At 43.7% G+C, this 144,179-nt stretch overlaps 1 protein-coding gene across 1 annotated transcript; it reads right to left on the reverse strand.

The window, feature by feature from the left end:
- Positions 1-10,856: 10,856 nt before the first annotated feature.
- Elovl6 (ELOVL fatty acid elongase 6) lies at positions 10,857-112,290 on the reverse strand. Its single transcript, XM_051185525.1, has 4 exons — positions 112,143-112,290; positions 38,323-38,454; positions 17,008-17,159; positions 10,857-11,393 (listed from the first exon to the last, which is right to left on the reverse strand). Exons 1-4 carry the CDS (start codon positions 112,229-112,231, stop codon positions 10,963-10,965), a joined length of 804 nt encoding a protein of 267 aa, XP_051041482.1. The 5' UTR covers positions 112,232-112,290; the 3' UTR covers positions 10,857-10,962.
- Between the last annotated feature and the right edge of the window lie 31,889 nt (positions 112,291-144,179).

Below are 144,179 nucleotides of genomic sequence, written 5' to 3' on the forward strand. Positions count from 1 at the left end.
GATTCCAGGAGTTTGCCTCAGTACTTAGCTGTGGGTGTCTGCTTCTGCTTCCATCAGCAACTGAACATGAAGGTTCTAGAATGTCATTTAAGGTAGTCGTCAATCTCATTATGGGGGAAGGGCATTTAAAGGCTTCTCAAACTATTGCTTACATTCTTAGTTGGGGTCATCCTTGTGGATTCTGGAGATTTCCCTACTGCCAGGTTTCTTGTTAACCCCAGAATGGCTCCCTCTATCAAGGTATCTCTTTTCTTGCTCTCCTCTGCTCTTCCTCCCATTCGACATTCCTGATCCCCTCATGTTCTCCCCCCCACCAATCTCCTTCCCTCCTCTCTCTCCTCCCTCTTTCTCCCCTCCCCCATTAAAAAAATGAACTCAGAATTCTGGCTGATACACAGGGAAGAAGTGGTAGAGTACTTCTTTTAAGGAAATCAGCAATCGAGGGACTCATTAAAATGGTCACTAAGATGTTGGGGGGGGGGCATCCAGGAGGAACGGAGGGCAGGAAAGGAAGTTTATGAGAAGAAGAAGAGAATAATCCTTACTAGTCTGTGGGCACTGGCCTCCCAGAAGGGGCACCCAGACATAGTGCATGTCCTGCAAAAAACAGCCCAGCCCCTGGAGAAACACCTCCAGTGTCTAATAAAAGTCCCATGTATGTGTCCCTCCCAATTCTCATTCATAGGTATTATCGGGGAATAGAAAATTTAGCTAAATGATCCTGTGAGCTAGCAGCTGGAAAAACACCGAATGTAGACAGCTCACAGGAACAGACTATTTTATTTGTTTGTTTGGTAATACCCGAAGCATGGTCATATAAGAGGAAAATGCTTTTTTTGAAGTGCTTAAAAGTGAAATGTTGGGGCTGGAGAGATGGCTCAGAGGTTAAGAGCACTGGCTGTTCTTCCAGAGGACCTGAGTTCAATTCCCAGCACCCACATGCTGCTCACAACCATCCATGATGAGATCTGGCGCCCTCTTCTGACCTGCAGGGATACATGCAGACAGAGCACTGTATACATAAATAAATAAATCTTAAAACAAAAACAACAACAAAGACTCTAGCAGGGCCATCTGTTAAAAGAGGTGGAACAGCATGCTTCAGGTTTGCTTCAAAATTAACAGTGAAGAAGTTAGGCACTGGGAGCATCAGCATCCGTGTAGTACTCTTAACACCGTCTCTACCCTTTTGTCTTCTGGAACTTTCATGACAAAAGAACAAAAGATTTGATTGGTGGCCAATGAGATAAAGTTACTCACTAACCAAACTGTCAGGGACATTTCAGATGCGGTACCTATGCCACTGCTTTTTAAAACTCACCTGTAAGTTTTACTGTGAGCCATTTCAGTAAGACCTGAAATAATTTCTGGATGGTTTTCTTGGTAAGCAAACTTTATGTATTAAGTGGGGGGGGGGGGATAGCCCATAATACTCTGTTTGCAGCAAATACTAGACTCTGGTCTAAGGGCTAGGCACTAAGGAAGGCTGAACTCCATTGACTAGCTGCCAAAGGGCAGCTATTATAATAGAAATGCAGTCACCGTAATCTAATGGTTAAATAATGGGGAAGTAGAAAGTGTATAGATACTTAGAAGAAATGGACATCTAATAGAGATGAGCTTTATATCGCTTCCACAGCTAGCACAAAATGCCTAGAGAGAGCTCCATAAATAGCTAACTCTGCATGGACGAATAAGTGAATGTAACTCCTCAGCTGACAGTCGGGACACCTTTCTTCCCATGGCTTCTGTTTGGACATGTTAAGAATCGAAGCTAAGTGAATAGTGCGCATTTGATCATACTTCTAAGTGAAATATGTACTCGTGGATTTTGGGTGACAAGTGCCTTATTCAGTTAGCTTAGATTTTTCCATGAGAAACCCAGGCGGGGATGCTTTGAATATAATAGTCTTTAGGGAGTTGGTTATGTTGCTGGAGTCAAATTTCAGCACAAAACCTGGGTAGGATGCACATATTCCTTTCCTTTTATTCTAGTTTTTAATCTTTTCAGGGAAACACCTCACTACATAGTCCAGGTTTCTCACTGAGCAGCCTAGTCTAGCTTTCCACTCTAGGCAATCCTTCACGTGGACTATTAAGCACTGTTAAGACACATTTTCTTGAGTTGTCCATCAAAGCCACACTAGAGAGGAAGGCCATTCCTCTTTAAATTCAGGTGATTAAATTTGTGTAGCCACCTGGTAGTTATGAACTGTATTATATGGAAGTGTAGATATTTAAGCTACAAGGATTCTCCTCCTCCCTAAGCTTGGGTATGAAGCTTAGAGATCTGCTGTGGCATGTAATATGTAATAACTGCATATGAATATTCCTTTCTCATTTAGTCCTCTATGTGTCTAGAAATCTGGGGTAGAATGGACACACTCGAGCAAACAACCAATCACATTGCCTGCTCATGGAGGGGAAGAGCTTCAAGACAGGGTTTCTCTGTGGAGCTCTGCAGACCAGGCTGGCCTCGAACTCATAGAGATACACCTGCCACTGCCTCCAAGTGCTGTGATTAAAGGCATGTGCCGCCAATGCCTGGCATTTATTTAGTTGAAATGAGATTCCCACTGAGAAGGCTGAAGTTGTATAAGACTAAGTCTGTTGTCTCTTCCGTCTTTCCTTCCTTGCTTCCTCCCTCCGACCCTCCCGCCCTCCCTCCCTTCCTTTCCTTCCTTTTCTTTCTCTCCCTCTTTCTCTACCTATGATAAAGGTAACCTGAGAGGGGAAGCTGAGCTTCTAGAGAAGGAGTCCATGGGCCTCAGCTACATCTGGACAGATTTAGGGAGTCGATATGACCCCAGGGGCCACTCAGGATGGGGCTAAGGACATTCATCCACACAGGGAGGAAAAGACTGGGTCCATGAGCTCTACTCAGGGGAACCTTTGACTCATGCAGGACAGAGACCCCTTCTCAGCCTGCTGGATTCTGGACCCGTGTCCTCACTGGAGCATAGAAAGGGGCTTCCCCACACAGACCATCTAACCATGGGGAAAGCAGCATCTTGGAGCCAAGGAAGGTGGTGACTGAGGGAGAGTCACGGCTGCTGCCTGGGGGCCACGGAGCTGGGTGCTGTAGAGATCTCCAGGGCCATGAGAGAAATTCAATAATGAGTTTGGTAAGGACTGCAGGAAGACACCTGCTCATCTTCAAGAGGGCTAGCACTCATCCATCCTGGTAATTTCTAGACTTAGATGCAAGAGACTTGGCAGATGTTAGAAGTATTTGTGGGACCACAATGCAGAAAACAAAAATGTCCTTCAGAGGCTGGTGGCCCCCAGTGAGGTTGCACATAGGCGAACAGATGTGGCAAGGCTGCTTAAGTCAGCGTGGAAAGCCATTTTTTTTAAAAAATGTTCTGTTGATTTTATTATTTGAAAATTCTGTTGAAATCAGAATTGCTTCTCCCTTAGAAACCGGGTGTTCATTTTGCAAAAACGCTAACATTTTACAGCAACTTAAGTGTAGCCCCAAGCCACAGAGGATGCAGGCAGTTTTCTTCCTCCTCACAGATACTGGCTGCCTCAGACACCCACTGGAGTTTTCATGAATAAGGCATAGCAGTAGCAACATGGGGAGCGGGGGAGTCCTGCCTCTAGTATGAAAGGAATTAGTGTAGTCAGGAAGAAAGAAGGCTGTGTGCGAAGCCCCAGGGGTGCAGCCCAGGGTTTCCACCCCAGGAAGGTTGAAGATACTAGAGATCACAGAATCCTGGTGTGAGAAGGCAGGCCCAAGTCACAGGGAGGCTGCCATGGGGATTTAACCCTGAGACTTTAAAGTGTGTCACATCGTGATCCCTTCCATCAAATCCTGGGCTCTGTAAATCCTAAAAAGAAAGACGGCAACCGTTAGATGAAAAACAGTGGAAAGCAGAAAATATAACGGGCTATTAAAAAAATGCAGAAGGCTCAATCATCAGTTTCGCTGTATTAGCAGACATCTGAGCTGATCAACTCAGAGGGAAGGAAGGTTTGGTCTGGCACTTGTGGAAATTGTAACCTGTGACTGGGTGGCCCTCTGCTTTAGGGAGGGGCAGCAGAGACCTATAGCCTATCTGGTCCAAACCTTCCACCTCATGAAAAGGAGGCAGGGCATGGCAGAGAAGAAGTGGGCACAGCCCACAGGCCCAAGGCCACCTGTCTTTTAAAGGCCCACCTCCAAATAACTCCAGTTGTTTGGACTTTTGGGGAACGTTCAAGATGCAGGAGATAGTAAGGAATCAAAATTGGAGGCTTAGCTTAGCCTTCAGGTCAGCAACCTCCCATGTTGCCCCAAGCGCTTAGACATATTACAGGAAATCCAGACTGAGAGGCAAGGCTGGTAATTCTGTATGTTCTGTTGGGTTTTGTGGAATGTGCACGTGCGTACACACACGCACGCACGCACGCACGCACACGCCTACCTCTTAGCTGGGTCTGCTTTGGTGTCAAGCACTTTCAGAAATTCCCGAAGCTCTAGCACACATCTATGAAGCCCGAGGATACCGGGCTCACTTTGGTTATTTTAACTCATCTGATCATTGATATAGGATGTCTACTGTGACCACTAGCTTTGGATACCAAAGTAAAGTTCTGAAGGAAAACCTGGACCCACCCCAGCTATGGTAACATTGGTGTTGTGATTTCTTTCTTTCATAGAGAGCCTGTTTATGATAACTTCTTAGAATTAAAGCTACTGCAGTATGTTCAGGTAGACAGAGGTAGGGCAAGCTTGTAGACGTTTTGTCTTGTCATTCATTTCTGAAACTTGTGCCTTAAGAAACACCAGAATAAAAACTATGAGAAGTTTATATTAGGTTTCCTACTCACCCGCCAGCCCCACCCCTGGGTACTAATACTTTATACAGTATGGGTTTCTCCTCCATCGACTCTGAATTGAGAAAATATATCAAGATGATAGCAGGAATGTAAAAGTTCTGTCTTAACATACATTCAGAGAGAAGCTGAAGGGGCATATAAGTATCCAGGGGTCTGTCCTGGCCTGTCCTTGGGGTTGACAGGACACACCCTCAGCTGCAGCCACTAAGAGCTGTGCACCTGTGCACATTCAGTATCTTCCCTCTTGAAAGGGCCCTGCCCACCTCCCTTTTTTCTCAGCCTCTCTCCCTCCCTCCCTCTCCCGCTGCTCTTGTCCCTAGAGGCTGGCCTCCCCTCTCCCCTTATTAAAAGAAAAACCCTTTCACCCAAGCTCTCTTGCAGGGTGTTTCTTTCATGCACTGCTTTTTAAAATTACAACAGCATCATCTGGCTGTGGAAAACCCCCAAAGACATCAGCTTGTTGGATTTTACACATAAGTGCCTCCTAGCATTTATGTTCCAAAGAGCCATGAAGAATGGCACGAGCCACTGAGCCTCAAAGCATGCGCAGTGGCGTGACCACTGCACTTCAAGGTTAGACTATCTTAGGGTCAGTGTGGCCAACCTGGACAGCCCCACCAATACTTGGCATGTGACATTCAAGGGCACGACTAAGGACATGATACCCATTCTAAACGTTTCCTCCAATGTATCTTGCCCCGAAACACCTTGCCTTTCTACATGACTAAGCTCAGTCGCAAATAAAAGTGAACAAAATAAATGAACAAAAACGAATTTTTATTTACTTACTTGCGACTTTTCTAATGAATGAACAGCCATAGCAAAAGTGAATGTTTAAGGGGATTGTATCTTCATACCCACCTCCACCACAGTGGGCCCGGGAGCCCACTTCATCTGTCTCTTTGGGACTATATGAACCAAGAGGCGTGGGGACTCTGTCACGGTAGGATGTGACCACCAAAGGCCTTCCGGAGGAGCTGGACACCTTGCAGGACTGACATCCATGTGTGCGAAGTCCTTGCATGCTGTGGCTGGGCTGTCAGGGGACAAGGGAGGTTCCATCTACTTTGACACCCTATCAACACATGGACATAGGAATGACTTTCCAGAGAATTCCGTTTAGCCTATAGTGTCTTATATGTCCTCTTTTAACTGCTCCAGTCCAGAGATTAAAAACAACAAAAACTAGAAACAGCTTTAAATCAAAAGTTATGATGACTTTATTTTAAATCTTAATACACCAAAAATATTTTTTTTTTAATGTTGTGAAATAAGCACTTGAAAATAAGAATTCCAACATTGCTGTGAGGCTCGATAATGAGTTTCCCTCGGAATATGGGTTTAGGGCCTAGGAAGCAGAAAGCCAACCATTTTTAGGGTAGCAGGGAGTGACATTTCCAGCCCGATGACACTCAGACCCATGCTTAACCCACGCTTAACCCACACCTAACTGAAACAACACATTAGTGAGGCGCTATCAAGGTACAGCCTGAACTTTGTCTGCCACCAAGTATCTGGGAAACACTGTTTAGGTGCCAGTGAGAGACAGGTCTGTTCTGATGTGTCCCAACTGGGTTACACATGTGGTTGCATCTTGATCTGGGGACCAGTTAGCAAGCTCCGGCAGGAGAACTTGACTACAATGCAGTTGTTCTGTGGGTGGGTGTCAGCATCTGGGGAGTGACAGAGAAACATCTGAGTTTGGCTTTGTTTGACCTGCAATCACAGTAGTTTTCTAAGAATTCCCCCAAACACCCAGATGACACCCTCTGCATCCATCACAACAACTTTAAGAATGTGGAAAAATGGAAGCCTGGTATTGAACCCCAACTCTTCAGAGTATCCGAGGATGAAAGAGTACTGGGTTATATACACAAGAGGCTTCTTGGTATTCTGTGGTACCGGAGTGGGCGTACTTTAACTGGTCTTTTCAGCCGTGAATTCACCTATGGCTCATCCATCTGTCTCAACAGGCACTGAGAATTCTGCACAGGCACCAACATCTATTTTGTGTCACTCACAGGTACAGAGGACTTTGGCTCAATGACCAACTCGGACGCAGTGTCTGAACAGAACAGGGCATCCTTGTCTTATTGGGTGTCACTTTAATAAGCAGAAGTGACAGAATGTATACTGTGAATTCTCACCCAAATCACTTTCTGACGGCCGGGACCTCAGACACCCGGCAACGGGCGCTATACTTTAGAGAGGGACAGAAGAACATTAAGACAATGATTCACACCACCACAGGCTCTACAATTGTCCCAAACTGATAGCAGAAGATTTATTATCAAAACAAAGACTGGAAAAAGACACACATTTGAAGGCTAGAAAGCTCTGGGCTATCATCAGGATATTCTCAGACTGTTGCTCTCCAGGACTGCTCTCCCAGGGAAATGCGCCTGCCTCCACGAGGATCCTGCACTTGCAGTTCAAAGCTCAGCCGAACTCCAGGGGTGGAGTCTAATTTGTTCTGCTCCATTCTCCTAGAAACTCCCTTGAGACTTGCCCAGTCCTGTGCTAGTCCAAGGATCATTACATCTCCCCGGAAAAGGCTCTCAGCATGTCCTAGGGCTCACTTGAGTCTGTGTCTGGCAGCCTCGTGGATGAAGAGCCCCTTCTATCAGAACAAGATAGTCACAGGATAGTCCCAGGTAACTGAGCAGATTGGGAATACAGCCAGACTTCTGGAACATTCTAGCCCAGTGTCATACTGCTTTTCACCGAAATGTAACTGACTTAAAACAGACAATCACAAAACATTATGTGGGTATCCTCCCTGGGAAGAGATCTCCTAGGCCCCTGTAGACTTTCTACCACATGAAGCTTCGGCATGAGCTAGTGATCAGTTGGTCTCATCATATAAATGAAGACCGCTAGAGACAAAACTAACCTACTTCCTCCTGAAGCAATGCCCCCTAGCCTCAAATTTCTGCTATGAAGTAGGATTAGAAAAAAATTGGGGTGGGGGTGAATGGAGGGGATGACAGGGGGCTGCCTGAAATAATAACCTTGAGAACTGTGATTTTTAATTCAATACTTTGGCCTGGCATCAGATATAAATACAATAAATACATAACAGTAATAGTTGTTCTGTTCTTGTAAGTGGTGCTAGAAGGTCCAGATAAAAATCCCCTACCGTGAAAGAAGTGTTTCTCACTAGAATTTCATTGCAAACTCACACATTTGAGTTGATGCTCAGACCTAGTGAAGGAAACTGCATTTACACGAAACCAAGGATTTGTTTTCATTTAAACCAGGAATAATGTTTGTAACCACACTGGGATTGGAATGCAGTGAGAAATCTTCAATAGAAAGATCATCTATTGCAGCATAGTGGGGCAGCTAAAAACTTGGCTTGCCCAGAATGTTAACTGACAGCAATACTATCTACGTGGCAGTCAATTCTCTGGCTTACAGATGTGTCATAGGCCAGCTGTCCAGCCTCTGGCTTACAGATGTGTCATAGGCCAGCTGTCCAGCCTCGTATCTCAATAGACTTAAAGCAGCTAAGCTGATGTTAAAAACAGTGTGCTGAGCCTATAGAAGGATTCAGATTTTTCTTTAAAAAAAAAAAAAAAAAATGTGGTTTTTTTTTTTCCTTCCCATGATGGACACTGGAAATGCCTTTAGATATAGTTAGCTGGTTTAGAAACTATTTATTAGATATTCATCCTGCAAACGAAAAGTCTACATTATTTTACAAGTGAACACAGCATGAAGCGAACATGAAGATTAAAGTGCTTTGGAAGCATAGCTTAGCCTTTCTTAAAGTTTATGCTCATTTCCATATTGTAACCTGTATTCTATGATAAATATCTGAATTAAACTGAATCAACCAGATGAGCCTCGGGCTGGTCCTGATTAGATTCAAGTCGGCCGACAGGTGACCTCTTCTTCATTTTCACTATTTTGCTCACTTATCTTTCATAAGGCAAGGGAAAGGCTTATTATTGTATACTATCGTGCACTGACAAAGCTCAAATAATTTATATGCCAAGACTCCACTTGAGATAGTGGCTCTATACCTTCAGCCCTAATAACAATATATCCTTCCAATCATATCTCATCTGTCAGCCAACATGAAGCCGCCACACAATGTTAATGTGTGTGCAACAGCTGCCCCCAGCCCAGCTTGGCCGTTAGCCTCCTCCTACAATCATTTGACCTACACGGATTCTTTGTTCACTGCTTAACCCATTCACACAGAATGGAATCAAATTGTATTCTGTAATTCCACACATCAACAAGCTGCTGGAAACACCCATGCCATCTCACAGAAAGGCTACGCAGCTGTTTCATGAACGACAGCACAATTAAAGCTAATATAAAAATAATTTAAAAAAAAAAAGTCCCTTTTACTGTACAGTCTCAAGTAAAGGAAGCTAAGTGATAGTTTTGCTAGCCAAAAATTGTGTTACTATTCATGTGGGCTTTGCAGCTCTGTGTACCTCACACTTCTGTGCGTATGTGGTTATGAGTGTGTAATCTACGCAGTGTAGTAGCCTCTAATTGTTTCATCTAGTTTGCCTAATCATTAAGCTACTTAACCGATTAGAATACTATTATATCACATTGAACAACTTTACATAATTGCGTCTTTGAAATATTAGGAACATCGACACATTTATTTGGCTTGTAGAGGACTGAAATATTACAGATAACATAGTCTAGCTTTCTCTTTCTTTATTTTTAAATATGGCTCTTAATACATTGACTTTCCAAGTTCCCACGTGAAAGTCACTTTAAAAATTGATGAAGCTTACTTGAAGTAGAGAGGTTCTTTTCTGATTTGGTCAAATGTATGACAGGTGTTTGACAGCACTTAAAACTTAGGGGTTAATCTACACAGGCCCTTTGTGGTCAACTATTTTCAACCTATTATGAAGTGTGTTTGTTGAAGTTTCTCACTCGGCCAGCAGAGGGCACTTCACATGCCTCTGCATTGCTTAGGGAGCAAATGCAGAAGACGCAGAAACACAGTGTTTACCCCAAATTAGGCAGAGCCCCACAGATCTGTTTTTGAAAGTCACAGAAACATAGAAAGCATGGGACTGTGTCACGGGGCTTCATTTGGAAAGCCAGGATTATGCGTGAAGTCAAACAAGGAGGGAGGAACGTATGGTCTGTCTCCTGGAGGATTCAGCTCCGGTGTCTTCCCATGGTCCTTCCCATTTTCAGCTCAGTGGTGATTGGCTGAGTTTCATTAAAGACAGTACAAGATTCCATCTTCAAGTCAATTGCTTGAGCTCGCATCCTTTCAACTCTGCATTTACTCTTCTCTTCTGTCCTAAAGCCAGAGGCAACTGAACAAAGGATGCCTCATATCTCACCAAAGAGCAGAAATAACAGTTGTCGATGTGACGCTTCAACTACAGGGTCTGCCATGGGGACCACCTTCTTGGCATTTGGGACGCATGGTTTCCACTCTCCTAGAAATAAAGTTTCACGAGAAAGTACTGTCCTCTGTTTGGTTGTAGCAAACTCAGTAGCCTGAGGCTGTGCAGTGAAGGGGAAACTATCTACCTTTTTAATTTCAGCTGCAGTAAAAATAATTAAGACATCTTTTGTCAAGGGGCTACAAGCTAACCTTTCTTTAAAAGGCCTTGATTTTTTTTTTTTGCAAAAGCATTGTTGTTCTAGATAGAAACCCTGTGACTCTTCCATGTTTATCTTTTCTACCAGTTCTGGTGTCATGTTGAAAAGACAGAAAGGACTGTGTGTGTGTGTGTGTGTGTGTGCTCGCATAGTTTGAAAAGGGGAACTCCTTTATCCTTAGAGAAAAATAACTCTGAATCGACGTTCCCCCTCTCCCCATAGCGTTTTGTTTTCCACTAATCTCTCTGCCCGTGGCTCCCTTTGGATCAAGTGTGTTCTAGAGTTGACAAGTAAGAGGGAAGGGGTCCCTCAGCAGCAGTACTTTGAGATGGAGATGCGCTCAGTGAGTCCTCACCCAAAAGGATCATAAACTTACTGGGTTAAGTCAAACTAATCATTGTTCCCAAGCTGCCTCGGGTTTTGTGTCTGCTCATACGTATGGTTTGTTTTAGCTGCACCATGTGATTCCTTGTGCCATTTTCTTTTGTCTATTATTTTTCATGATGACCCTGAGCTATGTCTTCCTCCTCGGTTCTGACACTATTCAGCCTTCGTTGTCTTCTTCACTTTGCCGATGTAGGCCTCAAAGAAGAAATGGCAGAAGAGCACAAGGTAGCTGAGGTACATGAGTGAGGACCAGAAGATGTTCTGGAAGTGGGAGTAACACTGGTCATTGTCATGCTGCATCCAGTTGAAGACCAGGTAGTTAATGACACAGCCCATGAGCATCTGAGTGATCTGGGATAAGGTGATGAACATGGCAAACTTCCGGGACACTCGGAAACCCGCAGCCCGCAAGGCATAGTAAGAGTACATGACGGCATGCACGCCGTAGTTCATAGTCATGAACCAACCACCCCCAGCCACCATGTCTTTGTAGGAGTACCAGGAGTACAGCAGCACGGTGATGTGGTGGTACCAGTGCAGGAAGATCAGCTTCTGTTTCCTCAGAATGATGAATATCGTGTCTCCTGGAAGACAGAGATGGGAACAAAGCTACGTGAGGCCCAAAGCTGGCTCTGGGAGGAGGGGGCGGGGTCTTCAGCAAGCAAGGCAGGCTACTCTTCAAGGTACTCAGCAGAAAACCTTAGCGATTTCTCATCTGACACGAATAATGGCAACCAGACCCAACCATTCATGACCAAAAGAGGACAGGGGACTGATCTCAGAGCAAGTGTGACCAGGAAGCAGACTGGGGTGCAGACTTGAGTGCCCAACAGAATGCTCTTAGGCTTCTCGAGAGTAACCATAATTACCTTATATAGATAAAACAAACAAACAAAAACAAAACAAACAAACAAAAACAGCCCTTGCCAGCCTTGGTGCATGACTTTAATCCCGGCACTCAGGAGGCAGAGCCAGGCAGATCTCTGTGAGTTCCAGGCCAGCCTGATCTACAGAACTAGTTCCAGGACAGACTACAAAACAATACAGAGAAACCCTGTCTAGAAAAACCAAAATGAACAAAGAAAAAAAAAAACCAGCCCTCAAATGTATCTTGTGATCTCTCTGTAAAACATGGAGTGCGTGTAAATGAAAAAAATACAATTCAGGATAGGAGATGTAGCTCTTGTGGTGGCAGAAGAGTTGGCCTAACACTGGCAAGGCCTGATCTCAATGAACCAAGTGAGTAAAACCTGGAAACAAGACTTAATTGTATGACATGACTATGTCTAGAATGTCAACTTTTTCCAGAACAACTCTCTATGGTATCAAGAAAAACAAAACATTGGTTTGAAGTAGGCAATTTATATAAAAGCTAGAGCTATGCTCAGGTGAGTAGCTGTTCTCTCTCTGCAATGCTTTTGAGAAATACACTACATAGAACATTTATGGGGGGAAATTGGATTAAAAAAAGCGAGTCGCAACAGATTCACACAGGTAAATGCGGCTTACTGCCCCATCTCTGTAGTGATCCGATATGGTGTAATCGTCTTCATGTCTGCAGTACAAGAACCAAGACTTGAATTTGGATCCCTAGCACCTTTGTAAAAAGCTGGGCTTGTTGGTAGGTGCCTGTTATCCCAGCTGGGGAAGAGGAGAAAGGTTGATCCCCGGAGCTCACTGGCTCCAGTAAGCTCCAGGTTCAGCAGGAGACCCTGCCTCAAAATATGAGGTGGAGAGTGGGTGAAAAAGACACCTGAAGTTGACTTCTGATCAACACATGCATATTTATGAACATGTCCCTGCACCCACTCATATATCAACATGAATGTTCACATGTACAACACACTTAACACATCTTTCACAAATATGACTATTCTCTTAATACCAATTGGAACTGGAAATTTGTTCTATTTTGAGATTCTATTTCAGACAAATGGAACAAGTACACACACAAGTATTAGCCCTTGCGTACTTAGTGGATGGCCTAGAGTTCCTGGTACAGACAAGGCCAAGTAATGCTGGGCCTTGGAAAGTCCCAAGGTTCTGATGGCTACAGTTAGTTGCACTACTACAGGTAGTGTCCTGTTACATTTACCAGGAGCTGTTACTTTATTTCCCTACTGAATTATTAAACACAATTTCTTCATATTTGTTTAGAACAGAAAGTAAAGTTGTCAGTGGAAACATTTCTCAATCTATTATGAAACTTCCATTGAAATCCTCTGGTCTCTTGTGAGACACTGGCTTTTATTATACCTATAAATGTCAGACAGGCTAAAAAATGACAGATGGCGATGGCCACTCTCATGTGTATACTTAGAGCCAAATTCTACTTCATATTAAGCTATACTATTTTGGCTAGACTGTCAAGAGTCACCATTTTTGTACAATCACTGCTCTGTGCCATCCTTCCCTCTTTGGACTATAATGTAGGACACAACCACTCTAGTCTATCTTTGTTAGTAGTGGAAAGAAGAGGGAAGTCTAAGGAATTTCATGTTCCAAGCAAATTTAGCCAGTCCTAATCAAAATATTTTAATGAGTCTCTTAACATTCATAAAAAGTATCCACCTGATACAATACCCAACTGTAATAAAAGCAATCTGCCATAGAGTAATAGGCACTTCATCCTATCTAACTCTTCAGCTGTCATTCTGTCATCACTCTTACATGAGGACCATCTGGTCTACCTGGACAGTGTGGGAATGGAAGCAGGACCTGTCTAGAGAAGGGGTGTGTTATGTTGAGTGTCTCAGGAGGTGTAGCTACTTTGAGAGGAAAGCAAGTGAGGAGGACCAATCTGTCATGAAATCTTGAAAACAAAATCCACCTGACTTTACACTGAGTCTTTTAGAGCGCGTGTTCAGGATGGTAAGGGATGAAGGATTCTCAGCAGCTCTACTCAAAGACAAGGTTATTGTCCCCAGAAATGGTGGTCTCCCATAAAATACTATGGTAAGATTACATTAGAACTTGACCTCTATTGCTCTTGCTACCACCATATAGTGACACAGCCACACTTTCTGATGCAAATATGGTTCTTCTGTCCATCTTCATCTATCCCCGTTTTTCCAAGTCATGCCAAATCATGGAATTTGTAGGAGTGGCAGAAGCTATAGAGGACTAGGCTTCTGCAAGGGCTTTGATGGGATTGATGCTGGCCAGCCAATCTTCTTGAGCAAACATTCCTTGGTATTTATGGAACTGGTACTACCAACTATAAGGGAGAGCACTTTGAGCTCTTGAAGGTGTCTGCTTTGTTAGTACTTTTGTTACCCTCTGACTCAAGTTCCTGTTTTCGGTGACCCCTAAAACCATTGGCCCAGCCCTTTTCAACCAAGAGACGGCTAGCAGACAAGACACGATGCTTCTTGTACCCAAGATCTCTGTATGCCTATGGAGAAGTCAGTCAGCACTTCCTGGGCAGTCATAGCCACCAAAAGACATGTTGAGCCAACTCTGCGTGTGTGGCTTGTCACAGATGGCTGAGCTCCTCTCAGCAGAGTTAGCTGCTGTGCTGCTGAGTCAGGGCCACGAAACAATGACAAGCTCAACTGAGCAAGGGCCTAGACGCAGAGCAGATGTTTCCAAGTCTTAACAAAAGCAAATCTCAGCAGGTTTTAATAGAATTCAAACCGTAGGCACTGGCAATTTGGCACACAAAGTAGAGGGGGCAGCTCTCTTGCTCACTTGTTCCAGTAGAGAGGAGTCCTTTAAACCTTTTGAATCCACCATTTCTGCTGAAACAGAGAGCCCTTATTACCATCATTAAGAGTTTAGTGAAGCAAAGTCAGTGGTGAGTGAGTACACTTTCAGCAGGGGGAGACAGAAAAGTTCCAGAAATAAATGGAGTAATGGCTACACCACAATGTGAATATTATGCCTATTTAACCGCCAGAAGTAAAGAAGAGAATGGTGAAAACTATGGATGTATGCAAATAGTTTCACTATTGTACTATATGGTGTGTGTGTACACATTCCTACATGATCTTTCCCTTTGGTATTCATAAAGAATTCCACAAATTTCTAATACAGAAAGGTAGAAGGTAAGACCTAAAGATAACCTGTAAGTAATTTTGTCTTTCTTAATCAAATGATGATAAGACTCCCCGATTGCAAAAGATTACTAGTTAATTTAACTTCAAAACTCATAGGCAAACAAACTAAGTAAGTGCTGAGGCTGGTTTTGGGGACACCAGTTTGAATTTTTAGACCTGTGACACTCAGCAGCTGACCTCTTCAAGGACACTGTTACATAAGCTGTAGAGTATTTGGAGACACTGTTCCATATTTTTTAATTAAGAGAGCATTGGCAGATCTTAATATATTCCTATGAAGGATCTGGGACTGTATGAAGAATGTGCCATCATTAGAGAAGTGGCAGTCTTCATTAGGAAAGAGTTTCTATGTTAGTCCACATAAGCAAATTCAACAAGAATTGTGTGAACCTACATCTGAATCCTGAGAACTCATAGAAAAACTGGATGTGTTGAGCAACTGTCTAATGGAAGAGGTGGAGACAAGCCGGGGGGGGGGGCAGCTAGCATGGTGTGCACACTAGAAACACAACAGCGACCCTCTCAAATGGGAAGGGCTCAACACCCAAGACTGTCATCCACACTCCCAATGCACATCATGGCCTGTACATACATGTGTACACACACCAGACTCTCTCTCTCTCTCTCTCTCATTTTCCTGGGACCTGTTCCTAGTCTTCATATTGTAAAATTCTGTGTCAAGTAGCTTTGCATTCTAATAATAGGCGCTTATTATATAAATTCATTGACTGACTAAATCTATATTAATGCATTCACTCTGAGTTTGTGTTCATTCATGGTGCTATGTGTGTATGTGCCTGCCATGTGGACACACAGTTCATTCTGCATCATGTAGAGACCTGGATTTTTTTTAATCCTCACAGAAAGGTTTGTAAAGCTTTTTGCTACTCTTCCTTAGTCCCTGATCTAGGAAGACATCCATCAATCCCACCGCCAGCTACTTGTAGGCAGCAGACTTAATAGTATATTGTGGTAAATGGCTCAGCTGCTCCCCAACACACTGGGGAGAACTCATGGACAAGTTACCAAGAACTCGGACAGATTGTAGAAGTCCTGTGATGAACCTACAACCTCTTGCCTACCTACCCCTGGCCTTATTTTTCCCGAGACAGGGTTTCTCTGTATAGCCCTGGCTATTCTAGAACTCACTCTGTAAGCCAGGCTAGCCTTGAACTCAAACATCTGTCTGTCTCTGCTGGGACTAAAGGCATGTGATACCACCACCAGGATCTGTCACCTATTTTTAAAGATTAAACAATGAACGAATGTGCCTTTTAACTCCACAATTCAGATATTTGAACTGAGGGCACATAGTTATTAATCCCAGGTTAGAGATATTAGGAATCTCAGTGTGAAGGTGACCTGTCTTCCTCAAGCATCTCTACCAGTTTTTGAGGACATGGCGGTTATTGGAGGATTCACTCAGCCCACTCTCACCAATGGATCCCTTACTCTGGCAATGAGAACACATTCCCAGAGACCTGTGCCCATACCAAGTCCTTACCACTGTCCACACTTCTGCAAACCTATGCCACCCCTCCTCTCAGAACCACTAAAAGAGAGCAAAGAAATATATAGCCAAGCAAGAATTTCCACTAATTTCTGGCAGGTGCCCCACATTTCCCCAGGGCCAGACTCGGGGATGAAAATAAACTCAAACAGCAGAACTCAACTGTTAGCATTTCTTAAGGAGAACACGAACCCCAGAACTGAAGCTTCATTTCCCAACCTGAACCCTGACTCCAGAAATGAACGTCTGCTTATCTCCGTGACTTGGAAAGTGCTGCGTTGTTCATTTTTTTCCCTTATTTTAATATTAGTTCAGCTGTTAATGGACCTTTGGACGTGTGGTATTTTATAAATCCCCGAGAGTGGCTTATTTTTAGTTAGTGCTAGGAAACTGGCATTCAAAAATGTGTTTTCTATCAATATACATAATACACAGTTACTTAAAAAGGAGGGAGCAGACGGGTGAGGCAGTGGGCAAAAATCTTCAGTTCATGTAGTCTAGCTTTCCAGTGACCAGCAAAGTGTTTCTTTGTTTACTCTGAGTGAGCCCGGTGAGGCTGCTGGGGGTGGGGGAGGGTGGTGGTTGGACACACGGGGTGGGAGACACCTCGGGGTGCGGGGAGACACTCACCTAGTTCAGGTGCTTTGCTGAGTACAAATGCATACGCCCAGAATTTGCTGACAGGTCCAATGTAAAAACTCTGGTCACAAACTGACTGCTTCAGGCCTTTGGTCATCAGAATGTACACCATGTAAGCACCAGTTCGAAGAGCACCAAATATACTTCCATTAGGAAAAGAAAAAAGAGAGAGAAACAATGGTTAGGGCAGAAATTTCACTGATGACATTAACCTGTTATGGTGGGAGCGTGAAATGTCTCCACAGGCTGGTCCCCAGCTGGTGGCCTGTTCTGGAAGGTACTGGGACCTTTATGAGATAAAGCCTCTTAGGAGAGAAAGTGCTTCCCTGGAGGTGGCCTTGAACTTTGCACAGTCACACTTACTGTGGTCTCTCTGCCACCCGACAGTGATGGAATATTATCAGCTTCCTAACGCTTCTCCTGCATCCCTCCTTAAAAGTGTCAGGGAAATGGGCCCGCCCTCCCTTGTTCCTTCTTCTTTCTTACAGCAATGCGAAAAGTAACCGATGCAACCACACTTAGAAGACTGGCCGGCCACTGGCAAAAGCAGGCCGAGGAGACTCCGGGTACACAGTTACCTGGGTGCCCTTTCAAGCGCCCCGTAAAGGAACTACAACCATTTGCTTTTCATCACTGTCCCAGAATGAGGTCATGGAAAAGAAGACTCAAGCCACACCAGGACCTTATGAGGAACGGCTTGGTTTCCGCTTGGGAACTATTTCACGGACACGAGACAGAATAGCTATATGTCCTTGGCAATGCCTCAGTTCTATCTGTCATTTTCCAGGTCCTGTTGGCTCTCTTCCCTGAAGTCTGTTAGTGTCCTTAAGCTAACTCAGCCTCCACATCTGGACCAGATGCCTTGGTTCCCACAGCAGGATCCAAGCCGCTGGTCCTGGCCACCTCTTGCTCTGTGATCATCTGTCTCAACCCATCAGAACAAGTGTCTTCTAGGTTTACCTCCACTACCAACCCTTCTAGTAATTCCACCCACCATGGGAGAGATAAGTATCACCCAACTGTGTATACCAACTACCAACACACTTCTTCGATATGCTTGCCTCTTCACACTCATAGATCTGCCACAGATGTCAAAAGGGGAAAGGTTTTTGACAATATAAACATAAACAAAAAACCCATTTAAACTTGTACCTGATAAGGAAACAGAAGCACTTTTGGAACATGATGATTTAATAATGTAACTGGAAACATGAAAGGACTTGACTATTGGAGCAAGGAGATTCCATTGTGAGTGAATCCCTCATAGCCGCATCTCTAAATGTAGTGTCCCTAATTGCAATACATACTGTCACTTTTTGGTTACAGATCCAATTTACTCCTGCAGTAGTTCTCTGCACCTGGAACCCCTCCCTAGTCTTCACCAGGAATCACGTAGCCCTGCGGGGCTTCTTTACCGCTAACCTCCACCTACTGATGTTCTTGCCAGCATTATTGGACACTTCCTGTTCTCTCCTCAGGACCCTTTGCATACTCCTCCCTCCTGTCTGTGTCCATTCCAAGGCTGGATCCCATTCCTTTGAAATCTCAGAGGCGGCATCTCCGTATTTACAGTCTAACAGCCCTAATTTAGAGACAGTAATTTGCACTTCATCAGTCCAGTTGGATAATGAAGATTTTCATAACCAGTTTCCCTTTACCCTTTCTTCACTAGTTGATGATTCCAACTTCTCCAAATTAAGATTTTACATCACTCTGCTGTGTTGGAAAGTACCAGAGAAATAGATGTGTCATCCAATGGTCTGATAAGAGTCGAGTACCTCCCTGTTCCATAGAGTCCTTTGTTCAGGATGTTCCAATAGCTTATTCTAAGACAATCAAACACCTTATCTGTAGTTTAAGAGCAATCATGAATTTTCAGCCCAGTTTTACTTCCCCTGTTTCTCATAGCAGAGACTGATTAGGCTACACATTTGGCCAATTCTAGCCAATGTAACGTGAGAAGTCTGCTTTGGGTGGAGAAGAGGATTCTTTGCTAATTTCCTTTGAAAATGCAGCAGGCATTTTGCAGCCCTGAGAAAAAAGTCAGCTCAGGATAGCAAAACAGTGGCTCTGGACATGGCTGAGCTGGTGAACAAAATCAAGTTTCAATTACCCTGCCTCAAACTTCTTGCATTTAGAACTAAATCTGCATTGCACGAGCCATTTGGAAATCCTCCTACCTATTACTTGCAACCCAAAGCCAGAGGCAGGTACAACACATGGATCTGATTTTCCAATGACTGGTTTTTGTTTAGTTTGTTTTTTAACAGTCTGTGAAGAAATCACTTCTATGGCTCAAAATGCAGTATTGCTGGTATGGTAGGTATATATTCTATCAGTTATATCAGTTACCTCTCATCATAAGCCAGTAGGGAGAGCTATTATGACTTTTGTCAGGGTGAAACCTAGTTCCCCAGGTCATGTGAAAATCCCACTTCTGACATCAGATATTGAAGCACAGATTAAGATACACGGGACGAGGTTAAAATATAGGTTAATTTTATTTGGGGAGAAGTCACTTACATAAGAAACCGATGGCCCACAAGTTCCCTCTCCAAGGAGCCACACCCAGGCTGCTCTCCATGACCCGACTGGAACCAGGAGAGAGCGAGCTGAGGTCCAGGACCCCAGACCCAGACCGGTCACCACACCCAAATGGGTGGGGTGGATATTTCACTACAGAAACACATGATACCATTCAAAACACACTGGATAGACCTAGGACTTTCTGTAAAAGAATATTTTATAAAGGATAATCTTCCCATCATATCCAGCCCATCATACATACTCATGTGGCCCTAAGATGCTCTCTACTGTACTTAGCCACCAGACAGACTGCAAATCCAAACCGATCTTTTTAATCTTGGAAGCATCTGTAGTTTATTCCTAATTTCTAACTGTTAACAATTAAACTTAATTCCCTCAGTTGTTAAATATTTAGCACAGTGGTTGACTTCATCGATAAGGCAGACATGTGACCATCTCCAGACAATGTTGTGAGGCTTGTTTTGGGTTGGGAATGGTTTTGTTGCTCTGAAACCACAGACACTTTGCTGGCATTTGAACTGGGGGGGGGGGGGTAAATAGTTATTGACAGGGTTGAATGTTAGGGCCTGGGAAAATCACTGCAGAGAACTTTTTACATCATGATGACCCACAATACTGCTGACAAGTACACAGCACATATTGTCTCATATCTGGACACAAGCCTCATCCCTTGAGCTCTGAACAATGAGGCTGACTCAGAACTGAGGACAGTGGCACTTGAGGGACCATGTCAGTGCCAGCCATTGGGCCCATGTGCTCATGGCCAAAGGCTCATTGTTGGGCTATGACAATGCTAGTGCTGGGGGGAAATTAGAGCTGCTCAGCCAGTAGGTGACTACCACCCGTGGGATGTCACTAGCTCTGCCTCTGCCACATCTCAACCATGTGTGTTTTGGAACGGGTGGCTCTGATAACAGCATCGTGCTGTGACACATGACTAAAAATACTGCAAGGTGAGACCTCTTTCATCTGTAAGTTGCATTGCTTCTGGACAGCCGTGAAAGTGCAGCTTTGGTCCCGTGACCACGCTTCTCTGGTAGGGTTGGTAGGCCTGGCCTATCCCTCTCTGGGACACATGACTAGTCCTTTTCATAAAGAAACATTCTATCCACACGGCAGCTGAAGTTCAAGTCCTCTGAATCTACAGAGCAGCAGCCATTGTTCTCTTTGAACCCTTCCTAGAGAGGTTCTTGTGGCCTGCAGGGGTCGCTGTTGAGAGCATGCTGCCAAGGGGCTCTTGAGGGGCAGAGGGCAACCTGGGGCACACTCTATACCTAGCTGGCACAGGCTCCCTGCTCTCTTATCCAGACTGCAAAACATGTGTCTGCCAGCTTTCCACCATGTATACCAATGAACAGTCTGGAAGAAAGGCTGCTGGCATGAAAAAGAAACTGATTCCAGTGCATGGTATCTTTAGTCAGCTGACAAAGACTATTCCAGGGGTCAGGTGACCCAAGAGTTGGGGCAGTACTGCTTAATGTGGACAGATGACCATCACAGTAATGCCTTTTCTACACAAACGTGGCACTCACATACTTAGTTACTTATTAGTTCCGAAGGCATATGCTTTCCCTCACAAAGCCTAGCTTTGCTGTTAATGGTGATGGGAAAGCAGAGCATGCTGGGAAGGGAGGAGTAAAGGTCTCTGCTTAGCGGAGGGAGGTGCTGCCTCTGGCCACCTTGTAATGAAGGGGGTTTTGACTTTCCATGACAGACTCCAGGAATAGCTAGTAAACACTAACTTGAGAAGGGTTATCGAGGGAACCACGTTCTTTCTAACCCAGGTATATACATCCAGTATTGCTTAGTTTTCAATAAGCACATATTAGACTGATATTTTTTAAAAACACTACTAAAGTGGGTGACTGGAAATCACTGACATCGCATAAACACTAACAAAGGTGCTAGCAACAAGGCTTAAAAGTGCTCACTGTGGAGGTGGAATAGTAATGACCCTGTGTTTTAAATACAAACTGTCATGGGGGAAGGGGGTGGGGTGCTGGGAGGAGAGGAGGGAGGGGAACTGCAGTTGGTATGTAAAAATAAAAACAAATAAATATGAGCCAGCACTAGGATTCATTTACTGATCCAACATTTAGCACCAAGCATCTGATACTGCAGTACTCACGGGGGGTGGGGGGCAGAGAATCGCTGTAACATATGGTGGGTGATGCAGACTCATAAAACACACACATACATGAATGCGTGCAAGTGTGCACAAAACAACAGAAAAGATAGTACGGAGTGGGTGTGGCCAGGATTCTTCTTTGGATGGTAGAAGATTTACAATAAAAATTTAGAAAAACTTTGCTTTTAGCTTATGTTAGCTTGAAGATGTATTAGGGTCCTTTAAAAAGTATAGCATGTGTAGCCTTTTGCATAAATAGATAGAAATGGTCTGATCAGATTCCTTTTTAATATGCTTACAATAAGCAGATGGAGCTATCTCATGTTTTTGAACAAAAATGCTATTTATAAGGGTTACGTGCAGTAGGGTAAATCAGTAAGTGGTGTTATTTGAACCTTGTTTTGGAGTTGACCAGTTGCTTTTATTCCAAAGTCATTGTGACCTGTTATATACAATGCTTTAAGAAATACGCTTATAGAAATACTTCAAAATTAAACTTTTAACTCTTTAAAAAGAAGTGTAACAGATAATGCTAGTGGTCTCTAACTCCCGCTTTGGCGGAAGCTCTAGTCATCTATCTCCTTGAGATTGATTAATGTGCTATCCTAACCTCTAAATTCTATTATCCTCTGACTATCAAAACAAAATATTTGAGTAACGATTAAGAACTTCAAAACCGTGTCTTAAGAAATGTCTTGTGTAATGATCAGTTAGTTCCATTTCTGAAAGCCTCTTTCACAGTATTTCCGTATTGGGCTTGGCGTAGCTGTACAGTATTTGGAATTCTAACACAGTCCCTAAAGCTCTTAGAGAAACAACAACTACCCCCAAGGTCTTCACCAAAAGTACAATTACTTCCAGGACTGTGTAATGAAATTGTTTTATGATACTTCTATCATAACATCAGTGTCTAGGATTTTGTCAGTAGTTACAACATTGCAACAGCTGACCCAGCAGTAGCAGCCCACACAAACACAGGAGAGGCCATTGACAGAAAAATTCCTTTCAACAAAATCTAAACTAACATTGTTCAGACAAATTCCAGAGTAGGGCAAATACCCAATGATCCCAGAATAGGATAAAGCAAATAAAACAAAAAACAAAAAAGCAGTCGCTGCCACCCAGCATCTGCTGTAATGCGTTTACATTTAGGACCCCACGCAGACTACAGATGTGATACAGGATTAGGGCATCCATGCCCCTATCATCTCTACTGATGACATGCAGCTCACAATCTGAGCCCTTCCACACTGGCAGATTGCATCCTCCATAGAGAATGTCCAAACTTAAGGAGACTACTCTTTAGCCTTGGCAAAACTGTTTTTCAACAACAACCATGCAAGCAAAAGTATGGACTATTTGTGTCCATCAGACCCGCACCTAATCTGAGATATCTGATCACTTACTTTGTCTCTCCATTATGCAATGTGTATTATTATATACTTTTTCTTTAGCTTTCACTATTGAGAAGTACTTCTATAAGTTTTATGTATTAATTTAAATGTTTATCTTATGTTGGTGTACTCTCGTCCTGAGTGCCCATGGATGGCAGAAGAGCATGTTGGATTTCCCTGGGACTGGTTGTGACCCACTATGTAGAGATTTGGAATCCAATATGGTCCTGTGAATGAGACAGTGATTGTCACACAGAGCCTCTTAATTCATTTGTCCTCACTTTGAAAAAAATTTGCACAGGGACAACTGGTCAACCTACACACACACACACACACACACACACTCTCTCTCTCTCATTTGCACAGGGACAACTGGTCAACCTACTCTCTCTCTCTCTCTCTCTCTCTCTCTCTCTCTCTCTCTCTCTCTCTCTCTCTAAACCAGACACTTCGTTTGGAAACTTGGAAAATCTATACAGATATGGTGGCTCCAAAGTCTATAAAACTATACCTTATAGGACTCATTAACTTGGCATTGTATTTGGACTCAGTGATTCTACTACAGTCTACAACAGAGCCTTCTTCTTTCCCCAGAAGTTGTTAGAAAACTCATTTTAAACTCTTACTTTTTTCTTTCATTTAAAACCAGTTATTACTTTTTAGTAACATACAAAGGAACAGGTTGCTCTGCATGATTAAACTCCTATTTCTAATGTTTGCTTCATATTTAATCCTTGGGATTCATTTTTACTTTTTAATAAGAAAAGATACCTAAAGATACCTCTGCCAGGCAGTGATGGCACATGCCTTTACTCCCAGCACTCAGGAGGCAGAAGCAGAAGGATCTCTGTGTGTTCAAAGCCAGTCTGGTCTACAGAGATACGTCTAGGATAGCTAGGGCTGGCTACACAGAAAAACCCTATCTGAAAAACCCTATCTCAAATAACAAAAAAAAAAAAAAAAAAAAAAAAAAAAAAAAAAGTAAATAAGTAAAAGACATCAGATACTACTTCCTTCCTTCTTGAAGAGCAACAATCACACAAAAGATTGAAAAAGAATCATTAGAAGGAAGACATGATAAGAATGAAGAATATTGGGTATAAACAGTGAGCCTAGCATAAAGGAGGGAAACCCAACATGAAACACTGGAACCATGAAGCACCTTCTAATTCATCTTCATTTGTAATGACATCTGAAAATGACTGCAGAGTGCAGATGACAATTTAATGCTAGCTAAGTAGATACCAGGTGTGGTATGGAGTCTACTAGACCTGAAGGCTTCATGCAGGACACAGTTGGTGGGAAAAGTGTCACAGAGTACAGATGACCTTTGTAAGCACTCACAGTGTGCCTCAGGAGACATGCACTATGGTGGGTATGCAGGGTGCAGCTGCTGTCTCCATTCACAATACCCCCTTGATTACTCAGGGAACTCCTGCCTCAAACAGGCATTCTTACTATGTTTATAGCATGGGCTGGCTCGGATTCATCTTCTCTGATAGATCAGTTTAGTTCCCTTGTAAATATAAACAATTTTTTAGTAAAAAGAATGTTGCTTCAATAATAATTCCTTGTCTCCCACTGACCTTACATGTTAAACAGAGTTGAGCACAGACCTTCCATCGGAGTGTACAACTTGGAAATGACCTACTTGTTCCAAGAACCTGGCAAGGTACTGACACTCTGGGACCAAGTTTGAATGACAAACTTGATAAAAAGCAGCCTTTGCTCAGTGGGGAAGGGAGAAGCAAGGAGACATTAATCATGAGTGTACCGGTACCATAATGGATTTCCATTAGCAGCCACCACAGGGAATAGGACCTATGGCTGTAGGAGCTGACACCTTAGTTTAGGATCAGTCACGCATCTTCTGGACTTACTGTTACACTTCACTGCGAGTTACATGGATTTCTATCTGCCTAACACAAAGGTGGCTTCGGTTCCCTGGGGACCCACAAGGAAAGTGCCCATGCCAACCTCACCCTCAGTTTCGGACCTAACAGGGCCGCTTCAGTTCTGGCTGGCTCAAACTTGACTCTGCAACATCTCAGGATATCTCACACACTGGAGAAACTTCATTAAGCCCCTAGATGATGCAATTCCCTAGCTTCATGAGGCATGATCATCTCTATTTTATAGGCAAAGAGACAGGCAGCAAGAGGGTTTTGGCCTAGCCTAAGGATTTCCAGTTTCCATGCAGAAACACTTCAGTCTATAGTTCAGCTTGGAGCTGCTTCTGAAAAACTCACCAGGCTGTCAGTGAAGGGAGTGGCTTTCAGTGTGTCTGACAAGAAAATCTTCTCCAACTCCTAAAATGGTTTCAATGCCCGGGACACAGAGAAGGAGTCTAGCCCTTAGTCTTGGGAACAACTATTGGTCTGAGCTTTAAGTTAAGAACACTCTGTAGACATCCCATTTCCAGATGACTGTCCTCCTGCTCCAAAATTGGTCAGAAACCAATGGAAGGAGTCACCCATCTATGAGCCACAGATATCCAAGTAAGAACTTGACTTTGAAGCCCCAGAGCTCTGCTGAACTCTCCAAAGGCCATGCTTGTGGTGGGTGTGCTTTCTTCCTCCGAGTTAGTTTCTTTACTCAACCAGTAACGCAGTGCCTCCTACTACATTCCAGATGGCTCGCCCAGGCCTAAGAGAGATTTTCAATGTCATATGGGAACAACAGGCAGGTATCTGGACTTTTACAATGAGAACAACTAAAAATACAAAACATTAGCGACAGGATGCTAGAAAACCCACGGGTTACAGGCTAGAAAGAACCTGATATGAACGAATGAATGAGGCTACAGTGAAGATGAGCATTAAAGCAAAAACAAACAACCTCATGAGCACCACAAAAAATGGCTAGCCATCTTGTTTCTTCAGAAAACTTAGCTCCTCAGGAAAACTCACTGTGTTGGGAATATGAGCAGATTATTAGAACAGTAATCATTACAGTGCCAAGACTAATAGGCTTGCTCCATCAACATGACTTTAGAGGATTTACTGGCTCACACAGCTGCAGGAGTAAACCAAATTCATCCCAGGGATGATTAATGACAATCTCATGAGGGAGTGAGTTCCTGAAGCATGCCACAGAACATTATGTGTGTTCTGCAACCCAATTCAGCTCTTCTTAGGAGGAGGAGAACGAGGAGGAGAAGGGAACAAAGTAAGGTCATTGTAGCCCTCTGTTTCTCACACCCTTAAAATGAATGGGCTGGGCATGTCCTCCAGGATCCCAGCTCTAGTCTTCCATGAGCTCAAACTCTAGCTCTGAGGGAGGGATCACAAAATCATTAAGTTTTTGCTCCTTCACATATCCAATTTCTTCCTCTGGACACATTAATCTAATGGTCCATCAGATCTTGATCACATTTTATAACAGTACATTAATTCCTTCAGAAACTGTCACTGTTGTCACATAACTGAAAGGTTTATCAAAGAAGGTGAAGTTAATAGATGACCACATTATTCCACAAATATTAAGTATAAATGCTCTCTGGGTGACAGGCTGTACTCAGTTTTGTTTTCCCCCATATTTAACTATTTTTACTAAGCGTATGATCTGTAAAAAAAATTCATTCACTTATGAAAATAAATAGTAATATGCCCTTTTCTGTCCTGGCACCTCCATCGACTACACTCAGGGTCTAGACACAAGTGAAGGACAGCTTGGATACCTTTCCTAGAAGCATCAATGGCCACTTAACCTCTGTAGCGAGGAGGCCTACCTCACACTGCAGCCTGGCTCAGCATTCTGCTGGTCCCATCTCCAGGGTGTTGCCTCCTACAATGCCATGTTGGTTTTGATGGTTAGGGTGGTTACTCAGAAAATAAGTAGTGCTGGATAGGAGGCGGGGAGCCCAGACCCCTGGGGTGAGGGTGAAGAGAATCTAAAATGGAAGCAGGTGCTAAGACCATAGTATGGCAATCCCCTTGAAAGTTGAAAACACAGGACCACACAATTCAGCAATCTCACCCCAGGGCACACAGTTGAGCCACAAGAACTAAAACTGAAACCTTAAAAAGTTCTTTTCACACACGTGGTCCAGCAACAATAGTCATAACAGCCAAGAGGTGGGAGTGATCCCAGTGCCTGTCAATGGATGAATAAACAAAACATAGGATATTCAAATGATGGATTAATGAGTAACAGAAAGAAATTCTGACACAAACTGCAACACAGACGGTGAGGATCCTGTGTGAAATGAAGTAAGCCCACCACAAGAAGACAAATACTGCCTGACTCGGCTTAGGTCAACCACGGGCAGACAGGAGAAAGAGTGCTGAGTGCTGGTGGGGGAGGAGGGAAGAAGAAATGGAAAGTTCTCTTTTGATTGGCAATTTCAATTTAGCGAGGTAAAAAAGCTCATTTCTAAATCCGGTTGCACAACAATTCGAATAAACTTGATGCACATGACAGAATGGTTGAGAGAGAAAACACCCCTCACCACCACCAAAAACCAAACAAAAATCCCTGGCAGCTCTGCAAAAGGGTCTTTAAATATCTCTAAGTCTAAATTGCTATTCTTTGAGGTTTCATTTCCAGAAAGCCAAGCTAAGTGACTTAAACATTTAAGATGTTAAGGGAAAAATCAAGACACACACACACACACACACACACACACACACACACACACACACACACACACACACAAGCTACAAGCAGTTGCCAGCCTGAGCTACCCAGCAAGACCACCCACCTTCCTACGCCCCCAGCACAATTAGTAGCTTTTGATAAAAAAGCTACAGTGGTTCCTGGAGTTAATCGAAATCTCTAACAATGAAGAAACGAAAGACTGAGATAAGTCAGGGAGATGACAGCACACAGCATGCAGAATAGAGAAACGGGTACCCGGTTCCAGTCGGCCTCCTGCAAGGGGACCCTGGAAGAAGATAATGAGTCTCCACTTCACCCGATACATCAGATCCGTTTGTGATTTGTGGGCAAAAGTAAAGAATTCAAGATGGGCGCTCAGGAAGAGTGTAGTGTGGGTCATGAAGTGAGAATGGCAGGAGGGTAGAGCTGTGTCTACCATCAAACTCAGACATCACCCGAAAGTCCTTTAACAACTACAACAAAAATCTCAAATACCGTAAATGTAATATGTTAATCTTAACCGAATGGTCACACAAGACCCCATCCGAACACCTCGAAAGAGCACAGATAACCACATATAAAACTGGTTTAATTAGATTGTTTCGATCTGGGTTGACTCTTAGAAAAACCTACTCTACACTTACTACATGCTAGGTTCTCTTTAGTATTCTTGGATTGAGAAAACCGAGAAAGACAAGAAATCTGTTCTACCAAGTCTATATTCTCCTGGCTCATCTAGCACACACACAGAAGACTTTACAGAGTGGTTAAGTATCTCAGTAATGATGGTGAAGAGATGTTGATTACTGAGATGGGAAACGAAGGAGGTGACAGGTGAGCTGATGACAGATTCATGAGCAGGAGCCTCTCCTGTCACAGACAGCCTTGATATGAACACCGGGCAGACAGAGATCACAACAGTTGGGCATGCTAGTCCAGGGAAGGCTGGTTGTGCTGGGTCGGGAATGAAATACAGCTTCATAGATGGGTATGGCCACAGCTTGCAGAGCCTTTGTATATTTTATGACACAATAATTAGTAATAGTAAAAATCATTTACTTGCCAGGTGGTGGTGGCTCATACCATTTATCCCAGCACTTGGGAGGCAGAAGTAGGAGGATCTCTGAGTTCAAGGCCACCCTGGCCTACAGAGTGAATGTCAGGAGAGGCTCCAAAGCTACGAAGAGAAACCCGGTCTCAAACAAAACAATAAAAAAAATCATTTACTCAATAGTACTGTAGAGGCACTGACCAGTTTTAAAGCAGGATATGATAATGAGTTATAGCTCACAGGAAGATGGCAACATGAAACATAATAACCTCCACATTATTACCATACACCATTATGGCTTTTTAATAAAGAACATTTAATAAAGAGAGCATTTAGAAAGGGGTAGCTCTCTCATTCTCAAAGGGGCTGGGGGCTGTAATAGAACAACAGATATGAAAGAAAGACTTATCCTGTGACACTTGTCAAGAGTATGATACATCGAGAAAGGACCAAAGTTGACTGGCCTAAGCAACAGTGTGGATAATGATGAAGGTCTTTCAATAAAGAAGAACTAAATTAATTATTAACTTATTTTCTACTGATTAATTGTAGGGAGGAATTGTTGGTGGACAAAAACCATTTTTCTTTTCTTTTTTTAAATATAGCTCTTCAGAGAAATGAGTCTGGGGCCAGATCAAGTACCAGTGAAAGAAAATGGAGACTGGTATGAAGAAGGACCCAGATTCGCCAGACCACACACGACTTTTCTTCTTTTGGAGAGAGGGAGGAGCCAGGCTCGGAGCTATTTCCCTCTCAGGAAGTCACCAGAGGGAACAGACATGTTCCGGGCTGTCTGACCCTGCCCCAGCTGGGAAGCAGACGGAAAAAAGCCACTCCCTGAAAGTTTATCAGAGCAGTACCGGTATCTCAGGTGAAAGTGTCCAGTTAATAGTCCACAGAGGTGGGGACATGGCTGTGGAGAGGTCTGCCCATGGATAGGAGGCTTGTAATATAAACATAGACAAGCATGCCAAACGGGCCAAGAATCCCAGTCAGATTTCTCTACAGCAGCAGGCCTCACAGGGCTCTGTGTCTCCACAGGTCTCACAGCCCCTGGCTGCTGACAGGTGATGTTTAGGGTGAGGAGTGTGTCATGTTAGTCACTAAAATGACATGGAATTTTGACTTACAGTAAACCATAGCAGTTATAATAAATGCAGATTTTTTTTAAGGCTCTGCCTCCAGAGGCTTCAAGGCAACAGCTTGAGGGGAGGACCCAGAAAATGCAATTTTTAATTACCATTCAGAATGGCCCCTACGTCAGGCCTTGAGAAACCCTCTTTTGTCTTTCTCTTATTGCCTTTCCAGACTACTCTACCAGTGAGCTACAGCCCCAGTCAAGTGTCCTCCTTAACTGAGTCAGTCTCTCGGGTCTAGCCCTTTTTTCCAAACTCTGGTCATCCATAAAAAACGGGGGTCACAGCAGACATCACTTTTAAGACAGACCATGCTGTCTGTGTCCATGTCCATGGGGATACTTCTTCCCACTCCATCGCAACACTCTGACATGTTCCTGTATACAATAAATAACATGCACCCGTGTCCCCATACATAAACTGTATTCAACAGACAACTCCAAAGCTAGTGCCTAAACTGAACTATAACAGTGCCACAAAGGAGCAGCACTTGGAAGTTTCTCCCTGTCATTCATAACTGTTACTTTAGCAATTTTGTTGATTAGGCAAGTCCGGAATCTTCAGTGTAATCTGGGCGGTAACAGTGCTGGGAATAGAACCCTGGGCCTTGGTGGGCCACACAAGTGAACTGAGCTGCACTTTAGCCCAGGCCACCCTCAAACCAGTAGTTCTCCGGCCCCTACCTCTCAAGCCCTGGCAATATGCTAAGGTAGTGTGCTACTACACCGTGCCCAGTGCAACCTTCGCGGGTGGTGACCCACAGTGATGCCACCTACGGCACCATCAGGGCCTCACTTTCAAATAAAGAACCCCTTTAAGGTGGAAAATTGCTAGTGGTACATATTTGCTGAGTTTGAAATTATGCTTTGAAACACAAAGTTACATGGACGTAGATCGATGTGTTCTGACGATCTCTGTTTGACTTCCTATGGGGAAATTAATCTGGAACTGTAAGAGTTCGACAATACTCGACTGTTCCGACACATTGAAGGAAGCCGTCTACTGTAACTAAAGGCTGCAAACCTAGCATATTCTTTGTAGGTTGGTGTGGATGAAGAACTTGACATACATTGTAAAAACTGGTTGTTAAGAGACTTTGAGGAAAACTTGTAATTTCTGTTTTCAACGGAGGGAAGCTGTTCACTTTCAATAGGGTAAAACAAATTCTGGAGCAGCAAACACTTCCCATTGAGTCCGGAGGGCATATTCCTCCCTGCGTTCCTGTGCTGCCCTGGTGGCTGGCTCTGTCTTTGTCTTCCGTGCTTTTGGGTTGGATGGGCTCTGAGCAGCCGGCACTGCATTGCACTTCCCAAGCACAGAGGAAGATAGAGCTAGCTGGGGGAAAGGCTCTGGCAGAAGTGCTAGGTAAAGTGTGCCTACCTTGTGTGTGTACCTTGAATCAGGTCCACATTCTCCCCTGTTCTCCCCTGATCCTCCAGGAAAAGATTAGAGCCGTCCAAACAGGCTGAAAACTTGGCAGTGCCAAAGTAATTTTCACTTTTGGACCTGACTCAAAACAAGAAAGAGTAAAGGACTAGAACATTCCCAAGCCAGCTGCTGACAACACTCCTTGTCCTGCAAAAAATATCTGAATGGGATTCGGACTGTGCACCTGTCACTAACGCCACAGCAAGGGCACTCACCGATCTCATACAGTTACTTAGCTACATCTACAGTCACATTTAATTTTAAGATTTTTTTTTTTTTTTTTTTTTTTTTTTTTTTTTTGAGACGGGGTCCTCCTGTGTTGCCCAAGCTGATCTAGAAGTCTCCATTTCCCTGCCTGTCTGCACAGTGTTGGAGGGACAAGCATGCACCACTACACTTGGCTGTCAGCTATGGGTATGCATGAAGAAACAGTATTTTCCAACTTTTGGTGGGTGGGATAAAGGAAGAGTTTTATTTATTTATTTATTTATTTATTTATTTATTTATTTATTTATTTAAATTCTTGAAAACTTGAGTGGCTGGGTGGCAGTGGCACACACTTTAATCCCAGCACTCAAGTGGTAGAGGCAGGCAGATCTCTGTGAGTTCAAGGCCAGCCTGGTCTACAGTGTGACTTCTGGTACAGACAGAGCTACATAGAGAAACCCTCTCTCCAAAAAAAAAAACCAATAACATAATAATTTTTGACAAGTTCAACCACCTTCTGCCTTTAAGAGTAAGGGAATTACAGATATAAACCCGACATCACACACAGCTCCACCTTTATTTATTTAAAATCTGGGCCGGCTTCACACTCTACCCATAAGAATGCTGCATACTAACCACAAGGTGTGCTGTCCACCCAGCTATGCACAAAAGCCAGATGTCACAGCACATCACACTCTGCTGGGGCCCAGTGGCGGTGGCTCCTCTGGACACCCTGAAGAAAGCTGACATCCCTGACAAAGAGCTGACTTTAGATCCCATCCTGTTATCTTCCGTGTATGAATGCAAATGGAACAATATTAAATGCAGTACAAGGGCAGGTGGAGTCAAGCCCAGCAGCATGACCATGAATCAGACAGAGAGGGCAGACAGCAGACAAAGGCAATTTAAGCTGAGATAAAGTCATGAGCATATGCTGTTTGCCTTGACTTTACGTGATCTCAGACTATCAACTTAAGGAGCTATGTATGCTGTCACAATACTCAATACTCAAGCACAATTCCTTTACTTCTAGGTGTGATGAAAAAGGAGTTTGGTCCCAGAAAAACATGTGTGAGGTGGCAAGAACCAGAAGGTCAGTGCAATCTCCAGAGGAATCCAAGCCTGGGAAAGTGCTGGCCTGTTAGATGAATCTCCTTAGCCTGTCTCTCTCGTGTTCTGACATATTGTTCTCAATGTTCAATTAATCAAGCTAGTGTAAGGATTAATTTGAAGCTAAAAGCTTTCAGAAAACCCAAATACCACATCTTACGTAAGGTAACTTGGAATATCATATGACTCCAATGTCCTCAAATCAGTAGTGATTCCATTAGGATGAACCAGTGATTTCTACTCCGGACCTATGTTAATATGAAACATTGGTTTCAATGTACAAACTCTCCTGCCTACTTCAGTCACAGAGCACACCCTCTGCTGTGTTGCTGAAGCTCTTTCGCATCTCAGAGATGAGGGTAGGGAGAAGGAGGAGAAACTTCTCTAGCTATCATTGTAAATGCAATGAAGGGCTAAGAGAAATCCACTGCTTTACTATATTAGGACTTGCATTGTGCAGGCAATGAAATACTCTCAAAAATCAATCATTTTAATTACACACATCCAATGGTAAGTCTTAGGATTCTGAAAACTATGGGAACTATCTGAAACAGCAATGAATTCACTGGGGTTGTTTGGATATCACAGCCTCAGGCAAGCATAACAATTTAGTTATAAGAATAAGGAAGGATCAGACAGCCTGCCCCAATTTTCACTTGTGAATTTTCTGCAACAAATGGTAGGCAATGAACTCCCAGGAGAATTTGACATTAACTAAGCAAATCCATCCAATGGCAAAAAGAACTGGTAGTTGCAAAGGAAAAAGACTCATGCTTCCTAGGTCAGAGTTAAGTCAAGTGAGATCCTGGAAACTATAAATGCCACAGCATCGTCCCAGGCAAGCACTGACTATTTGGAAATGTAGAGAAAACAAGTTGAAAGCTTTCATGAAAGAGCTGTTAGGAGCACGCACATCAGTGGCCTGCAAATATCATCTCATATAGGAAAGGTCCTGCATTCAGGAGGAGGGCTTTTAGTGATGTAACTGGAAACCATAGTATGAACCAGCAATGTTTCTACACCAAGGATCCCACTCATGGTCTCCTACTCACATCCACACCCTGAAGACATGTCTCTCAGAGCTGCAATTGCTTCTCTGTTTGCTAAGAACAATCTCCTCAATAGGAATATGTAGCATCTGCCCAAGTTATCCATTTGATGTGTTCTCTGCCAGTTAACAGATAACCGAGTCTGCTTCAGATTAGTAATGGATGCCCATCTCATCTGGTACATTTCAGATTACAGAATTACTCAGTCCACAAAAATTTACTCCTTTGGTGTGACAGGATTCTAAAGAAATTCAAATCTCTCTCTCTCTCTCTCTCTCTCTCTCTCTCTCTCATACACACACACACGTATGCACGCACACACACCATGCAAAACTCTGGCAAATAGGCTGGAGAAATGGCTCAGAGGATAAGAGCACTGGCTGCTCTTCCAGAGGTCCTGATTTCAATTCCCAACAACCACATAGTGGCTCACAACCATCTGTAATGAGATTGGGTACCCTCCTCTGGCCTGCAGGCACATATGTGGGCAGAACATTGTATACATAATAAATAAATTTAAAAAAAAAAAAAGCAAACAACAAAAATCCCAAACCATGGCAGACAAGATCCTTTACACATTTATGAACTAACACAGGACATTTATAGGCATTATAATCCCTTGTTTAATCTTAATTATCTGTATCATGAAATCTCCTTTGGAAAATTCATGCTATTTTTCAGTCCAGTTTGAGAAGACCTGGTCAATGATTCACATAACATCTTGGTAAGATGTAGAGCACCTTGAGAGCCATGCAGCCTCATAGCGTTATGGAAATCATGTCGTTGTCCAAACTCAAATATTCTGTTACAGAGAATTTAAGTTGCGACAAAAGAATCTCAGGTATAATGCCAAATCATTGGGAGAGCATTTATCAAAATTTTAAGAGTAAATATCTGTGGGTAAAGGCTTTGTATGTGCCATAAACAGTGACTACTTGTTAAAAAAAAAAAAAAAAAAAAAAAAAACCTACCAGATAAAACAGCAACAACAATAATACAACTGCAACTACTGGCTAGTGTTTCTGCTGATAGGGCAGCAAGGGTTGTAAGCCTGTAATTCCTGGGAGAGAGAAACTGTAAGCGGAGTGCTCTCTATAAAGACAGTGAATTTGTGTGTATCAGGATCTCCAACAGGAGAGCATCCTGCGGGTCAGTGCCCATCACAAGACAGCATTTTGTCCCACACTGAGCCAGTGCATGTGCCACCTGCAAAGCAGGTGCCATATTCCTGACTTCTCTTCAGAAACCCCACCCCTGTAGCAGTTGGGAAATCTCTCCCATTTTAGGGCTCTTTAAAACACAAACAGACGAGATACACATCATACCACAAGACCACACTGTGAATCTACTTGATTAAACTACTTTCTTGGAAATACTCAAAACTCTTTTGTTTTTAGATTTGGTATGTCTTAGCCCCCTTTATAAAGAGATGTAAAACAGTTGTTAGTAAACCTCCATCCTTGATTTCTCTGACTAATTTTACAAAAGGAATATTAAACACCTACTTGGGCTCAGACAAACCAAAGCAAGTTATTCTTCAGACAAAATGCTGTCATCTTCAGCTATGAAAATGCTAGCAGGTGTCCTTCCAGCAGGCAGAAATCTCCCAGAGAACCAGATAAACAGGGGGATTAGTTCTCAACTGCAGTGGGCTTTTTGGTTCCTAGAGTGCACAGGGCTTTTAATACTTCATCACTTATTTTGCTATTTATGAAACTAGACACTTCGTATTTATCATGGTGCACAGGTAAGATATCAGTTGGTGACTCAGCTCCAAAACAACACACATGTCAGGTCGTGTGGCTCCTGGACTGTCCTTCCTCATCTACCCTGTTCGATGCTTCAGGAATGGAGTGTGAGGGAAAACCTGACTCTACATTCAACCTTCAAAAGAGGACACGCCTATCTGCTTTCTCCTGAATAAGATATGCATCACAGAAAAAAAAGTTTCAAATCCTAAATCACCAGATGCGCTAAAACCAGGCTCTCTCATTACTGATATTTCACATTTCCCCCCTAGTAAACAGTAGGTATTTAATAATTAAAAGTGTGTCTCCATTGCCCTCCCCAAGATGTAACTTTCTTCTAGTATCTCTTCAAACACTTTTACAAATATTTAACTTTATTAATGAATGATATGCAGACGTTATTGTATGAAGAAACCTTTTAAGTACATATTGAACACATTTTTTTTAAACGCACCTCAGGATATCTTGCTTTGTTATATCCATATCACATACTTCAAGACACAGGGCAAATATATGTACTTCAGATTTCGGCTTTGTGGTGGTTTAAATGGCAATGGCCCCATAAGCCCGGAGAAAGTGGCACTATTAGCAGCAGGTGTGGTCTTTCACTGGGGGTATGGGCTTTGAGGTTTCAGATGCTCAAATCAGACCCAGCGGCTCACTCTCTCTTCCTGCTGCCTGCCAATTTGGATGTAGAACTCTCAGCTACCCTTCCAGCACCAAGTCTGCCTGTGCGCTTGCTGCTGCGTTCCCTGCCATGACGTCAATGACTAACCCTCTGAACTGTAAGCCAGCCCCAATTAAATGTCTTTCTTTATAAGAGTTGCCATGGACATGGTGTCTCGTCACACTAGTAGAAACCTTAAGACGCTGTGAAGGTAAAATTTTTATAAAGTTTTGTGAAATATTAAACATGGACATAAATGCCCTTTGAGCTACAACTACCAACTTATAAGACTTGGAGGACTGAAAAGAGTAAAATCAAACAGAATCCAGACTAGAGAAAATTCTATGAGATAAAGTCTACAGAATGAAGGCTGGGGTTTCCTCATTAAAGGGAAAGGAGGAGGAGAAAAGGCAAGGAAATCTGGAGGTTTAATTTTCGTCCAGGTTTGTATAAACAAAGCATAAAAAGGAAATTGTAAGTCTACTATAAAATTAAGATTTATTTTTTAAAAACTTTTTTTTAAAAGACAGTACTTCTCTGTGTAACAGCCCTGGCTGTCCTGGAATTTTGATCTGCAGATCAGGCTGATCTTGGACTCACAGAGATCCACCTGCCTCAGCCTCCTGAGCTGATTAGAGGTGTTCACTACCATCGCCTAGCAAAATTTGAAGATTTAACAAAGAAAAAAAAAAAAAACAACAAAACAAAACAAAAAAACAAAAACAAAAACAAAAAACTACCATGAATTCAGTCGAGAAAATGGTACTGTGCTCATTTCTTTCAAAAGAACCCTGGTCTTTTAGCTCTCACAAAACAGCTTCAGCTTGTTTCCACATTATTTGGGGCTAAGGGGAATGTTAGGTGTAGAGAGAGGTGGGTATGTGTCAGGCAGGGTCCTGGGTGCATGGCACATCGCTGTACTTCAATCTGTTTCATGGGTTACAGAGTATCGAAGTCCTCTTTAGAATATGGAGACAACCCCGCTCCCTGTATAAAAATTCTTTAGATCAGACACTCCCCAGTTAACTGGAAGTTTAAGCGCAGAGGAAAGAGAAACTTTTTTTTTTTGGGGAGAATCACAACCTAGCAGGAAAGGAAGTAAAAGACACAAGCATAAGCTCTTCAAATCTCTGGCCTCCCTAAATCCAGTGAAATAAGGAGTAGACCCTGTAGCATTGAACAATCAGGATTTCACATGCAGGCAACTGATGGAATGGAATGTGTGAGTCCTGGAGCTCCATGGCAAAGTCCTCTTCGTGGGTGACCCAAATAAGCTTTGGGTGACTGAATGAGGCCTTTGACGAGACCATCATCTCTCCTTAGTGCTAGAAATGTTCGCATATCATTAGAAAACATATAACAGATAGTTGTAAGATGATGATGTATTTTGTCTTTCGTCCTCTCTAATCCACCTCCATCAGCTCATCTCCAAAACCCAGTCACAAACTTGGCTGGGTTTGAAAAGCAAATCACAAACGCAACAGGTGACTTGGTTAGTGCGGCAGGTGAATTCTGGCATCTGCATAAACAGTAGGTGACCTATGGCATCATAAACAGTTCTCAAAGCTTCCAAAGGAATGTGTCTGCTTGCCGGTTGAGTGATGTCCCTGGAGGCTCTGGGCATCACGGCCAGCCTGTGTTGAGTTCTGCCAGGCACACAGGAAGAACCAGTGGTAGAAACACATACCCGAGTGGGCAGGGAATGATAGGGAAGGCAGCTTTGGGGGGCTACAGAGCAACAACGCTCTCTGGTCTAGTGATGTTGACACAGACTCATGTCCAGTGCTTGGCCTGATGTCTCCGGGTCATCTTGAGATTAAGGACTAATAACAGCACAACCATGACACCCAGTCCTGCTCTCCAATGGGCTTAACAATCTACATGTGTGTCTTTGCATTTTGCCTTCCCCTTATATTTTATGCAACAACAGTAACATAATTGGTGTATGGTGTCTAGTCTTAGAGGACTGGGATTATTGAATGACCAACTTGGAGAGGCAAGAAAAAAAAAGCTCAAGTCCCCACCCAAGAGAAGACTGAGCACATCAGGACCAACATGACCGAAACAAAGTATTTCTTGTACTTTTATGTTCATTGTGAATTAATAATAATAATAATAATAATAATAATATAAATAATAATAATCAACCATCCAAGCATCAGATACCCAGTAAGATGCAAGAGCTGCTTTCTCCTGACAGCCTGGACAAAGTGGGTGGATTAAGGAAGTGAATGTAGCCTACCTGAAGACTGCCAGAGTCAGCGACCAGAGCACTAGTGGCTTCCGCAGTTCAAACTTCGCTCGCTTGTTCATCAGATGCCGACCACCAAATATAAAGGCAGCGTACAGTGCAGAGAACAGGAAGGACTTCTTCCTAGGAAGAAATAAATGGACCAAGCCTTGTGAGACAGGACTCCTGACGCACCTTCCACACAGCTGCCCTGTCTGTGCGAAAGATAGTTTCTTGAGTAGACGCCCCGCTTCGATGAAACATTAGAATTCACTTGGAGACACGCTGTTGGCAAATTCATCGTGTGGCTGCCAACCTGACTGACACAGTAAGCACCTTTCAGCGTAGACGGATATTCTCTTCAGGCCTAGGATCAAAAATTTCAGCATAGCACCGAGGAACTCTTCATTAGAGGAATCAACTTTGTTCTTTTCAGGGAAATGAATTGAAAATAGAATCGTGGTGTGGGTAGACCGCAAGTATTAACTTTCAATATTAACATTAGTTTAAAAAAAAAAAAAAAAAAAAAAAAAAGCTAAACTGTCAGATACAGATATATGCACAAACTGAATTCAAGTGTGTTTCTGATAGAACCATCTGCAGGACAACTGAACGGCTCTCTCTCTCCAGGTGAGTTGTGCTTACTGAAGATCCGGGGCCAACCAGATTAAAACCATCTTGAGAGACACAGCAGTCACATGCAAGTGTGTAAAAGGAGGAAGTTTTTTTTTCCCTCCCCTTTGAAACATATTTCAAATAAGTTTGTTCTTATTTGAACAGACTACTGTAAAAAAAAAAAAAAAGCAGTTGTAGAACTTTAGAACTATTTATCATTATGGATACACACTGAGATAGAGTTATGAATGAAATAGTGCGTCCTAGACTTGTTGTAAAATACCCTGGGAAAGCAAGTAGGGAAAGCACACCAGGACAAAAGGGGTGACGGAGAGCCCCAAACACACAGAAACCTCTTTATACATTGAAAAGCATTAAAAACATTTCCCATTTTAAAATATTTCATAATAACCTTTTTTGTTGTTGTTTTTCGAGACAGGGTTTCTCTGTATTGCTTTGGAACCTGTCCTGGAACTCGCTCTGTAAACCAGGCTGGTCTCAAACTAACAGAGATCCGCCTGCTTCTGCCTCCCGAGTGCTGGGACTAAAGGTGCTCACGTGCCACTAACGGCTGGCTCATCATAAATTATTTTTAAAAGGGTGGGAAATACATATGTAAGTATTTGACACCCATATTAAGACAATATGGAAGGGTGGTCACTATTGGAATTATCGTGGTCTCATTCACAGAAGGGTGGCAACTGTTAGAAATAACAAAGATATATGGGACCTCCAGAAGCAGACAGAGAAAGAATGAGAGAAGGAAGGGCTGGGGGCTGCACAGGCTCTGTAAAAGTCCTCTTTAGACTATGGAGACACCCTCCCCATATAATACTCCTCAAACGTTTAAGCACACTTCTTTTAACATGGGTATCCCCCATGCCATAAGACCAACAAAGAAATGGCTGAAGAATAAGCTGAAAAACAGCATGAAAATCAAAACATGCTGAAGAATGTAATGTGCAAAATGCTTCACATATTATTTCCCTGACTGTATTACTATTTATCCAAGAAACACTGTGTGACCTACTTGGTTGAGTCCCAACCTGGTAGAACTATGATCCCAGGATTCAACCCACAAGTAGACACCGTGTAAATTAGTTCAAATACAGCCATGCAACCATGACAAGTGCCTGTTGGGACACATAATCCTGGCACGAAGTAGGCTCTTAGTGAATACATGCTGAATAAAGTTTTCACGCTTTCTAACTTTCTGAAGCAGGGAAATGACACTGTAGGTCCTCAGTAAACACTAAAACTGAAAAACAAACTACTCAGAAATAGACTATGGCATATTTTCCTCCTCCAACAAACTTTTTTTGCTCAAAAATAAAGCAAAAAAAAAAAGAAAGATAATTTTATGGAAAAAATATAACTAGGCAATCTTTTGAGAGATACCTTCATCCATAAACGCATAGACACAAGTGTATTTTTGCTCTACTAACTGCCCAGGATATCGTGTCAGATTATGTAGATTGAATGAAACCCACTCTTTCTACTCACGTATGAAGTTAGGATATATAAAACATACAAAGCCCATACGTGAACAATGACTTGTGTATTTAAAAAAAAAATCAAAACCTGCTATTGCAAGCAATGGTAGCATTAAACGATGCAGCTTTTTAAAATTTCTTTTTCTTAATTATAAAGGTAACAGGTGACCGGAACCACATGGGGCTTATTTACTCAGCGATTCCCCTGGGCAGATATCCCACTGAAAGGCCTCATCACTTAATCCCCAATCACCTCCCCCTACAGTGTAAGTACACTTCCATTTTAGAGGAAAAGAAATGGCGTGGAGGGTAAGTAGCCCTTAGGCTTCTTCTCAGTGAATGTACAGGAGAATCAGAAGTTGTCCTTGATGCACTGTCACCTAAGCAAGTCGGGGTCCCTTTGGTGACCTCTGTGAAACCAGCGGGAAAGCGTGTTTCTGTGAAAAAGCCAAGGCACCCAACCCACACCTTCATGTTTCAACTGCTCAATCTCCCAGGTCTGTGAAGCTTTCACTCGCCCTCTCCTTGCTTCTTTGAGAATGAAAATGCCTCTAAAGAGGACTTCTCTCACATTTAAAATGATTTCTTCCCATTGTATGTATGGGAGTGTTGGCCTTCAAACATGTATGTGAGCCATGTGCATGCCTGGTGTCTGAGGAGGCCAGAAGAGGGCACTGGATCCCCTGGAACTGGAGTCACTGGGAGTCCTGAGCAGCCATGGGGGCTGTAAAGATGAGCCTGGCCCCTCTGCAGGAGCAAGTGCTCTCTTAACCACTGGGCCGTCTGCTCCCATCTCTTACCACTATTTTTAAGTCCTGGTTTTGGACATGAACTGAATTACTTGTAATCATGTGCCAACCAAGTTACATGGTGTCTTTATACAGTCACATCATTCTAGCCACCCAGGGGAAATGCGCCTCAAGAACTACGGAAGAATAAAATTCCCTCCTTTGTTCTTTTGGTTTCTTCCGTAATTCCCCCACTTCTTGAATGGCATTTAGTTCTAAGTCACTGCTAATGTCCTTGCCAAGGTCAATTTTCTCTCTTACAGTTGATTCTTTAAAAGTCTTCCATAACTCAAGGCATGATGGCACGCACCAGCAACGCTGACACCTAGGAGAGGCAGGGTTCAGGGGGAGGTCAAGTCCCTCATGCTACAGGAGAGGGAATAAGGAGGCTGATGACCTCAGTGGTCACGTGGTCGCTGCATACACTGGTCAAGACCAGCCAAAATATTTGTGGTCACTACCAAGAATGTTGGGAGGCAGAAATGGACTGTTACGGGCTCTGGAAGTCCCAGACAGTGATGAGAATGACATTTGCTTAGTATGATTAGAACATCACATGGCCACTGTACACTACAGACTCTTCCATTGTGGTTCACCATGCTTTGGGTGACTTTATAGCTAAATGGATTCTTCCATAAAGAACTGAATCTCAGCACTTGCAGGGACAATGGAAGAAACCGGATGTCTTAGTAACAAGTGAGAGGGAAACAGAAGAATGAAGAAGAGGAGGGGGAGGCTGCAATACAAACGTAGGGGAACTGTTTAGGGATGGGGGAGGCAGGAGGAAGACAGAGGGTGAGGGAATGGATGGGGTTCAAAGTATCTTACACACATGGATGAAAATACGGAGCACAAAGCTTCAGACTCCCTCGGTAAGAAACTCATCTACTGAAGCATTAACTCCCGCTTCAAAAGTTATAATTACTCTCCCAGTGTTTGGAAGGTTTGACAAACTGGACAACTTCAGTGACTGAGAACTAGCTTTCCTACCAGGTCCTCTCTGGTAAAGGTTCAATAAGAGTCCAGTTGAGCAATGCCTGGTTGCTGGCCTACTCAGTGTTTAGGATGGATTAGTGAGGGCCCTGATGCTTCGATAGTAATCCAATAATTCTCCATTTTGCTGGAGGCAACTAGGGATGGGAATAATGTGGCTACTGCAATGTTTTATTACCAGATAATTAGTAGTCCCTAGGGAGCATGGAGTTACCTTTGATAATTAATCTTAATGTACATCACAGCACAAGCCGTGCTCTCGGGTACCTTTCAGGGAGGTGAAACTGGAGCTCTTCACCAGGCACTGAACCAAATAGGAGGTAGGTCAAAAGAAATACACATTGGGGCCTGAGAAGACAGCTCAATAGAGAGGACCTGAGTTCAAATCGAATCTCACAAGGCCATGTGTGCCTGTCACACTTTCGAGATTGGGCTGAGCCAGGTAGATCCCAAGAGCTCCCTGGCTAGCCAGTCTACTGGGAAACTCACTGTGAGTTTCAGGTTCAGTGAGAAAACCTGTCTCAAAACAAAAAACAAATACGACAACCCAAACAACAAAAAGTAAAGTGGAGAATGGCACACAACACTCCCTCTAGCTTCTGCAGTGGGGACATGGGCACACATACTTGCACACAACACACAACACACACACACACACACACACACCACATGAACACACCTAATGCGTATTGCTCTGTTGTGCTTGTACTTTTTTGAAACAGAAACTTTTTTGTCCCTTACATTTCTGTCATCAATAATGAAATGAGTAATAATGGAATTTGGTTTATAACTAATAAGAAAAACCAGTTAATTTATATACTTAAGAGATTTGGATTTTTCTATAATACTACTTTATCCCCAATCATTCCTCAAGGTGGGTTTTTATTCTCACTGGAATAACTGAATACCTTATACAAACCCAAATGAATTTTTTTTTAAACTTGTGGGATGCCTTTGAAGCCAATACTTAGCTTACACCTCCTTAGGGTTCACACTGAAATCTGACAGCAATTGGGCCCTCCTCCAAGAGTCAAGCCAAGTGGATTTTCCAATGAAAGAACTTTCACGTGGGTGGTATTTCAATGCAGGGTAACTCCTAATGAGCACCTTGCAAAGACGGCCCAAGTTCCTTCCTCAGTATTTATTTCATGTTGGTCTAAATGACCTTGTTTAAGGCTGCCATGCATGTCCAAGGTACGGGGTTAAAAAAAAAAAAAAAAAAAAAAAAACTGAAAAAAAAATTCATGGAAATGAAAACCAACCTGCCAGATGGGGAAAAAGAAGAAATCTGTATACCTCCCAGTTCAGGTGATATCACTCAGCACATAGAAAGGGTCTCTGCTGGCTGGGAGTGCATTTAATCTAGTGTTTGAGGGTAGAGATAGGAGGATCCCAAAACCATCCTGGTCTATATAGTGAGTTTCAGGACCCTGTCCCAGAGAGAAAACAAAAAACAAAAACAAAGGACAAAACAGAGTTTACACTTCAAGGGAATCCAAGATTTCTCTAGTTCAGATGCCAACTCAGCTTTGATATGGACTGGAAAATAGTTTTGGGAAAGTTAGTGTTCCAGAGACTAAAAGAAATGATACACTACTTTGGATGTCTATGTTGTTGCCAAATTGATACCAGGATAAAAACATTTTTTTCTTGATAAAGGGCTGAGATCTACCATAAGACTTCAAGCAAACATTTTCCCCCTACAAAAGCAATCAGAATTTCATCACTAGTTTTGTTAAGTGTTTTAACATGCAGAAACTAAACATATTCCTCAAAATCTTGAAAAATAAGTTTGTGAATAATAGAAACCTATCCCTGATTAACGGAGGCTCTTAGATGGCAAGGCAAAGCAACTTCAGAAAAGGGAAAGTATTTTCATCTGTTATGTTAGGTTTTGACCCAAGAACCTAAATAATGTGTCGTTTCTGAGCTACTTTAGGTCCAAACACCTCTTGCTTTAAATTTCCTCTCAGGTGCTAATTTAGAGATCACAGGTTTTCCTTATGTATTTTTTTAAAGGTGAGAAAACCATGATTTCTTAATTCCACTTCTCTATCATGAAGTAGGCCAAAGTATAATTACTTTTGCCGAAGCTGACTGGACACACACACCTTCTTCCCATTATGGTCCAGCTCTCTTAGGAACACATCTGGCTGGCATGAGGCTGTCTACACCAGAACAAATGTGGTGCCTTGTTACAAGTGGAAACAGGATTATAGGGGAAGAGAATGCTCTCCAAGTGTAACGACCCCCACCAAAAACAGTCTAAGCACGAGGTTAGAGTCCCAGCATTCATGTAAAAAGCCAGTTATGGAGGTGAGGCCTGGCAGCGGCGCTCTCTGGCAGCCAGTTTAGACACCTTGGTGAGCTCCAGGCCAGGAGAGACCACGGCTCAAAAACAAGAGAGACGCTAAGCAATGATGCCCGAAAGGTGACCTGAGTCCCACAGGCATAGAGGCACATGAATTCACCCACACCCCAGACCCACATAAAGACCCCAAATCCGGCAACACTCATCTTTCCTCTGCGGATTAACAACAAACCTCCAGATACTATTTTAAAGTAAGATACAAAACTCTACTTTCTTTCGTCTTGAGAAAGAAGCCACCAGGATTTTAAAGATACAAAGATGAGATTTGGGGGCAGAGAAATGACTCAGCAGTGAAGAGACTTTATTGCTCTTATAAAAGACCTGGACTGTTTCCAGCATGCCTTATAACCACCCGTAACTCTAGTTCCAGTGCATCTGACTCTGTCTGGCACATTATTGGGGCATACTCACACATGTAAATACACACACACACACACACACACACACACACACACACACACACACACGAACAAAAAACCCCACTATATTTATCTAAGAGTTAGAGACCATAGTTGGAAGTGAGTATATTAAAAGGACATAATTATGTACAATGGAACCAAAATTGTGAAATCCAGTTTTACAAGATTTTAAAAGACAACAACCAAAAAACCAAACCTGATTTACAAGATTTCAATTTGGACAGGATTTTCCTAGGTTTAAGTGGAAACAGCTACAAATGATAGCCACACAGACAGCTAGACAAACAGGCACAAACAAATCCACACGCCTGTTGAGTACTTCTCTAGCTCTAAGGGCCGAGTATTAAAAGATGGCTTGTGAGTTGTCATCACTACCACTTTATATTCATATAGGGCTTCTTTATCTTACTGCCCTTCTTTATCTTACTGCCCGACAGACACCCCAAAACAAGCGAGGGAATAAAGTTAAGGCAGAAAACATGTTCGTACGGTAACCACTGGATGAGTGAGTACACCCATCACTAACTTTTTCCTTGATAGAAAAGTCCAGAAGGAAAATGGGTCTGGCATGAGAAGACACAGAATGCTCTTTCTAGAGCAGAGAGGCAACAGCTCCACAGCAATGAAAATTATCGCATGGTGAGACGTTAAAGCTTGATAAAATGCGGCAGTGATTGGAAAAAGCACAGCCTACGGTATCAAACTGAAGATTGATTTATACAGTGTTTTCCATAGGGGTCACCTCCCCTTACCCAGGAAAGGGCTGCAGACTTGATTTCTCTGGAAAATAACATCAATTTTTAAAATTCAGATACTTATATTGCTCCTCCCAGACATACTGTGGTGACCATGTCAACAGTTCTGACTCTTGTCCTCCGGCCCCCTTCTCAGGGTTTTTGCAATGACTACAGGCCTATGAGATCATTCAGGACCACAGCCTGGAAAGCTCCTCCCATCTCACAGACCACCCCCCCCCCCAGCCCCCGCCGAGGATTAGTTGGCTCTACTTATTCTGAAATCATCTTCCCATCTCAAATCCCTTAATATAGGCACAACTGCAAAGTCTCTGATGCTACATGTAGTAAAGCATTCACAGCAGGAAGGCCTAACACGGATGATGATCTCTTCTTAGCAGTCTACCAAAGACCCCAAAGCGCTGCCCATTTCTCCACAAACACTGGGGACACCAGCAGGTGATACCTTTTGTCCCTACGTAGGTATATGATAGTATTCTTTACATTTTTCCAACTGGGAGAGGGATGGTGCCTAGCTCCTAGGATGTGGACACCCAGGAAGCTGCAGATCCAGCCATGCACTTCAAGACATGACCTAACATAAAGCCTCAATGGTGCTAAGACCAAGAAAGTCTGGACAAGCAAAACCCAAGAAAGATATTAAGAGAAATTAGAAAACCCAAAGGCATGCTGTTAAAACAGGATACAGCTTCACAAATGCATTCACTGCTGGTATAGTATAGCCAACACTCAGATAAGCTCTGCCTCTATTGCTTCCACTGATTTCCAGGCAGAGTACATCCCGCAAGGCCTTACCCAGCACTCACATCTAAATTTGAAAATGTGACCAAAGCCAGGTGGTGGTGTTGTACACCCTTAGTTCCAGCACTCGGGAGGCAGAGGCAGGTGGATTTCTCTGAGTTCAAGGCCTGCCTGGTCCTACAGTGCAAGCTCCAGGATAGCCAGGGTTACACAGAGAAACCCTGCCTCAAAAAAGAAACAACAAGTGATCAAACAGCCAACACAGGCCTCCACATTTCTACATTCCCCCCTTCATTCTTGGAGACTACAATTTCAGTCTCACTACCACAGAACAATGAATGGTCCAGCTGCCCATACAGGCTGCTACATTCAATTGTACAAGCTGCTGGAGTGCTGCAATATTTCTCTGCCCTGAAGGTCACTTGAAGCTACATTTGAAAACGTATCTGCACACAGGAGAGAAGGGTTAAACAGAAACAGATGCCACTACCAAGACATCCCCTCTCTCAACCCACCCACACAAGAGTCCAAGTTCTTGCAGCAGAGTTCCAGTTATTACTGCTATTGCTTTCATCTTCCCATTAGCTTGATCTCCACAAGATAACTGCACAAAAGCCAATCTCAACCCAGGAGGGAGCTGTGTTCCTACCACTCTGCCCCTTGTTTCTGTGTAGTCAGCATGGGAGTGAGCTCGGGTTCATGACGAAACAATCTGATAAGAAGGCTTCTATGACATAAATGTTCGTTGAAGAGTGGGAATCACTCCATCTTTAAGATCTGGGATTACAAAGTAATGAGGTGTTGGTTGTGATGAACAAGTTCAAGGTCTTGTAAGTGGCAGGACCAAATATTCACCCTGTTTACAGCTCCTTGGGGCTTTTCCTCCTCTTGGTTTCTGCGGTTTTGGAGGCAGACTCTTCATTGATGATACAAATAGCTAAATGAGGTCTATCCGTGGCTGTCCTATACACACTGGTCATGAGCTTCTACAAGAAAACCAGAGCGAGACCTGCCAGACAGTGCCCCAGCCAGTTCAGGAGACTTTTATCTTTGTATCTATTCACATCATTTTCCACAAAGACTTTAGTGTCCCTCCTCCTTTATTTATAACTTCAAAGTCAAGGGGAAAAAAAAGGGCGGGGATACAAAGGCCTCTTGGGGGGAAAATTCCCAATGGGGGGAAAAAAAGTCAGGATCACTCAGAAAATGAGCATAGAAAGAGTAGTCTCCATCTCTTTGGACAATGAAAGAAAGACTTTGTTTATCCTTAAGTTTCTGTTTACTGTTAGTTCATGAGACAGACAGCCGGGTAATCTCCTCCGTCAGTCAGGTGATATTCGGGAAATGACTTTAGTTCAGCTGGCGTTCTGTGGTGCGGCTTCAAAGAAAAGACTTTCAAAGCTACAGTTCTGAGGGCACCACTTTCATCAGGCATTCTCAAAAGCAAGGAAAACATGCTTGCTTAAGCACAAATCAATGTAAGTCTTCAGTCTACATTCCCTTGAGGACTGGAAGGCTCACATTCCCAGAGGCAGGCATCCCCTTTGGGAGGACAGGATGTGTCAGACCTCAACTGGTACCCACACATGCGTCACAACAACATCAGAGGACACCTTTGTTAGGTCACTTCTCTCCTTTCACCTTTACAGAGTTCAGTGGATCAATCTCAGGGGACTGTTGCTCAGCAAGCTCCTTGATGCAATGAGCATCTCACCAGCCCCAATTTCTGGTTTGAAGATACCAGAATCCACTTTTCCATAAGAAACTATGTTTCCCTGAGCCACATTCATAAGATAAATTTTCACAGGGAGAAAAACATACAAGAAAAACATACTGAAAAGTAGTTTAAGTGTCCTAGCTTAGAAGATTGACATCGCAGGCATGCTTGATGTCACCAGTAACAATTGCCTTTCCAGCAGGTTTTCCATGTGTACCGACAGCCAGAGGTCCTTAGTTGCTTAATGGCAGGATGTATTATGAGATGTCTGGGAGGCTGGGGAACTGGCTGTTGGGCAAGCATGAGCACTGAGTTTTTGGATCCCCAGCACCCATATTAACTGTCTCCCCGTTGGGCTGTCACCAGGGTGCAGGGTGGGTGAGGCAGGTGGATCTATTTCCCCAATGAGCTCAAACGTCAGTGAGAACCAGTCTCAAAAAGCAAAGCGGAAAGCATTCACTGACCTCTGGACTTCTACGCATGCACAGGGACACACACACTTGAATACACATATGCATACGCCCACAGGAATATGTACATACACCACACAAACATCTGTGCATGTACATAAGCACAACACAGACATCTGTGTCTTCTCACTTACACTGAGTTATTCTGTATCCAGCCAGCTGTTCTAACATCTAGCATAGAAAAACTTTTTAGCACATATAAAAAGTATCAATAGGAAGTTATATTTCTGTTTGTAATATCATCTTCACTATTAGCCTACTATTCTGTTCATTTAAATATAAATTCTAACTTGCCATTTTGCTGAACTCTGGGAAGTTATTTTCCAGTGGCTTTTAATTCATCACCATGGTACTTTTATTTCTCCTTAATATTATCTACTATAGCAGTTATCTTTTATGTGTATCATATGTAATTCATCAGGCTTGTCTCCTCTTCAAAATCCTGGTGGGTTGTAGCTATCTTCCTTAATTTTGGATGCCCAGGGCCTTATATCACAGGGCTGGCCATAAGTGGCTCTTTACTGGCTATTTTTATAACATCTCATGTTTCTGGGTTACTGATCCTAGAACGTAGGACACAGAGGCAGGTGGATCCCCATGAGTTCAAAGCCAGACTGATCTACAAAGCGAGTTCCAGACCAACCATGGTTACACAGTAAGATCCTGTTTCTAAAATAAAATTTTGCACTGGGGATGTATTTTAAAGAAAAATAAAATATATCACTGGAAGACTGAGAGGAATAATTTATGCTAAAGTCAGCTATGAGTCTTTACTTCACACTCACTAATTCTGAGTCTAGACAATGCCCTGCAAGTTACTGTAACCCTATTTTTTGTTTGTTTGGTTGGTTGGTTTTCTCTCCCCCAACATCAACGGAAAGCTTGGTGTGTTTTCCCAAGGAGGCTGCTCCTTCAGCAGCTGTCCTGGGCTGGGAAACAGCATCTCAATGCCTACTCCTTGCTGGCCTAGCACTACGTACTATTTTCTTAGTGCAATTGTTATAACTGGTGATGACTGGTGCTGTGAGCGTACACGCCTTTCCCTCCTGCTAGCTAGGTCTCCTCAGCCACCAAAGCTAAAGGGCAGGTAAGTGAGCAAAGTGTAAGCCATGTGTTTGGTAAGCAAGGGCTTCCCACCACGAATAGTATTCTGATCAGCCTGAAAATGTAAAGACTTGATGCTGTACCACAGAACTGGAATATGTTAGTCAGAGAAATTCCTAGGGGGCAATGGGACAGCTGAGAGAAAAAAGAAAACACCGGATAAACTGATGGCCTCAGTTCAAATTGCATAACCCACAGTGGACAAGTATGTACTCTGAAAAATTGTCTTCTGACCACCACACATATGCAATGGTATGTACAATCCCTCAGACAGACAGGCAGACAAAGGCCTCTCTGCCCGCACCATCCTCCATCACACACACACACACACACACACACACACACACACTTGAAAATAGTTCCAATCCAGCACACAGGTCATAGGATTCTGAGCTAATCTAGAAGGATCATCCTTGAGCTGAGCTGAAGCTCCTGGCCCACTTAAAAGCATTAAACGGAGGAAGGGACATGATAAAGGCCTCTTATTAGCCTTCTATGTGTTTCTGAAAGAAAATGAAAAAGAAATTGTTAGCTTTTTCCTTCCTGACCTATTTATTGTGGAAGAAAAAAAAAAAGGCCCCTTGTACACTTACTTAATTACTTATTGAGTGGCACTAAGTGGGGGGCGGTGTTTAATGTATCCATTTGGTTGATTTGAGCAAAGGTTAAAAGGCCCACTAAGGGCTGGTAATTATGTACACATTATTTGCAGTCATGAAACCTAGACAGCAGACTGCTCATTCTTTCCATAACCAATCAGAAGGACTTTTGATCCCTTCCAAGTGTCCCTTTCAGGTCAGTAAGTAGTGGCTGAGCTGGGACTGGCCAGTGTGCCCTCAGAGTGGAGTATTGTGTTACAAAGGTCATTGTTCTGCCTTGGAGCTGACAAGTGAAAATGCAGGCCTTATCACAAGGTCAACATAGGTGTCTAACACCGGTCCCTGCCTGTTTCTTATCAGCGGCTGAGTTTATAGGGTGTCAAGCTGGAGGAATGCAGACATGGCACCACCGCCAGTTGGCCCCAACTAACCACTGGCCAAGAATCTGCCCTTAAATCTACATACCTGCTGTGGGGTGAACCCAACTGACACCCAGCAACAGCTTTCAGACCGGAAGTAGAACTTCACCTTTCGGCCGCTAGTAACTCATGCTCTTAGGTTTTCAACATCTGCCCTTTGCCCATGAACTTGCATAGATCCAGATATGGAAAGGGGGGGGGGGAAAGCAGTAGGAGATACACAAAGCTTCCAAGATAACTCAGGTCACACATCCAAAGGAACTGGGAAGTTGCGAAAGGCTCTGTGAAGGGCAGAGAATTGGAATGGCTACCGAATATTTCAGCTCTGCCAGCTTCCACGAACCCACTAACCAAAAGAGTGATCAGGGAATGAATGTAATGACTAGGGAGAACTTCTCACCCAGAATGGCCGGTTGGGCTGGCAAGACAGCTCAACCAGTAAAAGGCATTTGCCAAGACCTGATCCTTCTATCCTAGGCACACATGGTGGTGGTGATGGGGGGGGGAGGGGCGCGGAGCGGGGATCCACCCCTATAAGTTGTCACCTGACTTCAGGAGCTCATTCTGGCAACTGTGGAATGACAAACACATACATCTCAATAGGTCTTTTTGTGGGGGGGGGGAGAGGGAGGGAGGGATGGAGAGGGAGGAGGAGGGAGGGAGGAACGGAGGGAGAGAGAGAGAGAGGGTTAATTTCTGTGTTTTATTTTTCTATTTTTGGTGCTGGGCTCTACCACTAAAACCAGCTTCCTTTACCATAAACTCTTGGAAGATCCATCCTAAGGTATAACCACCTATAAAATTCCTGATGACATTTGGCTTAGACAAGGCTATCATGCAAGACATCTCTGCCCAACTGTAGGCTTGTGGTCAAGAATTCTTATCCGTAACTGTATGTATGATGGGAAAACTAGAAGAGGTTTTATCTAAAAGACAACAAAACAACTTGATGCTTTGCTGCATGTCTGATTCGTGAATCTATTCCTTACAATGTATTTCAATCACATCCTCCCCAGTTTTGTGCACCATGCCATTCCATCACGATGTATGTTCTTCCTTAACCCAGGCCCAGAGGGGGACGGTGGCCAGTGACCATGGACAGACACCTCTGAAAACATGAGCAAAAATAAACTTTTCCTTTGGCTTACCTCAGGTTTTGTTTGGTTTTCACCTCACAGCCATGGGGAGATGAACGCCTTGATACACCATTTCATTTGAAGTAGTGTTTTAAGTTTGTATTTGAGCAGTCATTCTGCTTCTCTCATTAACTTGGTACATTGATAGAGCTATCTTGTGCACAGTTGTGAGAATGATTCCTGAGGCTGAGACGGAATGAGCAGTTGGAGGGGACATGGGCTGAACAGCAAGTTCCAGGACAGCCTGGGCAGTGAATAAATAAAGCACCTCGAATTAAGACATTTAAAGCAGACTCACGAGAAAGAGATCCACTTAACCCTCCTTAGCAAACAAAGTGTATATTGTGTATTGTTCCTTCCGCTCAGGTTTCTCTTCCGAACCCAAACCTATACGTACTTGAGTGCAGGGTCACAGCTCAGAAGACGGTTCATGGACAAAGCATGTTAGCACAAAGGCCAGAGTTCAGATCTCCAGCTCCCACGGAAAAGCCGGATGGGCTTAGTGGTGGCCCAGGTGTCAGGAAATAGCAACAGGGGACCGTTGGGTCAGGCTGGCTAGCTTGGCTGGTTAAGCAAGCTGAGTGGCAGATCCAGTGAGAGAGTCTTCCTCAGTAAATCAGGCAGGGGGCAACTGAGAGACATCCAAGTCAATGCCTGGCATCCACATGCAGGCAAGGACACACAGGCACCCTCCTCCGCCTCCCCACACCTCCCGACGGGGGCTGGCTCTTTAAGAAAGCGGCGGAGACAATCTCCTAATTAGACAAGAGCCTGACTACAGGCGCATTGATCCTGCCTCACTAGCAAGCTGTTTTTAGGTTCAAGATTTAAGAACGTACAATTCTGGACAAGGACATGGATTTTTCAATTTTCTTTGTGAGTCAGCAGGGAGCAGAGTGCACAGGCGATAGCCCATCCCACTCTAGAGCACGGCCAGGAGCAAAGCCAGGCTGACACCACACAGATGAAACGACTAAAGGGAACCTTTAGTGACACCCAATCAACAACTTTTAATCTGAAGAAGCTGAGTGCTTGCATGAAGAGAATAGGGTCTCTCACTGGGTGGCCCACCTAATGGCAGCTGGCCAGTGAGCCCCAGGGATATAGTATCTGTCCCTGTTTGTGTGTCCAGTGCTTGTGATCACAAACACACACCACCGCTTCTGGATTTTCACATGGATGCTGGGGATCTAACTCAGGTCCACACTTAACCCACTGAGCTGTCCCTCTCCAGCCCCTCCTTAAAATGGCCTACTGCCTATCTACAAAAGAACATCCCTTGTGTCAACAATACAGACTTTCTGAACATAGGAAACGGTAAAAATCTACACTTAAGCCACTACTTGTCAAAATGCAGAGAATGACAGAGCATAGGGTGTCTCTCTGGCTCCAGCTGACACATCTTTAAGAAGTCTTGGCTACCCGAGGCTCTGGGAACATCTCAGAGGCAGTCTGCTGGGAGATCATACCTTCTAACTATAACAGGAAAGCTATACCCATGCGTTCCTAAATTCTGCTCCAGTGCAGACGGGGGAATCTCATGAGGAGCAGGGGTGGAGGTAGGGGTAGCGGAGGGGGTCATACCCCTAGATGAAGAGCTACAGGAAATTAACAACTGCTCAAAGGGTGAACGAGTCCTCCCCGGAGTGCCCAAACCTAGAAACATATAAACGCTTAAGACTCAGCAGATTGTATTTGTATGTCCACTCATTTACATATGTAACTATGATGGTTAGAGAGGAAGCCACAAATTTGAGAGGGAGGAGGGAGAGGGAGGGAAATGGGAGGTAGAGAGAAAATATGTAACTAAGTTTTTGTTAAATGAAAGATCTGCAGTGAGATAGTAATCTTAGGAGAGTCATAGCCTTTAGCTCAAACCACGAGTTCAAGATCATCATGATTAGCTCCCTCGGAGCCACCACCATCTCAACCCCTTCTGGACTCTTGATATCCTAATTTCCAGATACTGCAAATGTAACCACAAATCAAAATCAATTTATCCTCTAGTAAAATTAAACGTTTCTAACTATCGTCTGCACAAAAAAAAAAATGAATAAAAATGAAAATAAAAAAACTGAATTAAAGGGATCCATCTTGAAGGTGTGTGTGTGTGTGTGTGTGTGTGTGTGTGTGTGTGTGTGTGTGTAGGGGGGAAGATAACAAGACCAAGTGACGTAACAGACCATGTCCCACATCCAAGGACAGGCAGGTTCTGTGGCTGCCACAGTTCTACTCCTCCAAAGGTGAACCAGTGTCTCACAAAGTCGCCACATCGTCTCGTACATGTAGGAATCTCCTTACTGTTTTGTTTTCTGTTTAAGAAAACTGAAACTAGGCTGTTTCTCTGAGGAGACAGGTAGGTCCCCCCACCTTCCCTTTTCTCAACAGAGCTTCCCAGGTAAGAAAAAAAGGAAAACGGAGACTAAAACGGAGATTTTCATGGATAATCTGCTATATTGGATGAAATGCGCTGCTTCCCAGGAATTGCTTTGAGGATCGCAATTTACTCTAATGACACAGTGCCAAAGTATTTATTTACTTGTAACTTCAAATTTTATAAAGACTTACTTGGGTTTTGGAGCCAAAACCATGATGGGGAAACGCACAGAATCAGCTGATCTGAGCTAGTGAGAGATCACTGACTCTGGTCTAACAAAGGGAGAACCTGCATAAGACCACAAACTAGACTCCCTTAATGTAAGTGACAATGTTGCAGCTGGGACAATATATAAGGCCACTGGCAGTGGGTCCAAGATCTAACTCTAATGAACAAACTGACTTAGTGGAGCCCATCTATATGGAGAGATATCTTGCTCAGCCTAGACACAGGGGTGTGGGGAGTGGGGAGGTATCTCGATCCTGCCTCAATGAGATGACGGGAGAGGCTTGGTAGACTTACCCTCTCCGTGGAGCAGATGGAGGTGGGGTGGGGGAAAATGGGGGGAGCAAGAGGAGAGGAGGGAGGGGGAACTGGGATTGGAATGTAAAAAAAAAATTAATTAAAAAAACCTAAATAAATAAATAAAGCCTTGGGTCTTAGTGCACAACTTTATGGAATCATTGTCTCTTAGCACAAATGGGGAAGGCAATAGTTCATCCATTGTTTCTGACAGAGCTCAACAAGTACTTCTTAGGGTTAAACAACAAATACTTCTATGCACCGGGTATGGAAAATAGTTAACAAAGCAGACACATCCCCTGCCCTCAGGGCTTCTAATGCCTTTGGGACGAAAACATAAAAGTAAATGGGAAATTGAGATAACGGACAATTAGGGAACAGGAGCCTCTGCAATCCAGTGCACTGGGCCTGAGAAGGCTTTCTCTAGAAACACCTCAGAAGAGTCTAGGCCTGGCAAATCAAGCTTGAAGGAAGAAAACAGTTGTCTAAGCCAGAGAGGCATGAGAATGCACATCCCAACCACTGTAAGATAGTAAAGAGTGCTCGAAGTCCACCAATTCCAAAGAGATGAGAGAGAGTGGTGAAAGATGAAGGCCCAAGAAGTATGTGGTAGAAAGATGACCGGGACTTCTGTGGTGCTTTGGATGAAAATGGCCCCATAGGCTCCCAGGAACTGGTACTATTAGGAGGTGTGGCCTTTGTTATAGTAGGTGTGGCCTTATTGGAAGTGTGTCACTGGGGGTGGGTTTTGAGCTTTCAAATACACAAGCCAGGTGCAGTGTCACTGTGTCTTCCCTCTGCCTGAGGCTCCAGATGAAGGAATCTAAGCTACTTCTCCAGCATCATGTCTGCCCCACCATGCTTCCCACCATGACAACAATGAACTAAACTAAAGTTTTCTGCCAGCCTGGTCCCACAGTCACGTCAGCCCCCAAATAACACACAGAGACTCTATTAGTTATAAAGCTGTTGGCCAATGGCTAGAGCTTTGGCTAGCTATGTTTTAGCTATTAACTCATTTATATCAATCTAAGTGTTTCCACGTGGTCTTATCTTACCAGAGGGTCCAGACCTCTACTCTCATGTCCTACATCTAGACTCCTCTCTACTACATCTTCCAGAATCCTCCTTGTCTCCTAGTCCCACCTATCTTGCCTTCCTATTTGCCAACAAAAATTGGTTATTCATTAACCAATAAGAGAAACATATTATAGAATGACATCTCCCATCATCAAACCTCTGTAAGCCAGCCCCAGTTAAATGATCATGGTGTCTTTTCCCAGCAATAAAAGCCCTAACTAAGACAGCTCCAGTGGACCATACGAAGTCCGTGCAGTAGGAACTCACAGGTGATTCTAAGTGAATAAAGCCAGGCTTGGACTTGGGGATAAAGCAAATGCCTGGGTAATGGGTAAGACTAAAGAGTTGTGGCTTAGGTGTGAAAACGATGCCTGAAGCTGAGGATAAATAAGGCAGGCACCATGTGTGGTTTGCTTACATTCCCGGATCAGCACACCCGTGTGGGTCAAATGTTCCGCAGATGTGTAAGGGTCAACACGTGCTTTCTGCAAACAGTTTCTCTCTGTGCCCTGTGAGCACCGGGCAGGTGCATGGTCAAGTCTGACACTTCCTCATTTGTGTCTTGGTGTCTAATCCTAGGTCAGACATCGCCACCCAACGTGCTAATGTGCCAGTTTCAGGACTAGGAAAACTGCCATCCGTGTTCCCAACCAACAAGAGATTTGTTTTGGACTATCCAAGAAAGGCAGGACTGGTGAGAATAGGTAAAAGTAAGAGATTGGTGAGCGAGATAGCTTCAAAAACACAGAAACAGTTATCACCTTCCACTGTATTTCAGAGCTACTCCAAGGAAAGGAATATAAATGCTTACTTTGAAGCTGAGTTGTGCATTGACACTATTGAGGGAGTTTTTCTCCCTAAAGAGAAAATGAATACCTGTGAATGCTAATACTGTGTTCTGTATTTTCAAAGGGACATTCAACTGCTGGGAGTCTCCCCCTTGGCAGCTAAATGGTGCCTGCAAGTCCTTGAATTTTGCAAGAGATGCCACAACACTAGGATGAGAGATACGCTCCTTGAGGTGATCCATAGGAGGTCTTCCAATGGGAACTCAATGGCCCCGGGCAGGCTCCCTGTGCTGTGCACCTCTCCGGCTTGACTCCACTCCACTCACAGCGGGCTTCCCCTCTGCTCTTCCTCTCAGTGACCACGGAAATAAGTCACCTGCCCAGGCAGAAAGGGCTAGGCAGCACCACGCCTCCGAAAGTATCTGGAAATGTGTCCACAATGGTGACACAACTTTTTTTTTTTTTTTTTTTTTGGAGTTTTCTGCTTCTGCCCTCCCAACCTTCACCTGACCAAGAACTGCTCCAGGCAGTTCTTGTGAACACATGTGAGAAGGATGGAGTGAAGGATACAGGAGTTTCACCGATGCCATCAAGGAGAAGCATTTAAGTTCTGCATTAGGTCCGTTGGACTTGTGAGGGAAACAAAGAAATCCCCACCTTCTCATCAAGGCTTGGCTTGCTGATTGTGCATTACACCCAGCACAACTCTTCAAACTCAAATGTACTATACTAAATTCTGTTGCTACAAACAGCATAACGAATCCCGTAGTACACATACACACACTCTCTCACACACATACATGCTCACACACACCCCTAACATGATGCTATCTATACAGTCTCTTTCCATAAGGACACTGATCTGATCCAATCTAAGAGGAAAAGCAAGAAAAAAAGAACTCAAAACTCCACATACTTCCTGGGCATCCTGGCTTTCAATAGTCTCATTAGGCCAAGTCACTAGCATATTAAATCAATTAAGAAAAGTTCAGGGTGCCAAGTCATGGTCCCCCACACATACCACCACCACCATCACGTGGCTTGGGGAGCGGGGACAAAAGGTCCCATGAAAACCCTTAGGGAAATTAAAGTAACCAGGTAATAAGTAATCTTCAAATCAACCAACAGTTTGGTCATCACCCACCCTGGCAGCTACTGGATAGTTCACTTGAAATAAAATGTGTCATGTGGCCTGAAGGCAGCAGCATGTCGTTATACAGGCACAACCTGCCTGGCAGGCTCCAGGATTCTTAGATTGGCTTACGTGAGCATCACATGCAATCACTTCAAGATATCAAAGGTAGCATGTCTGTATCTGCGCATGAGCTGTGTGCATGTAAACACAGGCGAGTATGCATTTCTGTTTAAAGTGACCACATGTAGGATTCACACAATATAAAGTTCATTAGAAAATGAACTCCCACTTCTGGACAGAAGTTCTGCCTGTAGTTTTGTCTTAGTGTTATTGTTCAATATAATAGGAGCTTCCTAACTCATTAACATTTTTGTCTGCACCTTGGACGACACTTAGGAAATGTCTGCCACAATATCGCTACCATTCCCATGGGCTGCTCCGGGCTGTGCACTGATCTAATGTGCATGGAAGAAATCGGACCTTCAGCACTGTGAGACAACGAACTTGGCAAAGGCATTCTCTTGTGGATTATTTTTAACCTGAACTAGTCAAACTGTTTGTTTATGTTGATCAAAACCAGCCATGGGATTTCCAAATCCCCACTACACTTTAGGACAGATAAGAAATCTTCTCTCTGAGAACTGCCTGTTTTATAAACATGATGTGCATTTTTAGAATTATCAGCAGCAAATCTAAATTACTGCTGTGTATGTGAGCACAACAGTATGATACATGGATCCAGCAATTTACTTATTTATTCTAAAATATATTTATTATATACCCATTTAGTAGGCATTGCCTTGAAGACTGGCACACAAGAGGTAAGATCAATATTTCAAAGCCATACCTTGACATGATGCAGTGTGCATGTATTTGTATCCAGAGGGCCTACAGAGATTCCCAGTGGCATCTGACCTTCAGACGCTTCCCCTCAGAGGGTCAGCGGGAGGGGGCAGCACAAAGCAAAGGGAAAACAGCAAGGAGACAGGGAGTGCAAAGATACAGCCAAGAGACACAGAGAGGCCAAAGGGTTCCAGGGAAGATGATCACAGAGTGACAGGCAGCGGCGATCAGTCTAAGAAGTCCTGATGTAACTCAGCCACTAGTTATGAAAGCCTGTAGATGCTGTGCAGATAAACTCCACAACTACCTCATGGTAGCCTGAAAACACCGAGAATGAGTTCTACACTTCCTTAGGGACAGGAGCAGTGGCTTCTTTACCGTATGCTAAGCTGACCAAGCACTGAGAACCGAATTTGTAGGTAAAGAGTGCTGCTGTTGCACTTGGCCAACAGGGGAAGCTAGTAGGGAGGGGAAGGGAGGGAGGGAGGGTGGGGGAGATCCACAACTGTCAAGGAGGTCAGAGGGAAGAGAAAGTAACACTGTGGCCTTAGGACTCTCTTCCTAGGCCTGATTAAGCTAACTATAAAGAGGCTAAAGAGAGCCATTATTTCCCAACAAACTCCATCATGGTGCCAAAAGAAAATTAAAACAGTAAAGAAAAAAAAAAATCACCAAGTTAAATCAACATGTTTGTAGGTTCTGACATCATTAATAAAATAACTCACCCCCTAGTTACTTAGTGAAGTACTAGGTTAATGTCTTTCTTAAAATTGATCTCAACATCTGACTTCAAATCATCCAGGGCTAGAGAGATGGCTCAGCAATTAAGAGCTTTTGCAGAGGACCTGGGTCCAATTCCCAGAAGCCAAATGATGGCTCACAACAATCTTTAATGCCAATTTGGGGGGGGGGGGTCCAATGTCATCTTCTGACTTCTGGAGGCTCCTGCATACATATGCACATATATACACTGAAGTGCACACACACAAATACACACACACACACACACACAAATATTTAAGGGGGGGGAGAAAAACTTGGGTTTTTTTTTTTTTTTTTTTGGTTTTTCGAGACAGGGTTTCTTGAAACCTGGAACTTGCTCTGTAGACCAGGCTGGCCTCGAACTCACAGAGATCCACCTGCCTCTGCCTCCCAAGTGCTGGGATTAAAGGCATGCGCCACCACCATCTTTTCATTGGCTCAACAAATATTTAGGGATTTGGCTAAAGGTTAAATAAAAGTCGTTGAGCTGTACTGGGAGACAGAAATGAACAATCCTGAAGACCCATGGCTGTGACACAATACATGTTGGATGCACAAAACAGAACAGGGCAGGTGTGATGGGAATGGCCAAGTTTCATTGTGTAGAGCGGGCACAGCATGCTCCTCACATGTTCAGTGGTTACCAGTTCAAATCCTGAAACAGTAAGCCTGCATATCTGACTTCCTCATTGACACCTGGTTCTCTGACCCCCCCTCCCCCCAGTGATCCTCCAAGCTTCCACCAGTGGCTAGGTACCATTTAGAGACAGAATCCAGTGTGGTGGCACACACCTTTAATGCCAGCACTCAAGAGGCAGAATCAGGCAGATTTCTACATTCAAGGCCAGCCTGGTGAACAGAGGGAGTTCCAAGACAGCCAGGGCTACACAGAGAAACCCTGCCTCAAAAAGGAAGAGAAGAGAAGTCATTTCCAGCTGTCAATAGTAACTGGCCCATGGGAGAGAATGGTCAGACGGTTACACAGAAACACTGAGCTGCTAGACATGAGACAGACGCACCAAATCAAACCTGGGTATGCATGTTGGCACGTGAAGGGCGCTGTGGGAAAAAAGGCAGGCAGTGGAGGAACACTACACAGCACTAGCTCCCCCCCCCCTTTTCCTTCTCTTTTTATAACCTTGATCGAGGCTTCACCAAGGAAGTTATGCAGTACTCTTCATCTTAGTACTGGTCTAACCCAGTGCCAGGTATCACTGGCAACTCAAGTGTTCACGGCAGATAAAAAAAGACTCAAATATCTGGGTGGCACTGCACACTTTTTATCCCAGCACTCGGATCTCTGTGAGTTCGAGGTCAGCCTGGTCTTCAGAACTCATTCCAGAACACCTACAGCCATTACACAGAGAAATCTGTCGGGGTTTGGGGGTGGGGCAGGCCTCAAATATAAGAACCAGAGGGAGAGGGATCATAATTTAGTATGACGTTAAAAAGAACTAACTCCTACCATCATCAATATGACAAGCACCTCCACTAGACCTAGAACCCCTGTGAATCCAGCAGAAGGAAAACGAACTCTTCTGAACCTGGATGTGTGGCTGGGTGGGACTTTAATGATTACATCTGGGTTGATGTGAAAGCTGCATAGCATCTCCCCGCAAAGAATTCATCATGGGCACAGCACATAGATTCTCTGGGATGTGCTTGGTCACAAAAATTACACATGCCCTCAATCAGCAACCAGGAGGCAGGAGGATCTCTGTGAGTGTGAGTGTGAGGCTAGCCTGGCCTATATAGACAGTTCCAAGATCGATCTACATAGTGAAACCTTCTTTCAAACACACAACAGAAGAGTTGTGGTCTATGGCTTCTATGCTGTATTCTTCTTACTATTACTATTACTATTGCTAGAGACTTGAAATTGTAGGTGTAAATTTGCTCTCAGTTTTCTCACTAAAGCTTCAGGTACTTTGTGACAAACATCTTTGATGTCCCTTCAGTCCCCCTGACAGCAAAGGATAAAGCAGCATGCTTTGGTTTCAGTTAAGCTCAGTCAGTCCTACAGTGCAGAAGACCACCAACATTCCCTCTGAGGAGGATTCATACAATTTTAGGATTGTCGTCAATAAAAAGGTCATTCCTTATTGATGGTCTCATTTAAAGCTTTAGAAGCACATAAACAGCAATAAAGGAAATCTGTCTTCTCAGCAGGTACAATGCCCTAAGCAAGGGAAAACACAGCACTTCCATACAAGCAGAAGTCCTAACGAGAGACACAGAGGCCCTAGGTTAATGAGTCTTGATTGTGTTTAGCCTCAACAGCCTTCTATACACTGTCACTCCCCTAATTGTTCTGGTTGTACCCAAGGACCACGTGGAGCATGACCCTTGGGACAGCTGGCTCAGGATCAGCCAAGGTTTTCTGAGTTTGTGTTTTAAGTCCTCAAATGCTTGCTCCTTCTTAAAACGGTTCTTTGAGGCTAAATCAACAGAGTCAGCAGTGACTGTCAACCGTTATCATGTCCCCTCCTGTGACAATATAGAGGCCAGAGGACAGTGGGGGTACAGCAAGAAGAGAAATGGAGAAGAAACCCGATCACAGACGTCTCCCAGTGTTTCCTGGGACTGTCAACCAAAGAACAGTGGAATCACGTGACTGCAGAATTACCTCCCACCCCCTCTCTTGCTGGAAGGCAAAGGGCACTGTGACATTAAATACCACACATCAAAGCTGGGAAAGGAAATTAGTGTCTCCCGAAATTTTAAATATGTACCTCTACACATACAGATACATGTCAACAAAAACTAATGTTTTTTTTTATTTCCTTAGAAGACTAGCAATCAAGAGAGCTTAAGACATTAGGGTTCATAACAACAAGTGTAAGTTCCAGAAAGAACTCAAAACCAAGGACTCTGACTTGGAACCAGAGTTAAAACAGCCTTCCTGATGAGCAATGATCTGGACTAGGGGATTTTTAACTTTGATTTTTTTTTTTAAACCCTACAACAGTAATAGAACATAAACTTGCGTGTTCTATATACATACACAAATCTGTATGCTTTCCTCTGTACCCTTTCACTAACATTACACAAGTTTTCTTGACAACAGCATTTTATTATTATAATAAACTAGGATAACCTTCCTGTTTGTGACTGCTGCCTCTTAAGTTCATCCTGGCTAACATCCTTTGGGCAAGACTGAGAAGCCAAGGTCATTCTGAAACGGAGCCACCTGACCTTCCACCTAGTGAGGAGACTCACTGGAGACCATCAGCCACCCTGGCTTTATAAAGACATTTAACTTTACAAGTCTCACACTCAGCGTCACCAATTGTATGCTCTCATCAAATCGATCTGAACGAAAGGGGTCACTGTTTAAGAGAACCAATGGTCAGTGTTTTAACAGATGGGAGATGTTTAACTATATATCAGTAGTTATAGTTCAACATGATCTGTGTGGACTTTCATAATTCACAAAATACTTTATCTAACTAAACTCCCTTGACAGCACACACATTCCATGTCAACAGGATCTTTTTGTTGCTGTGCTAGCAGAACTACACACAGAACTCGACAGTTGTCTTCATGAATGACAAGACAGAGAACAGTGACTTCTGTGATGTCCGGATTTAATGGAAGCTCATCTATCACTCACATCAATGTTATGAGACAAACTCACTGCCTTTTACAGGTAAGAGAGATTCGCAAAAGGACCCCTACATGAATGACTAATGCATTACAGATCTGGGTTCAAAGCCAGACCAATGCTTCATTCTTCCTATAACTTCTGCCAATATCTTTTCAGGAATGTTCTCTGCTGCTTGGGTTCAGCAACGTAGCTTGTGGAACACGTCCATCTTTAACATGTCTGTCTTCTAGGCGTGACATGGGCTACCTTGCTATCAGAACAACTTCCCAGTTGATCCCCAACTGATCTCCAAAGATCAGGGCCACTAACTCTTCTTTGCTGAGGAAAGAGAGGGCTCATGGAACGCATGAGGTGGCCTGCAAGGAACATACAGCTCATGAGACAGTGGTGCTAGCAGCATGATTCCCAGGATCACTAGTTATTAGGGGTGATGGTGGGTGGCTCTCATCTTCTGTGGTGTAACAGCCTGTCACTTCCAACCCATGTTCCTTGAAATAACCCCAATTAAACACTTTGGGGTTGTATGATATTTTGTTTGTGTTCTGATCAATGAAGCTTGCTTGGAGTCGGAGAGCAGAACCAGCCACTAGTGAACTATAGAGATCGGGAGATCTGTACAGAGAGGAGACAGGAAGAGATAAGGCAGGGCAGAGACAGGATCTAGGTCTTTTTGGAAGGGACCGTGGATGATCCTGTGCATCTGATTTTTCAGGTTTTTACCCTGATTTCTGACTCCTGGCTTTTACTGATAAGATGAATTAGATTCACACTTCAAATTGGTTCGCTGAGATGGACCTGAGTGAAACCACCTTTTGCTTGGTGTCCTAGCTCAGATGAGGGCAGGCATATTCACAATGGAAAGAAAACCCATGATACAACTACTACATGTCCTGTCACTCACCTGTGATGTCACCTCACTAAGGATCCATTTGCAACCTTTTTTGTTTGTTTGTTTGGTTGGTTGGTTTATCGAGACAGGGTTTCTCTGTATTCCTTTGCAGTCTGTCCTGGAACTAGCTTTGTAAACCAGGCTGGCCTCAAACTCACAGCTATCCACCTGCTTCTGCCTCCTGAATGCTGGGATTAAAGGCATGTGCCACCAACACCCGGCCACTTGGAACTTTAAATTTGGAAATTTATCTATAAAACACTACTCAAATGACACCCACTCTCCTCATGGCATCAGGGGTGTGCACTAATGAAGTTCTGTCTACCTTCTTACTGTACAAATGCTTCTGGGAACTTAGTATTGGCTAGGCCCTATTTGGGTGCTGTGTACACATTGCCGAGCAAGACGGTCACTTGACACGAGCTTCACAGAGCTACACAATGGACAAAGTAACCCACCATAAATGACTCAGCATTCTGGAAGACACGATGTATGTATGTGGGAGGGCTTTAAAGAATGGGAATATCTCCCCAAGAGATGGCAAATAACACCGATGTCACAGAAGGCAGCATGGATCGAAGAGGTCTTCAGAGAAGGGACTGCATCCCAGAGAACCTGAAACCAGAGCTGAGTGACAACAACCATCACTAGGTGGCTGGGATGATGACAGTCCAGTGCCCAAGTGCCAAACTCCTGTTTCCTGACCCTGTGACCCCAGGGCCACAGCCACAATAACTGCAGTGTGAACCCACTATCACAGATTAAACCCACTGAAGTGGCAGTACTGTCGCCCCCTAAACAGAGGTCACCACGAGTTCATTACATAACCACAGCTATGGGGACAGACACACTGATGAGTACAGGTACATCTCTCTCATATCCGAAAGAAACTGAAGTCCCTAAGTTTTATCCCAAGGCAACGTTCAAACTTAAATTATCTTCCACATGGCCTACTTAAATTCGGCAATGAAGAAAATCAAATCCAAGAATGCTCACTGGAATGGAGCGCAGTGTATTTTTATTTGAGAACTAGATGCATTTCTACCCATTTGGGGAACTCATCTGTCAACATTTCACTCCAGAGGCAGGTAGACACGTGTCGCCAGCCATGGCCGCCTAAGTAGCACTCCCTCCCTCACATCTGGAAAGCTACCTTCTGTTTAGATGATCTTTTATTATTACGCATTATTTTATTGGGCATACTTTTTTGAGAGAACAACCACACACACATCAGAAATTTTCTTTCCATGCTCTGCTGAACATCAATTTTCTCCCTCTATCCACTCTTTTCCCTACCTTTGGGGATTGGTTTGCAAGCAAAGAGACCTGTTATAAGAAACTGCACTTTTCCTACTAAAACAGTATATCGTTTTTAGATTTTAGAACTGTGCGCGGGACCAGATTCATGAACCCATTTGTGTACATGTGCACACATATATTCTGAGGTCAGAGGTCAATGTTCCCTGTCTTTCTCAGTCACTCTCTACCTTATTTTGGGGGGTAGGGTCTCTCACTGGGAATCTGGAGCTTGATTTGGCCACACTGACTGGCCTCCACGGCCCTGGATCCTCCCATCAATGTGGCCGTGCAGCCATCGCCGGGGCTCATTCGTACACTGCTGTAATGACGCACATGCTCCTTCCCTAGTTGGCGGTCTGTCCTTCGTTTTCAGGGTCACCTGGGAGAAGGCCAGAGCTGGCACCTGTCTGCAAGCCTCAAACTGTTTTCCACAGAAACAGAGTAACGAGCAGGTACATTCACAGTTCCCCACTGCCGGTCTTTACTCTTCCGTGAGTAGGTTCTATTTTGCTGATTCCCTGAATACTGTTCAAGCCCTACTCCCTCAGTGATCATTCAAATGGCAGCAACACAGGGAGTCTGGAGAAGTTCCCTCAATAGACCGCAACCGCCACCGAGCCTGCCCATCCACTCTTTATTGGTGGCGCTAGACTCTCTTGGGAAGGGCTGATCAAATGCTACTGCCCTTTGAGTCACAGCCCAGTGGCGCTGGCACTCTGACAACCAAAAAGGGAAACTTGATAAGATTATAGGAGCACTTTGCTTCCTATCTAATTTCCTCATGGGTGAAATGTCTCCTCCTTCATTCTGAGGTAATGAAATTATTGATTGTAAAATGAGAAGCTCTCCTCTCTAAATAGGATGCTTCCTGACTGAATCCCTCCAAGTGCCATTGTTTTCTTCTGTGAACAGGTTTTTAACTATTCTCCATGTATTTTCTTCACATAAAAAGGTTACCACATCTCCGCCGCTATGGCAACTGGGTAGAAGGAAGCAGCACTCCATCACCACCCGGGGACACGATCTCTGGACTCCGGAGAATTTCAGCCTCCTGGGAAGCAATCGTCTGTGGTATGCAAAGCGTCCAGACTGTGAAAGTCAGAGCTCCAATTTCCTTCCCATACACTGTATTTTTAAGACATCACTTTGCAACTGAGGTGCTTTCATTTAATTTGGCATGCTGTAAAAGCTGTAAAAATACATCCTCCCTGACTGTGGCTTCTCCTCTTGGACGCGGTCACTCCCCGGGTGAGAACCAGAAACTCTGGGTGTTTGGAAACCTGGGGATTTAGTCCCTACCATCCAACCCATATCAGGCTCATATGTGCTCTTACTGTCAAGCTGTGGCAGGTGAGCGAGGGCTGCCAGGAGCCTCAGTCCCCCTTCTCAAGTTTGACAATCTCCCCAGGGTGTGGCAGAAATATTTACTGATATTATACATTAGGGCAGACTCAAGGTTCTGGAAATTAGCGGATCATACCCAGATTTATGATACAGAGCAACTGGTCCTGAAGCTTGAGTTCAGTGATGGTTTCCAGTTTCCAGTCCCTCCTGCTCGGCTCAGCCCTGAACTTCAGATGACCCTATTCTGTGAGCCTGTCTGTCTGTGTCCTGCGCCTCTCCCTTCCTGGGTACAGCTGTGGCTCTTTTACCTCTTTGTGCCTGTGATACTGAACTCAGTTGGTCCCTTCGAAGCCCTCTCCTGGGCTCCAGTGCAGCATGCCCCTAAAGTGGCTGTGATCGGGAGATGCCTGTGGGGCAGGTATGGACGGAGACTTCATGCCCTTGGATCTCTGAGCTACCATGGCTAGAAGGTGACCTGAGCTGAGCAGAACTCCGTGCTCAGTGGCCTGAAGGCACAATGAATGCGATGTGTACAGGGAGTATCTGGTCACTCACCCATCATGTTCATTTCCTGGCTCCTAGATGTGATGCTGACCCTAACCCCCCCAACCCCCCACCACGAACTTGTTTTTAACTAATTCAACTTTACTGGTTTTACTCAGAGAGAGAGAGAGAGACAGAGAGAGAGAGAGAGAGAGAGAGAGAGAGAGAGAGAGCATGTGAAGGTGTGCGTACCAGTTTTTCCTGGTCCGTGTTTAATAGTAACATTGGACTGGGCTTCAAAACCCAAAAGGAATTGATTCATACATGTATTTTCTGAGACTATTAATTGTATTTTCATTTTGTACTCTGAAATTTAAAAAGTACATTCCTTCTCTTTTTAACCTTAAGAAAATAAAACTTCTTTTAGGTCAAGGTTTTTTAGATAAAGGTTAATGTCATTCGTATTAGCAAAAGTGTTTACAGATGACGTTCATTCATTGAAAGGGTAACTATGCTGCCCGTTTGGTGGCTCGGCTGGCATTACCAGTTTGCAGCAGAGAAAGAAGTGGTCTGATGTCTTCTGGCAAGGCTGATCTTGGCCTGTATCTGTCAACTACTGTCCGTTTCTCCGGTTTCTGAGGTGCGGTGAACTTCACCCTGCATATCCCGCCCTTGACTAACATTTAGTAATATCACAGGGCCAGAGAAAATTTGGCCCAGCCCTTTTAAAAAAGTAGTTTTCAACCTTCCTAATGCTGCGACCCTTCCATAACTATAATTTTGCTGCTTCATAAGTGTAATTTTGCTACTGTTTTCTGCAGGTTTTAGGCAACCCCTATGAAACGGTTATTTAACCCAAAAGGGTCACGCCCCATAGGTTAAGAACCACTGCTTTCAAAGAAATTATTGACAGGCTCGACAGATGGCTCAGTGGTTAAGGGTACTACTGGCTTTCTTCCAGAATTAGAGTTTGATTCCCAGGTCCCACAAGGCCACAAATTGTCTGAAACTTCAAGTCTAGGTGATCTGATGCCCTCTTCTGGCTCTGTGGGGGACCAGACACGCAGGTGGTACACAGACATACATGCAGACAAAACACACTTATGCAGGAAAAAAAGAAATTTTTAAAGGAATACATCTCAAAAAAAAAAAAAAAAAAAGCAAGACTAGCTTTGTTTCCATTTTAAACAAAACTTATAAACATGGCTTACGCTCCCATGTAGGCCTGCCTGAGCGGCAGTCACTCACTATTGATGTCGCCGATCTCTCTCCAGTTACTCTACCTAAGGCAGTTTTGATAATACAGTTGGATGAATTAATTAATGTAACAACCAGAAAATGCAATGAACTCTTGCTCTCTTGATAATCGAATTGGTTCTTCCTCCTCAGGACAGATCATGGCATTTGCCCACTCATAATGAGTAACTAAATGACATAATTACTGACTCCAGGCTAATTTTTTTCTACCATGTAATGTCCCGTGGTTGGGAGATTTATTGGCTACTCACCATCTTCCCCCCACACTATCAAGCATGCTACAGTCTATTGATTTTTTTTCTCGGTATAATTTAACTTTTAATTATGGCCATGCCTTTTTCAAAAAGGTATTAATTATACTAACACAAAACCTCTCTGAATTACTGGTTTTCTATTTCCCCGTATTGATTCCCCACCTATTTCTCTATTTCCTTCAGAGAATACAAAATGACTCATCTCTTCCCAGGTTCCTTAGACCCTTGAGCCTAATATTATAAGCCAATCACTGGAGAGGTGAGGTAGTTACAAGTGTGTATGACCACATCTGACACTGACCCCCAATTCCAGGGAGATTCAATGCCTCTGGCCTGTACTCACATGTACACACACACAGAAAGAGACACCTCACACCCCTAACATCCTTCTGCCATGTAGGAAATGAGGAGGGCTGCAATGATTACTGATGTTTAATTTTTGACAAGTCCATGAAGAACATAAGGATATGACCATGAGTCATCCCTACAAACCAAAACTAATCTCTTCCACATTGCTAGGTAGTAACGGTGTCCCTTAGCTCCAACACCCAGAGGACTTATAAAGTCCTCCACTGGGTCTTTTTTTTTTTTTTTTTTTTTTTAAAACAAGCTCATTTCCAGATTTATCTTATGTTATGTGCATGAGTGTCTTGCCTGCATGTTTATGTATATGTGCCACATGTGTTTGTCTGCCTTCTGTGGAAATCAGAAGAGGGCTTCAAATCCCAGGAAATGTAGTTACTGATGGTTTTGATGGTCACGTAGATTCTGGGAAATAAACTCGGTGGTCTTTTGGAAGAACAGCAAATGCCCTCACAACTAGCTTTGGTTTATGCTTATAGTAAACTCTTTCCTCAACTGTCTGTTTCATGCTCTGGGTGCTGTTTCTATGAGTGTAGGGCTGCAAACATGTTCAAATACCACAAATAAGCAACCCACTGACATTAGGAGCCCAGGGTCTAGTGAGTCTCAGGTTGGGTACAATGGAAAGGCTTATATTTTCGTACTGATGCATGGATGGAGATTACATGAACAGCATTTAAACGTGTTCTCAGTGCTTGGAAGGCAGAGGCAGGTGGATCTCTTTAACTTCAGCCAGCCTGGTCTACAGTGTAAGTTCCAGGATAGCCAGGCTGTTATTAAAATAATAATAGTGGTGATACTGGGGCCGCTATAGAACCTGATGGATACATTGAATATATGTATAAAAGACTCTATATTTGGGAAGCCTCAGACTATCTTCCAAGCCTTATCTAACATTTTGCCAAGGTGTAGTGGGAGTTTCAAACATGTAATTTTTCTGACTGCCCAAAGCCTCACAATCATGCTACAGCTTCCCTCCAGGAGGATGATGGTAGATCAGCTGCCCATCCATGTGTGAAACAGAAAATTTATCCCCTGTGAAAAACAGGAAATTGTACAGCTAGTTGCTGCTTGAAATGGAGACATTTTAGTACTAAGAAAATACTAGGGAGTATTCCATTGTGGAAATGAGTTGATTACCAACATAGAACTTCTTAAGCAAATGGCAATTTAAGTTTTCTCCAGCACTCCAATATTTCCCCACTATGGATCTTTTGAACATTTTTTTCTCTCTCTCCATTTTGCGATACGGGGTCTCTTGCTGCCCAGCTTGGCCTCAAACACAACTGAAGACAGTAGCTTCATCAACAGTATCTATGCTGAAGTCTGAGTTGCTATCTACAAACTTACAAAAATCCATGTTTCATGGGAATCCCTGAGGATGTTTAGCTGCATACTAAAATCTGATCAATAACACATTACAGAATTTGTTTTCCATCTAAAAAATAAAATTCAGTAACAAGAGTATGAGATAAGTCACCAGTGAATGTCACCATGTTCATGTCCGCATCTATGTCTGTGGGCACCACCCACAAAAGCAGATAAATGCCTGGACTTAAGACCACCTAGGTCAATAATTTTATGTGGGTTCTCTCAAATGGGAGTAGCTATGAATGAACTGTATATAGAAAGGCCCTCTTCTATTGTAAATCAAATATCTGGCTCAATGTTTAATAGCATACTTATATAGTAAACTACAGTGATATAAAGATCATTTTTCCCTACCTCCTTTTCCAATTCTTTGACAAGTATAAACATTGTACAGAAGTGCAATGTCCCCTACCTGAGCATGACTAACCATCAGTGTTATTAAGTTCTCCCTCACCAATGCTCCTGCCGCATACTACTACTGTATTTGTAGAAATAATGGGATGGAAGACACAATGAACACAAGCTAAGCTAGAGACATCAGAGGCGAAACCTCAATTGAGAAAAAATGCCTCCATTCACTTGGCCTGTAGACAGGGCTCAGGGATGTTTTCTTGACTGATGATTAATGAGGGCAGGCCTGGTCTACTGTGGGTGGTGCCACCTGTCAGCAGCAGGTGGTCCTAGGCTGTGTAAGAAAGCTGACTCAGCAAGTAGGAAGGAGTAAGCCAATGGTGTTACTCCATGGTGTCGGCTTCTGTTCCTGCCACTAGGTTAGAACACCGAGTCCCTGACTGCCCTGGCCTCTCTTCATGATGGACTATGATTGGAGAGTGGAAGTCAAACACATGCTTTCTTTCCCACACATTTTTGATTAAGGTGTTTATCACAGCAAAAGAAAAGCTAATCATATGGCCAACTCTTTCAACAGACTCTGCTTGCTTTGAAAGGCTGAACTAATTCCAAATAGAGCAATTGTGTCACAGTGAAGAGGAAGCCTGCCAAAAAGCATGTGGTTAAAGATGGAGGAGTGTCCAGCACTTCAAGAAGATTTTATTTAAATGACATAAGCAGCCATGGACTGCTCAAAGCCTTTCTTCTCGTCTTGTCATCAAGCAGCCTCTCACCTCCTTCTGCCCTCCTAGACGGCCTTAGCACAAGCTCCTGGATGTGTGAGATGGTCCTGATGCAGCTTGAGAAGGCTGACACTCATCATGCTGCTATGGAGCTGTAGCCATGGTAGCTGGGGGAAGGACTGAGATGGTCCAGGGTGGAGGGAAAGTCTGTCTGATGGCAGTGAGCAGGACAAACAGACTCAGGAATGGGGTGGGGGCTGTGTGAAGGGAACTGGAACTCAGCTCCTGGGTCACAGGACTGGCAGAAATAAAAGAGAACCAGCCCAACAAGCCTCCTGGGACAATCCTCGCCAGCCACCCTCTCTCTCTCAACCTCTAATCCATTGGATGAGCCACCCAAAGCACATGACACCCAAGGAGGTGGCTGCTGGTCAGTGGCCCTCCCCTGAGGAAACGGCCAAGAAGAGTTTGTCTGGAACTAGCTCTCAGGGTGAGTAATTTGGTTTTGAGTTTGGCTCTTGAAGCGCTGTAGGCTTTGTCTATCCACATCCAAGTGACAGCAAATCAGCACAGAAATGGAATGGCACAACGATCTTATTAAACACAGGGTATGGCTTTAGGAGTGGAAAGGGTGTGGGTTTGAATTCCTTCGAGACCTCAGATTCTATCACTGACCTTGGAGGACATGTCCAACTCTTCACCTCTAAAACAAGATGATACCTCAAACGAGTAAAGGTTCCATGATGCAGAGCAATCAAAAGGGGAGCGTGACAAACAAAAAGGCTTGCCAACATACCCATTTTTCTTGGAATACTTTGAAGTGGCTACTATTTTCTTCTTGCCACTTCTCTTTCTAAGACATATTTACTGCCTGTGTGGATGATGCAAGCATACCAGAAATCACTGATACACAATGAATGGATTCTTTGTCAAAGACCAAATCCTAACAGGCTTAAGGGTTTTGTGTAAGCCTTTCTCATTTTCTTTAAAGCAAGCATATCAGGAGGGGCTGAGGGTGCATCCGGGTGTTGAGAAACAGAGTTCAAAACAGAAGCTATTCTTCCATTTTGGCACCATACTTCGGACATTTTGAAATAACCCTGAAGATACAAATGATAAAGCTCCCTTCACAAACTGGTTATACCCAGATTCATGCATCTGTCTCATTACCTGGTCAGCCAAAATTGAACAGACAATCCGCAAGAAATAAACCCTGCACGTTTGGGGCTCTTTGTATTAATTGATCTGGACTTGTCCACGGTGGTTTTCAATCTAATGGTTGTCTGAATACACTGGCCACATCTAAAGGACCCCGTCAACACAATTCCTGGTACTGCAACAGTAATCCCGAACTTACACGGCTCCTCCAACAGCTACTTTCTGAAATGACGACTTATCGACAATTCAAAAACAGGAAATTTAATTCTCTAGTTTACGCTTTTAAAACAAAAGGGGATTAATTTTTTTTATATATTATGTGTATGGACTGGTTGTATCCCTATGTCTATGTAGCTTGTGTGTGCCCGGTGCCCAAGGACATCAGAAGATAACATCTAATCCCATAGAACTGGAGCTACACTGTGAGCTGCCATGTGGGTGCTGGGAATTGAACCCTGGTCCTCCAGAAGAGCAGCTGGTGCTCTTAACCACTGAGCCATTTCTTCAGCCCCAAAACTTTTAAAACAGAGTATTTAAAATTTAGTTTTTGCCACTAATTAAATGCTTTTGGGTCCTCTTTGCATTACTATCTGGTGATAATATATACAGATGTTTTAAAATAAAAATATGGCTTTAAAAATTAAACTTTCAAACTCTAAGATGATTTCTGCCCAGTCTGTCTGTGTGTCTCTATCTCTGTCTCTCGTGCATGCGTGTGTGTGTGTGTGTGTGTGTGTGTGTGTGTGTGTGTGTGTGTGTGTGTGTTGTTCCTTAAGAGGTGTTCATTTTTTGAGATAGTTTCTCACTGGTCTGCCACTCACTGATTAAGCACTAGTTAGTCCAAAAGTTCCAGAAACCCCAGTCTCCTCCTGCCAAGTACTGAGATTACAAGCATGCACCACCATTCCTTCGTTCTTTTATGTGGGATCTGGGAGTGTCACACTCAGGTCCTGGTGCTGGAAAAGTACCTACCAAGCTATCTGCCCAGTCCTGAATGTCTGCATCTCGTTATGGCCTAAATGGCTGGAGCCTGTGAAGTTTTCTAGTATCAGTGATTCATTAATAATCCACCAATAAGATCAGCAGTGTGGCGTGACCTATAGGATAGATACATGTTGTGTGGGTGTGTTGAGCCTGTGTGTAATTATTACCAAAAGGATTGCAACTAATTAGAGCAGTAATGAATGGTAAGGTTTTACACGCTTACTCACTAAGAGTCAGCGCTGCCAGCCACAGCGAAGCCTGGCTGGTATTAGATGTCATAAGAGGACAGACTTGCAAGACCATGGATGGTTATTTCTAAGGAACTAAGTTTTGTTTTGTTTTGTTTTCCTCCTGAGCCAATTTTGCATTTATTTTTGGAACAAGAGATCTCCCATTTTTTATTTTTTATTTTTTTAATTTCTAAATGTTTACCTCTTTGGTGAGAGAAGGAAGATGTCACTGACTTGTCACTAAGCTCTTACCTCTATCCCCCAAGTATGTTCAAACGCTAATACTACCAGCTGAGCTAGCCTTACCAAACAACTTCCAGTTGAGCATCAGTCGGTACACGGGCCTGTGATCCTAGCATGCAGAAGGATGAGTCCGAGAGATCCCAGATTCAAGGCAGCCGGGATTACTGGGAGAAGCTTGCCTCCTCCCTCGCAGCCCTCTGCTATCACCACTGTATCTGCTTTTTGCTGAGAATTCCCTGAATGTATTACCAGTGGGAAAGCTACTGAGAGAAACCCATCTGCTATTGTTACATTGCTATGTCTGTACAACCTGCATTTATCTACACCTTATTTCTCCTGCACCGTGCTCTCATTTTAAAGAGGGTGGGTTCTCTCAGGCATTGAAAGAGAATATTCAAGAAAAGCACCAAGAAGCCATGCCTCCCCTTCCTCCCAGCCTGTGCCTCCTGAGAAAGCAGGGGTGCATCATGCTTAAGTGAGAATTTGAAGGCGGTAGGCTAGGTCCTGCCTGACATCCTGCAGGCTCAGCTGCCTTGCTACTGCTACATACACATCATACTTCTCCAAAGTGAGGAAGGCCAGAACAACTACATCTGTGTGCGTGCGTGCGTGCGTGCGTGCATGTATGTACACACACATACACATGGTAAAAAGCTAAAAATATTCCAGAGGGCTTTAGATGGCAAAAGGGAAATGGCCCCTCTGCTCTCTCCTAGAAACATTATTTCAAAAGGAAGATCTGACTCCCCACAAAACTTTACTGTTCGAAATTTCCAAGCGCAATCTCTTCTTCCTCTCAAAATGAGGACATGGGATCCCCAGTCAGCCTTGTGTTTGAAAGCCTGTGTGTTCTGAAATGAAGGACACAGGCTCATGTACCAAGGAGGCTGCTTGCCCCATACCGCTGGCTAGCTGGCTAGTAACTCAGAAGGAAGCAACTTTAGCCCGGATGCAAGCCAGGGCAACTTGTTAGCATCATGTTAAAGCTTCTCAAGTTCAATACTAAAAAGTGTGAGAAGCAAATTGCAGTTACAGTAAGACCATGTCAAGCACGGTATCCTATACACATCCAGTGACTCTAACTAGTGTCTCTCAGGCTATCTATACCTGATTATCTTCTTGCTGAAAGCATTTACAACAACAGCATTTACTTCTTAACCTAGCTCTTTTGCAGTATTTTGGTCTGGGTCTTTGGTGTTTTGAGACAGGCAGTCTTGCTGCCATCTAGTTCCAGCTGCCCCAGAATGCGGTAACCTGGGGTATGCACCACCATGCCCAGCTCTTCTTGTAAAAGAGCTTTCAACTTTAATAGACGGTGTGAACATTTAATAGCTAATTATAATCTGTGGAAAGAAAGCCTCCATTGACAGTGGGAAATCTGAAGGTCACAGAGGATGAGAAATTCACTCTCTTGAGTGTTCTTTAAGCGGGCTTGGCTCAGGGCTTATAACCCCAGCACTGTTTAGGCTGAGGCAGGAAAATCTATGGAAGGTTACGCAGAATGTTCCAGATCAGCCAAGGCTACATCCTCAAACACCCGCCTCAAATAAGTAAATAAATAAACACTGTCTTAAGATTTATAAACTAAAGCTAGGAGTAGTAACTCGTCCCTTTGATCTTAGTGCTAGGAAGGCAGAGTCAATCTGAGTGCAAGGCCAGCCTGGTCTACAGAGTTCCAGGGCTACACAGAGAAACCCCACACAAACAAACAAACAAACAAAGAACAAACCACTTCATAAACTGACACATTTTATCTTCACGTAAATCACTTAAAGTAGTTTTCAAAAAGGCAAGTTGAAAATTAAAACTTTGAACTTTATATTATTATAATCTTTAAAAAGTTTAAGGTTTAATTTAACAAAAGTTACACATCTTTTAAATGTTAATACTTAAAAGTGTTATGATCTCAACTCTTTTGAGAATTTCAATCTGAGTTCAGAGTTGAGCAGCATTTACAGCGAGGCTCTCCAAGGCCTTCCACGCTGGGCATTCCTGAAATAACTCTCGGTGAAATAAATAATGGGCTTTTCTTACTGTGGAACTTCTCCCTGAAAATGTAAGCGGCTTTCAGAGGCTCAGTTGGCCCCACTGACCTAACAGCATTCCTGACCTTATCCACAAGGGAAAGAAATGGGGAGTTTTCTCCACACTCTTCCACCCAAGTGCAAACTCCGTCTAATAAAAAATAACTATTGCTACCCAGCCCTTGGCAAGCGGAGGCAGGAGGATGATGGGTGAGGACAGCCTGGGCTACACAGCGATGCTGATCAAATCAACAAAACACAAATCCTCTGCCATTCTGTGACGTCAGGGAATCCGAAGCTCAGCAGCCTGAGGTCGCGCTGGTGACATCTTAATGCCACCTGTAACTCGTCATTTCACTTTCGCCCTTAAATAGCTTTCATCAAATTCCAACTGTGCCAGCTCCTCTCACAAGGGCCCCACCGAGGCTGAGAAGAAAGCCTGCTAACTCCATGACAGTCCTGCTAGAGTTGTGACCTGCATGACCACGAGTCTCCCACAGCTCCGGCTGGCAGTGCGGTTTTACAAGGGCTGAAGTGAAGCCTAACTACCGGAAGTGGAACACTGGGGGGTGGGCCTTAAGTTTCTTGCCTGGCCCACCCCACTTCCTGTCCAGATGCAACATGGCCACCTTGCTCATGATCCCGTTACCACACTTTTCACTGTATAAACATCTCCCTTCTTCGACTGTGTCACACCGAGACACAAAGGCAGCCTGGTGCACCCGTGCCTGCCACAGACTCCATGTTTCCATACAAGAGAAGAAACGCTAGCTACCTTGACTGTAAAGCTGGAAGCAACAGAAAGGGTAATAAGCGCTTCTCAGGGAGAGACAGTTGAGTTCACCCAAGTCCTGTAAAAATTATGTACCCCGTGCTAACCCCTACCCCTTCCCATGAAACCATCTCTTTCTTGAGCCATTACCATGAGCTTAATATATTTGAAGCATATGACAAGCACTTGGCATATTCTTGCTTAGCTACAACATGATTTTCTTTTAGCAAATATGCATGCAGTACAACTGGATATATATATATATATATATATATATATATATATATATATATATATATATATAAAACAATCTATCACTTAAACTTTCATGTTAGCAGTTACTATGTTGGTTTTTCTAGAATGAAATCGTAAGCCATGGCTTTAAACAACCTCGACATATGATAACACAGTTGCGTTTACAGGTTTTATGTGTCACCCTGAACAGTTGAAACTGGGAACATGGTAACTCACCCAGTCTAAAGCCAAATACTGTGTATAAAGTTGGAAAAGTTATTTTCCTACTCTACCAAAATGCAACTACATACATACTACTAAAGTTTACTAGTTTGTTCCACAAATGTCAGGGTTTAATTATGTTACTGACTTTTGTTGCAATGCTTAATTTTACTCTAACAGGATTCTGTTCCTTTCAGATATTAGAGACCTAAACTATCTGGCTCATATATCCATAGCCTCACCCACAGAGGGCTCAATAAGCCAGACCAGTAACAGGACACATTCCAAGGGCATTAAAAGAAATCAAATGTCTATGCAGATAAACATGTCTGTTATTCGTAATATTTCCTTTAATAACTTGTTCTCATCATACCCTAGGAGCTCCACTAGCACAGATTTCAAGATTTTTGTCTTGGTCACTGGGAAACCTTCCCAGGACATTCCCAGGTAAGAAACACAAGTCATGTGAAGAAGCATTATCCTAAGAGATGGATGTTGCCAAGGCCACAGGGATAAAACACACACACACACACACACACACACACACACACACACACAAATAAAAATATCATATGGCAGCTGGATGGTGGTGGCACACACCTTTAATCCCAGCACTCAGGAGAGAGGCAGTTCAAAAGTCAGCCTGGTCTACAAAGTAAGTTCCAGGACAGCCAAGGCAACACAGAGAAACCCTGTGTCAAAAAAAACAACAGGGTTTTTATATGGCTGGTGAGATGGCTCACTAAGACTTGAGGACCCAAGTGCAATCCCTAGGAGCCACATGATAGAAAAAGAGAACTGATTGATTTTAGCAAATAAGTTGTCTTCTGGCCTCCACACAGGTGGGGGTATGAGTGTACATGAAATGTGTAAGACTTTTCAAAAAGCTGTGGTGTGCCTTAGCAGGCAGAATTCCAGATGCAACTGCCTTTCTTTGAATGCCTATTCAAAGGCAAGAACGGCAGAATAAAAGAGGGAGGGACAGGAGGACCCAAGTTTCAGGCTAGCAAGGGCTACAGGGCAGCCCATCTCTTTAAAAGCATAAACAAAAGGGCATGGAGGGGAAAGCCAAAAGCCGGGGATAGCAAGGTGTGTGAAGGATAACATGGTTTGGGAATGGTTACCATGACCAAACAGGGCCTTAGCAGTCGTAATGACCCTATCAGTGTTGGTAAGATCTAAACACTCGTGAAGTTAAAATATCTTCTGGAACAGGAGGTTTTGAAGCGAAGGGTTAGATTACATGACATCTACAACTAGAATATGATTATCCCCCGAAGGACCACTTCACGATGATGAACAGCTAAGGGCTTTCTCAGGATATTCCACACATGCCTGTCAGCTTATACATGGACATCAGCAGAAAATCAGGGCTCATGAGCAAGAGAACAAATGTTTCTTTTATAAGACTTAGCAGGTTATATTTAAGGGGGAATCTTTTTAAGCAAATCATCTGGGATTCCCTTGGTCAATAAAATAAATAGGATTGATCAATTTCTGCCACACAACAAAATAAGTTTTCCTGGTTTGTTTGTTTTTCTAAAGTAAGAGAAAGAAGAAATAGAAACATATTTCTGAGCATGGAAGTGAATTTTAAAGGGCCAGGGCAGGTCTGAAACTCAAAAGCTCCAGCCAGTGTCAGCCTCCCTCCTTCCCTCTCTACTCCCACACAGGGCAGGAGGCTCAGCTTGGTTACATGTAGGTGGGAGAGGTTTCCAGTCTTTCTATCAACTGACTTCTTTCATGCTAATCTGGATGCCTCTCCTTCCCCAAGTCCTATTCTACCACAGCAGGATAGAGCAGAATTCAAGATATGACTCATACCTGAGTGTCTTAGGTAACTAACTCCACACGGGCCTCCTGAGCCCTACAACCAGAAGTCTTCCATCTGGGTGGGGTGTGTGTGTGTGTGTAGAGACTTGAGAGAGTAGAGGTCCCGATCCTCTCTCCAGTAAGCCAAGACCACGTGGAAACATTTACATTAATAGAAGTGGGTTAATATTTAAGACAGAGCTAGCTAATAAGAAACGCTAGTAACTGGCCAGCAGCTTTATATCTAATATAGCATCTCAGTGTCTTATTTGGAGCTGACATGGCTGTGAAGCCAGGCTGGCGGGAAAACTGCTCATAATAAGCAATAAGCAACAAACAAGAGCCATTGTATATGTATTTTGAGCACCAACCGCCTCAGGGAATCAGAGTCTGGGCAACAGACAGCAAAGACCTGGGGAAATTACTCCAGTTGAAAGAGACGGGATACTTCATTCTACTAAGTAAAATATTACAAGAATGGGAAGTAGGAAACAAATATTTCTGAGTTTAAAGTACACTGGAGAAAATCTTTTCCTAGGAACAGGAAAGACCAAGAAGATTCATTTAAATGTTGTGGGGTATTTGGTTACACTTTGTGAAAATGTGTTGCTGTTTTATTCTGATTGGTTTAATAAGAAGCTGAAAGGTCAACAGCTAGGCAGGAGAGGTTAGGTGGGACTTTGGGCAGGGAGAGGAAGTCAGGATGAATCTAGGCACCATACCAGAGAGATGCCAATAAAATACCAAGAGAGTTAGACATAAAAATGGAGGCGAAGTAAAAAGCCGTGTGGCAAAACATAGGCTAAGAGGAATGGGTTAGTTTAAGTTATAGAAGCTGGTTGGGAACATGCCTAAGCTAAAGGCCAAGGTTTCATAAATAATTAATCTCCCTGTGGCAGCTGGAGGCCCAAAAGAAAAAAAATGTCTGACTATAAAATGTGCATTTATTTTTTACTAAACAAAAAGGTAAATCAAAGTTCATAGATACAGGTGATGGGAGTCTGAATGAGAATGCCCCCATGGCCCGTGTTTGAATACTTGCTCCCCTGTTGGTGGAACTGTTTGGAAAGGAGTAGGAGGGGTGGCAGTGTTGAGGGAGGCGTATCACGGAATTTAGGTTACTAAAGCCCGTGCCATGCTCAGTTAGTTCTTTCTCTGCCTGGTGCTCTGGGATCAAGACATAAGCTCACAGATACTGCTCCATCGCTGTGCTTGCCTGCCACCTGCCAAGATGGGCATACTATCTAACTTCTTGCAACAGCCAACCCCACATTAAATGCTTTCTTTTATAAGTTGCCTTGGTCACGGTGTTTTGTTATTAAATACACTGGAAACACACACACACACACACACAAAACAGTATCCAGTGAGTTAACTATGTCTAAATGTATCACTAAAAAACCCTGCTAATTTGCCAAATGGTGGTGGCACACGCCTTTAATCCCAGCATATGGTAGGCAGAGGCCGGTGGATCTCCCAGTTCGAGGTCAGCCTGGTCTACCAAGTGAGTTCCAGGACAACCAGGGTTACTCAGAGAAACCCTGTCTCAAAATCAAAAAGCCAACCCCCCACCCCATACACACACACCCCCCTACCAACTGCACTTCAATTGAACTGAGAGCACAGAATATATGTTATTTACAAAAGTCAATTATATTGCATATCCATGTTCTACTTTCTATCGTGGACTAGCCCATCACACAGTACATATTAGTACTGACACAGAACTAAGATTATCATCACAGTTACACATATAACCACAGGGCTACACAGTGGGTCATCATATGCATGTCCTATAATAGGCAGTATTTTAAATATCACACACAAAATAACTAAGCATGACCCAAAAGCATTTTTTGCCAGTATGGGATCAAGCTACACTTTCCTTCAAACATTATAGTATATTGAGATAGAAACATATCTTTGGTGAAGAAAAACCCCATCCCTATCAAGGTCAAAAACCAGGGGAAATGTCACAAGCATCCTCAAAAGCAATGAGGAAGCTGGTTAATCCACCGGCCACACAACACATGATGACTCACAATTCCAGCCTGTTTTAATACCAAACATACATGTTGGGGTGAAGTGTCTTCTCTCTTTTAGTTGTAAAATTAAGTTATTGAGTGTATGACAAGCACGGTAGGAATACTAGAATGATGGACAGCTATTTCTATGCTATCAGGGAGATGGCTTAAGTTGGTGAAGTGCTAGCCTCACAAGTATGAGAATTGATAATACAAAGGGATGTTCAATGAATGACACAGGAGGGGATAAGAAAAATAATGATGCGACTTGATTCTTTGCTTCATCACACATAAGAGAAATTTGCTTTCCAGTCTTAATTAGTAAGTTAAAATGTTTACTACAAAAACTCTACATGGCTATTTTTAAATCAAAAGCCAAGAGTATAAAATAAAAAAGTCCAGTCTCACGTTTCTACATTAGCCTCAATCCTGGACCTCCCAATTTTGCACATTACTTGTATATATTAGTAGATACATACTCAGATGCAAAACCTCAATAAAGCACTGTGAATCTTGGCATATCCCACACCCTGACATATTTCTAAAATCTTCCTTGCCAACACTTGAGACTGGTATTTTTAACAAGTAGAAAACCCAAAAAGCACTTGAAAGAGTAAAGGAGTTCACACTTCCACCAACAGCATTTTCCTCAAACACTCAGATTGCTCAAGAATTTTGGTGTCTAAAAACCTAAAATAACTGCAATTTTATCTCTTTAGTTATAAGTGTAGTCAAGCACTTTTTTTTAATGTGTCCGTTAGGAAAAAAAAAAAATGTCTAACATTCTCTTTATGTCATCTTCCTTTTCAGGCCATCATTCCCGAGTTACTTAATTTCTTCTTCTGGTTGTATAAAACCTCCTAATACTATAGGTACCCTATAGAAAAACAAAGTTTGGTGTCATTAAAAAATATCACTGCATGAGTATGTGTACACACAAAACAAGGGTGCATGCAAACACAGGAAATGCCTAGACTATTCTACCTTACGAGTCTTGACCTTTCCTGAACAGAACTGTGCACTTGACACATAGCTTGGTGTGTCACACTCAGATGTCAATTCTCCCCAGTCCATTTAGTTTCTTTTAATGATTTACCTATAAAGAACTCCCTCACACCTATGCCTTTCTCGACATGGAAGACATAGTTGGGCAGATAATATCGAAGTTTGCCAAGAAGACTGCCCATCAGCTGCCTTTCCGACAACAGAAGACTGCCTGGCATTCCACATTCCCAACACACTGGTATTGATTCAGCCCAGGACTTTTCCCAGAGCGGAGTGAACTGGCCCTGCAATTCCATCCAGGCTCCTCTCTCAATGACTCTCACTCATCTGCTCCTACAACCCGGCTCCCTTCTGAGAAAGCACATGTCTCTCCCAACATCACTTCCCCCTTCGCCATGTAACTTTTTCCAGTAACAAGAACCAACCGTCACACTAGACACATAAACTACAAATCAGGACATCGTGTTTTGTACTCCTTGTCTCTCTCTTGCTACTGAATGAAAGCTCCATGAAACCAAAGGCCATTTACAATCTCTGCTAGCATCACCTTCATAGTCCTAGAGCTTCAAAAGCTATCCTCCAGGCCACTGTAATGATACCAAAGACAATGGTTTTCAGGTATGTCGCTAAAATGTGCACCAGTTTGGACTCACAGCATTTTCTGTGGGAAGTTAAGGAAAGGAAATGGCAACCTGCTGTAGAATAAATGAGCGCCATCTATGGTAGATAATGACTTCCCATGGGTGAGCAGAAACAGGCAACCAAATGCTCACTGATGCAGCTGAGCTTTTTTAACTGCTGCTTTACTATTTGGTGAGTTCATGTCGTCCTTGGTTTTTCTGACAAGATAGGTCCAAAGAATTCAAGGCATTGTTCACACAACTAGCAATGGATGCTGTTACAGAAAGAAAGCCATCCCTTCTTCTAGGCATGGTCGAAACATATTGTAGAGGGCAAATTGACAGCATTTGTCAATATTTCCAGTGCAACACAACTTATATGTATCTACAATCACACATATATGCATTATATGGTTGTTTGTGTGTAGATATAATTAATTGCAATAATTAAGGATTGCCCAACTAATAGAATATATACCCTCAAAACCAAAATAGAATATAGGCTCTCCTACCCTATGTGAAATGAGTGTGTATCAAATCCCTTTAAAACACAGCCTTTGGTGAAGGGCAGTGTAGAGCATGGAGTCCCGCATGATACCATTTGTTCTTTAAAAGGAAAAACAAACACACGTGTGATCAGCATCAGCATTCACTGATTTTCTATTTGCACGTTCTCCTGCTCACCAACACTGTCCCTACAAAAACCAATCATCATGGCTTTGCCACAGCGATTCTCAGCCTGTGGCTGAGGGGGTCAAGACTCTTAGGACCCCCATCCCCAGCTGCAGTACTCTCCTCTGGTGACACTCTAAACAAGGATCCTGCTCATGCTCTTATTCAATGCCCCGTCTTTCCATGTGCTTTTCAGTTTTGTAACTGACTGCTTCAAATGCCCGTGCTTAGGGTAGAAGGGCTGTTCTGTGACCCCTTAGCACAAGAAGGCTGTGATGTGCCTCAGAGAGGAGATGTGTGTGACACAAGCCTTCCCATGAATGAAATCTCAATGTTAGTGAATCAATAGTACCTATTAAATACAGTGTCTTTAAACAGAAACCCACAATCAAGGCTATGTACCAATCATTTGTCATACATACGCTATGCCCAAAGGCTGGAGAGACGGATGGCTCAGCAAGGAACGGTTGCTGGTTTGTTTCCCAACACCCACATGGTGAAGGACAAGCACCCATAACTCCAGTTCTGGGGGAGCCAACTTCACCTGACCTCTAAGAGCAGCAGGCACCTACACGGTGCACAGACATACACATAAAAATGAAAGACATGTAAAAAGAAACATTGTTCCCAGAGGTCCTCAGAACCCCATTTCCCGGAGATACCTGGAGTGAGCACTAGAAAGATCCACCGTGGATCCTCAGGGAGAGGAACCATGTGGCTCAGGAAAGGGCCCTTCATACTCAGCACCCTTTCACGGCCTGCTGTTGTCAGCATATTTTAGATTTTATGTACATGCCCAGCTTTCATTTTAAGAAGTAAAAAAACAACTAAAAAAAAAAAAAAAAAAAAAAAAAAAAACAGAGCTGGATGGTGGTGTTGCAAGCCTTTAATCCCAGCATTGGGGGGTGGGGGAGTTTCTGTCAGTTGGAGGCCAGCCTGGTCTACAAAGTGAGTTCCAGGACAGCCAAGATTGTTACACAGAAGAAGTCCTGTCTTGAGAAACCACATATACACAAAAATGTTAGAGCAGAATGCCCACAGGTGAATACTGAGCAAATGCTTATGAGAGGTTATCCAGAATCAAAGTGATTGTAAAGGAAGTAGACAACCTAATAGAAAACTTGTCCCTTGAACTTAATCAGACTCCGAACTTTAATGTCACCTATCTGAAGGGCCATAAAGAATTATCCTGCCGTTTCTTTGGACATATGACACTATACTCTGGTGGGAGTACAGGCCACATCCCTTCTGGAAAAGAGGAGGACAGGGCTGTGCCTGCAGTCCCACAGAGGGCAAGCTCACAGTGACCTGAAGCGTTCCCACAAGGCTCTACCTTGAAAAGAAACCATCCCCACTTTCAGCAGCCATGAAGAGGGTTACTATTCGCACATGGCATCTGCTCATCTTTCAAAACAACAGGGTTCTGCAGGAAGAAACTGGCAAAGGAAAAACTCCCTTAATGCTACAGGAATATTGTCTAGGCTCTGAAGCCCAAAGAAGCCACTGAGAGCACCTACACAGACAATAAATACCCCCTCAGTGCTAATTTCTCCACCCAAGGTCAGATGGGATCTGGTGTGGTGATCAAGGTGAGAATCACATGATCAATGTCATCTCAGGGACCATCTCTACTATTTTCCAAGTACAGCTGCTTGGCAGAGTTCCCCTGGGCACCTGTCCTGCTTCAGAACATCCACATGGGCAACATCCAGATAGGCAAGTGGGGACCCCTGAGCAAGATGGAGTGTATCAACATGTTTAAGACCACCACGCCTTCCATAGAAAGCAGCAGTTCTAGAAGTACTGAAGCTAGACGCTGGCCCACATCCTCCGAATGAGATAAAGTGGACTTCCCATTAACATAAAGCTCCCACTATCTCTCAGCAGTGCCCCGCTGGGGACCTAGCCTTTATTTTTTACCATGTGGACTTTTGGGAGACCCGTGTGTACCACTACAGTAGCACACAAATACAGTACATAAGGAATTGTATTATATTTTGAGCTTATATCACAAGCCAGGCATTTGGTATCTATCACTTAATGAGTCTCACTACCCCACCAAATAGTCAACAGGATCTTTATTCAAGACACAAAGTCTGAGTCGTTGGGTGAATGTATGAGTACATGTATGTATCTTACATCCAGGTAATAAACGGGAGAACAAGGACTTGAATTAAATGTTCTGTGTCTAAAAACATGCAAGAGGAAAGCAGCATCCTGTGAGAACAGCCATTTAGACAAAAGCAGCTCTGACCCATGGAGAGCACAGCCTCCAAATCTTTCTTATGCATGCAATCAATGTCTGAGCAATGCTACAGAACAGGACAAGGGCTGCGGGTAACCATGGCTCAGAGGGAGAGGAGGCTTCTGACCTCTGTGTCATCTAGATCCTCTTCTCCCATGGCCTGGGCACTGCCATGGTTTTCTTAATGATGATCCTTTGGAGGCCGCCCCTGTAGTATTACACAGCACTCACGGTTGGCAAGTCCAACAGCTTTGACACCATGGCATGCTCACCTATGACAACAGGGGTCTTGGGCCTAGAACAGCAGCCAGCAAACATGATGCCTCCAGAAACACCTGCCATACTGAGTCAATGCAATTCTACAGCTGTGGCTGAACCCACTGCACACTAGAGAGAGACAATGGCCAATTCTGATCAGGAGTGCACAGCTATGGCCTATAAAGTAGAACTCGGTAAGTGATTATGGGAAAAGCTACCCGTTTCCAACAGGGAGCATAAACCGAAGAATGAGAAGTTCAGACACAAAGCTCCAAACTACCAGAGACCCTTAAAAGACTTTATGAAGATGGTAGCATGTGTAAGGAAAGGTGAGTGACATTCCAGGTGCCATGCTGGCTGTGGGCTGGCCAGAGTCCTCAGCTCTATGCTGAGGGAGGAGAATCATCGCCTTTTCAAGGCTGAAATGACTGATGAGTAGGGGGCGGAGCACAAGGAGTCTTCCATATCAGGGTGGCAAATTGGAGGCACCACGATGGATAGCCTCGAGAGTCATAGGCAGGGTGGTGACAGCGTAGCATTCCTGCCCCCTAAGAAGTTAAAACGCACTCGGTGGGGACTCTCACTCAAAGTAAGGCAGGGCCACTGGGCTTTCCGACATTCCTACTGGCAGAAATGTTGTGAACAGGGAGATCGTAGAGTGTTGAGGCTGTCAGTCATCGACACGCCTTCACCTGTATAAGTCTTACCGCAGCCCCATTTACTTGATTATCCCATGTGCGCTCTTAGGAATGAAAACGCCTGCTCAATGGAGAATCATGTGCTTAAGTTCCTGGGGCTGTTAATATCAAAGACAGATTTGCACAAGAAGCCATAAATAAGCCCCATACTTTTAACTCACCACTTCCCTGTAAGAACTTCAGGGTAAGGGAAGAGGAGGTCATGGCCATCTCAGGGAAGGAAAGCTGCAGGTATGGCTTGAGAATTCTGAGTGGGGCGGTTAAATGAACACTTTCACACAACTAAGCTTCGCTGGTCAGCCATAAACGCTGGGCAGATTCAGTGAAAGCAAGCAGTACGGAAGGGTTCCTTGCTTAGCCACAACACTGCTGCTGTGGGTGGCTTTTTTTGTGTATTCAGTCTTCAAGATAATACCCACCCAGAGTGTGGCAAACATGCCAGCCTGTGAGGCAGGTTTGTGTGACCTCTATTTTGCAAAAAGAGAATTGGCTTCAACTAGTTGGACAAGCCAAACAGCCTGTGTGCTTGACACTTGCAAACCGCAGCCAGCCAGGACAGCAGCCTCTGCCTTAGCCTTCACATAAAGCAAAGGTAGAAAGAAAGCAATACCAGCAAACCTGTTTTGGTGGCGCCATGCCATTTCATGGGCCCAAACAAGTAATTCTGTATAGATCATCCTCTGTGTTATTTAGGTTTATAGACAATGAAGGCACTTCAGCCATCCTGTTCCAACCCGATTCATGTGCTTGCTTCCTGTCTACCGTATCTGTTTCCAGTTCCTTAGGCCGGTTTCCAAACTGCTGGTCCTACACTTGGCTCACGTACTCAACTTTATCCTCCCCAGCAAACAAGTAAACCCCAGCCAAGTCCGGCTGGTTCTCTCAGCTGCTGATGCTTATCATTTTAACAGTGCTGCAAAAGCCAGAATGAGCATAAGTGAGCTCCTCCAGCCCACAGAGGCGTGAGAAGGTTGCACATTAGCTGAATTCTCTTTGATACACGTGGTGCTGCGTGGGCGGAGGAAGCAAGGGCCCTGGTCTTGGGAGCTGGGCAGCTCTGATCTCGGTCACACCCCCCAGGCAGGGGTGAGCTAATCACCTCTTCGGAACTCTGCTGGATTACTGGGCTAACAATGATAATGCATTCCTTCCAGGATTATCAGGACTTATGAAATAAGGTATGTGGAAACCATTTGGGTTCAGCACCTGCTTTGCAAAAACAGAACATCTACCCATGAAAAGTCCAAGAGGAACTCCGGAAGACACCACCTCACCTGCTGCCTCTCCCCTCTGGTCTACCAGGGAAAGTGGGGAGGCGGGGTTATCTTCTCCAAGCAAGATGACTGACTGATTTCGTTTTCTCTAGATTCCCAATGAACAGCTACAGCACTCCTTCAACAGCTCAGCAAAAAAAAAAAAAAAAAAAAAAAAAAAAAAGCCTAGCCCAGGGCTGATCTTAAGAGCAGATACTGCAAGCACAATCTGTTCCTCGGGCACTATAGCTTCCAACCTTCCGGAAGGTTGCTCAAGCCCATATTAATTTAGCCCCTGGACTGTATGTTCTTTGACATTTTCATCTCTAACTTGCCCCAGAGACTTTGTCTACTACCCTGGCTCCCTTAACTTACTGCCTGTGAAAGCACATGGCCTTCCAGTCATTAAACATCACTTCTCTTTTTAGATAACCAAAACGCTCTCGAATCCTTCGCTCTTATTTTTGCACACCGCCACCCAAGCTCAGGGTGCTTAGCCCTCAAGCTGGCACCCCCTCTGTGTATGCAACTATCAACTCAAATCCCCGCCTCAGTCATCTGTCTGGTCCGTGGCCCGGTCACTTTCCTCTTGGAGTGAGTGGCCAGGAGTTGCTGCATGCCAGCACCCGAGGATCTGCTGTTTGACAACTTCTGGCCTGTATTTGTTTCCTTCCTGGATAGACAGGAACTCAAGCAAGTGGAAACAGTAAAGGCTATCGTGCCTGTCTCCACTGCAGTCATCGGATCACCAGCTGCCCAAAGGACAGCCTGCACAGCACCACTGCATACAGCTGCTATGGGCTGACGCTTTGAACCAGCAATAATATTTGGTGCACTGAGATTCACTTTCGGTTCCCTAAGTACATATAAAGGTCATTCCTGTCTTGCTAAGACACTCAGAATACGGTGTAGACGCTGTGTAAACCCTAAGCCTATGTTTTTATATTATATGCGCGTGTGTTCTGTAAGTTGACTGTATTTGATACTTGCAATAGACTTTTTCCTTTTTTGCAGTTTACATTTCCTGTCAAAATACACTCTTTAACATAAGATTTTAGTGATTATATAAGGGTTCTACCTACTGAAGGAATGAGGACTGGGAAAATTCCACGAGCATATATTTCACTATATATTGGTCTTTGACAATAACATGCAAAGGAGCTCTCACGAAAATTTTTTTAAAGCACACAGAATTCTCTTATTCTTTTTAATAGGGGGGAAAATGTCTCTATTTAAAATTATCCCGATTATTTGTAAAAAACAAAACAAAACAAACAAACAAAAAAAAAAACCGAGGCCTTTAAAAATCTGACCTGACTGTTTAAGGTTTTCCTTGTTTTTTAGGGATGGTACTTTAGGCTTTAATGCTTGGAAGGGCTAGTTAGGAAGTATTGGTTATTTACGATTAATGTTTTAGTGGAAATTTTGCTTTCATGTTGCTTTATGAGTACAACCAGACAGATTTTAAGAGACAAAAGAAAAAAAAAAAAAAAAAAAGAAAAAGAAAAAGAAATTATTCAAAAAAAAAAAAATAGCATTCTTCAGGAAAGAGTCGGCATTTGGGGCTATACCCTATGATGAATTAACAGACTATTGGTATAGGTAACTAGATGTTGTCAGAGTTTTTCAAAAATTGTTATCTTGTGTATTTTCACCAAGCTGAGCCTCCTTTAACGAAATGAGCCCACCTCACCAGTCTTAAGAGATGGTTCCCATGATGCTCTGAGTAGGAGGCCAAAGGGAGAAGAGGTAGACCACAGCTCTCTGGGGACCCCACTAGACTGGCTTTAAACCCCGGCTCACTGACTGGCAAATGCACAACATTCTGCAAGCTATTTAATTTTCTGTGGCCATCCTGTCTGCAGGACTCAGTCACAGGGACCAACTTCATAAAGCACAAGGCAGCAAACTGCCCACCACAAAGCCCTTAGTAGGCTCAGAGTAAGCTCTCCGTGATTACATAATGGCCTTGGTAAATGTTCAATACAAGCCCCCAACTAAGCATTTCCAGCAGACACAGTTCAATCTCTTTCCATCTTCACAGAAGAACAACAAAGAACTCCCTGTGTATCTGGAATGAGCCACCTTTTTCTCTGGATTCTGAGAAAACAGTAACTGTTTCGATCTCATTCTTGGCTCCTTTAATGAAGTTTTCTTGTTTCCAACATTAAAAAGCTTTAGAGGCACAAATGTGAAAGGAGACAAGGGCTTGTCTTCTTCACAGAGTCCTAAGGGAAAATATTTTAGGTGAAAGCTGCCATTATAAATGTAAGTTGCCCAGGACAGGATGAAGACATGAACTTGGGTTTTGTGCTTTGGTTTTTCTCAGGGCCTGAAGCATATCCCCAGTCCCATAAAACAAGATGGCTATTTCTTTCAACAAGTGTAGTCAAGCCTCATTACTGAGAAATTACCTTCGAGAAAACAGACTTAAAATTTCATAGCTCTAGGCGGGCATGATCAAGATGCATTGCATACATGGGTGAAGTTGTCAAAGAATAAATAAAAGATATTCTTTTAAAAACTCAGTTCTTTTGCACGTGTGCACTCAAGGTCACCTGAGTCATGCTCAAGACAGGACATTCTGAGACTTGATGGCACATACCCACTGAGGTCAAGCTATGTTAAACAAGTACCTCTTCCTGCGTTTCCTTAATGACAATAAATGGACCCTAAGCTAACATATATAATACTCTAAGCACAAAGATGTGACATGACTTGCCAAAATGTTTTCAGGGAACTGTTCCATCACCTGAGGTATGATGCTGTGGCCTAGGAAGTCAGTGGTGGTAAACTGATGCTACATTTGCAACTTTAACCAGAGACCTCTGTATCTCCCCTGGGAGCAATGGTTCAGTATTCACCATGCATTCCCAGCATCCCTGTGGCCCTCAGTGTCTGGAGTCTACACCTCCTACAGGTGTGTAGAAGGCTCCAAGGCAGATGATTACCCACCTGAGGCAAGCAGAACGGAGAAGTGCAATCTGAGTATGACTGGTGTACAGTAAGCACACATTAGCCTCAGGCACGTCAAAATGGGTGGTTATACTGGATACTTCAAAGAGTTTTGAATTGGGCTGGAGAGATGGCTCAGTGGTTAAGAGTACTGGCTGCTCTTCTAGAGGTCCTGATGGCTCACAACCATCTCAAATGGGATCTGATGCCCTTGTCTAGCATGCAGGCATACATTTATAAGTAAATCTTAAAAAGGAAGTTTTGAGTCTTGTTACAGGTGTGATAAAAAGACATGTTATGGTCTCTGAAATGCAGGAACTTATGAGTTTCCTGCTCGAGATAAGAAACGCAACCATACTCCTCCCTAGGTCTCCCAAACTTGGTATGTTTTTGGCTTTTTCCAAGAAACTTGGACCTTAGAGCCAGGACACTTCTGGAATATTGCATGTGTTGAGTGACATTTTTGTCTCCTGTACTGAGCAAACGTATAGGTTTGGGAAGGTCAAGGTCCGCCTGAATACCTGTGTACTGAAATAACATCTGTGGCTCTGCTTCTCCACCTACACAGAACGGCCTGCTGGGTGTGAACTCGTGAGACAGCCAATAAAAGGAAGCACACCCGTGTGATGTCTGTAGACCAGTTTTCAGTGGGTGGGAGTGTCAGGGCAGCAACAACTGTCTCAAGTCCTGGTGATGCCCCTGCCAACACCCACAGTTAGCACCAACGGCCAGCACCCCACAGCCAACACCCATGGCTAACCACTCATTTCTCCTTGGACATTCAGTATGGTATACCCTGAAAGACTCTAGACTGCCACAGAAGACTCCATTGGGCCTGAGGATAAGACTAATACCCGACCTGATTTCTTAACATACAGCAGGCATGGATAAGTACACTTTCCTCGTTATGAAACAGTCCATGTCACTTAGCCCTCCCTGCATCTTGCCAAAACAACTCCTGAACTATATGAAAACACCTGTCTTAACTGGCTGGCCTTATGCCTGGGGAATAAAGAGTTGGGTATGATGGCACAAGCCTGCAATCCTTGCCTCTTTGGAGGATAAAGTAGCAAAACACAAGTTTGAGACCAGCCTAGGCTACATAGTAAAACCATGTATCAAAATGTGAAACAAGTAAATACATAAAAGTAAACTATCATTACCTGCAATAAAATGGGAAGTAAAGCCACCCCATTTTGAGTAAGTATTTACTCATTTTGAGTAAAATGAGTGCTACATTTGCTCATCAAATAAAAGAAGTTTCCCTGAGTTTCCTCTGCTGTGTTACTGAAGCAGAGCGGACTTGTCAAGTTTCCAGTTGGCCTTAGACTCCCTGATGCATGAAGCTCAGACTTCCAAACCAGCAATACAGACCCCTAACATGAATTTTCTTCCACAAGCTCATCAGATACGATGGGAAAGGTACAGGCACTGGGTAACCCTGCACCCAGGATGCTCACACGCTTATACTACCAGTTCCCAAGCTAGCATTTAAACTCACATTTTGTTCCTTTCTTTCTCCATTGTCATGGGTCATGTAACATAAGAATAAAAATTCTATATGTAATCCCGGCTTACAATACAAATAAAGTTTATAACTAGAAAACTAAAAGGAAAAGGGCCAAGATGGCTCAGGCAGTAAAGTGTTTACCAGGCACACATGAAGTTCTGGATTTGCTACCAGAACCCACACAGACCATGAGGGCATGCACTCGCACACTTGTAATCCCAGCTCTGGGAGCAGGAGACAAGTGGTTCCCTGGGATTTGCTGGCCACTCAGTCCAGCCTCATCACCAAGTCCCAGGTTGATGAGAGACCCTGGTTAATAAAGCAATGGAAGTTGGAGGGATGGCTCAGCAGTTAAGAGAGCTTGCTGAGAACCAATGTTGTTCTCAGCCCCTACAGTGGGCAGCTCAGAAGCATCTTCAACTTCAGCTCCAGAGAATCTGATGCCTTCTTCTGGCCTTGGTAGGTACTTGCACATATGTGGCATACATTCACAAGGCGGTAAATAAAAGTAAATCTGAAAACAAAGCAAAACAAAAACCCAAAACGACAAATTGGACAGTTCCTAAGAAATGACACCTACAGGCTACACATGCACATAGGACATCAAGCCCATTAAAGCATACACCAAGGGAGTTCAAGGCTGTAGGTCAGTGGTTTGAGAACTTGCTTAGCATGCATAAGGGCCCTGAGGCTGATCCTCAGTATAGTCAAAAGAAGAAAGGAAGAGATGACTGAAGGAAGGGAAAAACACCAAGATAGGAAGCTTTGTTTGTGCTCCCTATGGATTCAGGGCGAAAGCTGCAAATTTGCACAGATGCGATAGGGAACTCATGAGAATGTGAAGCTACTGGGCAGATTTTAATACTGAAACCTTCAATCACACCTCCCATGTAGTTACTGAGTTCTTTACAGACATCAATTCCCAGTACTCAGGCAGCAAGCCTACTGGGTCAAAGGATTTCACTGCAGAGATGAGGACACAGGTTTAGAGAAGTGTGACCTTCCACCTTAGAGCTAATCGTCTGGCCAAGGGTCAGAAGCCACATAGTGTATCCTGGAATCGCACTATTTCTGTGGTCTGCAATGCAAATATAGTAACGAGTTGAAACTGCTTAGGAAAGCAGGGTAAGAACAAAACTATTCATCCTGACATCTGTGGTCCTGATGCTGTGCCCACATTGGCTCTCGTTTCATCACATTTACTTGAGACTTTCTTTCATAATTATAAGACTACAGTGTTAGAATCAAACTGCTGCTCAGGTACAATACCTGTACGTCCCCCATCCCCACCCCCCTGCATAAGTACAGACTAGCACCCTCCTGAGATGACTGTGAGTCCCTAGGGAACAGACTTGTGGGTGCCAGGATCTCTCACATGGCAAGTAGGTTTACATCAAAAGGAGCACAGGTAGCCATGCATCCGGCTGCCCACCCACTTCCCGGCCTCCTGCCTGAGAATCGGAGTCTGGCTGTATAAAGGCTTTGTACTGTGAAGGCCCCTCCCCATCCCCTCTGAAACATATCAAGAGACCCCACTTCTGCAATGTGGGCTCAGATTCCTCTGTTCAGAGACCCTGGCACACAGGATCTGATGATAAAACCTGAACTCTTTCCTCACAGACCCTGGCATGCTGCCACCATCTGTGTATCTGTCCACAGCATGAATAATTCTTCCAGTAAACTCCATTATCCCCAAATCCATCTCAGTGTCCCCTTGGGCTCCACACCTCAGACTTGACAGTAGTCATCCACTTATACTTTGCTTTTTAAAAATCATACACTGTTATATACCAAGACAAGTGGCACGTTAACTAACACTGTAACAGAAATATTTGATACGGATTTAAACAAAAGAAGGGGGTGGGGAATTCCAGGTTACAAAACCCTCTGCCCAGATTTAAAAAAAAAAAAAAAAAAAAAAAAAAAAAAATCTGTTTTTGAAGTGGTTCAATTTCACCTTTAATCCCTACTGCAACAAAGGTGAATGGAATTTTAAAAAAAAAAGCAAGTCCAACTTTACAATTACTTCTTCAAGGGAACGCAGGTTGGCATCTTTTGGAATGCAGAAATGGTTCCTGTTCCAGCAATACAGAAGGGCTGAATTCAGTGTTGAAGTAGTTTTCTCCGGCTTCCATTAGGAAGGCAGTACTTACAGCTCTATTTTTAGAGATTAAAGAGTAATTCACATTTAAGATCATTAATAACACAATGCTCCCACGTTCTTAAGCGTATTTTGTAAAAAGCACAAGATGAATAGAATTTATTTGAGTCGTAAAGATCCTTTCTTTTTTCTCAGAGTGGATACTCTAACTAGCATGGTCAAAGTTCACCTTCCACGTGCCTCCCCGTGCTAACACAAAGACACTGCCGGTATTTAAAGCATTTCGGGGCCAATGGCTTTGTTTGTTAAGGGTGTGCAAAGAAACCCCAGTCTCTTTGCCAGTGCTGGGTCTAAAAGGGAGACCTGTGACCTAGGTTTGGCAGGGATGAGAGTTCTGTAATAAGAGCAAAGCCTGGTATAAGTGAATATGAACAAATTAAGGGCCTGGTGACATGGCTCAGCAAAAGAGTTTGCCACCAAGCAAGGCTGATGATCTGAACTGTTTGGGCCCCAGGACACACATGGTGGAACAACTCTGACCTCCACATACATGTGTGCATACGTATACAACACAAACAAACAAATATGACAAAAAGATGTCAGGCTCAAGTTTCTCTTTGAGAAAGGAGAGAATTAGAAATAACTACTTCCTGATTCCCTCGCTTCAGCTTGGAAGCTGGAAGAAACCGTGGCAATACATTATAGCAGCCACCTGTAACTAACTACCTAGAAAAACTGCCTGTAGGGGAAAGTTCACACAACAGCAATTTAGATAGAACCTAGAACTTGTCGTGATAAAACAGTGAACAACTGGGTTATGATGATGTAAAATGATTAACCATCTTTATGTCCTGAGCCTTACTACGGTCAAAGAGCTCTAGAGTTGTTAATTACAGCAAACACGTTCTGCACAGGAAACTGAGAAATAATCACCAAGGAGGACATATCACAGGAAAGAGTTATGAAGATGAGAAAGAGGTGAGGAAGACGAGGGAAATTGAGGGGACTTAGGTGGGGCAAAGAAGCCCCTCACGCCTGGTGTCTGGTTAAAGACAGCTAGGAGCCACAAATTTTGACAACTTAGAAAACTCTCAGGAACGTTGCCTACATAGAGATAATACCCCTGCTTTTATAAAAAGATATTTCAAATACAAATGTCAAAGTACACTGACTCAGGTGTGTTTAAGGTCTCAGAATATACAAACTTGAACCTTACTCCTTCCCTAGCTATAAACTGGAAATTCCTGAAAAAAAAATCTCCGACTGGGAACTTTGTTTATAGTCTCAGTGTTTCTTAACCTCCTTGTGACTTACACTAAGAGCTTGACTGTTTTCATCTTTATTATTTCCTCAAACTGTACTCCTATCTGGTATACCTTAAAAACCAGCCTAGGATCACATTTACTTAAAAAGGCATGGCAAAATGGCACCACACACACACACACACACACACACACACACACACACACACACTTACTTTTCCTTAAACACATTTCGAGCGATGTAATTCCAGAAGCCACCAACATCACATGTACAAGACACTGAAGCCAGGCAGAGGTGGTATACACCTTCAATCCCAGTACTCCAGAGACAAGAGGCAGGTGGATCAGAGTTCGAGGCCAGCCTGGTCAGGGAGCAAATTCCGGAAGAGCCAGGGCTATACAGAGAAACCTGGTCTCAAAACACTCCCTACCACATGCACCAAAAAGATACTGAAATGTGCTGGGTGTCGTATGCATGCCTTTAATCCCATCACTGTAAGCAGAGATTGGCATATCTGAGTGCCAGGCCTTTGAAGGCTATACAATGAGACTCAAAATAAAAACAAAGGACACTGAAATGCCAAGCAAGTCTTTTTCGAGTCAAGGTCAAGAATCCAGGCTTCACCTGAGTGGAGGTCTTGAAAGAAAACTTCCCAAGATGCCACAACCAGCAGCAAGCATCTGTGACTGGCTCTCACATTAACAAGATTTGTACTCCAGTGATCAGGGTTTAAAAAAGAAAAATAGTGGAGGTGGGGTGGGGGATGTTGTTTTGTTTGTTTGGTCTCACACAGCAGGCCAGCCTTGAAGTTGCTAGTAGCTGAAGATAAACATTTGGTCCTCCTGCCTCTGACACCCTGAGTTATGTAGTCCCAAAGACTGAACCCAGGGCTCTGTTCAGACTAAGGAAGCAATAACTCTACTGAATTACATCCCCAGCCCAGAGGTAGAACGGTTGAAATACTAGCATTCTGAGAATCTCCAATGTCTTTTAAAGCTCTTACTTTTCTTTTTTAAGAAAGACAGAAAAAAAAAAAAAAAACAAACAAACAAAAATCTCACTCTAATTACAAGCAGTGTGCCAAGTTTGCATGTGTCATCTAGGTTAAAGAAACATTTCCATTTACTGTTTGGTGTAGTAAATACCCAATAATCCCAGGGCTACCAGACGTGTAAGGCTGTGAGGCCAGCCTGGTCTATACAGTGAATACCATGGGCGTCAAGGCTAGGCAGCAAGCTTGTCTCTAAGGACAAACACAGAGGCAAACAAACAAAAAAGTTGTAGAGAAGATAAGATAATGACCCTGATAACATTTGTTTCAAAACAAAGATGGGTCTGGTTGTAGTGCTTGCCTGTGGAGGTAGGTACATACACACCTTAAATCCCAGCCCCAGGAGGCAGCTGGCAAAACAGCCCTAAATTCAAGGCCAGCCAAGGTTAAACAGAGAGAGAGAGAGAGAGAGGAGAGAGAGAAGAGAGAGAGACCCTATCTAAAAACACAAACAAAAGGACTGGATGTTTTAAATATTAAAATGCAAACACTATTTTGGAGGCAACATTTTTTCTTTTTCAAAAAGTATTAAATAATAGTTTATTCCTTTTAAAACTGGCACAGCGAGATGGTTCAGTGGCTAAGAACACCAGCCGCTCTTGCAGAGGGTCAGCCCTCCATTCCCAGAATCTACATGGTGGCTCACAACCAACCATGGGTAATTTCAGTCCCAAGGGATCTTACTAGCCGGAGGGCACCAGGCACACACGTGGTACACAGACATGCACACAGGCAAAACACCCAAACACATAAAATAATGCAAAATTTTTTCTGAGACAACACATATCTTTGTTCCACCAATTTAAAACCTAGTACCGCTTACACTAAAACAGGAAAAAAAAAATGTTGTGTCCAACTCCATAATTCTAGTCCTCACAAAATGTAATAGACAAGGTAAAGCAATGTACACACATAAATAAGCTTGGAAGTTTTGATTTCAGAAAGTTGGGTATATGTATCGAGTAGTTAAGGCCATCTGAACACTTAGGAAAAAAATAAAGCATATTATCTTCACATAAAGGACAAAAAATAGTAATATAATATGGAAGACAACTGGCAAGCTACTGGCGGTCTGGCCGGAGACCAATGAAAACGTAACTTATAACTCTTTCAGAAAAGCGCTGCACTGCAAATGTCCCAGTTAGCTGTGCATCAACAAGACGTATGGAGCTCTTACACTGTTAACTACCTAAAGAAAACACAGGATGGGGGAGTGGGGGTAGCACATGCCTTTAGTCCCAGCACTTGGGCTGGAGGCAGGTGGAACTCTGTGAGTTGAGACCAGCCTGGTCTACAAGAGCTAGTTCCAGGACAGGCTCCAGAACTACAGAGAAACCCTGTCTTGAACCCCGCACCCCAAAAGTAAAACACAGGGTCTGTCACAGCACACCCAGACAAAATAAACTGGAAATGCAGAGGAGACCCAGCTCCTGCCACTGAGTAGACTTAGTCCTACTTGGTATTGCCTGTACTCATTGAGACACAGCAGGATACGTTCAGTCCCACAGCTTCTAAGTCCCTGACCTTGCAGCTTCAGCTGGGCCTAGTCGCTTGTGGAGAAGAGTAATTCCCCACAAGTGCTTTAGTCAGATGATAAACTCACTCATAGACCCGGGGCTGGGCTTCCTTATTCAGAATAATTCTAAAGAACATGGTTTGACCAGTGGAGCTTTCCATACTGGGTGTGTTATTTCATCCTTGTAATGCAAATTAAAAAAAAAAAAAAAAAAAAAAAAGAAAATCAGCAACACCTTAAGCTTGCTACAGGAAATAACACGGAACTCCAAGACGCTAAGGCCAGTCCTGAGGACCCTGTGCCAAACTCTTCCACACTGAACAGTTAAACTGGACCTCCTTGTCCACACTTGGTAGATCCAGAATAAGCCCCATCAGTAGTGAGATTTCTTTTTAATCACAATACTCATCATACCCAGCATCAACATGGAAGTTCATTTTTTCATATCCAGCATTAACATGGAAGTTTATTTTTAAAATGAAATAAGCTTAATCTTAGTATATGGTGATTGTAAAAACCCAGGAAGTGCAGGCAACTGAAGAGATGCTCAAGAGTGGGAGACACAGGTCTTCCCTGGGAACAACATATCAATTGTCTACAAACTGTTAGCGCTGAAAACACACAAGTAACATTGTACAGACTGAGCAGGTTGTCTCTGTGTATTCAGGAACACACACACAGAGACGTGTATGTAACTATTAATGAGAAAAAGTGCTGATGGATTTTAAAGAAACTTCGAATTTAAACAAAGCATGGAGGCTAGCCTGGTCTACAGAGGGAGTTCCAGCAGTGTCTCAAACAAGACAAATAGACAACTTTTAAAATGTGGGCGGAAGGCTCTAAAGAGCTTGATGCAGAGCACATGGTTTTTCTTTCCCACTGGGAGTTAGTTGTACCTACTTACTCCGAAATTGTTCTAGTCAGAACGCTGTACATTTATTAAGTGGCAGTTTTAATGATGACAAATGTAAAAGTTAGTGGCTATAAATATGAAGCGATGAATAAATTTCTATGATCTATTATTTCAGGGTAGCTGTTAATGAATTTCTTCCAGGAAGTTGTGGCTCACACCTGGAATCCCAGCACTTGGGAGACAGGCAGGAGGAGCTCAGTTCAAGGCTAGCCTGGTCTACAGATGGAATGTCAGGATGGCCAGAGCTACAGAGAAATCCTACTTCTAAAACCAAAAAAAGAAAAAAAGAATTTTTGTCTTTCTATAATAAAATGTTCCTCTTAAAAATTACTTGAAAGAGAATCCTGCCCTCTTTTCTAACACAAAAGAGTCACAATGTTGAGCAGATTAAGTGATTAAAGTACTGTAGGATAAATTATCTTGTGAGAAAACAGTGTTTTAATGTTGTTCTAAAAAAGCAAGTCTAATATGCCTAAAACATTAATCATCTTAATTCAACCAGTGTATGAATCATTAGCTTACTAATTCGCCTTAATACTGATTCTTCACAGCATTTATTTTCAAACAAATCTATACTGGCCAGGCGTTGGTGGCGCAAGCCTTCAGTCCCAGCACTGGGGAAGCAGAGGTAGGTGGGATCTCTGTGAGTTCAAGGTCAGCCTCCTCTACAGAGCTAGTTCCAGGACAGGCTCCAAAGCAATACAGAGAAACCCTGTCTCGAAAACAAAAACAGAACAAAACAAACAAAAATCTACACTGAAACAGAATTCTACTTTTCTAATCTACAGTTTGTTTTCTACATTCAGAAGGATTTAACTCAGTCTAGAATTTAATGATACTTTTCATCTAAATTTAGAAATAGAAGAACCCCGAGTATTACTGACTCCTTTACAGAGGTTTATAAAAGCCACATCCAGAGGACTTAGAACAGTTTTGTATCTAGAATGCCTCTCCTCATCCATCTTGTGTTTTGGCATGACCAGTAGACACAGAACGACCATTACTAACAGGTGGCTGTGGGCCTAGAGTAACTTCATAGATCCTGGCTAAGTTGCCAACTACAAGATAAGGAAGATGGAAAACAAAACCAATAAACCTTAACTATCTGTACATGCAGAAGTGATACTCCATCTCTCCTGCCTAGGATAACCTGCTCCACCAAGCAGTGCTGTGAGGAAAATGGACCACATTGCTCCACCCAGATGACACACACTGGGTCCCTGAACCCATACCCTGGGACACAATGACTGCTAACAACCCTAATTTCAGCAAAAAGATCCTTTTAGTTTCCCTAAATCTAGCCTGAGTGCCCTTCAGCATGAGATGTATTTGCTAGAGGTATCCCAGGGACATGTGCAGCATGTTTCCAGGTGCCACAAGGTCCCTCAGCCAATTATGCTATTCATTCTTTCTCTCTAGGGAGAAGTTTATGTATAATCTTTCTTCTCTATTAGATTAGATAATTCTATCCGTAGGGAGCCCTAGCCCCACTAGATCCATTCCCGAGTCTGTGCATAAAAATATTAAGGTTAATGTCTTTTAACCTTGTCTCTTAAAGAATATGGTCCATTCCTATTAGGTAAATAAATAAAATGACCACATAATTTATTACTAGAAAGACTTTGAGTATAATAGGAAACTATGTTTGCGCTCTACCCTAACCCCTAACCCTAACCCAAGAAAGCATGTTCGGTGGGATTAAGATTACAATTCATCATCCTCTCAGGCTGCTTCTCCGGTCACCTGTATGTTGGCCTTAATTCTAATTTTATTAGAAATATATTCATTTGTCTGGTGGTGGTGGTGGCCCACGACTCTAGTCCCAGCACTCAGGAGGCAGAGACAGGCAGATCTCTATGAGCGAGGCCAGCATGGTTTACAGAGTGAGTTCCAGAACAGTTACACAGAGAAACCTGTTATTAAAATGTGTGTGGGGAACCTTGTGGAATTTCATGGTAAGCAGACAGAGCTTAAATGACAAGTTTTATTAGAAAGGGAAAAGGAGGAGGGATAAAGAGACACAGAGACAGAGAAGGACACAAGCAGGAAATAGGACAAGCCTGCCGGCCCCAGGGGAAATAGCAGGGAAGAAAGTGGGCGGGGTCTTTCTTCTCTAAAGGGTCCTTTGCACCTTCATGCAGACCACGTAGCCATGGAACCCTGGGCTGACCTGGAGTGCATTCTGCCAGGTGACAGGGGCAGGCCAGAACAATGCCTGCATCCTTACAAAAGCGATCTTGAAAAACAAAAACAAAAATCCTAATTCTGAGCATAACAGTAAGGATATGACCTCTGGACTCATACACATACCTACAATGTAATCCAGACTACAGGAAATAGTACCCACAATGAAAAATAGTAACTGACATTCAGCATCTTTATACAATTACATTTTATTCTGGTCTCTCCCCCAGTCTTTCCCCAGCCTGTTCGATTCCACACTCAATTCCAGAGGACGCCTTTGTTTTTAATAGTTTATTTTTATTTTATGTATATTGGTGTTTTACCTGAATGAGGGCATCAGATCTCCTGCAACAGGAGTTGCAGACAGCTGTGAGCTGCCATGTGGGTGCTGCGAACTGAACCTGGGTCCTCTGGGAGAACAGTCGTTGCTCCCCAACCACTGGGCCATCTCTGCAGCCCCAGGGAACTCCTTTCTAAAATGCCACTTCTTTCTGAGTGGAGTGGATAGCTCACATACCTAGAGAGGTCCCCCAAATTAGCAAGTGTTCCTTAAAAGTCAGTTATGCCACACTGATGTTTTTTTCCTCTTAAGAATAAGACCTGCTGACACAATTAAGGCATGCTTTTTCAAGACACTGAACAGTCTTCCACAACTCCGTAAAGAGATGTATCAGATTACACATCTGAACTTGGACGAGAGCCCTGGGCATTGATCTACATATCCATTCTTCCAGTCAATACACAAATGCGTGTAACTACTGATAAATACCGTAGTGGGCAGACTTAGCAGAGAAACAGTAATCTTTTTATGAAGCAAGTGAGAGTAAACCACAGGAACAATAGATTTTGACAGGTAACTTTACTAAGGACAGACCTGTCTGAGGCCCTCCACAGACGTGTCAATTGCACTGAGAGGATGCCCGTAGACTGGAGAAGGTGCCTTGCCTATAGGAGTGAGGGGGTGGGGGGGAACAGGGACCCAGGTAAGTAGGGCCCAGATATCCAACGAAAGAGTGAAAACATACATTATGCTCTTTCTAATCAGAACAAAAATACTTCAGTAATTTTAGAGACCCAGAGAACAACCAGGTGCCAACAAAGAGTTACTTACCATCACATAGGCAGGAAGGAGTCACAAAATACAGTTCCAGATAGGAATGCTGAACATAAGGACACCAACTCATAAGGACAGTGATCACAAAATACAGTTCCAGATAGGAATGCTGAACATAAGGACACCCACTCATGAGGACAGTGGTGGCGCTCGTCTTCAGTCTTAGCGCTCAGGAAGCAGAAGCAGGTGGATTGCTGAACTGGAATTGCTGAACTGCTGACTAGTCTACAGAATGAGTTCCAGGGCATCCAGGGCTACACAGAGAAACCTGCCCTTGGTGGGTAAAAAAAAAAAAAAAAAAACACCAACTACAAATGAACACAACCCTGGTGGTTGGTTCATTGATGCGAGGGTGCCTGCATTTTCTAGAATTTCATATATAGTGGGAGTTTCTGAATGGTCTTCACCCCTTCCTCCAAGCAAGGCTCTAACACAGGCTCCCTCACTTGAATGTAGCACTGCCAAATTTTCAAAAGCCTCAATAAATTTCTTAGTTGTACCCTAATAAAAAGAATTTAATTGTTCAAACCCAAAGACGCTCAATTTTTTTATTTTTAAAAATGTCTATAAGCCAGGTGGCAGCGGCACACCTTGAATCCCAGCACTCAGGAGGCAGAGGCAGGCGGATCTCTGTGAGTTCAAGGCCAGCCTGGTCTACAGAGCTAGTTCCAGAATAGTCTCCAAAGCCACACAGAGAAACCCTGTCTCAAACAAATAAATAAATGAATGAATGAATGAATAAGAATAAAGCACTGCTGGTGATATAGTTTAGGGACACAGCACTTGCCAAGCATCCATGAGTCTGATAATGGGGTGTGTGTTTGTAAAGAACGAAGAATTGTTTCACTGCATATTAAGGTAAGTCTCAAGGATTTCAGATACCAGATCTGAAAAGGCAATCACCGGGTAGCAGCCTACAGGAACAAGCTTCTGATAACCTAAGAATTCCATTACACTTGTTTCACCTCTGGTCTCCTTTAGCTGCAAGGCAAGCCTGAGGCCTCCACTTCGGTCCATCTAGCAAGGCCCTGCCTGAACAAGCAGACAAATAAACACCCCCTTGTCCCTTTACCGTAGCTCAACAGTAAGAGAAACTAATAAGGGACATTGTCAAATGTTAAGTCCATTAGTTACACAGTCAGGCCTCTGCCACCAAAATAAAAGATTCTTTGAACAATGACAAAATAGTTCATGTACCACCATTGCACTGACTGGCAGAACAATTTTATTATTGGTGTAACATGCAGAGAGGCTGACTTCATGCATTTCATGAGTAACTGACTGAGGTAATTCCTGGTCCTAAATATATTAGCAACCAGTGTCTATTGCTAGGCTGTCTGTCTGTCCTTCATACTGTTCACTGGGTGTGACGGCTGCAGAAAAAGCACAGCTTCTCAAAAAGTGTCTCAAAATGTGCATAGCAATGTGTATTAGCAATGTTTGCTCTTGCCAAGGTCTTTCAAAGTGGATTATGGATTTCATCCAGGTGGAGCTGAAGCCATACTGCCTCCTCTCTCTCAGGACCTAGCCACAGGAACTGGTCATTTTGTAGGGTTGACACAGAGGCAACCAGAGTTAGCTCAGATGCTGCATTCTGATCCCACAGGGACCCCCTCTTCTCTCCTGAATTCCACACAGCTAATAGTGAAGGTGACTGTAGGAGTGTCATAAAAATTAGAGAGACCAAACACACTTGGTCTTGTTTAATCCTTACAGCCTAGAGATGGCTGACTTTGTTCCATCACCTTTCCCAACTGGAAGCCAAAGGAGAGCAGCAAGAACATCCCCAGCTTGGAGAGAACCAAAGCAAAGATCACCCAGCTTCTACCAGGTGGAGCAAGACCCTGAACCCAGCCACCCTGAATCCAGTCTGCGGGCACCACTACACTATCCTGCCATGGCAAGTGCTCAGCGCCACACCCATTTAAACCTGAAAAGTAAGTGCAGCAGTAAGAAAAGTCAGAAACTGGCAGGAAGTTAAGGAAATGCACAACCTGTCTCTATCAGGATGAACCCAATGCCCTTCTTCCTGGGGCTGCTGACCCATGGGTTACCATGCCGACAAGCACAGATGTTTGAACTGTATATCTTTACTGCAAATACTACAATGGTTTTTTTTTTTCTTTCTTTCGTTCTTTCTTTCTTTCTCAAAACAGTCTTACTATATCCTATAACTTACTATGTAAACCAGTCTGGCCTTGAACTCAGAGCTCTGCCTGTCTCTGCCACTAACCAGCCACTAAACTGGTTTCTAATCTGCTCAACTATGTAACTGGTGCAGTAGAGGCATACTAATCCTCCCAGAGAAGAAAATATGAAGTCAAGCTAGACAAAATAGCTCAACTCCCTAATGCATCCCATGGTAATGCAACCAGCTGGGTAGACAAAGACAGGGGTAGTAATTTAGGAAAACAAACAGAAACCAAATCTCTCTGGAGACCATAAAGTAGAAATTAAAACAATGGGATATCATCCACTTCTTACCAACTTATTCAAGATTTTTACATGAAATTACCTTCACTGTTACAAATCTAAATACTGCCTATCCTTGCCCGAGAAACAAGGTGATTCAAGTTCTCTAGGTAGCAATCCTACTGTAAATATCCCAACCTTTTAAATTAGGACTTACATTTCCCCAAAAGAGGTAAATATAGAAAGATGCCAGTCATCACCCTGGGACTGGAGCAACGGCCTGAGAGGTCAAAAGCACTTACCACTCTTGTAATCACCTCAAGTTTAGCGAGTTCCCAGCACCCATGTGCTGGTTCACAGACACCTGTAGCTCCAGGGAGCGGACACCCTCTTTCTGACTTCTGAGGGTACCAGGCATGCACATGGTGCACATACATGCAAACACTCATAGGATAAAAATGATTAAATCTAAAGGCGTTCAGAGAATTATTCCTAATAACAAACTATTATAAACATAACATCCAATAAATTAAGAATAGTTTATCTAATCTGGGCAGTGGTGGCACATGAACTTTAATCCCTGAACTCAGGAGGCAGAGGTAGGTAGATGTGAGTTCAAGGCCTGTCTGATCTACACAGTGAGTTCCAGAATAGCCAGAGCTATCCAGGGCAGACAGACCCAGTCAACAAAATACTAAGTAGCCACTACTGTTAAAGTTTTTTAGCAATACACACACACACACACACACACACACACACACACACACACACACAATTATGTAAAGATAAAAACAGCAACACAGAAAGGTGTGGCGAGGCACTATGAAAATGCCAACTGCCCAGTGCAATGCCTGGCACATGCATCATTAAATGCCTTAACGGGAGAAAAGCCTTGGAAAGAGAATAGAGAAAAATACATAGAAAGAGCAGTGTTCACTTCTAGGAATTAAAGATGTCTTTCCCCTTGGTTCTATTTTTTAGTTTTTATTTCCTATAACAAGCACTTTTGTTGCTTTAGAACCAGGAAAAGTTTCAGGATCAAAATCCAAGCAAGGTGTTTTTTAAGCATTCACACTGTAGCGCTGACCCCTAAGCGCAGGAAGTTCCTAGTTTATACATTTGCAGACTAGTGACTATTACCAGCAAGTAAAACCTGCCCAGGAAAGCATGGCCACCAGCATCACTAACCTGTGGGGTCTAGAGGTGGACATCACAAAGAGGAAGACACAATCACTGTAAAGACCAAAATTTATGTCCCAAATCTCTGTGCCAGTGTTTCAGGTGAAAATTGTTAAGGTCTTATTATTCAAATATCCTTAAATGTGCTGAAACCTTGGGACAAGCGGTATTCAGAAAGCAATACTTGCAGTAGTTAAAGTATTTACAGGACTTTATGTTCACTGTACTCAGTTAGGTGAACAAGGGCTTTCTGTAGTTATTCTGGCTATAAGTGTTTAGGATCCACACAAGAAAATTAACATAAGAGATACTTGCAGATCATTGACTAAAACCACAGGAATGTTTAGGGTAGCTAAGTCATACTGACAGGATACTTAAAAGCAATGCTGCACTCAGTAAGGAACCGATATTAACATCTTTCCACCAAATCATAGGAAACCTAGTCGACGTTCCTACACCCTTAACTTCTACAACCAAGGCATGCAAAGCTGTCAGGAAATTGCCAAAATTGATGTGTAAGGTATTTTTCCTTGAAAATGCCTTTTATTGAACTTCTTACCCTCTTAAGGACAGCTAACCCAGTTTCTCTGCACTCTGCTACCTGCTACTCTGGACCAGTCAAGGTACTCAGGGGCTTCAACAGAAGTCTCAAAATAGAATTAAAACAAGTTTGGGGGAGAAATCTTCTCATCAGCTCTTTACTGTTTTCATTAGGCCTCCCAAACAGGGCCCCGAAATCACAACTTCAAAGCATTCAGTACCACTGGCCGCCCTTCACCTGGACATCATCACTCCAGTTAGCCTCCCAGCTGATGTCTTTCACACACATCTAACATCCCTGGACTGGGCGGTGGTAGGTAGCACAGGCTTTTTATCCTAGCACTCTGGAGGCCAAGGCAGGTAGATCTCTGTTGAGTTAGAGGCCAGCCTGATCTCCAGAGCTAGTTCAATGACCACCAGGACTGCACAAAGAAACCCTGTCTCAAAAAACCAAAAAGAATCATGAATAGTAGTAATGGATAACTTGTCTGAGCTCACCTACCAAAGATACTGGGAGACAAATGGGAGCTGGCAGACCTGAGGGCAGGGACAAGCAAAGGAAGCTCTGAGGCAAAGTAGCACAGTTCACCCATCCACATGTGAAGGATTAGGAAAACCACCAAGACAAGACACTCTGGATAACTAACTTCAAAAAGTATGTGGACCTAATGTATTTCGGATCACTGACATAGAACATCGTCATTGTACCTTGCTGGCTGATGTCTAGCTGGGTGGGTTATTTCTCCTGAGGTGTTGGAAGGGCCCCCCCCCCCCCCCCCCGTAGCTCTTCCACTGTCTTGGGCTGTCTTCTTTCAAGGAAATATAAAAAGCAACTGTTGGCTACGGAATGGGTTGGCTTTTGGGGTTAAATTCTAACGTGTAGCATGACAACCTGAGAATCAGCAATGAAAAGGCAATCAGAAAATTTCTGGAAACACAAAACCACCAACTGATAAGGAGGTCTTATGCAACCCACAAACAACCCTCCCCCACCCCTATATACTAACACACACAAACATATAGGTAGATAACAAAATACAACGTGGTCTGTGTTAAGCTGACTTTCATCCCTGGAATCCTGCATAAAGAAAGACCTGACTACTTGGAAGTTCAGGTCAAAGTTCCCACACAATCCTTTTGTTACTTCCTGTGTTGAGCTATAACTATGGTTCTCTTGTCTATAAAAGTGGGAGCCTTATCTTTCTTATCGTATGTGACACCTCTACCCCTGTGCACTGAAGTTCACTGGAAAGGCTGTCAGTTCCTTAGACTTCCCAGTCATGTCAGCATGAGCTACGATTCTCAAAGTGGCAACTGCATACAGAATCAATATGGACACAACTTTCTCCTAGAAGGGCAACCCAAATCACATTTCCTGTCATATTAATAATTCATCAGTAAAATTCTGGCCTATTCTGTTCCATGCCCACAGATGCCATGGTTCCTCTCAGAGGAATACAGCAAGTCACATGGAAAAATTCTAGAACTCTCTTAAGTTCCCACCACAGAAGGGGGAAAAAAAAAGCACAAATCCATCAATTTGAAACAAACAAACAAAACACACAAAACACACAAACAAAACCATGTAAATAGCCAACACTGGTTTATAATGGTCTAGAACCCTGACAGGGCTATGTCACATTATGTTTTAAACTTCATATACTAAAGAATGTAGAGACATGCAGCTCCTTTTAAAAGTCAGTTTTCCCCTTTCAGTAAAAATAAAAATGTTTCCCCTCCTGGATAGTATCTCATCCTAAAACTTCATCTTACAACCCTAGAATACAGAACAGAAAATGTGAAGGAAAAAAAAAAGCCTTCTAGAAATCACCACAGGAGAGGAAGTCAGGAAAACATACAAAGCTCTGAGAGCTGGATGTGTGAGGATGCCAGGAGAGGGGGAGGGTTTCATGAGGTTCTAGGCAAGCCCTTTGATGACATCACCCCACATACATAATGTTACAGCAGTCAGCACAGGCCTCCTGCTTTCCTATTGGTGAACACCGTGTCAGCCGACATCAGAAGATAGTCATCATTGGTCAGACAATTACAACCAGAGCAACTAGCATCCCGGTCGTTAGCACAAACCTGGCAGGCTGCAGAAGGGAGAAGGCACAGCCTGCTTTCCTTCTCAATGAAGTTTATGTCTCCTTTCCAGCAAGGCGGAGGACGGCTGGGTGACTCTGTTCCCTAGCTAGCAGCATTTACCAACTGAGACAGCTTTTAATAGTGAGCACAACAGGTAAAGGCCAGGCATCTCATAAAAGAACAAAATGTCTCTAAGTCAATGCTGTTGACTCTCAAGGGTCTAAAACTGCGATTCAAAAATGTGTTTTAGAACTAAGGCATTCTTCCTCTACCTCAGCACCACAATATTTTTAACTGGGAAGCAGTTTCAAGTTATGACTGGGAGTGATTTTCCAACGGAATACACTCACTACTTTGCAGTGAAATTGCCAGTCCGGTCTACTCTACATGAAGCTATTCACTACAAAAATAAAGCCTACAATATTCCCTGTCTAGGCCAATGAGTACCAGGTTAAACATTCAAGGCAGCAATAAATTTCATGAGCTTGTCTCAGTCTAGCCCAAGAGTTTACTACACACACTCCACTCCAAAACCTGAGGCCTCATTCTAAGAATGGATTCTGCCTGAGCTAAGGTAAACACTATAGGGCAAGTTTTACCAATTCCTTATTCTGGGTCCTTCTAAACGATGCTAGTTACAACACTCAAGACTACTACAATGCAAGGCACCATACCTGCAAGCCCCCAAGACTTCAGATACCCTTGCACTGTGCTCAGTAGAGATACTGTTACAATTAGCCGGCTTTGTTTAGACTAGGTGTAAGAGATTTTTAAAGAACTGCTACACCAGTAAGTTCTCAAAAGACAGGGCAGATGCTTCTCCACATGGTTTTCTTCCAGAATGCTTTATAAAGCATTCAAAGTGACCAGGTCAAGTTAAGATGAGCCTTGAAGATTTTCAAGCCATCCACGCTCCTCTCAAGTGGGTCTAAGCCTTTACCATGCACTCTCTTCTAATGACAACTTGTGGGGGATCCTTCATTGTGTTCAAGGTATTTTGTCTGTTAGGGTTTATCTTGAGAGAGCAGGTAGAAGAGCTCTAAAATAAGGCTGTGAAGGAAATATAGTGAAGTAGAAAGCTAAAGAGATTAGGATCAGCAAAGGGGTAGGGTCCTTCCACTGTAATGTGCAATCCAAGAATATAAAGTCAAAGATCATAAAGGCAGGACGAGCATACATCCATTCTCCAGTGTGACTAGAGCAGGGTTCAAACCGCAAAAAGCCAAGCATGCTGAGCTCCTGGCAGCATGCATATGGACAAGTACTACTGGTGGCAAAATGGGCATTTTAATCACTGGACTTAGCAAGCATCTGCCGTGAATAAAGCATGCTGCTGGGTACTTTGCAGAAACAAGGGAGTGGGGGGGCAGAACCTTGCCCTTATCAGCCCATGATGTGCTAGGAGCCAGACACAGGCACACATGTAAATACCCACCTCTAAAAAGAGAAGACAGAAAAAAAAAGAGACTGTCAAGAGCTAAGAAGTAACATAGGTCAAACATTAAACGGGAAAATAGGTGATCTGTGTCATTTTTCAAGTCCTTGAGGTCCAAGAATCTGTGTGGTTCTGACAGAGTTGCTGTCACTGAGTATCTGTAGAAAGAGGCGGGAAACGATCCTGGGGCAGGCACAGGAAGTAGTGTGTGTGGGGGGGTGCTGACGACGACAAATAGAGACACCATTCACTACCGTGGTGCAAGTAAACTCAGAGAGTGGCAAGCTCCGGCAGAGGCACCGAAAGGCAGGCCCTGCCGGGATGCAGCCGGCAGCCAGTGCTAACACATGGTAGGAAAACGCGGCTACTGGAGGAGGAAGGGAGGCTAGAGCAGTGCGGCAAGGGACGGTGGTGACAAACGGCCTCAGAGAATTCTAGACTAGAAGCCCCAGGCTAGGGAGCTGTTCTCGCCCCCCACCCTCAAGTAAGTCCCTAGAGGGAGGAGGAAATGCACCTCTAGGACCCTTGAACGCGGGCCCGAAGGGGATGGGCTTCCCGCAGCGACCTGGCCTCCCTATGACCGCCCCCTTTCGGGGCGATCCAGACTGCGCGGGTGCTACCAGTCTCCAGACCCAGGCTCGCACCCTCGGCCTCGGCGTCCAGAGGACGTCAGCCACGGCACCAAGCTGCACCAAGCTAGAAGCCCTGGAGCTCGGGCCTCACGCGGGCAGCCGCCATGCCGCAGCCCAACCCGTGCGCCCCGAGCCAGGCTCCGCCCGGTCGCCGCCGTAAACCGCCCAAGGGCCCAACTCGCAGGCTGAAGGCCAAGGGTGGGCGTGAAAGGGCGGGAGCCACAAGCCATCGGCCGGGCCGAGGAAGCCGATCTCCCTCCCAGCCTCCGCCGTCCGCACCGCCCGGCTGCCGGCTGCAACCACCAGCCCCAGCCCCGGACGCGCCAGCGTCTCCAGTTTCAGATTGATGAATGGAGGGAGGGAAGGCAGATCGTGAGCGCCCTCGCACGCGGCAGCGGCGGTGGAACCTCCCGGAGCCCGGAAGCCCCCCGAGGGCCAGCCGCAGCACAGCGAGGGACCGCAGGGCTTGCTCTAAACGGGAGGGAAACGTCTCCACCAGCACAGCACGGTGTACGGGAAAGAGGGACCTCCCTTGCTAAATATTGCAAGGTGACACTGGATCGCCTCCCACTCAGGGATTTTTCAAAAGACTGACGGAGGGAACATAGTAAACAATGTTTTCCCATATTTGAACTTCTGGCGAAAGAGCCCCTCCACCCCCCGACTCTTTGGCGAGAGCTTTTCTAATGTCCAAACTCCTGCCGCTCATCACTGCTCATCACTGAGAAGTGTGTACAAAAGGCGTTCCCTTTGCACAGAAACTTAATAATGGCGTGGCTCCACTTGCTCGGGTTCATTCATTTTTACTGCAGTTTTCATTGTCCCTTCTTCCTCGGTGTCTTTAAGAAACCGGAAAGTAATTTGTGTGGAGAAGGGATCCTGGACCCCAGGCATCTACGGCTGGGGGGCGGCAGTCAGGAGAGGGCAGCGAAGTGGGAGAACTACAAGGAGAAAGGAAGGACACGAGGGATGGGGAGAGGACCAGATAGGAAAGGAAGGTGGATCGGAGAGGGTTAAAGGGAGCGGAGACCGGGTCCTCCCTCCACTGCCTAGCACGCCCCAGTAGCAGGAGGCCAAGCAAAACCCCCAAATCTAGGCGAACGCCGGGAGACAGCACAGGTGGGGTATCTGGATTATAGTGTGTCTCCCGTGTCTCCCTATATAGTTCCAGGCACACATATTATATGTTCTACGTTATATAATCTACACAAAGATGCCCGCGTGGCCGCGGCTCAGACAGAGCACCCCCAAACCGCACGCTTCATGCAGCCTCAGACTCCTGCAGACATGAGACCCGAGAACTCCTCGATTTGCTTGCTGGCTGCTGCCGGCAATCCATCGCTCCTCTCACGCTCTGACCGGGAATACCGACATTAAAGCACTCTCGGGAACAGTATCGGGCGAAAAGCATCACCTACCAGTTTTCCTGCATCCATTGGATGGCTTCATTCTCGTTGAACTGCTTTTCGAATTCATATTCTTGTAAAGTCAACACTGACATGTTCATTGGGGCTGATCTTCGGAGTCGCTACGTGTTCTCTATACAAAATAAAAGAATCTGTAAAGAGCCTTTTATTTTGAGTGCTCTCCTGTCTGCTTCCCCCTCCCACCCCCCTAGGTATGGCCCCGCCGTCAGTCTCCTTGGCCGATCTCTCTCCCAGCCTCTCAGCTACATCCAGGGTTGAGCATTGCCTGCGCCTCAGCTCCCAGCTCCTGGCTCAGGGGCTCTCCTCCCGGCGTCCGCATCCACCGTAGGAGGAAATGAATGCCTTGCGGTCTTAGTGCCCGCACGTTTGTCCATCACGCTTTTTACTCGTCTACAGGGAAATCTCCTCCCCCTCGTGCGATCGGAAAAATTAACCCTTTGCGCGAGAGGGCGCAGAAGAGCAAGACCTCCCCTCGCCCTGGGGGACAGTTTTGTTTACCAGAAGGTGGTTGGAGGAGTGGGGGAAGGGCGCCAGGAGGGAGGAAGTAGCCTGGAGGTCATCCACAAGCCCATTCGCAACCTCGTGGGCCGCCCTGCCTGGCCTTTGAATGAAGTTCAGCGTGCGAGGCTCAGCTGGGAGGCGCGTGGACCCGAAAGCTTGGCGAGTAAACAATTGGGAAATAGTAAAACCTGCCAGATCTCTCGCATGAGCACTCCTGGCAAATGAACGCGAGGATCACTTCGGGCTAGCTTTCCTCCCCGACCCCGCAGTACCCTCCGAAAACACCTCCACGGGACAACTTGGGCGTGGACTCTCGTTGACAGTGGGGCCAGGTTACCCGCGGAGCCTTTAGATCTCATGGAGACGGGATGCCGAAGCTGAAGACCTGGGAAGTCTGGGGTGATTTAGGAGGCGGAAGTGGAAGGGCAAAGAGTGAGATGGAGGGTTTGAGTACATGGAGGAGGCTATTAGCGAACAAAGGAGGGAAGGAGTTTGGCATACAGAATCAGGCCTACTGGTCTATTGCCAAAACTTTATCTGTATGTTTTGCTTTATTCTTGTGCAATTAGGAAGAACAGATTAATGTAGGAGAGGGGTGAATGCCCTGGCAGTCCCTCCAACACTCAGCTCACAGCAATACCTTTTAACCTTGCTTTCCCATACACCCCTCATATTTTCCTGGAAGATAGTTTCCTATTCCTAAAAGGGTGAATGAAGTGAGAGACAATAAGGTACCTAATAATATTTGGATCCAGCCATAAACAAAACGTAGTGGTCAACTTTTGGTTTCTCGAGACGGGATTTCTCTGTGTAGCCTTGCTGTCCTGGAACTCCCTCCGCAGTCCGGGCTGGCTGTGAAACTCAGAAATTCTCCTGCCTCTGTTTCAGTAATTCTGGGATTAAAAGCATGTGCCACTATGGCCCAGCTAACAACCGATTAGTTTAAAGATGTATATTAGGACCAGAAAGAAAATGCCTTCTGTGAAGGTATTTCCCTACCTACCAACTTGTGTGAAGAGAGAGCTCTTAATCAAACTTAGAAAGTTCTAGCCTTTGGAAGTGGGAACTGGAAAAAAAAAAAAATCTCTGTAAGTAAGGAAGCTGGGCGTTGTTGGTGCACGCCTTTATTTCCAGGACTCGGGAGGCAGAGGCAGGCGGATCTCTGAGTTCAATACCAGCCTGGTCTACAAAGCGAGTTCCAGGCCAGGCTCCAAAGTTACACAGAGAACCCTGTCTCGAGAAACCAAACCAAAACAAACAACAAATTTGCCAGAAATTCAAGGACAGTCTACCTCACAGTGGCACCCCTCCACCATCCAAAATAATAATAATAATAATAATAATAATAATAATAATAATAATAATAATAAAATAAAAACGGAGGAGGGGGTGCTATGCCTTTAATCCCAATGCTCTCTGGAGTCATTGGTACATGAATCTTGGTGAGCTTGAGACTAACCTGGCCTAATAATGAGTTTCGGGTCAGCCAGGAGGGATAGAGAGAGAGACCTGGTGGCACACACCTTTAATCCCAGCACTCTGGAGGCAGAGGCAGGCGGGTCTTGAGTTCGAGGCCAGCCTGGTCTACAGAGTGAGTTCCAGGACAGACTCCAAAACAATACAGAGAAACCCTGTCTCGAAAAACAAACCCTGCAAGGTGTGTGAGGATTCAGGCATTATGAGGGTCTGCCCCTGTCACCTGGCAGAATGCACTCAGGCAGTACCCTGGTCAGCGTGCTGGTGCAGGGACTCCTTTAAAAGGAAGACCACCTAATTCCCCCCCCCCCTTTTCCTACTGTTTCCCTGGGGCGGACAGGCATAATACCTATACTCTTCTGTCCTCTGTCTCTGTGTTTCTTTTCTCTTTCCCCCTTCCCCCTCCTTTCTGATAAAACTTCTCACTTAAGCTGTGTCTGCCTGGAATGTTTGTCCCCAACCTCGGTCACCCTTGCCTGCCATGGAATCCGCCAAGGTTCACCAGAGCTTTATCATAACAAGGTGGGGTTGGGAAAGCTCAGCATGAGACCCCTTGAGTGCAGATTCCTGGAACCTACAAAAAGCTGGCCAGGGTAGCTTGTGCCTATAAGGCTACCATTGGAGGCCGACACAGGAGAATCCTAGTGCCACTTGAGCCTAAAATGGGAGCATCAGGAGCTCAGTAATGGACCCTGACTCTAAAAGAAAGATGGAGAAGTCCACCTCTGACCCACTTTTTTTTTTTAAACAAATAATAGAACTAGCATGATAACCTATGCCTATAGTTCCAACATTTGGGATATAGAAGCAGGAGAATCAAGAGTTTGAGGTCATCTTTGGCTAAGGAGCAAACTCCTGGCTATATTGGGCCACATGAGGACAGCCCCCCCCCAACAAAAACAAAAAAAGAAAAAACCTAAATAGAGTTGAAATCCAGCAGAGTATTGCATCAATCACAGGGGCTAGAGTAGTTGATTAGCATTGATATGTATGTAGACACTCCCAAAGATTCTATGTAAAGATTTTGCTTATCTCCGGGTAGGGACTGTTCTAGGGTGAGATTCTGAAGGCAAGGTCCAAGCCAAAACACTTGGCAAAAATTAGCCTGAAAGGTGGGTGTGACTGATGAAAGAAAGACATTAGCATGATGCCTGGGCCTTTGAGCAATCATGCAAGTTTGTAAAGTGAAGGAGTGATTGATTAAGTGATAGGACTAGAAGAGCGGGAAAAGAGATGGAAGCCAAGTTTGGCAATTACCCTAGGGTAATCCGAAGCCCTAGGAAAGCAGAGGCAAGAAGATCACTGCTACTTGGAGGCCAGCGTGGAGAGTGTCAGAATAACAAGGCTTACATAATGGGAAGGTTTGAATAAGAATATCCCCATAGAGTGGGTGTGGGGGGGAAGCCAAGTGGTGGTGGTTCATGCTTTTAATCAGGTGGATCTCTGTGAGTTCAAGGTCAACCTGGTCTACTGAGTTCCAGGACAGCCTCCAAAGCTACAGAGAAACCCTGTCTGGGCAAAAAAAAAAAAAAAAAAAAAAGATTCCCCATAGGTTTGGCCATTTGAATACTTTACTTAACTTGGTCCCCTTGGTCTTGTTTAGTGAATTTTTGGAGGTGTGGTTTTGCTGGAGAAGGCCTGCTTTGAGAATTTAAAGATTCTATGCCATTTCAAGTTCTTCAAGTTTGCTTTCTTTGCTTTGTGCTTGAATTTGCTGAGGTGAACTCAGCTTGTAGTGACTGCCTGCTGCGTTTAGATTTTTTTCTAGAGAGCAATGCAAAGGTTAAAATCAAACAGCATACTTGCAGAACCAGGAGTGCTCATCTGGAAACCCAGAAGGCCTCACTGAGAAAAGGACTTAGAGTTGAGATTTCACTAACATTAGAGCCACACACTTGTTACAGCCTCACAAAGATCAAGTTCAAATGCCCCAAAGTAAACAAATTTGGTTTTAACATAAGAGTTTGAATTTTCAGAATTGAAGATGAGAGACAGAAAGACAGTCAAGGACTATGTTACAGCTAGAGAATTGAGAGGGCCCAATTTTGGAACCTTAAATAGGCTAAGATACTTAGAGATCTCATTCTTACTGCAATGTAGGCATGGGAAGTGGTATTTGAGGCACACTAAAATGAAAAATGATATGGTATTGTTTCAGTTTTTTTAAATGATATTTTTTTACAATCCCAGTTCCCTCTCCCTCCCCTCCTCCCCTGTCCCCCTCCAACTTCCATCCCATCCCCTTTCTGCTCCCCAGGGAGGGTGAGGCCTTCCATAGGGGATCATCAAAGTCTGGCATATCATTTGGAGCAGGGCCTAGGCCCCCATGTGTCAGCTGAGGGAGTATCCCTCTAGGTGGAACAGGCTCTCAAAGTCCATTCCTATACTAGGGATAAATACTGATCCACTACCAGAGGCCCCATAGACTGCCCAGTCCTCCTAACTAACACCCACATTCAAGGGGTCTGTCTGGATCTAACACTCACATTCAGGGGGTCTGGGTTGTTCCTATGCTGGTTTCCCAGCTGACAGACTGGGGTGCATGAGCTCCCCCTTGTTCAGGTCAGCTGTTTCTCCAGGTTTCCCCAGCCTGGTCTTGATCCCTTTGCTCATCACTTCTCTCTCTCTGCAACTGGATTCCAGTAGTCGGGCTCAGTGTTTAGCTATGGGTGTCTGCTTCTGCTTCTGCTTCCATCAGCTACAAGATGAAGGCTCTAGGATGGGAATGACATTTAAGGTAGCCTCTCCATTGTTGCTCAGATTGTTAGTTGGGGCCACCCTTTTGGTGTTTGGACATTTCCCTAGTGCCAGATTTCCCCTTAAATCTCTAATGACTCCCTCTATTATGGTATCTCTTCTCTTACTCCCCTCTATTCTTTCCCTGACTCAATCTTCCTGATCCCCCATGCCCTCCTCTTCTCCCCTTCTCTTTTTCCTAAATTCCTCTCCCCTCTCCCTATGCTCACAATTTGCTCAGGAGATTTTTGTCCCTTTCTCCATCTCCAGGGGACCATGTATGTCTCTCTTAAGATCCTCCTTGTTTCCTAGCTTTTCTGGCAGTGAGGATGGTAGGCTGGTAATCCTTTGCTCTGTGTCTAAAATCCATATATGAGTGAGTACATACCATGTTTGGTTTTTTGTGACTTGATTACCTCACTCAGAATGGTTTGTTCTAGTTCCATCCATTTGCCTGCAAATTTCAAGATTCCATTGTTTTTCCATTGTGTAAATGTACCACATTTTCTCCATCCATTCTTCAGTTGAGGGGCATTTAGGTTGATTCCAGGTTCTGGCTATTACAAATAATGCTGCTATGAACATAGTTGAACAGACGTCCTTGTTGTATGAATGTGCATCTTTTGGGTATATATCTAAGAGTGGAATTACTGGATCTTGAGGTAGACTGATTCCCATTTCCCTGAAGAAATGACATACTGATTTCCAAAGTGCTGTACGAGTTTGCACTCCCACCAGCAGGGGAGGAGTGTGCTCCTTTCTCCACATCCTCTCCAGCATAAACTGTCTTTGGTGTTTTTATTTTAGTCATTCTGACAGGAGTAAGATGGTATCTTCAGAGTTGTTTTGATTTGCATTTCCCTGATGGCTAAGGATGTTGAACACTTTCTTAAGTGTCTTTCAGCCATTTTAAATTCCTGTATTGAGAATTCTCTATTTAGTTCTGTACCCCACTTTTTAATTGGATTATTTGGTGTTTTGGTAACTAGCTTCTTGAGTTCTTTGTATATTTTGGAAATCAACCCTCTGTCAGATGTAGGATTGGTGAAAAATCTTTTCCCATTCTGTGGACTGCCCTTTTGTCTTGTTGACTGTGTCCTTTGCCTTACAGAAGCTTTTGAAATTTCAGGAGGTCCCATTTGTGAATTGTTGATCTCAGTGTCTGTACTACTGGTGTTGTTCAGGAAGTAGTCTCCTGTATGAATTTGTTCAAGGGTACCTCCCACTTTCTCTTCAGTGTGGCTGGATTTATATTGGGGTCTTTGATCCATTTGAACTCAAGTTTTGTGCATGTCGATAGATATCTATGTGATGTCTTCTACAATTCAGCATTTAGTTACACCAGCACCATTTGTTGAAGATGCTTTCTTTTTTCCATTGTATAATTTCAGCTTCTTTGTCAAAATTCAGGTGTACGCAAGTATGTGGGTCAGTATCAGGGTTTTCAACTTGACTCCATTGGTCTACCTGTCTACTTTTGCAACTGTAGCTGTTTTCAAAACTATAGCTCTATAATAGATATTGAAGTCAGTGATGGTGATGCCTTCGGAAGTTCCTTTATTATACAGGGTTGCTTTGGCTATTCTGGGTCTTTGGTTTTTCCATATAAAGTTCAGTATTGTCCTTTCAGGGTCCGTAAAGAATTGTACTGGGATTTTGATGGGGATTGCATTGAATCTGTAGATTGCTTTTTGGCAAGATTGCCATTTTTACTCTGTTGATCCTGCCTATCCAAGAGCATGGGAGATCTTTCCATTTTCTGGTATCTTCTTTAATTTCTTCCTTTAAAGTCTCAAAGTTCTTATTATATAGGTCTTTCACTTGTTTGGTTAGCATTAGCCCAAGATATTTTATGTTGTTTGTGGCTATTATAAAGGGTGATGTTTCTCTGATTTCTTTCTGAACCCCTTTATCATATATGTATGTATGTATATGTATATATATATGGGCTACTAATTTTTTTTTTAGTTAATTTTGTATCCTGCCACTTTGCTGAAGGTGTTTATCAGCTGTAGGAGTTCCCTGGTGGAGTTTTTGGGGCTCTTATGTAAACTATCATATCATCTTCAAGTAGTGAGTTTGACTTCTTCCTTTCCAATTTGTATCCCCTTGATCTCCTTTTGTTTTCTTATTGCTCTAGCTAGAACTTCGAGTACAATATTGAAGGGATATGGAGAGAGTGAACAACCTTATCTTGTTCCTCATTTTAGAGGAATCACATTGAGTTGCTCTCCATTTAGTTTAATGTTGGCTATTGTTCTTCTGTATATTGCTTGTATTATGTTTAGTTCCTGTTATTCCTGATTTCTCCAAGACCTTTATCATGAAGGGTCGTTGGATTTTTTCAAAGTCTTTTTCAGCATCTAGTGAGATGATCATGTGGTTTTCTTTTTCAGTTTGTTTATAAGGTGGATTACATTAGATTTCCATATGTTGAACCATGCCTGCATCCCTGGAATGAAGCCTACTTGGTCATGTAGGATGATTTCTCTGTTGTTTTCTTGGATTCAATTTGCCAGTGTTTTATTGAGTATTTTTGCATCAATGTTCATGAGGGATATTGGTCTGTAGTTCTCTTTCTTAGTGGTGTCTTTGTGTGGCTTAGTACCCACTAAGGTAATTGTCGCCTCGTAAAAAGAATTTGGTAATGAACCTTCCACTTCTATTGTATGTAGAACATTTTGAAGAGTATTAGTATTAGCTGTTCTTTGAATTTCTGGTATAATTCTGCACTGAAACCATCTGGCCCTGGGCTTTTGTTGTTGTTGTTGTTGTTGTTGTTGTTAGGAGACTTTTGATGACTGCTTCTGTTTCATTAGGGGTCATAGGTCTATTAGGTCTATTTAAATTGTTTATTTGTTCTTGATTTAATTTTGGTAAATGATATCTATCCAGAAAATTGTTCATTTTCAAATTTTGTGAGTACAGGTTTTCAAAGCATGACCTGAAGATTCTCTGGATTTCCTCAGTGTCCGTTGTTATGTCCTCCTTATCACTTCTGATTTTGTTAATTTGCATGTTCTCTCTCTGCTTTTTTGGTTAGTTTGGATAAAGGTTTGTCTATCTTCTTGATTTTCTCAAAAAAAAACAACTCTTTGTTACTTTTTCTCTTTGTATTGTTTTCCTAGTTTCTACTTTCTTGATTTCAGCTCTCAATTTCATTATTTCCTGGTGTCTACTCCTCCAAGATGAGTTTGCTTCTTTTTGTTCTAGATTGTTCAGTTGTGTTGTTAATTCTCTAATGTGATTATTCTCCAGTTTCTTCATGTGGGCACTTAATGCTATGAACTTTCCTTAGTACTATTTTCAAAGTGTCCCATAAGTTTGGATATGTTGTGTCTTCATTCTCATTGAATTCTAGGAAGTCTTTAATTTCTTTATTTCTTCCTTGACCCAGGAATGGTGCAATTGTGCATTGTTCAATTTCCATGAGTTTGTAGGGTTTTTGCAATTTGTGTTGTTGTTGAATTCTATCTTTAAAGCGTGGTGGTCTGGTAAGATACAGGGGTTATCCCAATTTTCTTTGTGCCTATTGAGGTTTAAAATATTGCCAAGTCTGTGGTCAATTTTGAAGAAGGTTCCATTTGGTGCTGAGAAGAAGGTATATTCAGACCATTAATATTGAGGAATATTAATGACCATTGATTGTTAATTCTTCTTTGCTTTGGATTTGTTGTTTTTTGGTGGTATTATGTGTGGATTCCCCCCTCCCCAGTTTTCTTTTGGATGGTAGTATAGTGGGATTATCTATTGCCTATGTTTTTATGGGTGTAGTTAATTTCCCTGGGCTGGAGTTTCCCTTCTGGAAATTTCTGTAGGGCTGGATTAGTTGATAAGTATTGTTTAAATCTGACTTTGTCATGGAATATCTTGGTTTTTCCATCTATAATGATTTGAAAGCTTGCTGACTCTATGTAGTAGTCTGGGCTGGCATTCGTGGTCTCTTAGTATTGGTAGAATATCTATCCAGGATCTTCTGGCACTCAAAATTTCCATGGAACAGTCAGGTGTAATTCTGATAGGTCTGCCTTTATATGTTACCTGGCCTTTTTCCTTCTCTGCTCTTACTAGTCTTTCTTTATTCTGTATGTTTGGTGTTTTGATTATTATGTGGTGAGGGAACTTTTTTGTGTAGTCCATTCTATTTGGTGTTCTGTAAGCTTCTTATACTTTCATTGGCATGTCCTTGTTTAGGTTGGGAAAGTTTTCTTCTATGATTTTGTTTAATATATTTTCTGCACTTTCTGGTTGGGTTTCTTTGCCTTCTTTTATACCTCTTATTCTTAGGTTTGGCCTTTTCACAGTGTCCTATATTTCCTGGATATTTTGTGTTAGGAATTTGTTGGACTTAAGATTTTCTTTGGTCGATGAATCTATTTCTCCTAGTGTATCTTCAACACCTGTGATTATCTCTTCCATCTCTTGTATTCTGTTAGTTATACTTGCATCTGTAGTTCTTGATCCTTTACCCAGCTTTTCTATTTCCAGCATTCCCTCAAACTGGTGGTTTTTTTGTTTTGTTTTGTTTTGTTTTGTTTTGTTTGTTTGTTTGTTTGTCTCTATTTCAACTTTCAAACCTTGCACTGTTTCAATTGTTTCTTGCAATTTTTGGTTTGTCTTTTCTTCTATTTCTTTAAGGGATTTTCTCATTTCCTCTTTTAGGGTCTCTATCATCTATATGAAGGTGTTTTTAGGGTTGTTCTCTTCTGCTTCATCTGTGTTGGAATGTTCAGGTCTTACTGGTATGGAGTCCCTAGACTCTGGTGGCCTCATATTGATCTTCTCTTGTTGACTGTGTTCTTAGACTGTTGTCTACCCATCCCTTCTTCCAATGTGTACCAGTGGGGTCTCTCCCTCTCCTGGTGGGTGCAGGACCAAGGTTCTCTTCTGGTGGGTGCAAGCAGATCCAATACTTTGATGGCTATCCTCTCCCAGTGGGTGGTAGTGGCACTAGGTTGCTGGCAGACTCTGGATGGGGATGGGTTCCCCTGTTCACAGTCCCCAGTACCCAGGAGGATCTGAGCAGAGCCCTGGAAGGCAGGCTGGAAACAGGCCCAACCTTACTTCCTCCCTTGGTTAGATGGGGAACTAGAACACATGCAGACTCTGGATGGGCTGGTCCGCTGGGACGGGTTACCCTGTCACAGTCCTCAGGAGGCCCCGAGCAGGACCCCGGATGGCAGACCGGAAACAGGCCAATGCTTATCCCCTCTAGTTTTTATTTATTAGACATGGTATCATCCAAGTGCCCAAACTTGCCTTGAGATTATGATCCTTGTGGTTGGGTGATAGAGGTCAGCCTAGTCCACATGGAGAGTTCCAGGACAGCCAGGGCTACACAGAGGAAACCCTGTCTCAAAAAAGTAAAATAAAATAAAACAAAAACCTGTGGTCATCCTAGCTTGATTTAGAAGCAGCTGAGGTCACAGGTGTAACAAGAAAGAGGAAGAGGTGACACATGGCCACGGGGTGTGAGTGGCACAGGGTGATAATCCTGCATTACAGAGAGTGAAATGAGAGGATCGTAAGTTCAAGGCAAGCCTGGCCTACTCAGGCAATTTCCAATACAGCTTGCTGCTTGAACAACACAGGAAGAGCCTGTCTAGAAAGAGAGATGGGAGCCAGAGAGCCTACTGTGTGCTTTTTTTTTTTCTTTCCCTTAAATAAAAACTCAAATATTTGTCAAGTGTGGACATACATGCCTATATATAATCTTAGCACTGGGGAGTTGGAGACCGGAGGATCAGAAGTTCATGGCAGTTATCTAGTGAGCTTGAGTCCAGCCTGAGCTATATGAGAGCTCCTTAATATTTTTAATTAACAAAATTCACAACGATTTATTGATGCTTTACCTATTTGGTGCAGACCAGGGAACCGACTATGAGAGTTTCTATGTAACAGTTAACACTGGTCGTTTTTCTTCAATGCCTGAGATGTCCTATGTACTTGTGTTTCTTTTATTTGTTTGTTTGTTTTTATTTTATATGCATTGGTATTTTGCCTGCATGTGTGTCTGTGCGAGGCTGTCTGATCTTGGAGTTACAGACAGTTGTGAGCTGCCATGTGGGTGTGGGAATGGACCTCGGGTTTCCTGAAAGAGCATGCCCTTAACCGCCGAGCCATCTTTCTAGCCCCCTTGTATTTCATTTTAAAAGAAAATCCAACAGAAATTAGCTGGGCACTATACTTGAAACCTTTTCTGTTCTTCCCTTTGTCTCCTAAGCTCTTGAAACCTTTGTTGGCATGGCTCTTCCTGACCAGAGTTCAGCTGTCTTAGCTATTGGCTCACCGGTCTCCTGTAGGGCATCATCAGGCTTCTTGAGTCCAGGGAGGGATAATGACTTTCTGACTGAGATATTTTCTAAGAAAACTGCCATGGCAGTTTTCTATGGCCAACCTAAACAGCAGCAGAGAGAAATTTGCCAAAGATAATTTTAATTCAATTTAATTTAATTTAATGTAGATCTAAGGAAGATCTGCAGAGTGGGGGGAGGGGACCTATCTCTCAAACAGGCCCAAGCCGATCTTCCCCTCTCCCTTTCCCTCTCTCTTGCTAAACCATTAGATTATATTCTTAAAGCTAGTCACCAAAATCCATTACTTTATTCGGCCTCTTCCATATGCCTCACTAAAACTCCATGGTGCGGTTAAGAAAAACATAAAGGTCCAGCCACCAAAAGTTGTTTCTTGTCTACACTGGCTTACAGATCTAATCAGAACTTGGCAACTCTCCCTAGCGCACACTTCTCTCTTTTCTCCTTAAAATCCATCCCTGCAGAAACACCTGTTGCTGTCTTTGTCCAATCCAGACACAGCACGCTCTCACACACGCCACACACACACTCATCCATCTGGGGCTAGCAAATCTCCTTTCTGCTGGACGTTCGGTGTGTCCTGTGGGGATCCAAGGCCCCTTTTGTTGGGTGTTTTCAGAAAGTGAAGGACTTCAAAGGTCAGTGAAGAGAGGGCCAAACAGTATTTTGAAACTCACCTCTTTGGTTCCATGAGGGTGACATCAGTCTGTGGTTGAACAAGCGCTTCCTGGGCAGATGTCCTCACAGATGTACTTTTTTGTGTCAGGTTGCCACGGCCTTTGTGCAAAGTTGTTAAGAACAGTGACAGTTGTTGTTCACAAATGTTGGTGAGAAGGCTCCCTTCCTTTTTTGTGACCTACCTTCTGCTTGCTAACTTTTGTTAGAATTCCGTACAAGTGACTCCAAGTCAGAGGTCAAGGGTCAGCAGGGTGTTTTCTGTCTGTAGACTGTGCTAGAGAACCCTGCCATTCCTGACCCCTACCATCTGATGACTGCAAGCAGCCTGGCATTCCTTACCTTATAGATAGCATCTGTCACTGTCTTCAGATCACCTTCTCCACCTCTGCACCCTGTCTTCTCCTGTCTCTTATAATCCTGTTCTTTTGGGTTAGTGCCAGCCTTACTCTGTGCTGTCGCTGTCCCATTCTATTTCTTACTGTAGTTAATCTGTAGTGACCCTTATTCTAAATAAGGTCATATTTTAAGGTTCCAGTAAAACCACACAACCCAGAGCAACAGTTATCGCTGCCCGGTGGCCTTCCTCTAGTGTGATTTCTACTTACAAATGATTCCAGTATTGTTCCAGTAGATGAGATGTGGTAGCACACGGCTACTTAGCATTCCCAAGAACTTGAAACCCTTTAATTGTAAAGTGAGAAACTGAGCCCAAGCTGGGCGGCGGTGATGCATGCCATGCCCCCAGCCCTCAGTGAGTGTGAGGCCTTATGCAGAGAAACCCTGTCTCAATAAACGAAGGAGGAAGGAAGAAGGAAGAAGAAATTGAGCCCAGACCCCACTGTGCATGACCCATTCTTCTTTCCCCTGTTCAGAGAATGTGCACGTTGAACCCCAAAGAGGCAGCTCCCCTAACTCTACCCCATTCGACATAGTCTACCCATCTTCTTTCGCATTCCTCTTGTGTCAGGAATGGCCAAATGGACGTTTGTAAAGAGGACTTTTTCTTTTTTTTTTTGAGGGTGGTCTGTTTATTTGTTTTTTCTCTTTTTTATTTGTTTGTTTGTTTGATTTTAGAGACAGGGTTTCTCTGTGTAGTCCTGGCTGTCCTGGAACTCACTCTGTAAACCATGCTGACCTTGAACTTAGATATCTGCCTGCCCCTTCCTCCATACCTGGTCAAGAGTGTCTCTTTTATAATCTGTTTAGGGCTGGAAAAACTCCCTGTTACCATGAAATATTTTTTACATCTGACTTAACTCTGGGATTGTAATAGCTACAAACAGACTTATTAGATGCCACAAAAATTTTCCAGAGTTAAGTTTTTGTTATTGTTGTTGTTGTTTGGTTTTTTGAGACAGGGTTTCTCTGTGTAACAGCCTTGGAACTCACTTTGTAGACCAGGCTGGCCTAGAACTCACAGAGATGCAAGTACTGGGACTAAAGGAGTATGCTATCACAGCCTGGCTAATTGTATTTATTTATTTATGTATTTTTTAGGTATCAGTGTTCTGTCTGCATGTATGCCAACATGCCAAAAAAGAGGACATCAGATTCCATTGATTGTGAGTGACCATGTGGTTGCTGGGAATTAAACTCAGGTCCCCTGGAAGAGCAGCCTTGGCTCTTAACCTCTGAGCCATCTCTCTAGTCCCTGAGTAAGATACTTTTAACACATATGGAAGAGAACTAGATTCTTAAATAAATGGAAAGTATCTGTAAATGGATAAGAAATTTGTATCTTCCCAACAAATGAGTGAGAGAAAGTCTATAAAGTCTAAGGCAGTGTCTCACATGAGATAATCAGTAGATAAATAAAATCAGTACATGTTAACAGAAGTCATAAATATTGCCCCTTATATGTCTCATATAATATGCCTTATATATTGACTTTAAACCTACTGTTTAAACTTTTTTTAATAACAATTCTATGAGAGAAAAATTTTTTAGAGATTTATTTTTTATGTGTTTGAATATTTTTTTCATGCACGTGTGTACATGAAACACGAATGTGCACATATATCGTGTATGTGCCCAATGTCCATGGAGGTCAGAAGAGGGTGTTGGGTCCCCTGGAACCAGAGTTATGGATGGTTGTGAGTTGCCACACTTTCTGGGAACCGAACCCGGGTCCTTTGCAAGAGCAGTAAGCACTCTTTACTGAGCACTTGGGGCTGAGCCATCTCTCCAGCCCCAAGATGATAAGCCTTTTTATTTCCGTTTAGTAGGTCAGAAAACAAGCTTGAAAATGTTAAGAATGTTGTTCATTTACTACCTGCTCAGGTCAAGCTTCTCATGCTGGTTTGTTTCTCAGGCCATCTCTCCAGCTCCTTGTTGGATTATGTTTTGAATGTGTTGGAAATGTAATCCTCAGGGTGGTGCTAACCAGTGACAGAGAGCCTGTAAGAGGCAAGCCCTGTTGGATCAGATTGTGGGGAGCACCATTATGGAGGGATTAGTATTGGCCTGGTGGAGCCACTTCATTTCCCAGGATGGGCTTAGCAGAAGTGAGCCTACCTCCCGTGCTCCGCCTGTCTTCAAGCAGCTGCTTCCACTTCTGCTCCTCTACCGCTGGCACCAAGAGGCTTGCAGAGGGGCCACCTGGACTCGACTTTGAGTGATTTAAAGTTTCTGTTCTTTTTCTTCCCCCTTCCTTTCTTGCTGTTGTCCCGTTTGTTGCTGTCGTTGGAGCAAGATTTTGCTACATAGCTCGGGCTGATCTCAAACTCTCGGTCCTGTCTCAGCCTTCCGCATGGTGACTATACGGTGTCTGTCACCACACCCTGATAAGCTATATAGATATAGATATAGATATAGATATAGATATAGATATATAGATATATAGATATATAGATAGTACCAACTCTATTACTTAGCTATAGGGCTGGATGTGTAGTTCAGTTGGTAGAGTGGTTACCCAGTATGGTGGGCTTGAATGAGAAATGTCCCCAGTGGTCTCAGAAATGTAAGATACTTGGTCTCAAATTGGTGGCACTGCTTGGGGGAGGTTTGGCATGATGGACTCATCCCTCTGGAACTCTCAGTTAAAACAAACTCTTTCTTCCATAAGCATTGGCCATAGTGTTTTATCACAGCAACAGAAAAGTAACTAATACTCCTGGTACCTCTAAAAGCTGTGGTTTGATCCCCTGCACTGCGTCAAAGCAGATGAGATGGTGCAGACCTGTAATCCCAGGACAAAGGAGATGGAGGCAAGAAGGTCAGAAGTTCAATGTCATTCCTGTGTACCTAACAGATTCAAGGCCAACTTGAGCTACAAAGGCAACAACAAAAACAACTTATGTAGTACATTATATGTAGATTACACACACACACACACACACACACACACACACACAGGTATAGAGAGGATTAGATTTAAAGAATTTATTATAGATGACAAAAATCTAACTACATACTGTGCACAGGCGACGCGGTTTGGTGTTAATAACACACAGCAGATTAAAAGTGGAGGACATAGGTCACTGAAGTGGCTTAGGAGGTAAAGGCAACTGGTGCTGAGTCCAGGGATCTGAGTTTGGTCCCCACGACCCACATGGTGGAAAGAGAGACCCAACTCCTGAGACTGTCCTTTGACCTCTACATGTACTTGGTAACACCTGTGCACTAAAGAAAGACGACCGTGAAGAGCGAGCATACTCCGTTTTTAAAAGAGAAGATAGGCAGTTGTGTTTGTATGAGGTAAAATGAACTTTAAATCAAAGTGTGTAGGAAGGGTTGGTGAGATGGCTCCATGAATAAAGGCACTTGCTGCCAAGCCTGGCAACTCAAGATGAACCAAATCCTACAAGTTGTACGTTGCTCTCCTTATGCACGGCATGCACATGAGTGTGTATACACACACACACACACACACACACACAGAGAGAGAGAGAGAGAGAGAGAGAGAGAGAAGTCTGTTAATTAAAAAAAAAAAGCTTACTAGAGACAGAAGCTTGTCACTAACTAATAATGATAGAGGATCCAGTTGATCGGTTTCGTGTAACACAAACATATATGGTCCCAAACTGGAGCACCTAAATATATAAAACAACTGGGATGTGAAGAAACATCACAAAAACATGACAAACACAGTGACTTCAGTATTCCACTTCAAATAATGCTTAGATCATTCAGACGGAACACAAGCAAGGGGATGCTGGATTCAAGCCTCACTTTAGACAGGATGGAATTTTCCATCAGAGCTGTACATGTTCTGCTCTAGCAGGTACCAGACATTCTCAACTACAGACCCAATGTTGGACCAAAAAGCAAGCCTTAAACCCAAGAAGATGAAACTCACTCCATCATTCCAAGTAGTGTTTCTAGCCACACTGTGTGAAGTCAGTAACAGAAGGGATCTTAAGGAATTCACAGACATTATATACGTGTCTGTCTGTCTGTGTGTATGTATGATAAACTGTTACTGCTAAGGCCACAATGAACAAAAGAACATGAGATAAAATTAAGCTGTGGCCCAACATGCATGCTTACTTACAGTAAACTTTATAAGCAGAAGCAGTATGCTCTCAAGTAGCTATGAAAAACAGAGATGGGGGCAGGGGAGGCTGGGGAGATGGCTCGGTGGTTAAGAGCACTTAAAGTTCTTGCAGAGGTCCCAGGTTCAATTCCCAGCACCCACATCAGATGGCTCACAACCACCTGGAACTCCAGTCCCAGGGGAGGGCACCCTCTGGCCTCTTCAGGCACCTTACATGCACATGAAACACATAGACTGGTATAAGCAGAACAAACAAAATCAAATGACTCTTTAAAGGGAGGGGGGGCTGGAAAGATGGCTTAGTGGTTAAGAAAACTGACTGCTCTTCCAGAGGTCCTGAGTTCAATTCCCAGCAACCACATGGTGGCTCACAGCCATCTATAATGAGAACTGGCACGCTCTTCTGATATACAGGCAGAACAGTGTGTACATAATAAATACATCTTTAAAAAAAAAAGAGAGAGAGGAAAGCAGAGTGTGTTAAATACACAATCCAGTCACTGTCGCCTGCCATCATTACAAAGCACTGTGTCCTCACATGGCTGCCAGTTGACACCAGTGTCCCTGGGAGTAACATGGCAAGCTCTGAGCCAGGGTTTCTCCAGCTGCAGTTTGCATTTTGAACATCTCTATCTGACATGGCTCAAGGTTCAGTCCTCAGAGTGGCAGCAGGAATGGCAGAACCTTTAAGAGAGGTGGCCTCCTGGGAGGCCTTGGATCCCTTGGGATGTTGCCCTGGAAAGCACCTATGCGACTCTGGGCCCTTCCTTGCTCTCCCTTTATGTCTTTGAAATGAGATGAGCAGCTTTTGCTCTGTGATAGAACCACAGACCTAAAGCAACAAGACCAAAGAGTCACAGACAGAAAGGTCCAAAAACTGAGCCCAAAGCCAGCCTTCTTCACAAGTATCAGGGGTTTGTTGTACTGTAGAAAGTTAACATTAACATGAGTTTCACTGTAATACCAGATTTCTTCATTTATGTTGAGACAGGAAATTACATAGCTCAAGCTAGTCTGGAATTCACAAACCTCTTGCTTTAGCCTCCTGGGTGCTGGGATTACAGGCATGTGTCACCATACTCAGTTTTCATTATACTCTTACAAGACCATCCTTGTATCTGCAGTCCATCATTGATGGAAACAGTATGATGTTTCCATGTGCAGAAGGCATATCCAAAAGATCTGCTACATTCTCTTTATCTGCTGGATGATTGTTACTGTATCAACAAACTTTCCAGACCTGGGACAGACTAAGGAAAGTCAACAGAAAAGAGGCAAATTGGAGATTGTTTAGTCTGTGGTCATTTGGCTCTGTTGCTTCTGGGCCTGAAGCAAGACAGAAGGCATCATGGTTGAGCAAGTGTGAGGAGCAAGACTGCTCAGCTCATGGCAGCCAGAGCAATGGAATGAGGAAGGAAGGAGCAGGGACAAAATACGGGTCTCAGAGGCACACCTGCTGACGTCTTCCCTAGGTCCATCCGCTTTCCCAACAGTACATCCAGTTAGGAACCAAACCTTAAATCCCCCAGGCTCTGGGGACGTCCCCAATCCAAACACTAACAGTTCTCATACCTGTACCGCCATGACTTGGAAGGTGCTCTTTTTTTCCAGTTAGAAATTGCTTTTCACAAATAATAACATATTTAATCCTGTACCCACATTAAGAGGTAGATGCAGTTACTGAAGCCCAGAGAGACAAATATTTCACCCAGGTCACCCAGCTGGGGAGTAGATGCAGGAAGACTGTGTGAATAGTGTCCTTGCCTCACTCCTCAAAACAGACAAGCCAGGGGCCGTTCCCCTGTCACAGACCAGATAGCGACTGAGGACCCAGTTCAGCTGGTAGAGTGCAACGTTTTACATTCGAAGTCCTAGGTTCCATCTCTTGCACCACATAAAATTGAGTGTGATGGGATATGCCTGTAATCTCGGTACTCAGGAGCTTGATGCTGGATGACCTGAAATTCCAGGCCATCTTCTGCTACACAACAGGTTCCTGGCCAGCTTGACGCCTGTCTCAGAAACAAAAACAAAAGCAAACTAAAAAGGACCAGCCTGTGAGATCCTGTCTCCTAATAAAAGCTCAACACACAGCTGCAGGGATTTAGCTCTGTGGCAAAGCCCTTGCCTGGCATGCATGAGGCACTAGGCTGAAGCCCCAGTGTAGAAAAGAAAAATTCAATGATGGTGTTATCTTAATGTACTGTGAGTTTGAGGCTGGAGCGATAGTTCAGCCATTTAGAGGGCTTACTGCTCTTGCGGAGAATATGTGTTGTCTTTCCTGCACTAACTTTGGGCAGCCCATCATCTGTGCCTCCAGTTCTAGGGAATCCAACACCCTCTTCCGATGTCCCTGGACAGCAGGCACGTACACGGGGCACATGATGCACCTTCATACATGTGGGTACTCACATAAAATAAAGTAATACAAATAAAAACATGGGCTTTACTTGCTTAGTATTTTTTTAAGGGTGCATATTTGTGTAGCTCATGGATCTAATGACCCAGATTAGTCTCCAAGCTCTGAAGATGGATAGGCAGCAGATGTTCCCTTGGATGACAGCTGACACTTGGACTGAGTTATTGTTCTCTTGATGAAATGCTTAAGTCCAGCTTCTCTGAGTTATCAACATTCGTGATCTGCATGTAGGAGGCTTTGTATCCTTCTAAGCGAACAAAGACCAAGAAGAAAAAAATTTTTTTTTCAAAAGCTGCACAGCCACCAGAAGACTCAGTATGTCTTCATCAGTGGAGGAGGCTGGCCTGGGTTTTTCTCTATACCTTTTTTAGTTTTAATTAAGAGTGTGAGAACATGAACCATGCTTGCTTTTATCCCAGGTACCATGCTGACCTCATTTGGAGATACACCAACAGAATACTGATTGCAAGTGTTTTGTTGTTGTTTCGTTTTTTGGTTTGGTTTGGTTTTTTCAAGACAGTGTTTCTTCCTGTAGCTTTGGCTGTCCTGGAGCTCACTGTGTAGACTAGGCTGGCCTTGAACTCACAGAGATCCACCTGCCTGTGCCTCCCAAGTCCTGGGATTAAAAGTGTGAGCCATCATTGCCCTACTAAAAGTGTCTGGAAGTAGACTGCCTATACCCTCATGCCAAGCCTTTCCTTTACTAGCTCTGTAAATAAGAGGTGTCTAAGCCTTCCCTGTTCCTTACATATAATTGAAATACTAACACTGTCGGGAGCCGTATTCGCCATTACAAGATGGCGCTGGCTTCCTGCTTCCTGGTTCTTGTTTACAGCATTAGCTATGTTAATTGCACATGCGCTACTATATGGTAATTTCTATATGGTAGCTCTCCCTATCAGAGAGGCTATATCATTTGGGCGTTTTGCGGAGCACCAATCACAGACGAATACGTCGCCCTGCGGGCTATTTAAGCCGTGCGCATTTGGGGCTTGGGGTCCTTCTCCATCAGCATGTAAAGAGCTCTACAATAAAGATTCTGCTGGACAAATCTTCGGTTGCCGCGTCTTCCTTATCGGCAAAGGTTGCGCGCGACATAACACAACTGAAAACATGGAGCCGTTGTGAATATTAACATTTTAAAATTATCATAGTATGTGTATGATGTGTGTGCATGGGGGGGGGGTACAAGAATGTCACTATCGCGTGTGGTGTGTGGAAGCCAGAGGACAACTTTATGGTGTTCTTCCTCCCCTTCCGCTTTTACTTATACCCAGAGAATCAAACTCGGGTCACCAGGCTTGCACAAAGGGAAGCAAGAGATTTTACTGGCTTAACCATCTTTGCCAGCACCTGTTGTGAATATCAAATAAAAGGTGCTAGCCAATGCAAGTCTGAGAAATAGAGGACTGATGGTCTAAAGAATCACAAGCAGAAAGATGAGCCATGGAGCTGGAGAGATGACTCCCTGGGTAAAGGTGCTTGCTGTCAAACCTACAGGTCTTCGTTCAGTCCCTGGAAACCACACAGAAGAGGGAGAGAACCAATTCCACAGGTTTTACTCTGACACCTCCACACATGCACTTGGCATGCTTGTGCATACAGACAGACTGACACATGTGCACACGTGCACGAACGCACGCGCGCGCGCGCGCGCACAAATAAATGAAATTTTAAAAGAAAGAGGAACCACCAGGACAAAGTTTGAAGGCCAAAAGTCCCATTCTTTGATATACTTCTCCGACAAGGGATGTTGAGCCAGAGGCTCCTGTTTTAATACAAGTCTTGGCTTGTGCTACTTCCTCTGGGACGCTAACCCAAACCTCCTGTTCTGTTCCATGCCCCTCCTTGGGTATTTACTCTCAGGTCAACCCCATGGAGACCTTGAAGAGCCCAGCATTTCAATAGCTGGATTGCTGTATGGATTCACAACCTGCTATGGCTTCAATGTGTCCCTCAAAATTCGAGTTTTGAAGATGTGACCCTCCCCCCCCCCCCCAATGCTAAGAGCATTGAGAAGTAGGACATCCGGGAGGTGAGTAGGTCATGAGGGATCTTTCCTTATGCGCAGGTAGTTAGTTAATGCCGCTGTGGGAACGAGTCCCTGATGAAGGGTTGGTTTGTTTCCTCCTCACTCATCACCTCCCTTCCTTCTCGTTAGGACGACTCCGTCTTTCTCTCTCTCATGCCATTGCCCCTCCTCCCTTCTTACTTTTGCCTTTCAGTCCCTTTTCCACCCATCCCCTTTCTCTCTCGTGTTTCCATTACTAGGCAATGGTTCCAGAGCTCCCTTGTGTGTGGGTTGCGTTTTCTCACACCTTATAATCCCAGCACTTGGAAGGATGAAGGCTGGGCAGGGGATCTGTGGGGAAAGTAAGGCAGCTCTGACCATGGATTGAGATTCTCCCAGCACTGGGGAGGCAGAGGCAGGAGGATCTCTGTGAGTCCGAGGCCAGCCTGGTCTAACTGAATGAGTTCTAGGACAGGCTCCAAAGCTACACAGAGGAACTGTCTCAAAACAAAAACAAAAACAAAAAAAAAAAAAACAAAACAAAATAATACTAACTCAAGGAAAATGTGTGGAATAGAGTTTAGTTTGTTATTTCAGAGTATCTCTGTTCACCCTCTTCTGTTTGTGGTAAGATTGAATTGCATTTTTCCCCCCACTGTGAACATGGAGCTCGTTGAGGGTAGGATGTAGGAAATGGTTACGGTGGACAAGTTGAACTGCTGAGGGTGTGAAGGAAGAGTGAGATGGGAGAAGGCAGGCCAGGTGGAAAGACAAACAGGTACAATCTCTTTGGATCTCAAGGCCATTTCCCACTATGCAAACTAGCTGTTGCCTCCCACCCCAATAACAGCATGTTGTCCAACACTGTTGTGATAGCATTTCTCCAGCCATCCACAGACTTGAGTTAGCCATGTTTTACTCTGGTGCCTGGGGAGAGAATCTCAGGAGAGGCAGTTGAAAAGGCTGTTGGGTTTGGAAAGAGAACAGTAAGTAAGTAAGGGATGGAGGGAGGGAGGAAGAAAGGAAGAAGGGAGGAAATAGATGGTAGACAGATGGTAGAGATCTAAAGGATGGATGGATGGATGCCAAAAAGGCAAAAAGTAAAGACAAATATTCCCACACTGACCACTTGGCGCTCCAGTTTCTTGGGATGTTTTATTGAAACATTGAGAGTCTACCCGCCCTAATAACCCATGGAGCCTTATCCCAGATGGTCAATCTCAAGAAAGATAACTTACATGGAACCAACTTAGATGTCTAATGAGAGGAACAGATTGAAAAAAAAAAAAAAAACATGGGTTTTATACACAATGAAATTGCTTTTTACCGCAAATAACAACAGCTAATCTATGCCATTTGTAGGCAAATGTATGCAACTGGAGATTATATTCAGCAACCTAAGCAAGTATCAGAAAGACAAATATCAGATGTTTTCTCTTCTTTGTGATGCCTAGATTTTACACAGCTACATAAAACTATCCATATATGTGACACGAAATCGTAAATAAAACTGTGAGATGACAAAGGGGAACTAATGGGCACGGGGAGGTACTGGAAAAGGGACAGGATGAGGGTGTTGGTGGGAATATACTCAATATACAATATATACTTGTATGAAGACTTAAATTTAACCAAAGAGGAAAAAAGAGCTGGATCTGTAAGTTTACTACTTGACATGCTATTGAGATGTCCACTCTTTCATCCAGATATGGACCCCATGCAAATGACACACAAAACCAAAAGCAATTTTCCTTACTCTGTGAAAGCACTGTCATCTGCTCTCTGAGACCCTGCCATACGTCATGTATGTGCATGTTCATGTCCGCTCATCTGTGTACATGCATGTGTGAGGGCAGATGTGCACACAGAGGTTGACGTTGATGTCTTCCTTCCTCACTCTCTACCTTATTTTTGTTTTTTTTTTTTGTTTTGTTTTTTGTTTTTTGTTTTTTGTTTTTTTTTTTTAGACATGGTTTCTCTGTCGCTTTGGAACCTGTGCTGGAACTCACTCTGTAGACCAGGCTGGCCTCAAACACACACAGATCTGCCTGCCTCTGCCTCCTGAGTGCTGGGATCAAAGGCATGAACCACCATCACCTGGCTCTCTACCTTATGTTTTGATACACACTCTATGTCACCGAGCCTGTAGCTGTCAGAGTCTGCTAGGCTGGCTTGGCAGAAAGCCCTAGGGACCATCCTGTTCGTGCCTTCCCCGTGGCGGGATGCAGGCATCTCCCGCTTGACCCAGTTTTGTTTTGTTTTGTTTTGTTTTAATGTGGTTCCTGGGGGTTAAATTCAGGTCCCCGTGTTTGTACATTAGTCACTTACCTCAGTCATCTCCTCAAACATCCAGAAACTTTTTAAGGCAAGGTCTCATATAGCCAAGGCTGGCTTTGAACTCTCTACGTTCGTCAGGAGGATGAGCTTAAACTTCAGATCCTCCTGCCTCCACCTCCTAAGGGCTGGAATTGGAGGCTGGAGCCACCATACTCAGTTTCGTGTCAGAGCTTTTCATGTCAGAGATTTTGTCCTTGCTAGGTAAGTGTCTTACCAAGTATATTCTCAGCCCAAATTTTTTTTTTAACAATTTAAATTTGTGTGTGTGTGTGTGTGTTCCAGGTGTATTATGGAGGTCAGAGGACAGCTTGTGGGAGTCATTTGTCTCCTTGCCCCCTGCAAATCCCCAAGACTGAAGTTGAAGTCAAGTATCAGGCTTGGCTGCAGGCGTTCCTATTGGCTAAGCCTTATCATTAGCCCTACATGGCCCTTAATAAATCTTTCTTTGTCTGTTTTGATCGGTTAAATAATTTTTGCCCTTGTCCCTATGGCTTGTCACTGTTACTCTTGGCATGCTATGTTGGTGGCCCAAATAGGAAACTCTCTCCTTGCTTTACTTGGTAAATCTTGACTTTTGTCCTCGTGGTGGTCAGCTGATAATTCCCTGAAGAGTATGGCTAGGTCTCTTGGTTCTCCAGTGAGACTTGAAGTCCTCTTGGCTGTGACTGTGGGCCTCTGCTGCCTGTAAGGTCACAAAACCAGGAGCTCTTTTTCAGGCTCTTTGTGAAAGCCTAGCTTCTTGTTTGCGACTGAAGGGTCCTGGCCAAGGCTGCTCTTTGGTGGGACCTGTAAACACTGAGAGAAGGAGGTCTGCTTGCTGTACTCTGTAAGGGGAAGGGGCCCCTTTGGCTTTCCTCTGAGAGCCCACTTTGTCACCATGTGGTGTGGGTAGCTGGGACAGATGGCAAAGGGGGAATCAATATGTATCATTGGGGCTGCCTTCCCCACCAGTGCCCTCCTCCTGTCCCACACCCTGGCATCTGGGGAGGTGTGTGTGTGTGTGTGTGTGTGTGTGTGTGTGTGTGTGTGTGTGTGTGGCTGGTGGTGTATGTGCCCGCCGTCCCGCTCTTGGTCAGAGCCCTTGATCTGAGACATGTTTGGGTGGCCCGGTTTTTGCTCTGTCTAAGGCAGTGAGCCTTCCTTTCCTTCTGACTGATTAGCGGCCATTTTGGGTTTTGGAAGCTTTCACTCTGAGCTTGGTCTGGCCTGACTAACCGAACAGGTTTGGCCTCTGAGTGGAACCAGATAGAGCATGTTGCAGCCAAGCCAGTGTGAGGAGATGAAGTTTCCCCTTTCCTCCACCCTGACAACAGGATGGCCTTTGCTCTCAAGGGATGGATTCTGAATGAAGAATGCACCCCCGGTAATGGTAAGGGAAGAACCTGCAGGAAGCGTCTCCTTTTATTTTGTCTGATCCACCCCTAGAGTGTAGCCTCAAAAGGTCCTCTCAATTTTACCCTCACAGTCTCACAAAGAAAACACTTATTTCCATTTGTAACAAAGTTGTTCTTTTTATCTACTCTCACATCTAGAATGCTGGTTACCTCATGGCCCAATAAACTCTAGTTGCATCCCATAATTAACTGTGCTGTGTTGTAATTTAGGTAAGGACTCTGAGATATCTTATATCCGAGCCTTTGTGTTTTTGTTCACTATCCTCAGCTGTAAGGGGTATTCTGTCTGTGCCCCACTAGATTCTCATACCCCAGCCTAATCTCCCCTTGATGCAGCCCCTCATCATGTCATTTGATGGACCCTGTTTTGTGCACAGTCTCGTTCCTGCTCAACTTCTGAACTTCTCCTTCACCATCCACCTGCTCCAACCCCTGGATGGTCAATGGTTCCTCTGCTTCTTCCTTCCAGACTGCAGAACTTGGAACTCCCCTGCAGATTCCCAGGATACACTCTCTCACACATTCTCTCCGGATCTCTATGTTGGAAACTCCAGGGAAAATTAAAAGCCTCTTCCTCAGAGAACAGTCTTCCTCTTTGCAGGATAGCTGTGAGCACATCAGCGCCATTTACTTACATCTCTGATCCACCTCAAATACAACCCAAAGTAGGGTTGGCTATTGGGACTACCTTGACCTTTATTAAAGAATCTAAAGGGCTCCTGGTAACTTTTGATCTAATCTACCATGACAACCCTCCCATTCCAATAATATGCTGCAGGCATAAAGAGATGTCCCGTCTCTGGTCTCCTGAATGTGACAAAGTAGAGGACATTCACTCTCATAAAAGAGTAACAGTCAGCTTAGGCTCCATTGCTATGCCTTCTTTGGGGTCCTGCTCATCGTATCAGGCCACAGACATAGGAAATGATGAGACAGAACCGGGCTAGGTTCTTAATAAACCAAACCCTGTTTATTAAAAGAGATGTAAATGACCACCACCGAACCCATTTTTATACCAAGTTGTAGGAGATAACAAAGAGTTTCCAAGAACCCTGCTCTACCCCCAAATCATCTACCTGAAACCAAGTGCAGATATGCTAGTCTATACACCATAAGTCTGAAAGGCCACACCATTCTAGCTATACATTTTATAAACTGAACCTTTCCCAGATATTAGATACAAAAGCTCCAAATGCAGCCCTCCCTTTCACATTATCAAATCTGTCCTTTAGGGTTGTTAATAGCCAGGAGGAGACTTTGAAAGTGAGAAAGGTCAGGCTGGAGGAGGAAATAGATAACTGGCAAGCTCCACAAATGGTTGTAGCAATTGCCTGTCCCGGGTCTTGGAGAAAATGGAGAGCTCCACATCTTGCGGCCGCACGGTTCAGTCTAAGGGAACAAACCTAGCTGTGGGCCTAAGGATTCTTTCTTGTTATGGCTGTGGTCAGCTAGGATACTTGAGCCTGGAGATTCCATAGCTACTCAACTATGAGCCTCCCCCAGGGCCATATCCCATCTGCAAAGCAGAACTTCATGGAAAGCAGCAGGAATGTCCCCTTCTCTCTTGGGAGATAAGATCAACCTCTATCATAATTACCCCAACTTTGTTCCAGGGCTCTGAGGAGCTCAGCAAGTAAGAATGTCCTCTTCCTTTGAGCTCTGATGGTACTCGGAAACTACATAGCCCTCCTCTAGTCCTCAACAGTGTGCATGATGCTGGAGCAACCCTCAGTGTGGAAGGACCAACATTACATTCCTTGTCAATGTGGATGCTGTTTCTATGGAGCCTGACCACCTTTTCTCTTAAAGCTTCTTGTCCCTAGCCCTTCTCAGCCTGCCTTCTTTACACCCTCTTTATCTGTAAGGTATGTGAGTACCTTCTCATGCATTTATTTTGAGAATGAATCCTAGGTGTTCCATTGCCCTCCCATCTAGGGCCACCCTGAGACTCCAGAGGTTCTTACAGTATTCCAGCTGTCTTGTAATAGGGCAGAGCTGGCTGGGCCCCCAAGGTCCTCCTTACAGTCTCTACTGTAGATCTTTACATCACCCAGTGAAGCCTGGCCTGCCTCCATGGTTGCCCTTAAGGATGCTAACAATTGTTTATGAAGTTTCCAGAATCCTTTGAAACCTGAAGTGTGGTTACAGGTATATTCCCTCTCATTGATAAATTCCTGTACTTCTGTGTCTCTGTAGCTCTCCATGCAACCCCGCCTTAGCAGTAAGAAGTCGGATAGGTGTCTATAAAGTAGGATGGTGCCTGAGGATTGTAAATAAGGCCATGATTCTGGTCCATCTCATACTTCCCATCTACATCCTCTTGGGGAAGATACGCCCCCACACTTACACACACAGTCCTGCCTTAAGGATTCGTTCTTTTGTATTCACATTCACTGAAATATTTCGTATTGGCCTTCAAATGGCAGGTCCATTTGGGTTACTCAGCACCAGACAGTCTGAGGTAGAAGCCACATTATACACCTTTTGGACATGACTTAAGCAGTATCCTAAATTCCACCCCCACCCCCAGAAGTGGCTTTCTTCAGTATGTAGATGATTTATCAATCTGTAACCCAGTTCAGATCAAAACAGTAACTTTTCAAAAACTTGCCTATGTGGACATAATGTTTCTCCATCAGAGGTGAAAAAACATCCCCATGAAATGTCTTGGAACTTGAACTAAGCATGAAAACAAGAAGCCCTTCCAGTCACTACAGAGACCTCATTTTGACTAGCAGGAGCCCAGACACATAACTGCTAAGGTCTTCTCTAGCCAGGAGGGATTTTGCAGAATCTGAATTTCCCACTCCTCCCTGACCATAAAACCCCTTTAAGTCTTGAGGAGACCAGAAAAAAAAAAAAAAAAAAAAAACAAAACAAAACAAAACAAAAAAAAAAAAAAAAACATTAGATTGGACCCCTGAGGTGACAAGAACCCACATACCCCTTAACAGAAACATTTGTTTCCACCTCAGCATTAACTTTCCCTGTTCTTACAAAATGCTTTTCCCTGTGTGTGCACGAGCCAGAGTCACACTAGTTGCAATTCACATTTTGGGGCCCTTTAAATACTCAGTTGCTTATCTTTACACATTATTAGCTTTGTGGCAGAGGGCTGGGTACCTTGCCTTAGGGCACTGGCAGCTGTGGCTCTCTTGGTCAGAAGACCTCTAATTAAACTCTGGGGACAAATATGACATGTTCCAGCAGGTCTGAGAAACACTCAACTTGAGGGCCTTCCACTGAGTCTCATACTCTTGTCTTTAAAAAAAAAAAAAAAAAATCCCAGAGGCCACCATTAAGACCATGTCAAACTTTCATTTGTGCTACTTAATGCTAGCTCCCAACCCCAAGGCCTCTCTACAGCATTCCTGTGCAAAGACAGTTGACTTTACCTGCACAGCTAGACCAGGTTTGCATTCCCACTTGCTGAGTCAGAGGCTGCCTGTCTCACAGACAGTAGTAAGTTCAAAGAGGCAGGGAAGGCATGGACCCCTCGGGTATACAGTAGTGTACCACACAGAGGTCATGGGGTCTGGACCCTTCCCAGGTAATTTCATGTCAGTCCCCCAAACAGAACTATTGTTCCTCATGGGACTCTACAATGGGGGCAGGAATGAGACCCAATATTTACACAGACTTGGCCTGTGCATTGCTTATGCCTGTACCCATGCATCTATTTGGAGAAAAGGGAGCTTCCTTTACTTATGCCCTGACCAGACAAACCCCCTAGATTTGGGCTCTGTCAGAAGCCATCTGACACCCAACTCAGCCATTTGTATTAGGATTCTCTAAAGGAACAAAACTGATAGAAAATATACAATACAAAATGCAATAGATTGGTTCACGTTATATGGCCTTGGTGGTACCACAGTAACTGTTTCACATGGAAGAGGCCAAGAATCCAGGAGTTTCTTGGTTCACAGGGTTGGATGCTTCAGCAGTCCCAATTTTGTACTGAAGCCTTAGGAAGATTCTTAACCTCCAGTCTGTGCTGGAAGCCTAAGGAGGATGACTTTAATGTTTTCATATTATTGTGTGTATGGAGGTCAGAGGACGCCTTGGAAGAATAGTTTCTTCCCTCTCATCCTGTGGGCTCTGGAGATTGAACTCAGGTCATTATTAAATAGTTTGTATGCCTCACATTTTCTTTCTATTAGTACAAATAATGATGAGCAAGTGCACTTCCCTGATAGGCAGCTCCTCAACACACACACACACACACACACACACACACACACACACACACACACACACAGAGAGAGAGAGAGAGAGAGAGAGAGAGAGAGAGAGAGAGAGAGAGAGAGAGAATAAAAGTTGTATTGACTGTTCAGAAGTATCCCTGAAGGTTTCCCTTTGAGTGGTAATGGCTCATTGTCCAGCAGGGGAATTAAGTTTCTTTTGAAGACTGAGTTTTTCTGTGTAAGAGGTCCTGGAACTTGCTCTGTAAACCAGGCTGGCCAACTGCCTCTGCCTCCTGAGTTCTGGGATTAAAGGCATGTACCACCACCAACTGGCAGGAGTTAAGATCTTAATATCTGAGCTGGGGTATCTATAAAAAGAACATCTATCTAAAGAACATTATCACATAGTGTCCTTTAGGCTCACATACATCACATCATAATTCTTGTGCTAGGCAATGTTGGTGTACACCTTTAATCCCAGCACTCAAGAGTCAGAAGCAGGCAGTCTTTGTGAGTTTGAGGCCAGCCTGGTCTACAGAGAGAATTACAGACTGCCTCCACAGCTACTGAGAAACCCTGTCTTGAAAAACAAAACAAAACGCCAAACAATCCTTATAATCAAGGACAACTTTGTACGTGAGAATACATGAGCACCAAACCCAAACACCAGTTACTTGACTGTCTTTTGCAGAGCCCTGAATGCCCAAGGGTAAAGGCAGTCTCCTTCCCTTGACCTTGACAGCTCTCTGTCAGAAACTATCAAATTGAAAAGCTTTGACCCAGGGACTCAAGCAAAAACTGTTGAGTGAGGAAGACATGTTCATGGTTATGAAAACCCTGAGGTAAAACTAGGCTTTTGAGTAGCCATCACATTCTCTTATGGCATTGCTCTTCATTTTGTACCTTAGGACAAGGTTTCCTGCATATCTCAGTATGCTGTCAAATTTCTAGCCTTTCTTCATCAGCCATTCAGTGCTGGGATTATAGATATGTACCCATATACTTGGTAATAATTTCTTTATTTTAAATTATTTTATGTACATGGTGTTTTGCCTTCCTGTATGTCTGCATATCATGCACATGCCTCATGTCTGAAGAGGACAGAAGAAGGTGTTGCATCCCCTGGTACCAGAATTACAGATGGTTGTGAGCTGCCATCTTGGTCCTTTGTACTGAACCTGGGTCCTCTGAAAGAGCAATCAGTGCTCTTCATGGGTACTAAAACCTGTAGCGTTGGGAGTTTCATCATGGAAGGCCATCATATTTCCATATAACCTGTCCACATCTTCCTGTTAGATGACTTACATCACCTAATCCAACACACTCACCATGTAAGTCATTCTTTAGTGCTGTGTTCAGAGAGTAAGGGAGGACAAGAGCAGAGTCTGGTGTTTTCTTCTTTTTCACACCAAGGCACATACATGTGCTGTCTGCTTTGATGCCAGGATTCTTAAAGACATGATTGTGTAGGCTCCTTAAGAGCAGAAGAGGATTTGTGGTGATAATTTAGACAGTATAGGCTGTCTTGTCTTGCTTGGCTGATCAAGATTAGCCCATTTTAAATTACATATTTGTGTGTGTGTGTGTGTGTGTGTGTGTGTGTGTGTGTGTGTGTATACAAGTGTGTCATGGTGCATGTATGAGGTCAGAGGACAACTTGTGGAAGTTGTTCTCTTGTCTATGTAGATCATGGGTACTGAACAACTCAGGTTCCAGGTTTGTCAGCAAGTGTTTTTATTTACCCAGACATCTTGCTGACCCTGTACGAACATATCTTTTTGTTTGTTTATTCTGATTTCAAAACCCAAGGCATTTGCTTAATCTATACTAGAGAAGGCAGTTTGAGTGACAAGGTTTATGTTAACTTGAATCAGAAGAAGTCAAATGAACCCTATGGAAACCAAAGAGCAACCACAGGAGCCAGACATATTGAAGTATTAAAGGAAAATAGCATTATAATAGCTTGTCTCTTGAAACCTACCTATCTAAATAGTCCCCAAACAACCAGTGATGGCTCTGTGAAATTCATGCCAAACAGGGTGTCATTACTGGTAGACTTCAAGGAAAAGATCTCAGGAGATGTCACTTCACAAGTCAGGAAAGGCCCTAAAAAAACAAAAACAAACAGAAACAAACAAACAAAGGTAAGAAAAGAGCTGTGCTTAACAGCAAGTTATAGGTCATTATGATCCACCGTGAAAGCTTATGGTCATGCAGTGACGGGCCCCTACAGCCTAGCAGAGGGTAAGGCTTTTAGAAAGAGAGGCATGGCAGTAGTTATAGGCCCATGGTTATGGTTGTGATGGCTATAATGATGCCTATGAATGGATTTGGGTCAAAAAGATTTGAATAAGACCTTAAGTTTTGTTTTTGAAAAATGTCCGGCCACAAATGTGGGGCTACTCTCCAAAGCACAAATGCATTCTGTGGATACATGCAGAGACTGCCTTATAGAACTACTTGGAATAACATTTCTAGATGTCTTGTTTTGTTTGTCTTGGCTGTCAATTCATCAGTCCGTGCTTAGATAGTATTCTCAGGTTAGGCGGGTAGATAAGCACATACCTGGGTCCTGAGTTCAATCCCCAGCACTGGGGAAAGAAGACAAAGGAAAACCAAGCCAAACAAACAACAAGAAAAAAGAAATATAAAAACACAGAGATGTAGAACTGATCTTGGATTCCACAGTTGTTGAAAGCAGTGGCGCATATGAAAACCAGGCTGAAGGCCTTTTGGCAGCTGAGTAGCAATCAAAAGGGCTCTTGTGGCTAAAGCAGTATGAGTTACTGTGGCCAAGTCCTGAGGGAAAATTTCCATGGGTTTTAACTAGACATTGCTTAGGGCCAAGGACCAATGAACAGTAGTAGTTGCTATAGTAAGGGAGTGGTACATCTCTGGCCATGAACTAAGTAGGAGGGCTATCTGTTAGGAGGGCCAGTGGGGAATGTAATTGATCTAGATTGTTGGCTATTGGAAAAACAAGATAAACAAACAAAAAACCCAACTACTTAAATACATGGTTTTTATATATATCGACAAAGCTCAAGTTTATTAAAAAAGATACGACAAGATTCATGCAATTCACTTTTGCTGCTGTGAGGCTGATATAGTCTAGAACAGAGAAAGTAATGTAACATAAAGAGTTCAGATTTTAAAGGCATAGCACACAAACTGAAACATTTCTTCAATATTTATTTATTTCACATCTCAGCTGCAGTTTCCACTCCTTCCTCTCTTCCCTGTCCTTCCCCCTTCCCCTCCCCTCTGTGTTCCCCCCCCCCCCATCCTCTCCTCCTCTGTTTCTATTTAGGAAAGGGCAGGTCTCTACATTAAAGAAAATAAATAAATAAATGCCCAGACCAAAGTGGAAAAGGTCTTTCCAACAAGAAACAGAGTGGGACCGAGCTGCCCTCTGATGGCTAAGGCGATCTAAATCCCAACTCTGAACTACCACAGGCATTGGATGCCAAGTTGGAAAGC

Source organism: Phodopus roborovskii, unplaced genomic scaffold (genome assembly GCF_943737965.1).
Source record: "Phodopus roborovskii unplaced genomic scaffold, PHOROB, whole genome shotgun sequence".
In the NCBI taxonomy this organism is placed as follows: Eukaryota; Metazoa; Chordata; class Mammalia; order Rodentia; family Cricetidae; genus Phodopus; species Phodopus roborovskii.

Bases quoted from the DNA above. Each gene is read 5' to 3' on its own strand.
- Elovl6 (XM_051185525.1), bottom strand. From the start codon at position 112,231: ATGAACATGTCAGTGTTGACTTTACAAGAATATGAATTCGAAAAGCAG. The intron at 38,455-112,142 runs GTAGGTGATGCT...ATTTCTTCCTAG, and splicing joins CAATGGATGCAGGAAAACTG to GAAGAAGTCCTTCCTGTTCT. The intron at 17,160-38,322 runs GTAGGCTACATT...TCCTAATGGAAG, and splicing joins CTGACTCTGGCAGTCTTCAG to TATATTTGGTGCTCTTCGAA.